We start from the raw sequence: 125585 nt of genomic DNA, 5'->3' as shown, positions 1-125585 counted from the left end.
AGCTACAGCAATGCAGTTGTGAGAAAAATGTAAGAACATTTGAAGACAAGTGTTTCAACATAGTATAACCACTACAAAGCTGATGCTATAGCAAGCCTCTTCCATAGACTTGACTGCAGCTAGCTAGCATCAGAGCCTTCTGGCTAATATCATAGACTGGATATAGCTTTGTTTTACAGAGAAGGTATATGTACTTGTCATGTTAGTTGAAGCTAACATTAGTTTACAAAGTGATTGTTTGCTAAGATGTGGAAGATGTGGCTTTGCCATTGCTCAAGTTGGTCCAATGTTTTGGAAACAGCTTGCAAGCCCCATCCACTAAGATACTGTATGTATCTTGTGAGGGGAAAAATGATGTATTCACCTTATTTGTTGGCTATGTAACAATTATTTACTTAACGAGCAGAAAGATATTTCTGTCCTGCTAATGCTGTGTTTTATGGTCTCCACTCTAGCACCCTGCAGCTAGTCTGGGTGTTGAGGACATGGGTTCTACTAGAGATAGCTTAAAGCTGACAATTGATTTGTGTTGGTGATAAAAACCTAAAAGCTAGCATTCTATGGACAAGATGTGGTGGTGTGTGACACAAAATAGAGAGAGCCTGAAAGAGTTAAGAACAATGCCTCATTGTCTCAAATTCCTGGCATCTGGCAAACTAAGTAAAATACCATCCTGTCTAAATAACCAAGGTGGCTTATGGGTAGGTTAGAAGTGACTGACTAAGCAATCTTGGTATCAGCTATATAAAAACTGTGCATCGTATGTAAAGGTCAGTCAGTCAAGACTGGTGGGCTGACGGTCTCATTATTGCAATATTTAATCGATATTAAATAAAGATGATTGTTTGAAGAAAGTCTCTCTCAGTACTGAATTTCCACTACATTTTATCTACACTGAATACAAATATAAATGTTATATGTAAAGTGGTTGTCCCATGTCCATGAACTGAAATAAAAGATCCACAAAAAGCTTAATAATCTCAAATTTTGCACACACATTTGTTTACATCCTTATTAGTGAGCATTTCTCCTTTGCCACCTGACAGGTGTGGCATATCAAGAAGCTGATTACACAGCATAATCATTACACAGGTGCACCTTGTGCTGGGGACAATAAAAGGACACTCTAAAATGTGCAGTTTTGTCACACAACACAATGCCACAGATGTCTCCTTTTTGAGGGAACGTGCATTACAAGATAGTGCCAGCCACGTCCCAGCCCAGAAGGCATCCCTAGCTATGTCCTCAGAGCATGCACAAACCAGCTGGCTGGAGTGTTTACTATGCACATATTCAATCTCTCCCAATCCCAGTCTGCTGTCCCCACATGCTTCAAGATATCCACCATTGTTCTTTTACACCAGAAAGCAAAGGTAACTGAACTAAATCACTATCGACCCATAGCACTCACTTCTGACATTGTGGCTAGTTAAGGATCATAACACCTCTACCTTACCTGACACTCTAGACCCACCACAATTTGCATACCGCCCCAATAGATTCTGACAGGCCGCCCCCAAGTGGTGAAGGCAGGAAACAACACCTACACTTCGCTGATCCTCAACACAGGGGGCCCACAAGGGTGCATGTTCAGCCCCTTACTGTATTCCTTGTTCACCCATGACTGCATTGTCACGCACACCTCCAACTCAATCATCAAGTTTGCAGACGACAGAACAGTAGCAGGCTTGACTACCAACAATGAAGAGGCAGCGTACAGGGAGGAGGTGAGGGCCCTGGAGAAGTGGTTCCAGAAAAGTAATCACTCGCTCAACGTCAACAAAACATTGAGGGAGCTAATCGTGGATTTCAGGAAACAGAAAAGAGAGCACGCCCCTGCCCACATCGATGGGACCGCAGTGGAGAAGGTGAAAAGCTTCAAGTTCCTCAGTGTACACATCACTGACAAACTGAAATGGTCCACCCGCACAGACAGTGTGGTGAAGAAGGCTTAACAGCACCTCTTCAACCTCAGGGGGCTGAAGAAATTTGGCTTGGACCCTAAGACCTTCACAAACCTTTACAGATGCACAATTGAGAGCATCCTGTCGGGCTGTATCACTGCCTGGTACTGCAACTGCACCTGCCCGCAACCGCAGGTCTCAGAGGGTGGTGCGGTCTGCCCAACGCATCACCGGGGGGCACACTGCCTGCCCTCCTGGACACCTACAAGGATCATCAAAAACATCAACCACCCGAGCCACGGCTTATTCACCCCGCTACCATCCAGAAGGCGAGGTCAGTACAGGTGCATCAAAGCTGGGACTGAGAAACTGAAAAAACAGCTTCTATCTCAAAGCTATCCTAATGTTAAATAGCCATCACTAGCCGGCTACCACCCGGTTACTCAACCCTGCACCTTAGAGGCTGTTGCCCTGAGCTGACAGCACCTGAGCAAGGCAGTTAACCCACTCTTCCCCGGGCGCCGATAACATGTATGTTTCGATTAAGGCAGACCCCCTCACTTCTCTGATTCAGAGGGGTTGGGTTGAATGCATCCAGTTGTACAACTAACTAGATATCCCCCTTTCCCTTTCCCCATATACATAGACATGGAATCACTGGTCACTTTAATAATGGAACACTAGTCATTTTAATAATGTTTACATACTGCTTTACTAATTTCATACTGTATTCTATTCCACTGTATTTTAGTCAATACCACTCTGACATTGCTCGTCCTAATATGTATAGATTTCTTAATTCCATTATTTTAATTTTAGATTTGTGTGTGTTGTTGTGAACTGTTAGATACTACTGCACTGTTGGAGCTAAGAACACAAGCATTTCGCTACAACCACAATAACATTGGCTAAATATGTGTATGCAATCAGTACATTTGATTTGATTTTCACACACACACACACACACACACACACACACACACACACACACACACACACACACACACACACACACACACACACACACACACACACACACACACACACACACACACACAAACAAAACCTCAGGCTGCCAATAGGAAGTGTACACAGTGGGAACCCAGCCTGTGGTGTTTCTACAGGTCTCTTCAATGTTATTGATGTCTGCTATGTTTATTTGTGTATTTATTTACTGCAGTTGGGTTAGATCTCTAATTCAACTTGATATCTATTGTCTTCATTACATGGTTATATCTATGAAATACAATGTGTATTGAAAATCTTGTAGTGAATTTGAGTAAACAAAACCAATTGTCAAGTCCACTCCTCCTCCCCCTCTCTGGCGCTCGAAGTTGCCGGTCTACTAACCCCCTGTCCTGGCAACCCATCCTTACGCACACCTGGCAACCTTCATTACGCACATCTATGCCTCATTAGGCACACCTGGACTTTACCACCTCCCTGATTACTTCCCCTTAATATAGCACTCCGTTGTTATCACCCACTAGGCAATATTGTTTATGTTTCCATGTTTAGACAGTTTTCTTGTTTTGTATCGGTCAATGTTCTTCATTGTTAAACTCACTAAATGCACTTGCTTCCTGACTCCCTGCGTCTACTTTACAGAATATTGCCTCACAGAATGGAAACAAGCAGCCAACCGAGACATCTTCCAGATGGTCGGCGAACAGGGAGACCTACTTCGCCAACACCCTAATCAGCTGGCGCAACTGGGGACGGTGATGAATGAGGTCATCCGTGTTCGTCAATGTCTAAATATTCCGCAACGGGCATCAACCCCAACGAGCGGAGGATCCTCTACCATGAGTCGACCCAGCACCCCAGCCCATTCAGCAGTATGCCCAGGTCAGCGATGCCCGTTTGTCCCTTCCAGACAAATATGACGGGAATTCGTCCAATTGCCGTGGCTTCCTCCTCCAGTGCTCCCTCGATTTTGCTCATCAAACTGGAACCCCCACCACCGAGAGGTCCTATCTTGCCACGGTTATTTCTTTGTTGACCGGGCGGGCATTAGAAGGGGCTACGTCCGTCTGGGAGAGAGGGGAGTAGGAGCTGGGTTCCTATGGGAGGTTCATGTTCAGAGGAGTGTTCGATCATCCAACAGAGGGCAGAAAGGGCGGTGAACGCCTACTCCAACTACAGCAGGAGGACCAGACCGCTGTAGAGTACGCATTCACCTTTCTTACAGTGGCAGCATCCAGTGGATGGAATGAGCCGGAACTCTGCACCTTATTCAGAAGAGGATTGTGTGAGGAGGTCCAGATGGACTGGCGTGCCGAGACGACTGCTTCTCATTGGACACACTCATCGCGTTGACCATCCATCTGGATAACTTCCTTTGGGAGTGTCGGCACATGTCTCCCCACGGCTGAGCAACACCGTCTCAGAAAACCAGCTTCAACGGTGTCCACTACGTTCTAACCAGGGAGTCACTAGAGCAGAGGGACGGTCCAGGGATCATCCGTCTCCTGGGGCAAGTGTGAGTATTCCATCTTCACTCTCCACTAAGCCTTTCTTAGTACCGATTTCACTAGCTGGCTGTCCCTCTTGTTTCCACAGCTCTAGTGGTGCTGTGATGTGTGTGTGACTGTACCAGATCCCAGTGGTCGGTTATCCAGTGCTTGACCAGGCCCTTGCCTCCTCCCTGAACATAACATCATACCCGCTCTCCTTTCCGGTTCAAGCACTGGATAACCAACCACTGGGATCTGGCAGGGTCCCATGCATCACAGCACCACACCATCACCGTGGGCCCCCTATACCAATAAATCCTCCTCTTCCTCATCATCCAGGCACCCGTACACAAAGTCCTCCTCGGCTTCCCATGGCTCCAACGCCATGACCCCACCATCTCCTGGCCGAAGATTGAGATTACGGCCTGGGCGCCCGGATGCTGGAAGATCTGCTTTCCCTTACCTTGTGGTTCCACGTCGATTGAGAGTCCTGTGGATGCCCTCCGGGCCGACATCCCGGAGGGTTACCAGGATCTCCGGGAGGTTTTCTCAAAGACTCGCGGCATCTGTCTCCCTCCTCATCTCCCCTGGGAGTGTGCCATCGACCTGCTAACAGACTCTGCACCTCTGTGCAGCCAGATCTAATTGCATTGAGACCTCCCATGCGTCGGCTGGTTTCTTCGTAGCCAAGTCTTTGTCGTGTATTGGCTACAGAGGTCTTAATGCTCCGTATGCACCCAAATCAAGTCTCTCCGGAACGCACAAGCAGGGAAACTCGTGCCTCAGCAGCCTTGGACCCATCTGTTGATAGATTTTGTCACTGATCTTCCCGTCTGATGGTTTCACCACTGTTATGATTGTTATGGACAGATTCTACAAATCCTGCCATTTTATCCCTCTCTATGATCTCCCTACGGCTCTCCAGGTCACTGAGGCACTGTTTCAGCAGTTTTTCCGACACTATGGCCTTCCGGAGGATAATGTCTCCGACCGTGGTCCCCAACTCAAGTCGCATGTATGAAGAGCCTTCATGGAGAAGCTGGGGGTCACAGTTAGTCTCCCATCCAGGTACCGGCCTCAGTCCAATGGGCAGGTGAAGAGGACCAACCAGGAGCCGGGGAGATTCCTGAGGAGTCCCTGTCAGGACCGGCAGAGGGAGTGGGCCCGGTTTCTTCCCTGGGCGGAGTACGCCCAGAACTCACTTCATCACTCCTCCACCGGGTTGTCTCCCTTCCAGTGCATCCTGGGGTACTCCGTGGACCCCAAGCCAGACCAAAGCCCCTGCGGTGGATGAGTGGTTCCGGCGTGCAGGGGAGGTTTGGGACGCTGCCCATGTGAGGCTCAAACTCGCCGTCCAGCTCCAGAATTAGCAGGCGGACCACCACCGCAGTGAGGCACCCGTTTTTCATTCTGATGATCGCGTCTGGCTCTCCACCAGGAACCCCCCACTCCTCCTGCCCTAGCGGAAGCTGAGCCCCCGGTTTATGGAGACATTCAAAGTCCTCCAGAGGATCAATGAGGTAACTTACCAATTACAGCTTCCCATTTCCCTCAGGTTCCTAGTCCCCTGGCTGATGCTGTCTCCCACCGGCTCCCCTGGACATCGAGGGTAGTCCCGCCTATGCCGTCAAGTCCCTCCTGAACTCCAGACGTTGTGGGGGTCGGCTCCAGTACCTGGTGGACTGGGAGGGGTACAGTCCAGAGGAGCGGTGTTGGGTTCATCACCCACCAGGAAACATTGTTTATGTTTGCATGTTTAGACACTTTTCTTGTTTTGTATCATTCTTCGTCATTAAACTCACTAACTGCACTTGCTTCCTGCGTCTACGTTACACCAATTCATATGGAAGCCTCTTCAATGTCTCTTCAACCGTTACCCTCGTCTCAATCCTGTTACGTGACAATTTTGTGAATTTGAGGGAAAGGTCAAGAAATATGAATTTTATGTTTGTTGAACTTTGAAGTGAAGTCATACTTTTGATCAAAAAGGATGAGGCCACTGACAGTGTCCATTTCATGTGTTAGAATAGCAAGTGTGAGATTTTAAATACATTTAATATTAGCAATTATTGAATTAGTTTGAGTGACACATGATTCATAGGGAAATGTTGCTTTTATTACAGGTGTCTGAATATGATTATAAAAGAGCTCCATAGTGTCCATAAGAAAATGGGCGATAATAGGGCTTTGATGCCTGAGATGGGAGAATGTTTTCTTGGAGGTTAAACATGTACTTCATATTGTGGGGTGTGCAGAAAAATAATTCATTTAGATAAATGTCAGTCCAAATCGTACCAGTTTGGTGGAAGGATACAATCATCGATGTGCATGATAATGTACTTGATAATTATCACTTTTATAATTGTTTTCCATTAGAATGAAGTAGCATACAAGGCCGTCTTCAAGTCATGCCTACCATTTCCATTCATGTGGTATGCTTGGTTACCTAAATGTATGTACCTCTAACACACACACACACACACACACACACAATAGTTTCCTGATACATGGTGACAGCTCTCAAGGAGGTACAGGTAACTGTCTGACTCATTGGTCAACAGTGAAGCCATCTGGTAAAGAGTAAACCCACAGGCAGCCCAGCGAAACCCAGGTAGAGCTCTGTCCTCGCCTCCTTGTCAGCCACCAACCCAGCTCCATGTCCCTGCTTAGATATTGCCCTCCAGTGGGCATGGTACACTCTTAGACAAAATACTTCTTCCGCTGATCCCACAGAAACCTTTTTGGTTCCATGTAGAACACTGTGGAATGAGTTTTATATGGAACCTAAACGTGTTCTACCCAGAACCAAAAAGGATTCTTCAAAAGGGTTTTCCTATGGGGACAGCCAAAGAACTGTTTTAGGTTTAAGCACCTTTCTTCTAAGATTGTATCTGACGATTTGCCTTCTCTCTGACCCTAACCACTGCCTTGCCTTTTCCTTTACTGTACTCCACTCAACATCAAGTAGGAAGCCCATGAAACTGTACTGTTTACTCTCCACTCTACCTAGGCTACTGTTGAGGATGATTTCAAGCCCTTGATGACACACGAAGAGTTTCATTCCAGAAATGTTAAATGACCTTTTATTGTTTAAAGAAATTCTAAGCGATCGCTGTGTTTTGTTCACTATCTAACCATGGCATGGGGTTGTTTAATGACAGACATGTATTTGTTAAAAATCTATCACTTGATTTCATTTCAGAGATAGTTTTTTTGATAAATGCTATATATCTGCCTCACTCAGAGAAATAAGTAGTACTGCTAGGTTTTACAGTCAAATGTAACAAATAACTGCATTTTTAATAAAGACATTTACAAATTATACATTTGACATTATTATATATATGTATTTATGTATATACAGTGCCTTGCGAAAGTATTCGGCCCCCTTGAACTTTGCAACCTTTTGCCACATTTCAGGCTTCAAACATAAAGATATAAAACTGTATTTTTTTGTGAAGAATCAACAACAAGTGGGACACAATCATGAAGTGGAATGACATTTATTGGATATTTCAAACTTTTTTAACAAATCAAAAACTGAAAAATTGGGCGTGCAAAATTATTCAGCCCCTTTACTTTCAGTGCAGCAAACTCTCTCCAGAAGTTCAGTGAGGATCTCTGAATGATCCAATGTTGACCTAAATGACTAATGATGATAAATACAATCCACCTGTGTGTAATCAAGTCTCCGTATAAATGCACCTGCACTGTGATAGTCTCAGAGGTCCGTTAAAAGTGCAGAGAGCATCATGAAGAACAAGGAACACACCAGGCAGGTCCGAGATACTGTTGTGAAGAAGTTTAAAGCCGGATTTGGATGCAAAAAGATTTCCCAAGCTTTAAACATCCCAAGGAGCACTGTGCAAGCGATAATATTGAAATGGAAGGAGTATCAGACCACTGCAAATCTACCAAGACCTGGCCGTCCCTCTAAACTTTCCGCTCATACAAGGAGAAGACTGATCAGAGATGCAGCCAAGAGGCCCATGATCACTCTGGATGAACTGCAGAGATCTACAGCTGAGGTGGGAGACTCTGTCCATAGGACAGAGTCAAAGTATATTGCACAAATCTGGCCTTTATGGAAGAGTGGCAAGAAGAAAGCCATAAAAACTGTCGTTTAAAGTTTGCCACAAGCCACCTGGGAGACACACCAAACATGTGGAAGAAGGTGCTCTGGTCAGATGAAACCAAAATTGAACTTTTTGGCAACAATGCAAAACGTTATGTTTGGCGTAAAAGCAACACAGCTCATCACCCTGAACACACCATGCCCACTGTCAAACATGGTGGTGGCAGCATCATGGTTTGGGCCTGCTTTTCTTCAGCAGGGACAGGGAAGATGGTTAAAATTGATGGGAAGATGGATGGAGCCAAATACAGGACCATTCTGGAAGAAAACCTGATGGAGTCTGCAAAAGACCTGAGACTGGGACGGAGATTTGTCTTCCAACAAGACAATGATCGAAAACATAAAGCAAAATCTACAATGGAATGGTTCAAAAATAAACATATCCAGGTGTTAGAATGGCCAAGTCAAAGTCCAGACCTGAATCCAATCGAGAATCTGTGGAAAGAACTGAAAACTGCTGTTCACAAATGCTCACCATCCAACCTCACTGAGCTCGAGCTGTTTTGCAAGGAGGAATGGGAAAAAAATTCAGTCTCTCAATGTGCAAAACTGATAGAGACATACCCCAAGCGACTTACAGCTGTAATCGCAGCAAAAGGTGGCGCTACAAAGTATTAACTTAAGGGGGCTGAATAATTTTGCACGCCCAATTTTTCAGTTTTTGATTTGTTAAAAAAGTTTGAAATATCCAATAAATGTCGTTCCACTTCATGATTGTGTCCCACTTGTTGATTCTTCACAAAAAAATACAGTTTTATATCTTTATGTTTGAAGCCTGAAATGTGGCAAAAGGTCGCAAAGTTCAAGGGGGCCGAATACTTTCGCAAGGCACTGTATATATATATATATATATATATTTAAGTAATTCAACACAGTAATATGATATCTGTATGTAAAACACTTATGTTTGGCATTTTAGTGACTTACAGTAAGTGCATTCATCTTAAGACAACCACATTTCAGTCAAATACAGGATATATAATTAATATGCAGCATTTTGTAAATCAAACTCATTTTCATACACATCTAAAATCGATGAATAAAAACATCAGAGAACAGCAACATTTTACACACATGTTAACGTACCCAGAAGAAATCATTTCTGATGACAAAACACCAACATTGGTGGATATAGTGTTTTGAAAATAAGCTGCAAATTATTTCCATGTTCTGGAAAGTAGCAGCTGTTATATCTGCATTAGTTTGTTTTATTGTTCTAAATCGATTGAATATTCTATATTAACCCCCTACAAAGATGGGGCTTACTGTGGCCTATATGAATCTACACTGGGGAAGGTTAAGGACGCTCGTTTTGAAGATGAAGAAATAGATGAAATAGCAATAAAAAAGTACATTACAGGGGTCAGAAGGGAACTCACATGGAGAGTTTTGCAATAGCAAGTATTAATCGCCCTGCATTTTCCAGAGCGTGCCTCCAGTCGCACACAGACAATTATTTATAAGAATGATTTACAAACATCAGACAGCAATTTATATCCATCATGTTTGGTTGGGATTTTTAACCTCGTCTGCTCTGCACATGATTTATGTGTAATTTTGTTGCAGTGCAGAGCCCAGGTTTCCACGATTTTTATCAGTATTCAAATTAGTGGGAGTTATTGGATGTATGTGGTCAGAACATTTATTTATTTTCCAGACCGCGTGTCCTGATATGTTTTCGAGCATCATTTCTTCCAGACAGGTTTTTGCCCCTAGAATATTTCCATTTGGAAGATCTTTATTTATTTTCAAATCATGAATTACTATACTGCGCTGTAAGATGTGGATGACCTTTTTTATTTAACCTTTATTTAACTAGGATGAAGATATTCTACTGGATGAAAGGTTCTTTGGATTCAAAAAACAAACTGTGCAGCCAATCCCAATCATGATTGTTGAGGTGTAAACTAAAGCATCCAAAACACTGGCTGGTCCTGTTCCTCCAGCCCCATGCACCAAATGGGTATCAGAGGTGTTGTCACACCTGGTGAGGTCATGCAGGGAGGCCTAACAACTCCAGAAGATGACACACATATCTTTGGTAATAATGCAGTGTGTGTGTGGGCCTGGCTCATGGACGGGAGACCCCAAGCAGAAATGTCATGCTGAAATGTGTGTTAAGTTATTCAACCCCCTCCACCTCCAAAATCGAGAGAGGGGGAGGGACGCTAACATACATGCAATCTCAGGGCACTGTGCAAATGTGAGGAGAGAAGGCGGCAGCAACTAGCACTGGGAGGTCATCCATTTTTCATGAGATGGAATAGCAGCAAGGCAAATCCTTTTTAAAAAGGGGGAAAACTGACAGATAGATATCCAAGGACACCATATGGTGCTTTTAGAATGAGTTAGTCCAGAGTTTATCTGTATCCTTATAGTCAATCCAAATGACCTTGCATCTATTCAGATCATTGAGACGATACGCAAATGACCCAGAATCCACTATTCTTAATCGACTGGGTTCGTGAAGTATTAAATAATTTAACCCATGTCAATAATTACTGAGAGATTAACTATTGATGAGCTGTTCCGTGTGTGTGTGTGTGTGTGTGTGTGTGTGTGTGCGTGTGTGTGTGATAACTGTATAAGGAGGAGGATGTGTCCAGAGAACACACCAGCAGCCTATAGGAGCGGAGTGGTCGCCAAAGGAATCAGGACCTGTCAGATGAAGAGCTCAGAGAGGTGACAGAAGAGGTGATGATGTGAGGTGACCGTATAGGTGATGTGGTGTACTAAGGTCACTGCACCATTGGTCATCCATGACAGCCATGGTGACAATCACCACCGTGCTCAAAATGGAATCTTTTTTTAGATAAAAGAGAAACGTCATGTGTTTAGATGCAACCACACCATTTGGATTATCTGTCCATGCATACTGTGGAGCCATTACTGTGGAGCCATTACTGTGGAGCCATTACTGTGACAAACAACAAATCTTTTCAGTGAGGAATATATATTTGTATCTGCCAAGTAAAAAACATTTAATAAGTCTGCACCTGACTACATTTACAGTGGTTTGAAGTGTAGCACAACAGTAATACCATACAGGATTTGGTCAATTATACATATTACACACATACACTGATTGTTCGTCACTCTACAGAATGACAGTATAGATGTGTAACGGGATGTCCTCATGCCTTCTTCACCCGTTTGCCCTTCTTCACTCTGGCTCCCCTATGGCTCGCCAAGTCCTGCTCCACTCGCTGGTGGGGCAACTTCCCAGAGCCCCTCCGCCCCAGCAGCTCCTCTTTCTCCGCCTGGAACACAGGGGACAGAACACCAGACAACAGACACAATTAGGCCCTCATATCCTGAGTTGGGAAATGGAGGGGGTGATGAAATATCCTGTGGTCATTAATCGTTCCCCGGGGGTTGAGGGAGACTGAAACCACAGAGCTCAGGCACTGATGAAATGTTCCTAATAGAGGCCATTCATCTCAATGTGTCACCTCAACCCAACGAGCTATCTTCATTCAGACTGCCTCTCTCCATACAAACGTCAAGATTTTCAGAAAGAGCCACACAAGTTGATCAACAAGCTAAAATCTTCCAGTAATGTCTTTACATCTGTGAGTGGTACCAGAGTCATCCACATTGTTTGTTGAACATCCCTTTCATTGAACATTGCAACCTTACTTCACCAAAACCAATCTGATCATGAGGTCACATGGGACAAAAACAGTGAAAATGTATAGTAGTCAACCTAATATCCATAGCTGCTGTGTTTTAATTGGAGATGTTTGGATAATATGCTACTTAGTATGACTTTGATCTTCACACATTTGTCATCAATATCTCCCAATCTGCCAATTCATCAAATCCCAACCACTTTGTTCTCTTTGATATACAGATGTGGGTTGGTCACACAAAGTGAAAAAATATAATAAAACATGGAATAAATCATATCTTTATAACATCAATCTAAGCAGTGTTTTAACAAGTTAATGTAATGGAATAAATCAGTATCTTTTATGATGGGTGGTCATTTAGAACTGTGCAATATCAGCATTCAATGTGTCAAAGAACATCAACCATTCCCACATCCACCAGTCAGCATCCCAAAGGTATAATTATCAACTACGTCATCATGAATTAACTTTGTGTAATTACATTTCACCTGCCAGGCTCCATATGGTTCCCTTGACTCCAACCAAACAATAAGATAATTACATCCCAATTAAACAATTACATAATTAAATCTCAATTGAACAACTGCCTAATCGTATCAGTGCAGCAACATTGCAGTGCACATGCTGTACAGCCACTGCTGACATCATGATGTCAAACGCACCAACTGTTAGATCTGTCAATGCATTAGACAAAAGCCACTTAATACCTTGTTTTAACATACACCCTTTGTCCTGATCTTGTCCTCATTCTGTTTGTGCACACATTTTTAGACGGTTGTAGATAATTAAAAGACACATCGTGAAAGTGTAAAGTATCAGAGGAAGGCCCCAAAAAATTGTCAAAACTCCAGGCACCCAATTCATAGACTGTTCTCTCTGCTACCACATTGCAAGCGGTACCGGAGCGCCAAGTCTAGGTCCAAAAGTCTCCTTAACAGCATCTACCCCCAAGCCATAAGACTGCTGAACAACTAATCAAATGGCCACCCGGACTATTTACATTGACCCCCCTCTCTATCGGTTTTGTACACTGCTGCTACTCGCTGTTTATTATCTATGCACAGTCACTTTCACCCTTCCTACTGTACATGTACAAATGACCTTGATTAACCTGTACCCCCGCACATTGACTTGGTACCGGCACACCCTGTATATAACCTCGTTATTGATATTCTTATTGTGTTACTTTTTATCATATATTTTTTACTTTAGTCTATTTGGTAAATATTTTCTTAACTCTATTTCTTGAACTGCATTGTTGGTTAAGCTCTTGTAAGTATTGTATTTGGCGCATGTGACAAATAACATTTGATTTGATTTTAAACTGGCAAGCTCAGCGCAAGATCAGGACAAAGGACCCATGTAAGCGACAGGTATAAACGGGGCCAGAGAGATTAGAAGGAGCCAAGAAAGCAGTCTACAACTTTTGTCAGAGAAACACAAAGTGAATGTAGTACCTGTAGCATGCATGTCGCATCAAAGTAGTCCGGAAATCATTTAGTCATTGGCTCTATTCATTACCAATTAAATGTAACAAAAAAGTATTAAGAAATGTTTTATCAAAGCCTGAATACGATTCCACCATGTTTTTATATGACATTACGGAGTCTGATGAGGAAGATGTGTAGGTTGTGACAGGGGGATGGGATGGGCTGGCTCTTGGGGGTAGGTATGAGGTCATTCAAATCAGAGACTAAATAAAAACTTCCAAGTTGGGACAACACTGCCCCCCATTGGACAACCATAGCATATTTCCCCCTATACTGACACCCTCTATGTGAGACCAAATCAAATGTATTTGACACATACACGTGTTTAGCAGATGTTATTGTGGGTCTAGTGAAATAGGGACCACAGAGAGAGAAATGACCTGTACCTGTTTGACCTCCCACTTGTCTCCTCTCTGCTTGGCCGGAGACTCCTGGAAGTTGATCGTACTGTGGGAGTAGGGTTGCCCTGGGACGAGTGAGGCCCTCTTTTCTGTAGATGAAGAGAGAGGGGACAGGGAGAACAGGAAAGGATTCAAACTAGATCCCTCAGAGGTGTTACAGCTGTCATGATGTAACATTAAAACCTCAGAGACCTCGTATGTCAATATGGCCAGCCACTTGAACGGTCCCTGCCACTTCCTCATTGGCATGCTAACAAACGCACTTCATTTTCTGAGAAGCATGAAAAAAATATCAAGATCACCTGCTTTCTGAAACTATTGATTTTATTTCACAAACGGAGCTTTAATTAAATGTCACATTTGGCCCCTGCTGTGTGTTGGTCTCCTAAGCCCTGGTCCCAGTGATGAGGTAGGGAATTAGTGTGGTGTGTGGGGCTGTGAGGCGTGGTTCCCCCAGGCCCAGCAGTGATCAGCAAGGCCCAGCAGAGCTCCATCTGCTCTGGGTAACATCAGTGGAAGGCCCCTACCACGGAGAGCAGGGGGTGGTGGTCACAGATGAGTAACTGTGGCAAGGTTGAGCGAGTACAAGTCTGACACTACAGTGCACCCCCTCCTCTCTGTATCACCCCTCTCTGAGCAGTACCTGGGTCCCATTCCGGACATAGACTCCCCACTGGGTGACAGCAACAGGCCAACTATCCCCCCACCCCCCCCCCCCCCCCACCCCACCCCACACACACACACACACACACACACACACACGAGAGGCACACACTACAGTCTCCAGCCAGCTGCTGTTTCTAATGCTCCATCAATGTAAAGTTCCAAAGAAAAGGCTCTCTCAACGTTCCCCGTCACAATGACAAAGAGAGATGATATTAGAGGCTATACTATATTAAGTAATAATATTAACATTGTTATACAGGCAAATCGGCGTAAAATTACCAACTTTGTTAGCTGTGACACTAAATGGGTTTTCTAAACGCAAGATAGAGTAGCTTGTCATTTCTATCCAACACACACACACACACAGACACACACACACACAGACACACACACACACACACACACACACATTACCTCGTGAGATCGTGGACACCTGCTCTATGGCAGGGAGTAGGCCAGTGGATGCCCTCCGGGTCTCCAGGGCTTGTTTCCACCAGCTGCCCAGCTTACAGTGGCCTAGCCTATCCTCTGGGGTGCTTCTGAAGCATGATGCATCCTCCTTGTGCGAGGCCTTCCCCCCTCCAGGTAACCTATCCCTGGATGTCTCTAGGGCTGAGGAGGGGCTGAGCTGGGGGGTGTGGCTGGGGCTAGTCCTAGGGGACAGAGACACCCCAGGAACCTGTAGCTGTCTGGAGCGTGCGGACCTCCGCAGGGGGATGAGCAGAGAGGAGTCCTGGAGAGAGAAGGGCCTGATGTACCTCACGGAAGCCCCACTGTCTTGCTCCCCCTCCAGGGTAGAGCCTCTCTCTGTCTCTGGGCCACTGGAGCCTGTGTCTCCCAGCTCCTCCAGGAAGCAGAAGGTCTGGTGGAGCTCAGAGAGCAGATCCTGGGTGGTCTCAGTGAGTGCACAGGAGGTCAGGATCTCCGGTTGGTCCACTGCATCCTGGGAGTCCCGGCGGAAACATTCCACTGAATCCTCAAGCGGTGGAGGGTCGAATGCCCTCTGAACAAACACAGACATACAGAAACCCAGTTGAGTTGGCAAATACTGTAGGTTGTCTGCATAGTATGTACAGTATGTATGTAATTGGACAGTAGAGAGGTCTGTCACCTGTAAGGGCTCCAGCTCCAGGAAGCAGTGAGATGAGGCAGAAACAGCCCCAGAGAAGGTGGAGGTCTGGGAGCAGATGTTCCCTGATTTGTCCCCTCCAGGCATGATGCTCCACACGTCACTCACACTTGGTGCATGCATGATTTTGTCAGTAACCTCCTTGTAGTAGTCCATTTTCTCTGGATTAACATGAACAAAAGCAGTTAGTTAAAGGGCCAATTATTGAATCATTTCTCAGTCAAATCATACAGTAGATATAGTGAAAACACAGCCACAACACAGAATGTATTAACAGTTGAAACACACCATAGTCAGGTGTCAGGAAGTTGTGACTCTCCACTTGGATCTCAGATACAGAGGGCACTGATTGGTTGTCCTCGTTACTGTAGAACTGAGGATGGAGGTTCAGTCTGCTCAGACTATGCCTGACAAACAAATGATCACATGAAGAACATGTCCTTTATCTTATTGTACTGCATAACACAATGCTGGCCACAGCAAAGAGTGGAATTATGGTCTGTTAATGAAATTATAATGTAAACATTGAGGATTGAGAAGGGTCACCTTCTGTCTAACGTTACATCTACAGGAGGAACTGCCTCCTCTTCCACATTGAAGACGTCGTCTCCTGGTATATCACAGGTCATTATGTCCTCCACTCCCCCTAAAGGAAACAGAAAACACTTTCAACAACAGATGACCAGAACATGGATTTCCATTGGGTTAATACTCAAGAACATTACTTCAAAAGGAGCCAACAACTTAAATGTTGAGTATAAAACACCTCTAGTCTGTGCATCTGAACTCACACTCAGTGGAGAACACCAGCTCCTCCACCTCCATGCTGTCTTTACTGAGGCTGTTGAAGGAGACAGGGTCTGTGGCACCCTCTAGTGTCAGAGTCCGGTCAGGGTAGTCTGGGAGGAGTATGTCTGCTGGGGGGGAAGGGCTGTCACCCTGACTGCTCTGGCACCGTCCTCCATCACTGAGCAGGGATGAGATCCGCTGTAGCATTCCTGTGCTCCCATACACATATGGGATGCCCGGTCTCAGGCAGGGCAGTGAGGGGGAAGAGAACATAGATTCAGAGGTCTCCTTGGACAGGGATTGAGAGGAGAGGTGTGCCGGGGTCCAGGGTTTCTCCTGCATTGAGACAATGAAATTCATTATTTTCATATTCATCATTGCCAAAGTATTATTCCTCAGCACACTCACTCTCAGACAGAGCCACAGTAGTAAAGTACCGCAGCTATAAGAGGCAGGTCATGATCAGGTGGCTCTGTGTCTCCCTGCTCTCCCAGCCTGTCAGTCATCATACCCACTGGGGAGGGTCTAGGGAGGTGGTGCCTAAGGGCCTGGATGGTCAGACTCAGGTTCCGACAGCTCCCTCTCCTCTCTTGGTGCTCCCCTGGCCATGTCACCTCCTCACTGGGCCAGGGAAAAACGGATTATACCAAACACACACTGACATTGGGTATTTTTGTAAACAACATTTTAGTTATTTTGTATTGAATAATGTACTTTGCTGTTGGCTGGGGTTGTCTCAGTTCAACCATAGATTCCCTGAGGAGTCTGATGAAATCCTCTGAAGAGAGTGTGTTGATGTTCTGAGACTGATACAGCAGGGCAGATAACGGATGAATGGGACCCCCTGCAGTTCACAACATTTCACTGACTTTCAGAATACTTGACAGTGATGATATTTCTCAAATCAGTATGAGTCACAATCAGTGATCCATACCTGGCTCTTTCACTGCCATAGAGCTCCCTGTGGTCCTCCTACGCTGAGGAAGCCCCTCTACTCCACACTGACCTTCAGCCTCTTCCGACTGAGTAGTACAGTGGCCCACATCCTAATAAAGGTACCGTTTTTCAATAGAAAATGTGATTACTGACAACAAGCAATCTGCATGTACATGCCTAAGTATTTACATGTCTTATGATAGTTTTACAAAGAGGTTCACCTTCCATATTGCTTCCATGCAGTCGGAAGCCGCCACACATAGGCCAAGCCTCTCACATCCATGGAGGAAGTACCTGACCATGTCGTTACTTCCTGTGTGACCTTTCTTCAGGAGGGCCCAGGCGTCTGAGACATGGCTTAGGGGCAGAGAAAACAAGATGTAATATGAAAACCGTGAGCCATGCAGAGCCAGAGTACATGGTATAGATACAGTAGTCCATTTGGTATAGCACATGCTAGTGTATTTAGCCCTACCTGTTCTGTAGGAGTACGTCCACACAGAGCTTCAGGTCGTGGGGGGTGTCTGTGGCTAGTCTGGTCCAATAGATGTACTTCAGCGCCAAGCGGAGCTGCTTTCTCCTCAGCAGGCTGTGGATGATGCAGTGGTGCTGCCAGGAGAACCAGGGTGGTTCAGACCTGGGGCTCAGCAGCAGCTCCATGGAGCCCTACACAGAGGCAATGACAGCCATAGGAAAATCTGTCGGCTCTGTTGAGCCCTGCTAAATCCAAGAAGACATACACATCGATAGACTAAACGTTATAGTGAGAGCAAAGGTACCGATAAGTGTCCATGGTCGAGGAGCCAGAAGGCCCGGATCTGCTGGGAGAAGCTGGGAGGGATGATGAAGGCGTGGCAAAAAGACTGCAGGAGGTCATCTTTGCACTGCAGGAAATGTGCCATGTCCAGGATGAAGTACATGAGCTGTGCACAGGCTGTGTTAAGTGTAGTGTACATAATCAAGAATACTGTATATTCAGTTCAGTTCACATGACAGTCATATCTTTGAAGACACTTTATGGATTCTCCATGTTCGGATACAATGGCCTGAACAGACATGTTGTTGATGCGAGGCACCAGCACCAGCTTCAGAAGAGCCTGCAGGTTAGGGGGTGGATAGCCCTGGTCTGTGCAGTCCTCAGAAATCCATATGGGCCCATGTTGTTGGTCCATCTGAGCCACCATACCCTGGATCAGTGAATTCCACCTTTCCCGTCCCTCCTCCTCCCATCTAATCAAATAAAGAGAAAGAAGATGTGGAGAATAGATTTTAAAAAGATTGATCAGGGAGTAAAGGAAGAAAACAGAAATAGAGCAAGAGAGACCTATCAGTGATTTAAGAGTTACCCAAGAGTGTGGAGGGAAGCCCTGCGGTGGTTCTGATCCATCTCTCTCCACATCTGATAGATCCGCTTCATTTCCTGAGCCTCTGCGAGGAGGAGAGGACAAGTCAGTGTACCTATAAATACTAGACCAGGGATCATCAACTAGATTCAGACGCGGGACAATTTTTTTCTGGAGCGGATGGGGGCCGGAAACAAAATTACAAATAATTTGTAGACTGCAAATTGGCCACAAGAAGCCAAAACAGATATGACTAAGACAAACCATTTCAAACCTTGCTTACATTTGTATATGATCACGCTTCTCTCTATTAATCATGGGAATACATGGGAACAGATTTCTTTAAAATAAATCCCTTGGAGCTGATTTTCCTGGTGTTTTTACAGCCTTATGTCCAAAAATTAAAATAAAAAAAAAAGAAATAAGAAAACTTGGGGGCCAAATAAAACACCCCGCGGGAGAAATTTGGCCCGCAGGCCGCCAGTTGGGGAACCCTGTACTAGACTAACCTTAACTTCAACCCTAACACTACAACATACAACACTTGTTGCATTGTAGTTTGTAGAATAGTTACACAGTAGTAACAACTCTGTGATGCAAAGAGTGACCGGTTTGTACAGTTTGACTGTTTGTCCTTCTATAACGTTAACGTATGCATCCTTACCAGGATACTTGGGCAGGAGTCCGGTGATGCCCCACCACTGTACAAGCCGACCCAGCCAGATGTGTTGCTTCAGAGCTCTGTGTATCCGATTCCAGTAGTCCTGCCTCACAGCTGAGGATCCACACCCGGCCCTGCAGACCACACACGGGATCCCCAATCCTACATACAGATGGAGGACAGACAGTCACCATTCAATCGTGATCAGAAAACAGCTCTCTTGATAGAAACTACAATTCCAATCCTATTTTTACCTATATTGTTAAACCATACCAAATGCTAGCACTAGGTGTCAAGGTAAGATCATTGTACTATCTAGAAGAAAAAGAAACGCACACCTATTAAGACGAGGTGCTGGCTAGCGGAGTAGAAAACTTGAAAATAAAATAAAATAAAAGAGAGCCGCACACTCTAAGAGCTCAGATGCAAAAATGTAATACCAACGTTTCGACAGCCAAGCTGTCTTCATCAGGGTATAATCACAAACACTGCGGGATGAATCGTTTATATAGTGTCAAAAGACACAGGTGTCTGTAATCATGGCCAAGAGTGGCCTAATATCATTGGTTAATAATCAAATATTAAAATGTCATACAAAGAACAGCATACAAACAACAAATGGATAGCATACGATCATAGATTCATTTTACACCCCCTCTCCTAGGGAGGGTGACATGTTCGATGCCAATGTAACGCAGAGACGAAATCAAGTGGACTGCCTCCAAGAAGTGGGCCGCAACTGGATAAGTAAAGTTTTTACAACTAATGGTGCTACGATGCTCTGAGATACGTACTTTTAATTTGCGCTTTGTTTTACCTACATGATTTTTACCACAAGGACAAGTTATAAGATAAATAACTGCCTTAGTGGAGCACGTAATAACACCTTTTATTGGGATCGATTTCCCTGTTTGTGGGTGTTTGAAGGATCTACATTTATAAGTGCCATTGCATTGAGCACAGCCATTACATTTGTAATTTCCAACCAGTAGGGGCGCAAATAGACATTGTTCAGGAATATCTTGGGGTGGTAAATCAGAGTTTACCAAGATCATTGTACTAAACAAACTAGCCAGTTGATATCATTCATGCAACAATATGATCATTGTGAGAGGGGGGCCAGGGTTTGAATACTACTGCACCATGCCAGAAGTGTGTCAGGCCGCTCTGCCTCCTCCCCCACTGGGCCAGGGTAAGCAGGTTCCTCAGCCGCTGCAGCAGCAGGTGCACCCTGGTGAAGCAGCTGTGGTCCAGAAACATCCACAGGCCCTGGCAACGGCTGAAGCCTAGAAACAGGGGAGGGGAGGAGAGAGAGGAACCCAGAGAGAGGGGACAGTAGAAGACCTTTGTAATAAAGCTGTGGAAAGAGCTGGGATCGATAGCCTTTGGCTCTGTTTGGGATAGCTGGTGCTGTGGTGCATCTCTCCTTACAAAGGGTGAGTAACTCCTTCTTTGAAACTTCAGCCGTCCTCTGGACCCAGCTACTGAAAGTAGCAAGGCTGGCCTCCACATCAGCATTTCCCACTGAGAGACAAACAAATTAATGGAATGAGACAAATTCATGCAATTACATAATGGGTCATAATAAAAAGCAGCATGAACCGAGAAGAAATGTTACTAATGATCACATATTATAATCATCGAATCATTACAGTATGTTAAAGTATCCAACCATTCTTAGACACAGTAAGTGGCTGTAAGTACTGTATGCTGCATGTGATTTTAATCTTGCCAGTCCAGTGATCTGACCTTCAGCTGAAAGGCTGCATATCCAGCGCAGGATGGCCCTCACGTTGTTGCTAGCCAAGGCCTGTGTCCACTGATCCTCCGTGTCCATCATAGTCCTGCTGTGGCACCCTCTCACACCCTGAGAATGTTAACAGTGAATGTACCAAACACATACAGTGCATTCGGAAAGTATTCAGACCTTTTGACTTTTTCCACATTGTGTGACGTTCCAGCCTTATTCTAAAATTAATTAAATCGTTTTTTCCCCTCATCAATCTACACATAATACCTCATAATGACAAAGCAAGCAAAAACAGGTCTAAAAAATGTTTTGCAAAAAAAATTACAAATACAAATGAAATTTCACATTTACATAAACATTCAGACCTTTTACACAGTACTTTGTTGAAACACTTTTGGCAGCGATTACAGCCTCAAGTCTTATTGGGAATGTCGCTACAAGCTTGGCACACCTTTATTTGGGGAGTTTCTCCCATTCTTCTCTGCAGATCCTTTCAAGCGCTGTCAGGTTGGATGGGGAGTGTTGCTGCACAGCTATTTTCAAGTCTCTCCAGAGATGTTCAATCGGGTTCAAGTCCTGGCTCTGGCTGGGCCATTCGAGGATATTCAGAGACTTGTCCCGAAGCCACTCGTGTTGTCTTGGCTGTGTGCTTAGGGTCGTTGCCCTGTTAGAAGGTGAACATTTGCCCCAATCTGAGGTCCTGAGTGCTCTGTAGCAGGTATTCATCAAGGATCTCTCTCCACTTTGCTCTGTTCATCTTTCCCTCGATCCTGACTAGTATCCCAGTCCCTACTGCTGAAAAACATCCCCACAGCATGATGCTGTCACCACCATGCTTCACCGTAGGGATGGTGACAGGTTTCCTCCAGGCGTGACACTTGGCATTCAGGCCAAAGAGTTCAATCTTGGTTTCATTAGACCAGAGAATCTGGTCCATTAGGTGCCTTTTAGCAAACTCCAAGCGTACTGTCATGTGCTGTTTACTGTGGAGTGGCTTCTGTCTGGCCACTCTACCATAAATGGCTGATTGGTGGAGTGCTGCAGAGATGCTTGTCCTTGGTCACCTCCCTGACCCTTCTCCAGCAGTTGTTCAGTTTGGCTGGGCGGACGGCTTTAGGAAGTGTCTTGGTGGTTCGAAACCTCTTCCATTTAAGAATGATGGAGGCCACTGTGTTCTTGGGGACCTTACATTCGGCAGAAATGTTTTGGTACTCTTCCTAAGATCTGTGCTTCGATACAATCCTGTCTCGGAGCTCTACGGACAATTCCTTCGACCTCATGGCTTGGTATTTGCTCTGACATGCACTGTCAACTGTGGGACTTTATATAGACTGGTTTGTGCCTTTCCAAATCATGTTCAATCATTTAAATTTACCAGAAGTGGACTTCAATCAAGATGTGGAAATATCTCAAGGATGATCAAGGGAAACAGGATGCACCTGAGCTCAATTTCGAGTGTCATAGCATTAGTTCTGAATAGTGTTTAAGTTTTTTATTTTTTATAAATTAGCAAAAATGTCTAAAAACCTGGTTTCGCTTTGTCATTATGGGGTATTGTGTGTAGATTGATGAGGGGAAAAAATGTGATCAATTTTACAGTAAGGCTGTAACATAACAAAATGTGGAAAAAGTCAAGGGGTCTGAAACAAATCCTAAATGCACTGTAAATCATTTTTTTTAAAGAGAACATGTTCTCAAATCCCTCAAAGTCTGGTCAAATTAAAGTTCTGGATGAAAAACTTTCTGTACAAATTCACAGCTACGGTACAACATACTGGGGGTGAAGTCAATCAGACAGTGCAGTCATCCTTCTCTGTTGTAATTCATACACACAGTGGCTACACATCAATGTAATCTCTTTTTCAATAGGCCATTACTGAACATAATCCCTCATATCCATAGATGGTTTTAATCCCATTCCAAAGGAAATGCATTAAATAAATTAACATTAAGTCATGTTGCTGTATTAACACTGGAACTACAAACCACAAGCATCAGAGAGAATAATTGGTTTTTAGATCAAATACAATACTGCATAGGATATAACATCCTTTACAGAATTGAAGGCCAATGTTATGTGTATGGCTTTAAGAATGTAGTTAACTTGCAGTGCCGTAAAGCCTAGAGGGCTGCTATCCTTGATATTTCCGATTAGATGGAATCACAGTATGAGAGTATACTGCAAGTGACAGCCATTTCACTGAAGAACCATGATTGACTAAACTGGGAACTCCAGAACTTACCTGCCACATTGGTCCGGTGCTCCTGGGATCGCTGTGGATGTGCTGACTGGGCCAGTGTGTGTCCACAGTGGAACTCTCCTCTTACACAAGCTCCTTTGGGACATGGTAATCCAGTAATCTCGATCTCATTGGCTGATTGGCTGTGTGGATGCGTATGGACGTGTGCGTGAGAGACGGAGAGAAAAAAAGAGCTCAGGAATGGGAAAGAGTGGGGGGGGGGGGGGGGCTGGTGAAAGTGATTTGTGGCAAATACAATAACACCATGAGGATAATGGAGTCTGTATTAAGATATCTGGAGCTTTCAAAACTCATTCCTTGGGCCATTTACTTTCCGCTGACACATGCATAGTGTCATCAAAGCACCAGAGGGCAGCACAAACTTTGTTAATTGTATCACATTAAGACAAACTATCAAACAATCTGACACATTATCAAACAATCTGACACATTATCAAACAATCTGACACATTTTCCGTATTTTCTTGTAAGCATAATATTGTCCTCATAACAAAATTGATTTAGACTTGATATATTGCCTTACTTGGCCTCATCCTGTTGACTTAGAGACTAAGACTCAAAGGAGAACTGACTGGACACAAACGTACAAACACCCAAACACGCCTTTGGCCATTACAACTCTTTGTGGTGCTGCAGTCAGATTTGCTCAGGAGGCAGAAGGTACGTCCAAATCCTACAGGGCAGATTAGAGGGAATTATTAGGAGGGTCAGGGGGCTTGGCCAACAGACTGGACTCACTCTGACGCTGCCACAGGCTGGTGTCTGTTACTCCACCGGAGTCACTACGGCTAAACTACCTCCAGGCCAAACCTTAAGATGACTGTCACTGAAGAGAAAAACAAACAGTGATGGGAGCCAGATCAGACATATAACAAACTCAGCAAAAAACGAAACGTCAACTGCATTATACATCATACAAACTGCAATATTTGTATGAACATAACAAGATTCAACAACTGAGACATAAACTGAACAAGTTCCACAGACATGTGACTAACCTTAATTGAATAATGTGTCCCTGAACAAAGGGGGATGGGGGGGTCAAAATCAAAAGTAACAGTCAGTATCTGGTGTGGCCACCAGCTGCATTAAGTACTGAAGTGCATCTCCTCCTCATGGACTGCACCAGATTTGCTAGCTCTTGCCGTGAGATGTTACCCCACTCTTCCACCAAGGCACCTGCAAGTTCCCAGACATTTCTGGGGGGAATGGCCCTAGCCCTCACCCACCGATCCAACAGGTCCCAGACGTGCTCAATGGGATTGAGATCCGGGCTCTTCGCTGGCCATGGCAGAATAATGACATTCCTGTCTTGCAGGAAATCACGCACAGAACGAGCAGTATGGCTGGTGGCATTGTCATGCTGGAGGGTCATGTCAGGATGAGCCTGCAGGAAGGGTTCCACATGAGGGAGGACGATGTCTTCCCTGTAATGCACAGCATTGAGATTGCCTGCAATGACAACAGGCTCAGTCCGATGATGCTGTGACACACCGCCCCCAGACCATGACGGACCCTCCGCCTCCAAATGTGAATCCGACAATTACCACTGGTGAGACAAAACCGCGACTCGTCAGTGAAGAGCCCTTTTTGCCAGTCCTGTCTGGTCAAGCGACGGTGGGTTTGTGCCCATAGGCGACGTTGTTGCCGGTGATGTCTGGTGAGGACCTGCCATACAACAGGCCTACAAGCCCTCAGTCCAGCCTCTCTCAGCCTATTGCGAGCACTGATGGATGGATTGTGTGTTCATTGTGTAACTTGCGCAGTTGTTGTTACCATCCTGTACCTGTCCCGCAGGTGTGATGTTCGGATGTACCGATCCTGTAAAGGTGTTGTTACACGTGGTCTGCCACTGTGAGGACAATCAGCTGTTCATTCTGTCTCCCTGTAGCTCTGTTTTAGGCGTCTCGCGGTACGGACATTTCAATTTATTGCCCTGGCCACATCTGCAGTCCTCATGCCTCCTTGCAGCATGCCTAAGGCACGTTCACGCAGATGAGCAGGGACTCTGGGCATCTTTCTTTTGGTGTTTTTCAGAGTAGGTAGAAAGGCCTCTTTAGTGTCCTAAGTTTTCATAACTGTGACCTTAATTGCATACCGTCTGTAAGCTGTTAGTGTCTTAACGACCATTCCACAGGTGCATGTTCATTAATTGTTTATGGTTCATTGAACAAGCATGGGAAACAGTGTTTAAACCATTAACAATGAAGATCTGTGAAGTTAATTGGATTTTTACAAATTATCTGTGAAAGACAGGGTCCTGAAAGAGGGGCGTTTATGAATCCTGCAGAGATAAGGTAGGTCCTTCTGTATGGTGCTCTCTCCTGATATCCACAGTCTGTAGGGATGACCTGTGACTGTGTTCAAGACAGACAGCTTAAGCATGGGGTTTCTCTATTTGAACTCTGTATTGATAAAGGTGCATGGGGCATCACATTGTTATGTGAAACCTCTGAGGTGGTAAACAAAATGATTGAGACATCAGATGCTATAAAACCATATTTGTAGTTTATTGTATTCTATTTCTTCTGAATAATTGCTTAGCAAATTAGCTTGGACAAGCTTGCCCAAGTGCTGTGGATCCTCAACTGGGTTTCCGTGGTGACAGTGGTGATTCTGTTCAGTTTGGGAATCTTCCTGAAGGTGGATATCAACAAGCTGATGGCAGAGGGACCTCCACTACGTCCCCAACATGCTCATCGCAACATGCCTGGAAGCTGCTGATGCTACCATACATCATCTGCACCTTCTTCTTCACCTTCTGCATCCTGGTGGGGGCGCTCATGTGCTACGGCATGTGAAGTGAGCTGGACGAGGCTCTGAACCTGGGGCTGGGGGATGCCATTCGCTACTATAAAGAAATAAACACACCAGGGCAGGCCGCTGCTTTCTGAAGCACACTGTGGACCTGCTACAGATCAAGTTCCAGGCCCTGCTTGAGAACTATACCTACATCATGCAGTCCAGCGGCCTCACCATCTGGCTGTTTGACGTGAGCATAGCAGTATCCTTATAAACGGTGATGTGGTTTCCATAGAAGTATATGGTACCTGCAAGATACTCATAGTCAAAATCTAATCAAATTATCACATGTGCAGAAAACACAACTGGTGTAGACTTTACAGAGAAACTTTCCAAGGTTTGTACAAAAGATGCAGCATTTAAAAGGTGATAACACAAAATAAAATAGTAACTAACACTCAATGTCTAGTTTTCATTTACATTTGGTTGAGTTGTCAAGTGAATTCAATGTGAAATCAACCAAAAATGTCACCCTGTCATTGGATTTAGGTTCAAATTTGGGTTGAAAAAAAATACAAAATTCCCTTACCTTGATGGGTTTTTGCAAATCCAACCACATTGAATTTTGGGGTTGAAATGACATGGAAACAACGTTGATTCAACCAGTTTTTGCCATATGGGTTTATTTCGACTCAGCAAACCAGTAAAGAACTTACTCAACATTGCAGTATTCTGCTTATGACACCTTCTCTTTGCAGGGAAGTTATCTGGGCTTCTGGTCCATCTCCCATGCCATTTCTCCTCAGCTTGATTAGTAGAATTGTTTATTCACTTTGTATGCTCCCTAATCCCACACTATATCTCTGTTGTGATATTGGCTCTAGGTTATTCGTGCTCAGTTTTGTGTGTGACACACCCCTTGCCGTCTACTGGTTTACATGGGACTGTCCCAAAATACACATCCCAAACTACTTTTGGGAACCACATATTTTACTCTGGTCTACTATAACTGATAAACAAATGTTATATGTACAGTATCTATGTACAGTATCTTACATAAATATGCTCTCTAGTTTTGCTAAAGCTATAGACCAACGCGACTGAGTATGTCTTACTTCAAGAAATCTTACATATTGTGGAAGGATGCATGTGAGTTAGAGGGGGTTGTGGGATAGACAACGCATACAGATGAAGAGCCTAACGGAAAGAGTTAGAAGCTTGTAAACACTAAATCATTTTGGAACTTAGACAGTTACCAAGGTTTTGCTGATAGTTGCTCTTGTTGGGTTTGTTCAGTACAATATTGTTTACGATTAGTAAGAAATTCTGTAGGAGAAAAGTGAAGACCAAGCACAGACAAGTGTTGGCACTTAAAATAAATACCACTAGTGCTATTTTTGCACTGTAGACGATTTACAGGAGCAATTAGGGTTAAGTGCCTTGCTCTATGGCACACACAGATTTTTCACCTAGTCGGCTCATCGAAAAAGCAACCTTTCGGTTACTGGCCCAGCGCTCTTAACCCCTAGGCTACCTGCCATCCTAATCCTGTGCAGCAAGTCTGTATGCATATAGCCAAGTGTGTGACAAACAAGATTGAGATTTCTAAGTAATAGCAGAATTGTCCCAAGGACCCCCACTGCCTCAAATTACCCCTAATCTATGTCAGAACAGGATCACACCTCCAATCAATCTGATGACATTATTACTATTATGGCCACACACGCCATACAAAAGGAGGGAGAGACTTCTTAAAGCCCTGCTTAAACTACTGAGGACTACAGATACTACCAATCAACACAATATGCGATCTTATTTCAGACTATAAACAAAACTGTGTAGGTTCTCTGTGAACCTTGATTCGCCGTGGAATTAAACAGGGAAATATTAGCAAATCTGATGTAGGTGCTGCTCAGCAACAATCAACAGTATCATTCCTGCAAGATGAAGCCTTACAACAGCCTCAAGTGCTGCCAGGAAGCAGTAGTTATTAAAGCTAACTAGTATAGTGTGTAATATAAATTATGGTCATTATTGTAGGAAACATTACTGTATAATAATGACTTGGGATTTGATGTCAATGTGCAAGTCACTGTACTGACATTTTTTAAATGTATTTGACCTTTATTTAACTAGGCAAGTCAGTTAAGAACAAATTCTTATTTTCAATGACGGCCTAGGAACGGTGGGTTAACTGCCTGTTCAGGTGCAGAACGACAATATGATCTATTTGAATGTCAGCTCGGGGATTTGAACTTGCAACCTTTCGGTTACTAGTCCAACACTCTAACCACTAGGCTACCCTGCCGCCCCCATATGATGCAATGAGGGTGATGAGAAATACTTAAGTCATACAGTATCTTCTCTTTCATTACATTTTTTTGTTTTTTTTATTTACTCTTCAGTGTCTGAAAAGAGAGTAAGTGCAAAATGAACAAACAAACATGACATTTGTGTTGATATTCCCAGTCAGACAGAGGGCACAAGAAGTCGTCTAGATCATGTCTTTATTCAGACAGCCTGGTTATCATACAGCACTGAGGAAAAACAAAACCATACAGTATATGCACAAAACTTCATTTTCCTGAAAAGGTTGATGTAATATCAAGTGTATTTTTATAGCGATTATTCTTTTTCCACGTAGCTACTCTCCCATAAAATGTACATAATTGTTGTCTTAAATACACTAAATGTAGTTGTGATGTGCTCTTATTTACTTGTTAGATTAGTCATGTGTACAGAATATATTTTGCGTTGCTGGTATGAACCTTTTTGTCCCCATTAGCTACAATATGATCTATTTGAATGTCATTTTCACAGCACAAATAATAATTTCAAGAGCAGTTGACAATGTTCCCATACACAATTATTTAAAAGGAGTTACAACAAAAGAAGCATCTAATAAGTGTATCAGGTTGGCAAAATATGGAATTTCAGTGAAGACCCGACTCTTTTACATGTACATATATTGAACACTTTAGTAACTTTATTTCAAAGTGCTTTCAGATTAACATTTAATTGCTATCTAATTCATTCAGATTACAATAAGCAATGTTTGTACAATAAAATAGTTAATTATCTCTTCATATACTTTTGCATTTGACCAGTATAGAAATTGCTTGTATATCTGCAGTGCCTTCAGAAAGTATTCACACCCCTTGACTTTTTCAAAATGTTGTGTTACAGCCCGAACTTAAAAAGGACTAAATTTAGATTTTTGGGGGTCACTGGCCTACAAACAATACCCCATAATGTCAAAGTGGAATTATGGTTTTAGAACTGTTTATTAAAAAATGAAAAGCTGAAATGTCTTGAGCAATAAGTATTCAACACCTTAGTTATGGCAAGCCTAAATAAGTTCAGGAGTAAAAATGTACTTAACAAGACATAGAAGTTGCATGGTCTCACTGTGTGCACACACATACAATTATCTGTAAAGTCCCTCAGTCGAAGAGTGAATTTCAAACACAAATTCAACCACAAAGACCAGGGAGGTTTTCCAATGCCTCGCAAAGAAGGGCACCTATTGTCAGATGGGTAAAACATTTTTTTTTTTTAAAGCAGACATTAAATATCACTGAGCATAGTGAAGTTATTAATTACACTTTGGATGGGTGTATCAATACACCCAGTCACTACAAAGATACAGGCGTCCTTCCTAACTCAGTTGCCGGAGAGGCCAATTGTGACCTTCAAACAGTTAAGAGTTTAATAGTTGTGATCCTAAGAAAAGGATCAACAACATTGTAGTTACTCCACAATACTAACCTAATTGACAGAGTGAAAAGGAAGCATGCACAGAATAAAAATATTACAAAAACATGCATCCTGTTTGCAACAAGGCACTAAATTAACACTGCAAACATAATCTGGTTCAGTCCACTTTTCACCAGACACTAGGAGAGGAATTTGACCTGTCAGCAGCACAATAACCTAAAACAAGGCCAAATATACACTGAAGTTGCTTACCAAGACGACACTGAATGTTCCTGAGTAGCTTAGTTACAGTATTCTGCTTGAAAATCTATGGCAAGACTTGAAAATGGCTGTCTAGTAACGATGAACAAACAACTTGAAGACTGAAAAACTATGTGCAAATATTGTACAATCCAGGTGTGCAAAGGTCTTAGAGACTTATCCAGAGAGACTCACATCTGAAATTGCTGCCAAAGGTGATTCTAACATGTAGGGAGGGACTCAGGGGTGTGAATACTTATGCAAATGATATATTTCTGTATATCATTTACAAAAACAATTGCTAAATAAATAAATATATTTTTTAACTTTGTCAATATGAAGTATTGAGTGTAGATGGGTGAGAAAAAACGATTGAATCCCGTTTGAATTCAGGCTGTAACACAACCAAATGTGTAATAAGTCAAGGGGTATGAATACTTTCTGAAGGCACTGTACATTACCTGGGTCATTCCACGAATAGAGTACCTTTTGCATCCCTTTAATATTTAAACAGAAATTGTGCACCAATACTGAAGTTTAGAAGCCCATTACATTAAAATGATGTGCCATTTAATATTGACCACATGGAAAATTCAAGAAATCAGATTTTTTATATGAATATAGACTTGCCAAAGTCACAAAAGTCACAATTTTGACATGTCCCTCATCATGTTCAGACTTCTAGGAAGGTTTTAACCCACTTAACCCCATAAAGTCTCCAAGTTCTCACCATCATTGTAAAGCTCTAGTTATTTTGTTGTTTTGACAAAGTCAATTCTGAAGATAAATAATTATTTATGTGATAAGTGATTAAATCAATCCTGGTGAGTAAACGGAACTCTCGTTTCAATATGGTGAATCAATTCCTTTTTAAAATATTTTTTCAAAAGAAACATTGAACATCTAATAGAGAAATCATAGTGTAAAAAACAGGTGAGCTGGATCTACTATTTTTGGCAATTTTCTGGTGTTTGAAAGGCTTGAAATGCTTTAACATTTATTTGTATGTTTTATGTCTGAAGCTTGCATTTAATTGCCCCTACATTTAATTGCCCCTACATTTTGCACACAAGAAGCTTTCATTCCCCCTGTAACAGGGAGATGCATGACTGATTTAAGATGAAAACCTTAACCATGTTACTTTAATGCCACTTTACTGGCCCTTGGTAGTCCTTTTTTTAATTTAACTCCTTGAGATGGAAAACATGTTCTTTATTAAGTTGAGCATGTTCTTTATGTCAATGTTAAAATGAGGTGAAATTAGTTTTAGTTTTTTTTACCAAGTTACACTACCCAAAATGTACTCTATTTGTGGAAATACATCTATTTATATCATTTAAAAAGGGTGATGATCAGTAACATGGGCTAGGTGCCATGCAAAGTCTACTGTGACAGAAAGCAAAAAATATAGAAACAGGAAGCATGATCCCAAAGACATTTGCAAAAGAGTAAACAACTCCCACACTGCAAGACTCACTAAAGCCATTGTTTTATCATCTCTATAAAGTCTTAAAACAAAAGGAGATGGCAGAAAATTCACAGCATCACTTGGGAGAGATTTTATATACACAAGCTGACGGCATAAAGATACTGGGGTGTTTGATAGAAGTATTTTCCTTTAATTAGCTTTTCTATGGAGAAGGGGAACGTTATTCCTATCATTACTCATAGCCCTCTAACAGCAGACAAATTCAAACAAGGCGACTTTAGTTCCCAACCACCTCCCATCGCTCTCTGTCCTATCTGCACTCCCTTTCGGATCCTGGGGAGGAATGGCTGCACAGGGTCGCACCGCTCCCGGCCAGGACATATGTAGATGGCCGTGTGTGTGTATATGTATATGTATATATGCGTGTGTGTGTGTGGGCTGTGCCCCCTGGCTGTGGCCTCCAGACCTTGGCCCTACCCAGTAGCACACATAACCTGGTCTTGGGCTCACAGCATCTGCCATTCGAAAGCAAACATGACGTTGACCACCTCCAGGCTACGGGCAATCTCCTCCAGGATACAGTGCTGCTGCCACAGCTGGTGGAGCTTCCGGTACCTCTCAGGGCACAGGTGCAGAGGGTTCCCCCTCCTAATCTCACATTCACATACAGTCCGTCAGTGACACAGGTTTGCTTTACAAATATAACATTTTTCTACAGAACGACATCAGAGATACAGTGCCTTGCAAAAGTATTCGGCCCCCTTGAACTTTGCGACCTTTTGCCACATTTCAGGCTTCAAACAAAGATATAAAACTATTTTTTTGTGAAGAATCAACAACAAGTGGGACACAATCATGAAGTGGAACGACATTTATTGGATATTTCAAACTTTTTTAACAAATCAAAAACGGAAAAATTGGGCGTGCAAAATTATTCAGCCCCTTTACTTTCAGTGCAGCAAACTCTCTCCAGAAGTTCAGTGAGGATCTCTGAATGATCCAATGTTGACCTAAATGACTAATGATGATAAATACAATCCACCTGTGTGTAATCAAGTCTCCGTATAAATGCACCTGCACTGTGATAGTCTCAGAGGTCCGTTAAAAGCGCAGAGAGCATCATGAAGAACAAGGAACACACCAGGCAGGTCCGAGATACTGTTGTGAAGAAGTTTAAAGCCGGATTTAGATACAAAAAGATTTCCCAAGCTTTAAACATCCCAAGGAGCGCTGTGCAAGCGATAATATTGAAATGGAAGGAGTATCAGACCACTGCAAATCTACCAAGACCTGCCGTCCCTCTAAACTTTCAGCTCATACAAGGAGAAGACTGATCAGAGATGCAGCCAAGAGGCCATGATCACTCTGGATGAACTGCAGAGATCTACAGCTGAGGTGGGAGACTCTGTCCATAGGACAACAATCAGTCGTATTTTGCACAAATCTGGCCTTTATGGAAGAGTGGCAAGAAGAAAGCCATTTCTTAAAGATATCCATAAAAAGTGTTGTTTAAAGTTTGCCACAAGCCACCTGGGAGACACACCAAACATGTGGAAGAAGGTGCTTTGGTCAGATGAAACCAAAATGGAACTTTTTGGCAACAATGCAAAACGTTATGTTTGGCGTAAAAGCAACACAGCTCATCAGCCTGAACACACCATCCCCACTGTCAAACATGGTGGTGGCAGCATCATGGTTTGGGCCTGCTTTTCTTCAGCAGGGACAGGGAAGATGGTTAAAATTGATGGGAAGATGGATGGAGCCAAATACAGGACCATTCTGGAAGAAAACCTGATGGAGTCTGCAAAAGACCTAAGACTGGGACAGAGATTTGTCTTCCAACAAGACAATGATCCAAAACATAAAGCAAAATCTACAATGGAATGGTTCAAAAATAAACATATCCAGGTGTTAGAATGGCCAAGTCAAAGTCCAGACCTGAATCCAATCGAGAATCTGTGGAAAGAACTGAAAACTGCTGTTCGCAAATGCTCTCCATCCAACCTCACGGAGCTCGAGCTGTTTTGCAAGGAGGAATGGGAAAAAATGTCAGTCTCTCGATGTGCAAAACTGATAGAGACATACCCCAAGCGACTTACAGCTGTAATCGCAGCAAAAGGTGGCGCTACAAAGTATTAACTTAAGGGGGCTGTATAATTTTGCACGCCCAATTTTCAGTTTTTGATTTGTTAAAAAAGTTTGAAATATCCAATAAATGTTGTTCCACTTCATGATTGTGTCCCACTTGTTGTTGATTCTTCACAAAAAAATACAGTTTTATATCTTTATGTTTGAAGCCTGAAATGTGGCAAAAGGTCGCAAAGTTCAAGGGGGCCGAATACTTTCGCAAGGCACTGTAGATGTAATGAATGCTTCAAAAGCTAAGCGAGGAGATGTGGCCAGCTTACCCTAGCTGTGGGTCAGTCTCTCCGTAGTCATCAAGATAAGGGGCTGGGTAGGTGCTTCCTCGTGTCTTACTGGCCATCAGGACCATCTCACACTCTCTTATCCTAATCAGTGGGGGGGGCAAAGCAATCAGTAGAAGCTTTATAGAACATATTAACTTGTTTAACCACATGCCCACCCTGTCCCTACAGGAGCCCTTGTCCCCGACCCAACTGAGACACATGCCCACACTGTCCCTACAGGAGCCCTTGTCCCCGACCCAACTGAGACACATGCCCACCCTGTCCCTACAGGAGCCCTTGTTCCCGACCCACCTGGGGAACATGCCCACCCTGTCCCTACAGGAGCCCTTGTCCCCGACCCACCTGGGGAACATGCCCACCCTGTCCCTACAGGAGCGCTTGTCCCCGACCCACCTGAGACACATGCCCACCCTGTCCCTACAGGAGCGCTTGTCCCCGACCCACCTGAGACACATGCCCACCCTGTCCCTACAGGAGCCCTTGTCCCCGACCCACCTGGGGAACATGCCCACCCTGTCCCTACAGGAGCCCTTGTCCCCGACCCACCTGGGGAACATGCCCCCCCATGTCCCTACAGGAGCGATTGTCCCCGACCCACCTGGGGAACATGCCCCCCCCATGTCCCTACAGGAGCCCTTGTCCACAAACCACCTGGGGAACATGCCCACCCTGTCCCTACAGGAGCCCTTGTCCCCGACCCACCTGAGGAACATGCCCACTCCAGCCCCACAGGTGGCAGCGTGTGCGGTGCAGGCGCCCACCTCCTCCCCGTCAAGCTGGCTATGACAGCAGGTGCTCTGGGAGCACAAGATGGTCCCACAGAAGAGGCACAGGGTGGGGTGCTTCCTCTCATCGTCTGTGGAGTTAGGACACCTGGACAGGAGGGTAGAGAGAGAAAGAGGACTCAGTCTCCACTGGAACTCAACAGCTCACCAATCACTTAACCAGCGTATATGATAATCCAAGACAGACAGTGGTGGCTACTTACTGAAAGTGACTGGCTTGATTGAGGAGCGCGCTGTAATCCTCAGGAAGCTCAATTAACCGATTCCTTTTCCTGGGATAACTGCAATAACAATTTTATCAAAGATTCAGTTATTCATAGGGAAGAAAGGAAAATAAAATCTGAAATTTTTAATTCTGTTGCAAAGTGAATTTGAGCTTACCTGATTGTCTGCATTTCCCCTTTTAGGGCTTTGGTTACAGCTGGGTGCCCACACCATCTGAGACAGAGGCCATCAGTGAAAAATATATCTTAAGTACATCAAGTACATACAATTACCTTAGTAACATCACACATCTGATAATAAGAACATCAGTATTAATTTCAATGCATTTTGGCTGTGACTAACAGGTTATTGATATTACCTCTGTAATAAGGGAAAGACAGTCCCACGGTGCTCCTGGAAGAGCTGGAACACATCGCAGGGCAATGCCAGATAACTGCACAGTGCCTCCATCTGGCCTTGAGATGTAACTGCAGTCGAGACAGCATGAATGGGTCAGTCAGTAAAACCCTAACCCATTCAATCCCCGTACACCCCCAAGTAAAACTGTGAAGGACCTCGGCGTTACTCTGGACCCTGATCTCTCGTTTGAAGAACATATCAAGACCATTTCAAGGACAGCTTTTTTCCATCTACGTAACATTGCAAAAATCAGAAACTTTCTGTCCAAAAATGATGCAGAAAAATTAATCCATGCTTTTGTCACTTCCAGGTTAGACTACTGCAATGCTCTACTTTCCGGCTACCCGGATAAAGCACTAAATAAACTTCAGTTAGTGCTAAATACGGCTGCTAGAATCCTGACTAGAACCAAAAAATTTGATCATATTACTCCAGTGCTAGCCTCTCTACACTGGCTTCCTGTCAAAGCAAGGGCTGATTTCAAGGTTTTACTGCTAACCTACAAAGCATTACATGGGCTTGCTCCTACCTATCTCTCTGATTTGGTCCTGCCGTACATACCTACACGTACGCTACGGTCACAAGACGCAGGCCTCCTAATTGTCCCTAGAATTTTTAAGCAAACAGCTGGAGGCAGGGCTTTCTCCTATAGAGCTCCATTTTTATGGAACGGTCTGCCTACCCATGTCAGAGACGCAAACTCGGTCTCAACCTTTAAGTCTCTACTGAAGACTCATCTCTTCAGTGGGTCATATGATTGAGTGTAGTCTGGCCCAGGAGTGGGAGGGTGAACGGAAAGGCTCTGGAGCAACGAACCGCCCTTGCTGTCTCTGCCTGGCCGGTTCCCCTCTTTCCACTGGGATTCTCTGCCTCTAACCCTATTCAGGGGCTGAGTCACTGGCTTTACTGGGGCTCTCTCATGCCGTCCCTGGAGGGGGTGCGTCACCTGAGTGGGCTGAGTCACTGATGTGGTCATCCTGTCTGGGTTGGCGCCCCCCCCCCCCCTTGGGTTGTGCCGTGGCGGAGGTCTTTGTGGGCTATACTCAGCCTTGTCTCAGGATGGTAAGTTGGTGGTTGAAGATATCCCTCTAGTGTTGTGGGGGCTGTGCTTTGGCAAAGTGGGTGGGGTTATATCCTTCCTGTTTGGCCCTGTCCGGGGGTGTCCTCGGATGGGGCCACAGTGTCTCCTGACCCCTCCTGTCTCAGCCTCCAGTATTTATGCTGCAGTAGTTTATGTGTCGGGGGGCTAGGGTCAGTTTGTTATATCTGGAGTACTTCTCCTGTCCTATTCGGTGTCCTGTGTGAATCTAAGTGTGCGTTCTCTAATTCTCTCCTTCTCTCTTTCTCTCTCTCGGAGGACCTGAGCCCTAGGACCATGCCCCAGGACTACCTGACATGATGACTCCTTGCTGTCCCCAGTCCACCTGGCTGTGCTGCTGCTCCAGTTTCAACTGTTCTGCCTTATTATTATTCGACCATGCTGGTCATTTATGAACATTTGAACATCTTGGCCATGTTCTGTTATAATCTCCACCCGGCACAGCCAGAAGAGGACTGGCCACCCCACATAGCCTGGTTCCTCTCTAGGTTTCTTCCTAGGTTTTGGCCTTTCTAGGGAGTTTTTCCTAGCCACCGTGCTTCTACACCTGCATTGCTTGCTGTTTGGGGTTTTAGGCTGGGTTTATGTACAGCACTTTGAGATATCAGCTGATGTACGAAGGGCTATATAAATAAATTTGATTTGATTTGATTTGAAGTAGTCTGAGCCCTGAGATACCTACCTGTAGTACTGGAGAGCTCCTCTGGAGGGGGCACCCCTGTAAGGCAATTGAAGAAGAGGGCAGCGCAGCGCAGGAAGGGTGTGACCCCTCTCCTCACTCTGTCTGCCACTGAGCTCCCAGACACATCTGACCTCAGCCTGGACAATAAGACACAGTCACACAATCAAAAACAATTGACCTTTGACTGGATGAACATGAACAGAAAAATGTCCCAAAATGACCCACTGCACAATTTACAGAAAGTACACTACCAGTCAAAAGTTTCAGAACACCTACTCATTCAAGGGTTTTTCTTAATTTTCAAAAATGTTCTGCATTGTAGAATAACAGTGAAGACATAATAACTATGAAATAACACATAATGAAACATGTAGTAACCAAAAAAAGTGTTAAACAAATCAAAATCTATTTTATATTTGAGATTCTTCAAATAGCCACCCTTTGCCTTGATGACAGCTTTGCACACACATGGCATTCTCTCAACCAGCTTCACCTGGAATGCTATTCCAAAAGTCTTGTTGGCAGCTTTTCCTTCACTCCGTGGTCTAACTCATCCAAACCATATCAATTTGGTTGACCAGGTCATCTAGGTGTGTTGGGTCACTATCCTGTTGAAAAACTAATTATAGTCCCACTAAGACGAAACCAGATGGGATGGCATAATGCTACAAAATGCTAAGTGTGCCTTGAATTCTAAATAAAAATCAGACAGTGTCACCAGCAAAGCATCCCCACACCATCACACCTCCTCCATGCTTTATGATGCGAAATACACATGCGGAGATCATCCGTTCACCCACACCGGGTCTCACAAAGACACGGCAGTTGGAACAAACAAACTCCAATTTGGACTCCAGACCAAAGGATACATTTCCAACGGACTAATGTCCATTGCTCGTGTTGGTGTCATTTCGTAGTGGTTTAGTAGTGGTTTCTTTTCAGCAATACAACTATGAAGGTCTGATTCACACAGTCTCCTCTGAACAGGTAATGTTGATGTGTCTGTTACTTGAACTCTGTGAAGCATTTATTTGGGCTGCAATTTCTGAGGCTGGTAACTCTAATGAACTTATCCTCTGATGCAGAGGTAACTCTGGGTCTTCCACTCCTGCGGCGGTCCTCGTGAGAGCCAGTTTCATCATAACGCTTGATGGTTTACGCGACTGCACTTTGAAGAAACCTTCAAAGTTCTTGAAATGTTCCAGATTGTCTGACCTTCATGTCTTAAATAATGATTGATTGCCGTTTCTCTTTGCTTATTTGAGCTGTTCTTGCCATAATATGGACTTGGTCTTTTACCAAATAGGGCTATCTTCTGTATACCACACCTACCTTGTCACAACACAACTGATAGACTCAAACGCAGTAAGGAAAGAAATTCCACAAATTAACAAGGCACACCTGTTAATTGAAACGCAACCTCATGAAGCTGGGTGAGAGTACGCCAAGAGTGCGCAAAGCTGTCATCAAGGGAAAGGATGGCTATTTTAAGAACCTCAAATATTAAATAGATTTTGATTTGTTTATCACCTTTTTTTTGTTACTACATGATTCCATGTGTTATTTCATAGTTTTGATGTCTCCACTATTATTCTACAAAGTAGAAAATAGTCAAAGTAAAGAAAAGCCCTTGAATGAGTAGGTGTTCTAAAACTTTTGACCAGTAGCGTATATTACATTTAAAAAATACAGAGAAAAGACAGCATTCCTTCTCACCCGCCGGTACACTGTGACACAGCAGCATAGAGCTCTACTGCCGCCCTCTCCGCCTGTCCCTCCTCTCCCCCAAACACTGCTGTGTCATCTGTGGAGGAGAGGAGGACCTGCACCACGTGGGCCATGGTGACCAGGTGCAGGATGTAAAGGTGGTTGTAGGCAGAGCTGACGGCAGAGGGCTGCAGGTCTACCGCTTCCTCCTGGTAGAGCGCTGGAATGGCAAGCACCAGCCCCACCTGACAACACACAAAGAAAGGTTGGTTATCCCCAGAGCATGTGGAAGACCTACTGTATGCATCAAACAGAACATTAACTTCCTTCACTAAAGGTAACCTGCCTAAATGGCTAACGTCTGTAGCCATGAAGTGCTTTGAAATGCTGGACATGGCTCACATCAACACCATCAACCCAGAAACAGGTTGAGAGCTTCAAGTTCCTTGGTGTCCACATCCCCAACATACTAACATGGTCCAAGCACACCATGACAGTCGTGAAGCAGGCACGACAAAACCAATTCCCCCTCATGAGACTGAAAAGATTTGTCATGGGTCCTCAGATCCTCAAAAGGCTCTACAGCTGCGCCATCGAGAGCATCCTGACTGGTATGGCAACAGCTCAGCCTCCGACCGCAAGGCACTACAGAGTGTAGTGCGAACGGCCCGGTACATCACTGAGGCCAAGCTTCCTACCATCCAGAACGTCTATACCAGGCGGTGTCAGAGGAAGGCCCTGAAAATTGTCCAAGACTTCAGCCACCCTAATCATAGACTGTTCTCTCTGCTACCACAAGGCAAGCGGTACCAGAGTGCCAAATCTAGGTCCAAGAGGCTTCAATGCCATACAACACTCCTTCCGTACCTCCAACTGCTCTTAAATGCTAGTAAAACGAAATGCATGATCTTTAACTGATCGCTGCCCGAACCCGCCCGCCCGACTAGCATCACTACTCTGGACAGTTCTGACTTAGGTATTTGTAGTTGTCCACATATTCTAGGTATCTGGCTAGACTGTAAACTCTCCTTCCAGACTCACATGAAGTCACAGACATGAATCCAAAATTAAATCTAGAATTGGCTTCCTATTTCACAACAAAGCCTCCTTCACTCATGCTGCCAAACATACCCTCATAAAACTGACTATCCTACCGATCCTTGACTTTGGCGATGTCATTTACAAAATAGCCTCCAACACTCTACTCAGCAAACTGGATGCAGTCTATCACAGTGCCATCCGTTTTGACACCAAAGCCCCATATACCACCCACCACTGCGACCTGTATGCTCTTGTTGGCTGGCCCTCGCTTAATTTTCGTCGTCAAACCCACTGGCTCCAGGTCATCTGTTAGTCTTTGCTAGGTAAAGCTCCGCCTCATCTCAGCTCACTTGTCACCATAGCAACACCCACTCGTAGCACACGTTCCAGTAGGTATATTTCATTGGTCACCCCCAAAACCAACACCTCTTTTGCTGCCTTTCCTTCCAGTTCTCTGCTGCCAATGACTGGAACGAATTGCACACAAAAAAAAGTCTTATATCTCCCTCACTAACTTTAAGTGTCAGCTGTCAGAGCAGCTTAACGATCGCTGCAGCTGTACACAGCCCATCTACAAATAGCCCATCCAACCAACTACCTACCTCATCCCCATATGTTTTTCTGCTCTTTTGCACACCAGTATTTCTACTTGCACATCCTCATCTGCACATCTATCACTCCAGTGTAAATTGCTAAATTGTAATTACTTCGCCACTACTGACCTATTTATTGCCTTACCTCCTTACTTCATTTGCACACACTGTATACAGATGTTTCTATTGTGTTATTGACTGTACATTTGTTTATCCCATGTGTAACTCTGTGTTGTTTTTGTCACACTGCCTTGCTTTATCTTGCCAGGTCCCAGTTGTAAATGAGAACTTGTTCTCAACTGACCTACCTGGTTAAATAAAAAAATGATTAAAAAAGGGGCTCGTAAGTAAGCATTTCCCTGTAAGGTCTACCTGTTGTTTTAGGCGCATGTGACTAATACAATTTGATTTGATGGGTGACTTACCAGAAGGTGGAAGAAGTCTACTTCTAGAATAGAAGGTGTGCTCTCTGAACTCATGGTGGGTAACAAGGCTGTAGAGAGAGGCAACCAAATCAAATTTTACATAAAATACCAAATCACACAAAATAAGTTTAGAATGTTAGGTGGATGGATATCGTGTGTTGGGTGGTGTTTGAACATGTACCTCCTAACATGTCTGTGAAGTGCTTCTGAATGACAGCCTGGGAGCTCTTGAGGCGTTGGGTTGCAGAAAACTGAACCACAGCCTTCAGGCCCGCAAGCTGAAAAAGAAAGCAGAGTTACTGTGATAAAACCCTCCGAGGGGATAGGTGAAAATAGGTCAAACACAGTCCCTCCTCTGTAATCTATCTGACCTACCTGTCTGTTTTGTAAAGAGCCAAACAGTGTCTTATCCTCTTCCTGTAGCAAGTTCTCTGTTTGGAGAAAAAAAAAAACATACTGAGTAATGGTAAAATTAGTCCAGCTAGATTAAGGATGGAAAAATAAACCGATGGAGAGGTAGAGAGTCGGTGGGACTGACCGATGGCCTGGATGGTGAAGGCACAGGTGTTCCAGGACATGACGGGCACGGCGGGACACAGTTCGTTAGGGCCTGTCTGCAGCCCCACCCTGTGCACCGTGGTGGCACACACCACCAGCATCTCCGCTATACTGTCAGAGTACTTCCTCCTGAAGATCAACAAGTACTGATTACATTACAGAGCGTGTCGTGAGTGGATACATAATATAGTACACTGTCAATAACATGGAAATGATGTCAGTGTGTGTCGTGCACTATAGAAACATTTGAATAAACCATTAAGAGCAGATGGTTGTGTGTGTGTGTGTGTGTGTGTGTGTGTGACTCACGGCTCTTTTACTCCAAAGCTGAGGATGGAGCGGAAGTCTGGCTGGCCTTCCCCGCAGAGGGCAGTGTCTCCGTCACTGATAGTCTCACTGCTGCTTTCTGGACCACAAACACAATGGAGTCACACCTGCAAAAGCCCTGGGCTCTCTCCACGAAGATGACTTTGTGAGATCACACAGCTGTCTTTACCTGGTCCCTGAGTGACAGACTTGAGTCCTTTGATCCTGGCAGAGAGGATCTGGATCCAGCGAGGGAGGGTGAGGAGCTGTCCCACCAGCTCTGCATTCTCACTGCAGACAGGATATAAGGGACAGGTCGGTTACAACTGATATGTTCACTACTGGGCCATAAACCAGAGTTAGTTTTATGGATACTCCAAAAACATATCTAAACTCAGTCATTTAGGAAGTGGCAATAAAGTCTAAAAGGAAGACATACTAGTTGAGTGTGAGTGGTTCCAAGGGGATGAGAGGAACCACAGTGTTGCACAGGGACTTGCAGAGCGGGCACATGTACTCCCCGTTCTCCAGGTCAATGATGAGCTCAGCATGGAGCCGGTTCCGAGTGGTGTTCTGGACTGCCTCAAAGTACCTAGAACACACAGAACAAAAAAATGAGATGTAGGTCTAATCTATCTTTAGGTCTTCAGGCCCAAGATAGTATGTTGGAATCATCATCCCTATGATTCATTGATACACGTGACTGCAGTGACTCACTTCTGCCAGCAGGTGGCGTGCATTACATGGCCACAGCTGCCAGTGTGAGTCCCCACAGCCAGGTCAGGTGGCATGAAGAGGGGGTACATGGTCTCTGTCACACAGAAAAACACATTAACATCTTTAATCATTTCAACAGTAATGCAATAAGAGATCACAGTGGTCAGAGTGTATTGTGTACAACACGAGATCAAATGGAGGAGACTAAAAAGAGAACTAACCATTGTTGGCCAGAGTCTTCCCCCGGCACTGTGTGAGCACGGTGGACCTCTGGACACAGGCGGTCAGCACCATGGCTGGAGAGCGGGCCTGGACCTCTTGCTCCTCCTGACATAGTATGCAGGTCAGCACCTCCCTCTCAGCCGGGGTGGAGCCCCGTTGAGGCCCCACAGCCACGCACAACTCTCCCAGCTCCATGGCACAGCTACAGGACAGGAGGAAGAAACATGACAGCACAATTACTCATTTAAATCAGTTATAGATGTCCTCCTAATCACTAACCTTCATTCAAGCAATCAACCCAATTCAAATTTGAATTCACTCCCCCTCCTGCAGTAAACTTGAGGTACTACTAGGCAAGCTAGAGTATATTATTAAAGAGATTCTCCAGTACTTTTGTATACTTTTCAGCCAGTAGTTCTGAACGTAGCGCTCACGAGCCAAAAGTGGTCACCAAAAACTGTGTACTACGTCACACACGTGCACCATGTCATTGCTTTCTCTCGCTCTGCTGCGTATGCATCTTGCTAGCTGTCACTCAAATTGCTAGGGGCTGAAGGTCATTGGCTAGAACTCAAATTGCTAGGGGGCTGGACCACGTGAGAGAAAATGTAGGGAAAATGGCGCAACACAGCTTTCAGAAAAACTGTAGCTTTCAAACTAGGGATTTCATGGCTAATTGAGGAAAGAAGGTAATTATGCATGTATGAATTACACATGGACACATCCAGCCCAAAGCGAGAGGTTTAAAAAAATACTTTGTAGTCGCCAAAGTTCCGAAGCATGTCTTTAAAGGAAAGGCAACACGCTGTAGTCTCCCTCACGGCCAACAGCTCCCCCTAAATCCTCCTCACCTCTCTCTGGAGGCCACAGGCTCCCCCTGGGAACTCTCTGGCATGTTGTCATACAGCATCTTGTGTGACTCAATGAAGTTCTTCTGCATGGCTGACATTTGGGCCATTATCTTCTGGCGATGGAGCTTGGCTGCCTCCGCCTTCCTCTTCCGCTCGGCTTTGTCTTTGTCAGGGACAATCTGAGTCAAACAATCAGACATAGACAAAGGGTGAGGATTCTTCAATGCAGAAATGTTGCATGACAAAGGTGTAAAAATGACCCATGTTCTGTTTTTACCTCTTCTGGCTTGGTCTGCTCCACACTCATAGAGGCTGCTGGACTGGACTTCTCCCTAAGGCACTTCACCATCTCAAACATCTACCAGAAAGAGAAATATGATCATTTAAACAAAAAGTTGTACTGTAAACTGTCTAAAATCTAATTTGAAAAAAGATGATCAAATCTCTTAACAGGACAATGAAGTTAACCCACCTGCAGTGTCCACTTAATCATATCCTTCTGGGCTTCCAAGGAAGGAAGAGCCGTCATCTTGGACAGGAGGTGGAACACAGATTTACTATGCTCGGAGCCGATCGCTGAGCGAGTAGAGAAACAGAAAATGGCTCAAGAAAAAATGTATATAAACTGTACCCTAAACCAAGAGACACATATTTAAAGACAAAAAGTAGTATCTCTAGGACACTCACTGCGAGCTTTGAGGCTGAAGTCAAAGGTGACCTGCTCCACAGTGCTGGCTCCCAACTGGGCCTTCTCCTCCAACAGACCCTGGCCTATAAGGTGCAGGGACTGTGGGGGGGCACACACAGTTACAATTAATATGGTTCATATAAAAAAGAAAGAGAGAGAGAGCGCGAGAGAGACAGCGAGAAATACATGCGAAAGGTACCCTCTGGATCATGGCCTCTGTCCAGTAGGTGGCCCGGTCCTCCACAGCTCTCTGCAGGACTCGTCTGAGGATGTGGATGAGGATGTCACAACACAGCAGATGCACTATGCTGGAGAAGGCTGGGCAAAAGGGAGGGGGGACAGGGGGACGCAGGGCTGGACATGGACAGAGACAGACAGTGATGAATCATTAGCAAATAGTGAATCACCTACAGGCATTGGCTCATAATAACACTGTTCCTTTGTATGAACGTATGATTATGAGTTCCATCTCACCTTTGTCACTGCCCTCCTGAGTTCTTCTCTTCTTCTGAGCATCTTCTGCCTGGAGCACAGAGTTCAGGGGTCACAAGGTTATGCATAAGCAAATGCCAGCAGCCAAGGGAAAAATGGCTTTGGAAAAACAAATAGAAATGTGTATGTAGCCTCTGTACCAACATCTACCTTGCTATGCTGAGATTTAGAATAGTGAAAAAAGAAGGGATTGAATTCCGGCAGGCACTCCTTTTTCACTTCATACAAGCCGTGTCCAGAAACACCGGGCTTCCTAAATGGGAGGATCAACAGGTCAGTGAAAAAGCTTGTCAAACATTATTCTCTGCTGAAAACATTATTTATTATTTTGATTTGTATTATTATGGTCAAGATGACCTTAGTGTTACACTTACTTGAAGGTGGCAACTTTTGGAATGACAGTTTCCAGGCCAGTTTCATGGCTCTCCTACAAACAAAGACAGTACATTGTTGCAGTATAAAAGGGGTGATGAAGTGGTAACAGCATTAGTGCTGAAGGCCTTCCCAGACTGTACGTCGGATTAAGTCTTTTAGGATTATTACATATGATTCAAAATTCGAAAGGCACCTGCACATCTGAGCCATCTTTGTTGCATGGTAACAATTGAATAACATAAGAAACCTGCACACTGCTCTTATTAGTATCACTGCTCTTTACAAAGCTTTATACGAGCTCTGACGAAGGCCTTCAGGCCGATACGTAAAGCTTTTTAAAGAGCAGTGATACTAGCAAGAGCAGTGGGCCAGTTTCTTCTTTTTTCTCAGGATTATTACGTCACACTGTGCGACGTTACCAAATGATTAATCTTGATATCAGATTGTACCATTTGCTTAAGTGAAGTCGTTACATTCTGCGATAGGCTTGCTAGACTACGTCAGTCGATGTAGGTTACATCAACTTCAGTGATGTATTTGATCTGCGTCTGTGTCAGAACCAGTAGCTCAAGCCACTAGTCACTAGTTTACACAGCCACAAAGTCATAAACCCTGCCTATACAATATACACTGCTCAAAAAAAGTAAGGCGGTCAGCACCATGGCTGGAGAGCGGGCCTGGACCTCTTGCTCCTCCTGACATAGTATGCAGGTCAGCACCTCCTAAAGGGAACACTAAAATAACACATCCTAGATCTGAATAAATGAAATATTCTTAAATAAATACTTTTTTCTTTACATAGTTGAATGTGCTGACAACAAAATCACACAAAAATGATCAACCCATGGAGGTCTGGATTTGGAGTCACACTCAAAATTAAAGTGGAAAACCACACTACAGGCTGATCCAACTTTGATGTAATGTCCTTAAAACAAGTCAAAATGAGGCTCAGTAGTGTGTGTGGCCTCCACGTGCCTGTTTGACCTCCCTACAACGCCTAGGCATGCTCCTGATGAGGTGGCTGATGGTCTCCTGAGTGATCTCCTCCCAGACCTGGACTAAAGCATCCGCCAACTCCTGGACAGTCTGTGGTGCAACGTAGCGTTGGTGGATGGAACGAGACATGAAGGCCCAGATGTGCTCAATTGGATTCAGGTCTGGGGAACGGGCGGGACAGTCCATAGCATCAATGCCTTCCTCTTGCAGGAACTGCTGACACACTCCAGCCACATGAGGTCTAGCATTGTCTTGCATTAGGATGAACCCAGGGCCAACCGCACCAGCATATGGTCTCACAAGGGGTCTGAGGATCTCATCTCGGTACCTAATGGCAGTCAGGCTACCTCTGGCGAGCACATGGAGGGTTGTGCGGCTCCCCAAAGAAATGCCACCCCACACCATGACTGACCCACTGCCAAACCGGTCATGCTGGAGGATGTTGCAGGCAGCAGAACGTTCTCCACGGCGTCTCCAGACTGTCACGTCTGTCACATGTGCTCAGTGTGAACCTGCTTTCATCTGTGAAGAGCACAGGGCGCCAGTGGCGAATTTGCCAATCTTGGTGTTCTCTGCCAAATGCCAAATGCCAAACGTCCTGCACGGTGGTGGGCTGTAAGCACAACCCCACCTGTGGACGTCGGGCCCTCATACCACCCTCATGGAGTCTGTTTCTGACCGTTTGAGCAGACATATGCACATTTGTGGCCTGCTGGAGGTCATTTTGCAGGGCTCTGGCAGTGCTCCTCCTGCTCCTCCTTGCACAAAGGCGGAGGTAGCGGTCCTGCTGCTGGGTTGTTGCCCTCCTACGGCCTCCTCCACTTCTCCTGATGTACTGGCCTGTCTCCTGGTAGAGCCTCCATGCTCTGGACACTACGCTGACAGACACAGCAAACCTTCTTGCCACAGCTCGCATTGATGTGCCATCCTGGATGAGCTGCATTACCTGAGCCACTTGTGTGGGTTGCAGACTCCGTCTCATGCTACCACTAGAGTGAAAGCACCGCCAGCATTCAAAAGTGACCAAAACATCAGCCAGGAAGCATAGGAACTGAGAAGTGGTCTGTGGTCACCACCTGCAGAACCAGTCCTTTATTGGGGGTGTCTTGCTAATTGCCTATAATTTCCACCTGTTGTCTATTCCATTTGCACAACAGCATGTGAAATTTATTGTCAATTAGTGTTGCTTCCTAAGTGGACAGTTTGATTTCACAGAAGTGTGATTGACTGAGCAGTGTATCTTTTAAAGGCAGATTTTAATCCCAATCCTAACCTTAAACCTACTGCTAACATTATGTCTAAACATAACCTTAAATTAAGTCCTCAAGGCTGTATTAACTAGCGGGAACTTCTTATGGGAGAGTGAAATGAGTTCGGAAAAACTGAAAGTATGCATCTTAGAAATAGTTCACATGCAAACCTTGCATGTCCGAACTCATAATAAAACATGCTTCCCAAAGACAACATGGCCGCTGTGGTAGAACGTATACTTTGATTGGCGATTGTGCATTTTTCAAAATTCCATCAGTTAGCTTGACTTCATGTGTCATGTAAAGATTATTAGGGAAATCATTCTTCTTGCAAAGCATGTAAACGTTTAAATTGAGCCATTATATGAATCTGACTATTCAATCGTATTATTCTGTGCATACTCAGTGTCAGCCGTGTTCCTACTGATCAAGTCAACAAGGTCGGCTCGTAACAGCAGCCACAAAACACAATAAAAGCGAAACATTTCTGACATTGACAGAACTTTGTCGGAGACTACGACTCCACGTAGTGGTACTTAATCGGAACCCTAGACCCTGTCACACTGAACGGGCCAAGACGTCCAACAATCGTTTACAACCTAAGAATTTGCCTGGGATGGCAAAATCCTGGTATAAGACGGGTAAAATAGTACAGTCTGTGTGGGCCTTTAAAGGTGTAGTATAGGTCCACATTCTCACGTTCTCTGGCAGGCCCTTGACCAGGCTGCTGTGAGCCATGGGCTGAATACACAGCAGGTGGATCACCTCCCTCATAGTCACATCCTCTTTGGTCACGTGACTGATCCCTGGGACATACCGCTCCCCTAGGACACAGGGGGCATGACATACAGAATGAGACACCCCTCAACATAATCAATAACTGCTATATCATCTAGCCAACGAGATGTCACTATACACAGTCAACTTACTAACTACATATTAGGATTTCACCAGACATTTACTTAAGTAGATATGTTATTTAGAAAGCAGCTTAGGGACATACCAACAATGATGATGAGGAGGTAGAGCATCTCTTCTGTTAACCGGTTCCACTGTTTCAGCAGTTCCTGAACAGGACCATTGGTATTTTATTAATTTACCATTTTTCCGAAATGCAATAATTATTTATTTGAACCAATAGTCAATGGTCTCTCTTACTTGGTCTTTGCTTGCGAGGCTTCCATTGAACACATCAAATAGCTCAAATCTCTGCAAGATCAGCATGATGAAGTGGTTGGGGTCCATTTTGGAAGCAGCAATCTGTAAAAAGTTGAGAGGAGACTTCCGATTATGTAGTGGTAGTCAGGAGACTCCATAGAATAAAAAGGGAGGGGAGTGCAGAACAATGTTGCTGTTGAAACACTAACCTGTAGCATGATGACATCCTTGTCATACATCTCATCCCTGCATTTTACATCATGGTAATAATACACCTGGAAATTACAAATAATCTTACATTGAAACACTGACATTTAAGCAATCATAAAATGTGAAATAAAAACTTTGAAAAGTTCCAGTTTTAGCAACAGTTGACACCATCAGCCCATCCAAGCCATCACATCCCGCCTTTCACCTGGCTGACAAGCGAGAGGCCGTTCCTGCGCCACATCTCAGCTGAGACTTGGGCAGCCAGCACCACACAGCGCAGAGGATGCTCTGCAAACCAGGTGAAGTCACAGCTCTCCTGTAACACATAGACATCTCTGTCATTTAGCAACAGCAGTGGGAAGAAGATAGTCTGCAGATACAACGCTGATTCTTATTGACTACCGACAGATGAAACACAAGAAAACCGATGGAAAGATTTAAAGTGAGTTTTCACTCGTCACAGATACTTACTGGATCCATGAATTCGTGGAGGCGTCTGACTGCCCCTGTATAACACAGCTGTACATACAGGCCTGGGGATCATAAGGAACTGGCATTAGAGGTTCCGTAAAACTAAAGATACACCAAAGAACATTATTGTGAAGGTGGAATGACAGCATAACCAATAGGGCTGGGATGATACCAGTATCGCAATAACTTATATAGGACATTGTTTTACTTCTTTAGGAAAACAGCCCTAATGTTGGAAACAAACATTATGCTGTCATCCAGAGTCACATGTATTTATTTTCCAAGCTATAGTACACAATATTTTACATACAGCAGGTTTTTAAAGGACCAACGAGTTTGGTCTGCTTTGTGTTTTCATTTTTCCATGGAAAACCAATAGGCATGCTGTATGATCTTCATTTCCATAACGCCATCTTCATTTACACAACCCCAACTACTGTCCCAACACAGAGCAATTTTCCAAGGCCCATAGGGGCAGACAGATGGACAGTATGGTTCTCCTCACCAGCGAGCGCCCTGGAGATGGGCAGGTGTATGCTGACAGGCTCCTGGGACACCTTGTACGGGCTGACATGGAGGATGTGTTTACACATGTAGTAGTCTGTGGCCTCGCTTTGAAAGGGTTGGTTATTGCAGCGCATCAGCGCCCTGTGGCACTCCCTGAAGGACAGGAGGAGAACAGTCTCCTGGGGGAGGGGCATGCGCAGAGATGCCAGTCAAGTACACAGGAACATACACTTTTCCATATTTATCAGAGATTTAGGGATTTGGGGATTTTAAAAAGCATTGCGTGAGGACTTACATCAGATGAACACCAGTCCTGGAACATGACGAGGATGTGTCGTAGCTGTCTCTGGATAGAAAACCCAGCCTCCCATTCAGGCTCGACCTCGATGTGCTGACCAAACTGCCGCTTCACCTCCTCCATACCCTACCAAGAGAACAACCATCTGATGTATTTCATGATGGAGGCAAAGGCTGCAAGTCAATACAAAAGCCCTACCGCCCGACAGTTACTCCAGAGTGTAAAGCGACCGAGTGTACCTGCATGCAGTGGAGGAGCCCCAAGAAGACCCTGAACCCCTCCAGGAACTGGGTCCTCAGCTCCTCAGTCCACAAAGAGGGCTTGCTGATCAGAATGTACCTGTGGAGTAGAACACTTTCATATTACGGATAAGCATCAGGCAGCTATAGCAAGAGACATATTCCTTAATGTCAGAGATTAAGCTGACTAGTATGTCACACCCACCTGAGGTCGTGGAAGATCACCTGGATCCGGAAGAACTTGTCTGAGTTGTACCCCTGGAAGTGGAAGCGATGGTTGGCATCCAGGTGCTCCGACAGCAGCTCCATGACGGTGTCAACGATCACCTTGATCACATTCCCTTCCTCAATCAGCTGCCTGGCCTGAACAGAGAGAGAGAAGGATACAGTGGTATGTGAGCTAAGCCTGGCAAATGTTTACTTTATATTACATGGATGGCCATCGCTCTCACCAGAGTGGGTACGGTGAAGATCTGCACAGATAGAGCTGTAATGGATATGCTCCTCTCATGGTCATCAAGTGTGTAGTCCTTCTGCAGTTGTTTGTAATGCTGAAAGACAGTGAGGGCAAAAGGGTGGGACGTACAGTATAGGTTAGCCACAAAATTGTAATGTAAAGGTTGCATTTATTTGAAACATATCAGTGTCCTACTGACTTCTGACATACCTTGGTGAACTCAATGGCAAAGCGCCTCTTGTACTCAGTCTCCATCAGCAGGCTACAGAAGATCAACTCATGAATGAACTTGCGGGCTCCTGGTGGAAAGAAGAGAAGGGGCTTGAATGTGATGGACTGGAGGCAAAACAGAGGTGCATCTTAATGTAGAGAAAGAATGAAGTATGGATCAAGGTCTTCTTGCCTTTGTATAGCCTGGAGTCGTGCAGCATGAGTCGGCTGATGAGGCTGGGCTGGTCACCCTCTGAGCTGGGCTCCAGAGCCACCTGGCAGAACACCTGCCTGAACCCCACTGAGTAGCCGATGATCTGCTGAAACCAGGTGCCCAGTCGCATGGCAAAGCTCTGGTGGGCCATGACTGCAGAGTGGAGGATCTCCACACGCAGGGGCTGCAGGGAGATGTGCTCCGAGTGGGACTAAAAGCACAACACAGAAGACAGCATGGGTTAGAGGTCAGTGGCTGCAGGGAGATGTAGTCCAACGTAGGACTACAACAACACAGCATTTAGCAGGGGTAAGATGTCTGACTCAGAACACTGAAGGTGATTAAGTTCTATGGCAAAATTTGCCTTTTGCAGTTTTATAAAAGGCTATGATTTACCCTGATGAGGTCCTTAGCTTGTTGGCAAGACCGGAGCTTCCCTCGCTTCACTGCCCGGCGACCCTGCATTCAAAACAGAATGATCAATTTCAAGTGCATAGCTATAATAACAACGAGAGTTCAACATCGCAGCAGAAGACATTCGTTTTCCGTTTTTCCCCCCTTTATTGACATATCTAGATGCTTTAAAAGAAAGAAAGTAATGAAGAATGCCAGATGGCAGAGAACGCCTGCAGACAGTACCTCTTTGTCGATGAGGGCTGTGTGAGTATGTGCCTCACTGTGGTCACACTGAACAGAGCGCTGCAGGGTGTAGATCACATGATCATATGAGTGGTGCTCATCGTTGTACAGTACACAGTAGTATGTGTCCTCCTTCACCCTGTGACAAATCACATTGAATGTCATTCTGGATTTAAAACTACTGGTGTAATGTGGATAAGTTTAGTGCTATGGTTATCATTAGAAATAGGCTAGTACCTGGGCTGCAGTTCTGCTGCTAGCTCATAGCTCTCCTCCCACACCAGCAGATCTGTAGCGTAGCGCAGGAGAACCTGGAAGAGCTTCTGGGCACGCTCACGTAAACCAGGCTCTAACACACACTCATCCTACAGAGACAAAAAGTATCAGTCACACACATTTTTACATTTGAGTCATTTTGCAGACGCTCTTAACCCGAGTGACTTACAGCAGCAATCAGGGTTATGTGCCTTGATCAAGGGAACAGACAGATTTTTCACCTAGTCGGCTCGGGGATTCAAACCAGCAAGCTTTCAGTTACTGGCCCAACGCCCTTACCTGCTAGGCAGGCTGCCGCCCTATGGTATGGTGCCATCTGATACACACAATCATGTCTTGCACATGTAAGGGCACTATAAAATATGTTTAAATGTTCTCCATTTTGTTTTCTTAGGTTTCATATTTCATTTCGTTTAGATTTTTACTCACAAAATCACAGTTTTTAAATAGAAAAACAACACAATTGGATGTTCTAAGTCCACAACCATGCTTAAACTACATCAGGAGACAACATTTGGAGGTCTGGCAAAAATCTAAGAAATGTTGGGTGTACATACCCTTTAATTGAAGTGCACACCAGCAAGAGACTTGCTTGGTTATCGGACTTGCTTGGTTATCGGTTTGCTAAACAAATCCCCACTGGATTGAAGCAAATAATCATGATACACGATATGACCAAAAGTATGCTTTCCACTAGATGTTGGAACATTGCTGCAGGGACTTGCTTCCATTCAGCCACAAGAGCATTAGTGAGGTCGGACACCAATGTCGGGCGATTAGGCCTGGCTTGCAGTCAGCGTTCCAATTCATCCCAAAGGTGTTCGGTGGAGCTGAGGTCATGAAATTACTTGTTGAAAGGTGCCATGTTGAAAGTCACTGAGCTGTTCAGTACAGGCCATTCTACTGCCAATGTTTGTCTATGGAAAATGAATGGCTGTGTGCTCGATTTTATACACCCGTCAGCAACGGGTGTGGATGAAATAGCCGAATCCACTAATTTGAAGGGGTGTCCACATACTTTGTATATATAGTGGATATTATTATTACGTTAGGTAGGCATAGACTACTTTGTAGTTAACATTTAATTGAGAAGGTTTTTGGGATAACTTTTCCCTCTACCAGAAGACGGTTGTCATTAACATCATCACTAACGGTGACACAAAGTGGAGAGACGAAGCCTTGTGAGGTATTGGCCGGTCACATGCATGAACCAAACGTTGATTAATTATACATATTATTTAATTATGTAAATCATGCAAATATAACTTGTCTGTCTTGGTGCATTACATTTGTTGGAACCTCTCCAGCTTGTCAATAATAAAAAATTATTAATTTAATATTGACTTCATGTGTCCCTGGTGGTAATTTCCATGACAATATGAATCACGTGTGCATTTGATTTTGTTCATGTCTTATCATAATCTTGGGCAAATGAAATAATTTACTATTAAATTCTATATATTTAGTTGATTTCCTACTAAGTTCAATGTATTTATTTATATTGTTGAACGTTGTTATAATGTCTGGATTCTGTGATTCCGTCCACATCGCAGACTTTATAGGGCCCTACACATGCATAATTAAGACAGTTCAGACATATACAAATGTATACACTAACTAATCCAACAAAAGTTATTTAGAAAATTCAAATGAGACAGAGCTCATTGTTTTTCTTCACATAATCTCTTTATTTTCTTTTTTTGGTGGATCAGCTTAATATTCCCATATCTTTTTTTGGTAAATATATATATATCCATATAACATATGCATACATATACACATATACTTTTTTTTATAGAATATACCTTTATTATTCTCCGCAAACCCTACCACCCTTCTCCCAATTGGAGTAAACTAATAAACAACAACACTTAGGCTTCTACCTTCAGTTTATACATCTTATACACATCTTACAATCTATTTTACAATAGTTATATTTAGTTTGTTTTTAGTCCTTCCTCTATTTCTGATGCCCATCCAGTTTTATTTCTATTTGTAACTGCGCTATTTCGCAACATTTCTGAACCTATATACATTTTACAGACCCTGTATGTTTTACATTGGTTATCTTGTTATTAGTCCCACCCTTCAGCTCCATTCAACCCCTCCCATCTAGGGCTTAACAGCATCCATTTTGGATTTTTATTTGCCATATATTTTTCAACTGTGCTGTGATGCTTCACAAAAGCACTGAACCTTTCTATTCTCCTAACTTCTACAGATTGTAAATTAAAAATAAACATTTTTGCTAAAATAATTATTAAATTATTGATTGACTATGGCTTTTCAAATCACCCAGTATTGCTGTCTGTGGCATTAGTTCTAGGCAAATGTTGCAATTTTTTAGCCATTCCTGGACCTGTGACCAAAAATGAGCTACATATGGACAATACCAAAATAAATGATCTAGTGACTCCGCCTCCTCACAGCAAAATCTGCAGACCTGGGAAGATTATATCCCCCATATATATATAACATTCTATTGGTTGCAAGAATTTTGTATAGTAATTGAAATTGAAAAATTTGAAGTTTTGAATCCGGCGTTGTTTTGCGTATCAATTAATAAACCATGTACCCATTCCATGGCACATCGAAAACCTATTATTTCACCATTTATATGGCACAGCTGTCCATTTTTTGGTCCTTAAATGAAATTGGTATATGTTTTTATTTATCACACTTTTCTTTAACCATTTATGTTCTTTAATGCAGGGCCGACGTAGAAGTTCCTTACTTTTTTCCCCCTTCTACTTGCCTCTTCCATTTTTGTGGTAATGCTGCTATTAGTAGGTTGTAATTTGGGTAGAGCAGACATTTACATATGTCTGTGTTAGCTGCATGCATGACATAACTCCACCAGTCCTATTTATGATATCATTCACTAAAATTATACCTTTTTTAAATATTTACATTTCTTTAAAAATATATGTTTTTTTCCATCAATTAGTATATTTGAGTTTAACCACAATATTTGTTGTATTAGTCTTTTCAGGTGGATTAAACTGAAATTGCAAACAACTTTCTAAGGCTTGTTTAAAAAAAAATATAATATTTGGGAGATTATTTCCTTTTCAAACAACCGAAAGTGAGCAGTTGTAATCTGAATAGAGAGGAAAAGGCCATTCTTGAATGAGACATTCCTACCAATGACTGATTTCTTTACTGATTTCTTTAGTGAGAGGTCTAATGCTTTAATATTTAATCATTTTTGCACTCCAAATTCACATTTGTTATATAAATAGGCCCTTTAAATTTTGTCTGGCTTGCCATTCCAAATAAAATTGAATATTTTTTGTTCACATAATTTAAAAAAGGCAGGTCATTAGGTATAGGCAAAACCATAAGCAAATAGGCAAACTGTGATATGACTAAATAGTTAATCAGGGTGATTTTTTTTCCCACAAATAGACAGGTATTTTCCTTTCCATGGTAGCAAGATCTTATCTATTTTATAAAAATGTATTGTAGAGAGCTCATTTCTTTCTTTTGGGATTTGTATACCGAGTTTGTCCACATCTCCATCAGACCATTTAATTGGTAAACTACACGGTAATGTAAAATTTGCATTTTTTTGTGATCCAAAATGTAATATCTTATCATAATTTGGTTTTAATCCAGAGAGGATAGCAAAAGTATCTAGATCCTCTATGAGGATGTGGAGAGATTCTAATTGTGGTTTTAAAAGAAAACATGAATCATCAGCATACAATGACACCTCAGTTTTTAAGCCACAGATTTATAATCCCTTAATATTATTGTTGGATCTAATTTTAACAGCTAACATTTCGATGGCAATAATAAATAGATATGCCGATAGTGGACAACCTTGTTTTACTCTAGATAGTTTAAAACTTACTGAGATGTAGACATTATTTAATATTTTACACCTAGGGTTACTATACATAACTTTAACCCATTTTATAAGAGATTCCCCAAAATTGAAATATTCTAAGCATTTATATACAAACTCCATTCGTACTTTATCAAAAGCCTTTTCAAAATCAGCTATGAAAACCAGGCCTGGAGTCCCCGATATTTCATAGTATTCTATTGTTTCCAGTACTTGTCTTATATTATCTCCAATGTATCGTCCATGTAAAAAACCTGTCTGATTTGGATGAATAATATCTGACAATCCTTTTTTAATTCTATGCGCCAAGCATCGTGCTAGGATTATTGAATCACAACACTGAAGTGTAAGAGGCCTCCAATTTTTAAATGGACTGGATCCTTATATGTCCTAGCTGTGTCTGAATCCTGGCTTAGGAAGACCACCAAAAACCCTGAAATTTCCAACAAGATAGAACTACTACAGAGATAGCCTTCAGAGCTCTGTCTTACTATCCAGGTCTGTGCCCAAACAATCTGAGCTCCTACTTTTAAAAATCCACCTTTCCAGAAACAAGTCTCTCACCGTTGCCGCTTGCTATAGACCACCTTTTGCCCCCAGCTGTGCCCTGGACACCATATGTGAATTGATTGTCCCCCATCTTACTTCAGAGCTCGTGCTGTTAGGTGACCTAAACTGGGACATGCTTAACACCAAGGCCATCCTACAATCTGAGCTTGATGTCCCCAATCTCACACATATTACCAATGAACCTACCAGGTACAACCCCAAATCCGTAAACACGGGCACCCTCGTAGATATCATCCTAAACAACTGGCCCTCCAAATAGACCTCTGCTGTCTTCAACAAGGATCTCAGCGATCACTGCCTCATTGGCTGCATCCGTAACGGGTCTGCGGTCAAACAACCACCCCTCATCACTGTCAAACACTCCCTAAAACACTTCAGCGAGCAGGCCTTTCTAATCTACCTGGCCTGGGTATCCTGGAAGGACACTGACCTCATTCCGTCAGCAGAGGATGCCTGGTAATTCTTTAAAAGTGCTTTCCTCACAAACTTAAATAAGCATGCCCTTTTCAATGTAGAACCAGGAACAGATATAGGCCCTGGTTCACTCCAGACCTGACTGCCCTTGACCAGCACAAAAACATCCTGTGGCGTACTGCATTAGTACTGCAACCTGCCTCACCCAATGTGATACGGAATCGCTATTATTTTTAATTTTTAGTACACACTCAAGAACCCCCAGAAGCTAACCAGCTAACTAGCTACAAGCTATTTAGTCATTGTTAGTTTTTTTTAACCTGGATAACACTCGCCAGTCCAGCTTCCCTGCCCCATCCACCGCTGCCCCCTGGACACTGATCTCTTGGCTACATAGCTGATGCACGCTGGACTGTCCATTAATCACGGTACTCCATTCTGCTTGTTTGTTTTATCTGTTGGCCCCGTTGCCTAGTCAACGCCATTTTACCTGCTGTTGTTGTGCTAGCTGATTAGCTGTTGTCTCACCTACTGTTTTAGCTAGCTTTCCCAACTCAACACCTGTGATTACTGTATGCCTCGCTGTATGTCTCTCTCAAGTGTCAATATGCCTTGTATACTGTTGTTCAGGTTAGTTATCATTGTTTTAGTTCACAATGGAGCCCCTAGTTCCACTCTTCATACCCCTGATAACTCCTTTGTCCCACCTCCCACACATGCGGTGACCTCACCCATTACAACCAGCATGTCCAGAGATACCTCTCTCATCATCACCCAGTGCCTGGGCTTACCTCCGCTGTACCCGCACCCCACCATACCCCTGTCTGCGCATTATGCCCTGAATATATTCTACCATGCCCAGAAACCTGCTCCTCTTATTCTGTCCCCAACGCTCTAGGCGACCAGTTTTGATAGCCTTTAGCCGCACTCTCATACTACTCCTTCTCTGTTCCGCGGGTGATGTGGAGGTAAACCCAGGCCCTGCATGTCCCCAGGCACCCTCATTTCATGACTTCTGTGATCGAAAAAGCCTTGGTTTCATGCATGTCAACATCAGAAGCCTCCTCCCTAAGTTTGTTTTACTCACTGCTTTAGCACACTCTGCTAACCCTGATGTCTTTGCTGTGTCTGAATCCTGGCTCAGGAAGGCCACCAAAAATTCAGAGATTTCCATACCCAACTATAACATCTTCCGTCAAGATAGAACTGCCAAAGGGGGAGGAGTTGCAGTCTACTGCAGAGATAGCCTGCAAAGTAATGTCATACTTTCCAGGTCCATACCCAAACAGTTCGAACTACTAATTTTGAAAATTACTCTCTCCAGAAATAAGTCTCTCACTGTTGCCGCCTGCTACCGACCTCCCTCAGCTCCCAGCTGTGCCCTGGACACCATTTGTGAATTGATCGCCCCCCATCTAGCTTCAGAGTTTGTTCTGTTAGGTGACCTAAACTGGGATATGCTTAACACCCCGGCAGTCCTACAATCTAAGCTAGATGCCCTCAATCTCACACAAATCATCAAGGAACCCACCAGGTACAACCCTAACTCTGTAAACAAGGGCACCCTCATAGACGTCATCCTGACCAACTGGCCCTCCAAATACACCTCCGCTGTCTTCAACCAGGATCTCAGCGATCACTGCCTCATTGCCTGTATCCGCTACGGAGCCGCAGTCAAACGACCACCCCTCATCACTGTCAAACGCTCCCTAAAACACTTCTGTGAGCAGGCCTTTCTAATCGACCTGGCCCGGGTATCCTGGAAGGACATTGACCTCATCCCGTCAGTTGAGGATGCCTGGTCATTCTTTAAAAGTAACTTCCTCACCATTTTAGATAAGCATGCTCCGTTCAAAAAATGCAGAACTAAGAACAGATACAGCCCTTGGTTCACCCCAGACCTGACTGCCCTCGACCAGCACAAAAACATCCTGTGGCAGACTGCAATAGCATCGAATAGTCCCCGTGATATGCAACTGTTCAGGGAAGTCCGGAACCAATACACGCAGTCAGTCAGGAAAGCTAAGGCCAGCTTCTTCAGGCAGAAGTTTGCATCCTGTAGCTCCAACTCCAAAAAGTTCTGGGACACTGTGAAGTCAATGGAGAACAAGAGCACCTCCTCCCAGCTGCCCACTGCACTGAGGCCAGGTAACACGGTCACCACCGATAAATCCATGATTATCGAAAACTTCAATAAGCATTTCTCAACGGCTGGCCATGCCTTCCGCCTGGCTACTTCAACCTCGGCCAACAGCCCCGCCCCCCCCCCCCCCCCCGCTGCTCCTCGCCCAAGCCTCTCCAGGTTCTCCTTTACCCAAATCCAGATAGCAGATGTTCTGAAAGAGCTGCAAAACCTGGACCCGTACAAATCAGCTGGGCTTGACAATCTGGACCCTCTATTTCTGAAACTATCCGCCACCATTGTCGCAACCCCTATTACCAGCCTGTTCAACCTCTCTTTCATATCGTCTGAGATCCCCAAGGATTGGAAAGCTGCCGCAGTCATCCCCCTCTTCAAAGGGGGAGACACCCTGGACCCAAACTGTTACAGACCTATATCCATCCTGCCCTGCCTATCTAAGGTCTTCGAAAGCCAAGTCAACAAACAGGTCACTGACCATCTTGAATCCCACTGTACCTTCTCCGCTGTGCAATCTGGTTTCCGAGCCGGTCACGGGTGCACCTCAGCCACACTCAAAGTACTAAACGATATCATAACCGCCATCGATAAAAGACAGTACTGTGCAGCCGTCTTCATCGACCTTGCCAAGGCTTTCGACTCTGTCAATCACCATATTCTTATCGGCAGACTCAGTAGCCTCGGTTTTTCGGATGACTGCCTTGCCTGGTTCACCAATTACTTTGCAGACAGAGTTCAGTGTGTCAAATCGGAGGGCATGCTGTCCGGTCCTCTGGCAGTCTCTATGGGGGTGCCACAGGGTTCAATTCTCGGGCCGACTCTTTTCTCTGTATACATCAATGATGTTGCTCTTGCTGCGGGCGATTCCCTGATCCACCTCTACGCAGACGACACCATTCTATATACTTTCGGCCCGTCATTGGACACTGTGCTATCTAACCTCCAAACAAGCTTCAATGCCATACAACACTCCTTCCGTGGCCTCCGACTGCTCTTAAACGCTAGTAAAACCAAATGCATGCATTTCAACCGATCGCTGCCTGCACCCGCATGCCCGCCTAGCATCACCACCCTGGATGGTTCCGACCTAGAATATGTGGACATCTATAAGTACCTAGGTGTCTGGCTAGACTGCAAACTCTCCTTCCAGACTCATATCAAACATCTCCAATCGAAAATCAAATCAAGAGTCGGCTTTCTATTCCGCAACAAAGCCTCCTTCACTCACGCCGCCAAGCTTACCCTAGTAAAACTGACTATCCTACCGATCCTCGACTTCGGCGATGTCATCTACAAAATGGCCTCCAACACTCTACTCAGCAAACTGGATGCAGTCTATCACAGTGCCATCCGTTTTGTCACTAAAGCACCTTATACCACCCACCACTGCGACTTGTATGCTCTAGTCGGCTGGCCCTCGCTACATATTCGTCGCCAGACCCACTGGCTCCAGGTCATCTACAAGTCCATGCTAGGTAAAGCTCCGCCTTATCTCAGCTCACTGGTCACGATGGCAACACCCATCCGTAGCACGCGCTCCAGCAGGTGTATCTCACTGATCATCCCTAAAGCCAACACCTCATTTGGCCGCCTTTCGTTCCAGTACTCTGCTGCCTGTGACTGGAACGAATTGCAAAAATCGCTGAAGTTGGAGACTTTTATCTCCCTCACCAACTTCAAACATCAGCTATCTGAGCAGCTAACCGATCGCTGCAGCTGTACATAGTCTATTGGTAAATAGCCCACCCTTTTTCACCTACCTCATCCCCATACTGTTTTTATTTATTTATTTACTTTTCTGCTCTTTTGCACACCAATATCTCTACCTGTACATGACCATCTGATCATTTATCACTCCAGTGTTAATCTGCAAAATTGTAATTATTCGCCTACCTCATGCCTTTTGCACACATTGTATATAGACTCCCCCTTTGTTTTCTACTGTGTTATTGACTTGTTAATTGTTTACTCCATGTGTAACTCTGTGTTGTCTGCTCATACTGCTATGCTTTATCTTGGCCAGGTCGCAGTTGCAAATGAGAACTTGTTCTCAACTAGCCTACCTGGTTAAATAAAGGTGAAATAAAAATAAAAAAATAAAATTAGCATCGAACAGCCCCCGCGATATGCAACTTTTCAGGGAAGTTAGGAACCAATATACACAGGCAGTTAGGAAAGCAAAGGCTAGCTTTTTCAAACAGAAATTTGCATCCTGTAGCACAAACTCCAAAACTTTTGAGACACTAAAGTCCATGGAGAATAAGAGCACCTCCTCCCAGCTGCCCACTGCACTGAGGCTAGGAAACACTGTCACCACTGATAAATCCACGATAATTGAGAATTTCAATAAGCATTTTTCTATAGCTGGCCATGCTTTCCACCTGGCTAACCCTACCTCAGTCAACAGTCCTGCACCCCCCACAGCAACTTGTCCAAGTCTCCCCTATTTCTCCTTCACTCAAATCCAGATAGCTGATGTTCTGAAAGAGCTGCAAAATCAGGAACCCTACAAATCAGCCAGGCTAGATAATCTGGACCCTCTCTTTCTAAAATTATCCGCTGAAATTGTTGCAACCCCTATTACTAGCCTGTTCAACCTCTCTTTCGTATCGTCTGAGATCCCCAAAGATTGGAAAGCTGCCGCGGTCATCCCCCTATTCAAAGGGGGAGACACTCTAGACCCAAACTGCTACAGACCTATATCTATCCTACCCTAAGGTCTTCGAATGCCAAGTTAACAAACAGATCACCGACCATTTCGAATCCCACCGTACCTTCTCCGCTATGCAATCTGGTTTCCGAGTTGGTCATGGGTGCACCTCTGCCATGCTCAAGGTCCTAAACGATATCACAACCCCCATTGATAAGAGACAATACTGTGCCGCTGTATTCATCGACCTGGCCAAGGCTTTCGACTCTGTCAATCACCACATTCTAAGCGGCAAACTCAACAGCCTTGGTTTCCCAAATGAATGCCTCGCCTGGTTCACAAACTACTTCTCAGACAGAGTTCAGTGTGTCAAATCGGAGGGCCTGTTGTCCGTACCTCTGGCAGTCTCTATGGATGTGCCACAGTGTTCAATTCTTGGGCCGATTTTCTCTGTAAACATCAATGATGTAGGCAATTTATGCAAAGGATTTTACCTCTCACCAGTCTCACCATTATCAAAATTACAATATTGCAAGCAATTATTATATTAGCAAACAATTATTGTGAATCATCCTATATTGTCCCTAACATCTTTTACTCCTTCGCAACAATTGTGGGATACGCACATACACACTCAAACCTTTCCCCCACATAACCATAGGGTCACATTCTCAACAATTGCACCATCCCAGAGCCCAACTCAAGAAAGGTCTTGATTTACAACTGCATATACAGTTGCAGCTGTATGAGAAGGCCTGCAAGACTGTGCAAAACAAAAATGGGCAGAAATGGGGAGATTAACCATTGTCATGTCCAGGATGATGGGAGGTCAAATGTACCCCTTTTCCCTGAAAGACCCACACTTTCCCACATATTGACCATTTTCCCAAGTATCTCCATGCAGTCAGACTTTTGATTTTGTGCCACCAGGGCCAAAATAATATACCCCTCTCTGAATGTCCGAATGTGACCCCCTCCCATGGGTTACTGCAGCTAGTTAAAGCCAGCACTGCCATTGCCTGGGTGGGGGCACCCCACCGGAATCCCCACTGGCTAGGTACAAGGTCGTCAAGGTTCTCATAAGCAGCTTTGAGAATGTCCTTAGAATTCTCTCCCTTTAGGGGGCTCGGGCTTTGCAGGACCAACCCTGCCTCGCATGCTTTTGTGTTCCAATTAGTTATATTTGAAGAAATATAAAAAAAAAAGCTACATTTGTTTTTGTATTATTACAATCCATAACCAGGCTAGAATTGTGTTTCATTAATTTCCTTGTCTATAAGAACTTTGTATTTTTTTTTAAATAGACATGGAGTCGTCTTTGTGTCTCTGAACAACTGATTATCAATATATAGTTTATCGATGACGAGAGCTACTCGTTTCCCTTTTAATCTATTTTCCTTGAAAATTGGATACGCCATTCTGCAATTTCCTTCGGGAACTGGTCATTCATGCCAATTTTGGTCCCAGCAAGTCTTTTAACCATTATTTTATCTCTAAAAGATGCAAATTTGGCAACGATTGGGCGTTCATACCTCTGCCCTCTCTGTCCGAAGCGGTGTACACATTCGAGTTAAATTTTGTCGATAGCTTCATTTGGAATCTGAAGCTCTTTAAGGAGGAACTCTAACTACAGACTCAGGAACTTCTCATTTTCTCTCTTGGATATGTGTAAGTACGAGATTCTCTCTCATGGATCTAGTCTGTAGGTCAAGTAAGGCTTCTCTCAGAATGGTGTTCTCCTTTTTAAGTTCATTCACTTCGATTTCAATCTTATTGACTGTCCCTTTTAGTTTGTTTTTATCTTTCTCCAATGTCGCAGCTTTTTCATCACTCATCTCGAGGCTTGACTTCAACTCTTTTATATCCTTATTGACTAATTCAAGTATACCCAGTTTGTAATTTATTGATTTAAACAAATCGGTTTCGACCTTTACCATTCCCGGGGGTGAAAATATTAAATTGTCTGTGTCTGTAGAAGGGTCATATTTTCATTTTGAAATAGTTTCCCCTATCTTACTCTCCATCATGTTTAGGTGTTGCTTGTTTTCATAATATTTGTCGATAAATTTCTCTAGTCTTAAGATTTGTTTCGTTATCCAGATTGAAGTTTATCACCCTCCAAATTGTGTAGTGCTAATATTTAATCTAACTTACCGATATTGAATATTACGTTTTCATCTTGAGGTGCTCTACATAACTATGTTCAGTCTGCCATCTTCAGTCCGCCACTACCTACAACTCTGGTTGGACGTACTGCCAAATTGACTAATCTCTTAACAAAAGAGGAAGACAAGACTAACATCTAAACTGTACACTACATAATATGGCATAGACTAGGTTTGGACGATATACCGTTTCGAAATAGAGACGTTAGGGCTGCACGATTTAATCAAATTCAGATCAAAAATGCGATACCCATATCACAAGAGACTGCGATTATCTCCTTTCTTTGATATTACGTTAATACAAAAAAAACTAAAACTATGGTACCTCCTCCAAATGCGCTAGCTTCATTCAATCTCTACGTGCACAGAGGATGCTGACCAATAACAAGCGGGCTCTCTTACTCTGCATGGCATGCACACACTTGCCAATCACAAGCTTCCCCGCCTTGAACACGCAGTTAGATGCTGGAAAGGGCTTCACATTGTGTCGGAAACATGAGTGCTGCTAGTGCCAACGAGACCACCGATTTGGTGACAAAGCATCTTCAGTGGTATGGCAGCATTTCAGCTACAAGCAAACCGATGTCAACCAAATACAAGTGTTGTGGTGACAACACCACACATTTATTCAATAATTTGAAGAACCATTCCCTACTTTATGACAATTGCATGGTGACATGTTTTTTTTAATTTTTAATTATTAACTGACAGCAGAAAAGCATCTCAGCCACCAATGTTAAGCAGGCATTGACTGCTGATGCATTTTTAAGTTTTACCACCCTACAGAAAAACATCCCACCTACACATAGAAATCACAGAAGATATCACCTATCACAAACAAGGATATGATTCCTATTTATATAGTCAGGAAAGACGGCTTCAAGAACATTATAAACATTGCTCATTTGGCTTGTCAACTAAAACCCTCAAACTTTTACAGATGCACAATTGAGAGCATTCTGTCGGGCTGTATCACTGCCTGGTACGGCAACTGCACCGCCCACAACCGCAGGGTTCTCCAGAGGGTGGTGTGGTCTGCACAACGCATCACCGGGGGCAAACTACCTGCCCTCCAGGACATCTACTGCACTCGATGTCACAATATGGCCAAAAAGATCATCAAGCACAGCAACCACCCGAGCCACTGCCTGTTCACTCCGCTATCATCCAGAAGACGAGGTCAGTACAGCTGCATCAAAGCTGGGACCCAGAGAATGAAAAACATCTTCCATCTTAAGGACATCAGACTTAAATAGCCATCACTAGTACAGAGAGGCTGCTGCCTAGGTACACAGACTTGAAATCATTGGTCACTTTAATAAATGGAACACTATAGTCACTGTAATAAATGTTTACATATCTTGCATCACTCATCTCATATGTACATACTGTATAATAACTTGGGTGGTTCGAACCCTGAATGCTGATTGGCTGACAGCCATGGTATAGCAGACCATATACCACGGGTATGACAAAACATTTATTTTATGGATCTAATTACGTTGTTAACCTGTTTTTAATAGCAATAAGTCACCTTGGGGATTTGTGGTATATGGCCAATATAACACGGCTAAGGGCTGTGTCCAGGCACTCCGCGATGCATCGTGCTAAGAACAGCCCTTAGCCGTGGTATATTGGCCAAATACCACATCCACTCGTGCCTTATTGCTTAATTCTATACTATCTACAGTATCTTAGTCTATGCCACTGACATTGCTCATCCATATATTCTTAATTCCATTCCTTTACTTAGATTTGTGTGTATTAGGCATTTGTTGTGAAATTGTTAGTTTTTACTTATTAGATATTGCTGCACTGTCGGAACTAGAAGCACAAGCATTTCACTAAACCTGCAATAACATCTGCTAAAAACAAGTATGTGCTCAATAAAATGTAATTTGATAAACAAGCTGGACAGGAGATACAAAAGTATTGGGACTAGGGCTGACCCCAATTAGTCGACTGGTCAATTGTTTGGTCATTAGCCTGTTGATCGACTGAGATTGTTTTAGTTGAGCAGCTCTCGTGAGGACCGCCACAGGAAAGGAAGACCCAGAGTTACCTCTGCTGCAGAGGATAAGTTCATTAGTTACCAGCCTCAGAAATTGCAGCCCAAATAAATGCTTCAGAGTTCAAGTAACAGACACATTAACATTAACTGTTCAGAGGAGACTGTGTATCAGGCCTTTATGGTCGAATTGCTGCAATGAAACCACTACTAAAAGGACACAAACATGAAGAAGAAACTTGCTTGGGCCAAGAAATACGAGCTATGGACATTAGACCGGTGGAAATATGTCCTTTGGTCTGATGAGTCCAAATTTGATGTTTGGTTACAACCGCTGTGTCTTTGTGAGACGCAAAGTAGGTGAACAGATGATCTCTGCATGTGTGGTTCCCAACATGAAGTATGGAGGAGGAGGTGTGATGGTGTGGGGCTGCTTTGCTGGTGACACTGTCTGTGATTATTTAGAATTCAAGACACACAACCAGCATGGCTATCACAGTATTCTGTAGCGATATGCCATCCCATCTGGTTTGCGCTTAGTGGGACTATCATTTGTTTTTTAACAGGACAATGACCCACCTCCAGGCTGTGTAAGGTACTATTTGATCAAGAAGGAGAGTGATGGTGCTGCATCAGATGACCTTGCCTCCACAATCACCCGACCTCAAACCAATTGAGATGGTTTGGGATGAGTTGGACCATAGCCAACAAGTGCTCACCTTATGCTGGAAAAGCATTCCAGGTGATGCTTGTTGAGAGAATGCCAAGAGTGTGCAAAGCTGTCAAAGGCAAAGGGTGGCTACTTTTAAGAATCTAAAATATATTTTGATTTGTTAAACACTTTTTTAGTTAGTACATGATTCCTTATGTGTTATTTCATAGTTTTGATATCTTCACTACTATTCTACAATGAAGAAAAAAAAAATACTAAGCAAAACACTTGAATGAGTAGGTGTCCAAACTTTTGACTGGTACTGTACATGGAAAAATGCATGTTTAAAAAATACACGCTTAAGAACAGACGACTCTCAGTCGGACTGCCCTAATTGGGACAGTGACATTTTCTGTTGTTTTGGCTCTGTACTCTAGCACTTTGGATTTGAAATGATACAAATGACTATGAGGGTAAAGTGCAGACCGTCAGCTTGAAGGGTATTTTCCATCCATATCGGGTGAACCGTTTAGAAATTACAGCACTTTTTGTACATAGTCCCCCCCATTTTAGGGAACCAAAATTATTGGGACAAATTCACTTGTGTATTAAAGTAGTCAAATGTTTAGTATTTGGTTCCATATTCCTAGCACTCTATGATTACATCAAGCCTGTGACTCGACAAACTTGTTGGATGCATTTGCTGTTTGTTTTGGTTGTGTTTCAGATTATTGTGAGCCTAATATAAATTAATGGTAAATAATGTAGTCATTTGAGTCACTTTTATTGTAAATAAGAATATAGTATGTTTTATGATGGTGAGAGGTTAGCATGTCTTGGGGGTATGATATTTGTGCTTCTGTAACTTTCCTAATTATTCATGATTCATTCAGGGCCATCCGTAATCCGACACTTGGCTGTGTGTTACATGTTAAGGCACTGACTTATATTTAAATTATAATAATGATTGAGCCTACTTATACAATCATATGCTTCCTAATCCATCTGCAGTCTATGGCTGCCTGAATAAATAATTCACTGAGGTTATTTAATAACTCAATAGTAAAATAAGAAATCGGAACTAATGTTATTCATTAAATTAATAAGTGCTGTGCTTATAGCACACTATATTATGTTAAAAATGAATGATGTTTCATATGTAGGTGTAATAATCATATCTATTATCATATGTGGAACAATGTTAGAAAATATTTGTTTCATTTGGTTTTGTATTCAGTTAGCACAGTATGTATTAATTCATATGATCTCATTTTAGAAGTGATGTTCTCTACCTTGACCCCCAAGAAGTCTCGAGGCTGTAATCACTGCCAAAGGTGCTTCAAGAAAGTACTTAGTAAAGGATCTGAATACTTATGTAAATGTAATATTTCAGTAATATTTGTTTTATTATTTGTTTTAGAACAAGCCCGTAACGTAACAAAATGTGGGAAAAAGTCAAGGGGTCTGAATACTTTCCAAATGCACTGTAAGACTACAATCAGAAGTGTACAGACTATCAAAAAGAACACAAACGTTATTCGACACATAGGCAAAATAACACATAGGTAGAGCTACAGTCAGTTTGTCTGTTTATCTATTCTAGACACCATGTCACACTACCATGTCAAAATAGGGGATGTAATCTATCACTAGACATTAGGTCTGAGAAATTACCCGCCTGAGAGCTTCCTTGTTTGAAACCCAGACAGTGTTGTGATGTGTCACTAAAAAGCAGCCTACAGGGCAGCGCACAGCCTACAAGAGGCACCTACTGTTTACGGAAAGAGGCAATGAGCCACATGGGCCTTCTGTGTTTGCTCACCGCTCCTGATCTTATCAGAGGAAGGCCCAGTCATCTCAACATACTGGGTAAGGAAAGCCAGACAACACCTGGGCTGGGCTGCATAAGTAATCAGTACTCAACCACTTTTGTTTCATGACTGTTCACCACACTGGTCAATGACTTGAATGCCCCTCCATTTAGGCCTATTTATAATTGTTTCTTATCAGCAAAAGCCATTCCACGTTGATATGGAAACATTGTTGATGGATGATAATTTAACATAAGTGGACCAAATTAAATAGAACGTCAGTAGACTGCCTTTATCTCATCCCCTTATTTTCCATAAGGCCGCTCTGCAACCACCCTCCCTCTGTCATTCCAGCACTAATTTGTTTTGTGATGGAGGCTGACCAAGTGTCATTTTCCCAGACACTTTCTTGTTGAAGGCCAAAAGTGCATTCTCCAACTCAAGACAGGAAAAGGAGCACACTGAGGTCATCAACACAGAATGGAAAAATAAAATGTGACCCCCCCCCCCCCCCCCCCCCCCTCTCTCTTCCGGCTGTTATGAAACGCACCGTTTCCATGGCAGTGGGAGCCCCTGGGTCGTGTTTGGAGCAGCAGGGCCCAGTCTTCCAGGCCTCCAGATCCCCACAGTCACAGAACCCCCCTCCTGATGAAGCGTGCATCTATAAAAATCACACAACATTGAGGATCAGTAATGGACACAGACAGCAGGTGAGATTTCACGAGATGTTATCAATACTTATGTTAAACACTAAAACCACCCCAAAAAAAAACTTTTTAAATGGGAACCTACTTTATAACGATGGCCCTTGTGCACACTGTCCTGGAAGCAGTCCATGCACAGTACGCATGTGGGATCTATCGCACAGTCCCTGTAATCAGGCCCACAGGAGGTTAGAGTCGTAATTTGATCACACACATCTCAACAGTTGGCTCGAAAGCACGCAGTCACACATTAAAATCTGATACAGAATTAACTTAACTATTAATTAGAGCCAGTTAGGCTAAGTACTGTAGTGTTGTAGTGTGTGAGGTGACCAAAAGGTAGGCCAATTAGGTAATAATAGAACTGCAGCTTTTGCAAATCAATTCTAAGTAACTATTTTGATATATTTACATAGATCTTTGAACCACATTACTAGTCGAGTTAAGAGGGGGAGAATTATTATTATTATTATTTTTTTTAATAACTCACCTTCTGAGCTTATATCTAATCGGGTTACTAAAAAGGTCATCACGTTCATATGGTCAACAGATTCTTCATATTTCTGTTTCTTGACAGAGAAACAGAAATATTTCTGTTTCTTACAACTACTGACTGAGTTGGTTCAGAAGTTATGAAACCTCTGTCTTAATGAGCATTGATTCATGACAATTAGTAAGCTGGTTCTGACCTGCAGGAGTAGACAGTCTCCCCCTCCTTGAAGACACGTCCACAAAGCTGTGAGGAGGCACTGCCCTGCTGGAGCTTCTCCAGGCCGGCCTGAGGGTCCTCCCCGAACAGGAAACACTCCAGTGGCTGCAGAAGACGGCTCTGCACCACTTCCTCCTCCTCTTGAGAGTTGGACTCCACCTCCAGGCAGTAGATCTGTGGCACCTGCTCCACCACGAAGCGGAGCATCTCTGCCCCGCAGTCCGCAGCATCCCGCCATCTCTGCAAGACATGAGAGGGAGAAGAGCAACATCTGGGTTAAATAAATACACACTAATCGAGAGCCTTCTTCTTGAATGATAAAAACATCTTTGTTATACAGTGTTCTGGCAAAAAGCATTAACCTAGCAAGCTCAAATTTAAAACTAAACACACACACACTTTTTTAAATAGGCAGTGTTTAGCCATAATTATGAATTTGTGGTTGTGGTAACTCGTGACGACAGAGGCGAGATGGTCATGGTTAGAAAGAATACAGCCCCCCCCCCACACACACACACTATATAAGCTAACGTTAGTCACAAATCCTGACAACCAAGAATATCCGATGCTGTGTGACAACGTAGCTAGCTAACTAACTAACTACCACCAAGAACATCTGAACTAACGTTAGCTGTGTGAACACAATTCATAATTAAAGTACCAGACATATCTTAACCAGATAGATAGATAGATAGAATGCCTACCAAAATAGTATTCTTGCAACATTAGCTAGCTAGCTAGCTACAGTAGCTAGTAAATGTTGCTAACGTTAGCAGGTTAGCAAACTTGAAAAGGGGTGCGTAGAAGAGCGTCCACCAAGTAAAACGGGAACTAACTCAAATATAGTGCAAAACCATATCATCAGTAAAATATAAGATAGATCAAGACAAAATACGCGTGTAATTTACAGAATTTACATTTTGAGCATACCATACCTTACTGAGCTCCAGTCCGTTTAACGATGTTTCACCTTCCGCCATATTCCATTTGCCGTAAAACTGTTGATGCTAGGGAGTGAGACTGTGGAGAGACGTTTTGGAGTTATTTTTGCGACTGTCATCGACCTCGCCTAGTCATGGCTAGAAGGGATTCAGCTTTTGTGAGATGTTACTTTTTGTAGCAGGTTAGGAGAATTAACGTAGCAGGGTGCTTCGGTTAAGGTTAGGGAAGGGGGTAGATTTAGCTAAAATGCAACACCATTCAACGTTTGACGTTAATTTGACAAACGTTGTATTCTTTCTAGCCGTGACTTCCTCGCCTCTGTCGTCACTACTTGCCACAAAGTCATACTTATGTCTAAACCACGCCTATTTAAAAAAAAAAAATGGTATTCTTAATATCAGATTTTAAACTTAACCTTAAATTAAGACCAAAAAGCAAATGTTGCTTTCATGAAATGTTACTATATATTTAGCCATTTTGACTGTGGTAACTAGTGACAACCCTTCACCTCTGAAACTTTGCTATGAAAATAAAGGCTAACTAGATATAATACACAGATTGTATTCATGAATCGAATTGTACACTAAGACGTTTATATTCTTGTTCATAGCTATCTGTATCACAAAACTCTAGCTAGCCAGTAAGGAAATTTGGCAAGTGTCAACAATAACAAACGAATACTGAGAGTTGATTGGCTGTTTCGTCCTGAACCCAGCAGGGTCGAAGGTAAGATCACATTCTTTGGTCAGAGTATGACGTTTAGTAGGACAATTAAACATGGAGTCCATCTTTCATGAGAAAGTAAGCTTGTCTGTTTTCTTTCGATTATTAAGTTCACCGAATGTGCATTCCGACCGTTTTCAAAATAACTACGTTTGTTATCTAGCTAAATTGCACCAATTTACAGCTGAAGTACATCGAGGGGTTTGCCTTCTTTCTAGCCAGCTTGTTAAATTATAGTTAGCTAACGTTAGTTAGTTGAATTATCTTTTTGTCCCAGTTTCCAACTTGTCTCAACTTTTACTAGAGCTGACTAGGGAACGTGATAACGTTAAACGTAAATTATCGAATTACAAAATGCGCCCTCGATGCTTTGAAATGCTATAAATGTGTGAATAAGCTAGCTAGCTACATGGCCTAATTATAGCTAGCTGTAGTTTGCGTTTCACTGGCGTAATTTCTGTCAATTAGCTGGCTAGTTAACGTTAGTTAATAAACTAGGTTACATATCTAGCTTCAGTAGCTGCTGTTGACACATTTTATAGCAGTCTGTGGTACAATTTTGATTTATGTATTCATTCTCATTTACAGCAAGAGGGCTCCCTGTGTGCTCAGCATTGCCTTAACAACCTTCTGCAAGGCGAGTATTTCACCCCCGTGGACCTGTCGTCCATCGCCCATCAACTGGATGAAGAGGAAAGGATGAGGATGGCGGAGGGTGGTATGGGTAGTGAGGAGTACAGAACCTTTTTACAGGTATGGGAGTGGTCTGGGCCCTGGGGTTTATGATAAATACAGTAGTTGTTTATTAGTAGATTTTAGAATGTTCATGCTCTTTATTTGTGTGTATTTGCAGCAGCCATCTGGTAACATGGATGACAGTGGTTTCTTTTCTATACAAGTGAGTAACAAAACGAACAATCATGTAGTATAAGATGAAATAATGTATTCAGATCCTCATGATTACACTGTGTATGTGTATACACAAACAATACCAGGCAAAAGTTTGGACACACCTACTCATTCCAGGGTTTTAGTTTATTTTTGATATTTTCCACATTGTAGAATAATAGTGAAGACATCAAAACTATGAAATAACCCACATGGAATTATGTAGTAACCAAAAAAGTGTTAAACAAATCAAAATATATTTGAGATTCTTCAAAGTAACTACCCTTTGCCTTGATGACAGCTTTGCACACTCTTGGCATTCTCTCAACCAGCTTCATGAGGTAGTCGCCTGGAATGTATTTCAATTAACAGGTGTGCCTTGTTAATTTGTGGAATCTCTTTCCTTCTTAATACGTTTGAGCCAATCACTTGTGTTGGGACAAGGTAGGGGTGGTATACAGAAGATATCCCTATTTGGTAAAAGACCAAGTCCATATTATGGCATGAAAAGCTCAAATAAGCAAAGAGAAACGACAGTCCATTACTTCAAGACAGTCAGTCAATCTGGAACATTTCAAGAAATGTCAAAGTTTCTTCAAGTGCACTCTTAAAAACAATCAAGCGCTATGATGAAACTGGCTCTCATGCAGACCGCCACAGGAAAGGAAGACCCAGAGTTACCTCTGCTGCAGAGGATAAGTTCATTAGTTACCAGCCTCAGAAATTGCAGCCCTTATAAATGCTTCAGAGTTCAAGTAACAGACACATCAACACTAACTGTTCAGAGGAGACTGCGTGAATCAGGCCTTCATGGTTGAATTGCTGCAAAGAAACCACCACTAAAGATGACCAATAAGAAGATACTTTTTTGGGACAAGAAACACAAGCAATGGACATTAGACTGGTGGAAATCTGTCCTGTGGTCTGATGTGATATTTTTGGTTCCAACCGCCGTGTCTTTGTGAGATGCAGAGTAGGCGAACGGATTATCTCCACATGTGTGGTTCCCACCATGAAGCATGGAGATGATGTGGGGGTGCTTTGCTGGTGACACTCTCAATGATTTATTTAGAATTCAAGACGCACTTAACCAGCGTGGCTACTACAGTATTCTGCAGCAATACGCCATCCCATCTGGTTCGGGCTTAGTGGGACTGTAATTTGTTTTTCAACAGGACAATCACCCAAAAGACACCTCCAGGCTGTGTAAGAGCTATTTGACCAAGAAGAAGAGTGGAGTGCTGCATCAGATGACCTGGCCTCCACAATCACTCAACCCAATTGAGATGAGTTGGACTGCAGATTGAAGGAAAAGCAGCCAAGAAGTGCTCAGCATATGTAGGAACTGCTTCAAGACTGTTGGAAAAGCCTTCCAGGTGAAGCTGGTTGAGAGAATTCCAAGAGTGTGCAAAGCTGTCAAGGTAAAGGGTGGCTACTTTGAAGAATCGAAAATACATTTTATATTAACACTTTTAAGCTTACTATATGATGCTATATGTGCTATTTCATAGTTGTCTAAACTAATATTCTACAATGTAGAAAATAATAAAAATAAAGAAAAAACCTTGAATGTGTAGGTGTCTAAACTTTTGACTGGTACTATATATACACACACACACACACACACAGTGGGGCAAAAAAGTATTTAGCCCGCCACCAATTGTGCAAGTTCTCCCACTTAAAAAGATGAGAGAGGCCTGTAATTTTCATCATAGGTACACTTCAACTATGACAGACAAAAAAGAGAGAAAAACATCCAGAAAATCACATTGTAGGATTTTTAATGAATTTATTTGCAAATTATGGTGGAAAATAAGTATTTGGTCAATAACAAAAGTTTATCTCAATACTTTGTTATATACCCTTTGTTGGCAATGACAGAGGTCAAATGTTTTCTGTAAGTCTTCACAAGGTTTTCACACACTGTTGCTGGTATTTTGGCCCATTCCTCCATGCAGATCTCCTCTAGAGCAGTGATGTTTTGGGGCTGTTGCTGGGCAACACAGACTTTCAACTCCCTCCAAAGATTTTCTATGGGGTTGAGATCTGGAGACTAGCTAGGCCACTCCAGGACCTTGAAATGCTTCTTATGAAGTCACTCCTTTGTTGCCCGGGCGGTGTGTTTGGGATCATTGTCATGCTGAAAGACCCAGCCTCGTTTCATCTTCAATGCCCTTGCTGATGGAAGGAGGTTTTCACTCATCCTTTACACGGATCAGTCGTCCTGGTCCCTTTGCAGAAAAACAGCCCCAAAGCATGATGTTTCCACCCCCATGCTTCACAGTAGGTATGGTGTTCTTTGGATGCAACTCAGCATTCTTTGTCCTCCAAACACGACGAGTTGAGTTTTTCCCAAAAAGTTATATTTTGGTTTCATCTGACCATATGACATTCTCCCAATCTTCTTCTGGATCATCCAAATGCTCTCTAGCAAACTTCCGACGGGCCTGGATGTGTACTGTCTTAAGCAGGGGGACACGTCTGGCACTGCAGGATTTGAGTCCCTGGCGGCGTAGTGTGTTACTGATGGTAGGCTTTGTTACTTTGGTCCCAGCTCACTGTTCTTGTGATCATTTTGACCCCACGGGGTGAGATCTTGCGTGGAGCCCCAGATCGAGGGAGATTATCAGTGGATCAGTATGTCTTCCATTTCCTAATAATTGCTCCCACAGTTGATTTCTTCAAACCAAGCTGCTTACCTATTGCAGATTCAGTCTTCCCAGCCTGGTGCAGGCCTACAATTTTGTTTCTGGTGTCCTTTGACAGCTCTTTGGTCTTGGCCATAGTGGAGTTTGGAGTGTGACTGTTTGATGTTGTGGACAGGTGTCTTTTATACTGATAACAAGTTCAAACAGGTGCCATATACTTCTTTTCCACCATAATTTGCAAATAAATTCATTACAATTCCTACAATGTGATTTTCTGGAGAAAAAAAAATCTCATTTTGTCAGTCATAGTTGAAGTGTACCTATGAGGGAAATTACAGGCCTCTCTCATATTTTTAAGTGGGAGAACTTGCACAATTGTCATCTGAGGGGGATAAGGTGTTGTCATGCCTTCACGGCTGTCTTGGTGTTTTATGGACCATGATAGTTTGTTGGTGATGTGGACATCAAGGAACTTGAAATTCTTGACCCGCTCCACTACAGCCCGTCTGTGACTGGGTGCGTGTTCGGTCCTCCTTTTCCTGTAATCCACAATCAGCTCCTTTGTCTTGCTCACGTTGAGGGAGAGGTTGTTGACCTGGTACCAAACTGCCAGGTCTCTGTGATCTCCTCCCAATGAACACTGTGAGGGGGGTGTCATAGTAATTGGGGTAGTGAGGGATGGGAAGAAAAAAAAAAAATATATATATATATATATTAACTGTTACAAAATAAATAGATTACAATATGTCAAGATTACCTCTTGATGACACTGACAACTTTATTATGTGGTCTCACCATCAGGTTATCAGCAATGCATTATCAGTGTGGGGTTTGGAGCTGATCCTCTTCAACAGCCGAGAATACCAGAGCCTTATGATAAACCCAATGTAAGAACCCTGTGGATGTGCTACAAATCATAAACTTTGTATGAAGTTATTTGTTTTCTATCTTGAAATTTCACTTTTCACACATTTTTCATATGGTCTATCAAATTTGAAATAATGTTATTTTCTGTTTCAGAAATGAAAAGGCATTCATATGCAACTACAAGGAGCACTGGTTTACAATACGAAAACTTGGGCAACAGGTATAAGTTGAGATTTTACTATGTATAATTGATTTCCCTTCAGACATTTTGGGCCGGTTGATATAGCCAGCTGATTTAACCTGATTTATTTGTCATTGCAGTGGTTTAATTTGAATTCATTGTTGACTGGACCAGAGCTGATATCAGACACATACCTAGCCCTCTTCCTTGCACAGTTACAACAAGAAGGTAAAACAACCTGATATGTTCATATTTTTTTGTGTTTACATTTTTGTGCTCTTGATTTATCAAAGTTAGCTAGTTGGTCAAAGGCCTGTCTTCTTGCAGGGTATTCCATATTTGTGATCCGAGGAAATCTCCCGGAGTGTGATGCAGAGCAGATTCTGGGGATCATGAAGGTGCAGCAGCAACAGAGACCCAAGCTGATTGGAGAGGACGAGGCTCAGTCGAGTAGTGGCATGGGGTAAGAGGAAGAGGCCTCCAGAGTGACAGTAGTTTTCGCCAAACCACAAATTACCACCATTCCCTCATACTGTCAGATTCATGCAGCATCTTGAACTTTAACCTCTAGAGTCATTAGTTGGTAAGGGGAGAGAATTAACCCCTTTGAGACACTGACAATGCTTTTCACCCTGAGCAGCAGGTCATCAGGGCAGGGTAGTGTGCTGGAGGCAGGCCCTGGTGTGGTAGAGGGGGTGGTGGATGAGGATGAGGAGGAGCTGAGGAAGGCCCTGGCCCTGAGTAGACAGGGAATGGAGGTGGAGGATGAAGAGGCTGATCTTCGCAGGGCCATACAGCTCAGCATGCAGGGTAAGGCTTTATTGGGTAAGCAACCGTAAATAAAATCACACACGCACACAACCGCTTTGATACATATCCTGGTTTAGACCTGTATATATAAACAGACCGCTAACAAAATCATTATGCAATTTGCACAATGTATGGCAATATGATAAAAGTATCCCAAAACTAACACTAAAATGAGTAATTTGTCTATGTGTCTGTCTAGGGGCAGTAGTGAGCAATACGTCAATACCAAAAGGGGGACTTGTTGCTAAAACGACATCGTCCGGCCAAGCACCAGGGAGTACTACAGGAGGAGCACCTCTGAGTGAGAAACTCTCAGCTGAAGAACTGCGACGGAGGAGACAAGCCTACTTTGACAGGTAAGTGCTACACCATCTGGAATATTTATTATTCTGTGGGTGTTCGTGTGTGTGTGTGGTTACAAAAAAATAACCAGACTAGACAATGCTAACCTGTAGATCCACTGTTTACCATACAGACAGTCCCAACAGCTGGCTCAGCCCACTTCACCTCAACAACCAACAGAAAGCACAGGTAAGGGGGAAATGAGCTCATACAGTAATACTTGCATTGCTGAATAATAATAATAATAGGTTGAGACTTAAACTCCGAGCATCCTCCCTTCCCTCACATTTTCCAGGACCCGGGAAGAGTGGCACAGAGGAAGATGCACAAGCCAAACGCAGCCAGTGAGGTGGAGGGTGCTCCAGCAAAAGCCTACGTTGACTACTACCTGCCTCGACTGGTACCTCCTTCATGGGGCAGCCTCACCCCCTCCTCTAACCCTTCCCATAAGCGAACGTATAGCCGGCCAGAAGGCTGGCACACCTCCCTTGGCTAGTTCGCTGACAGGTTGTAGAGAAGAGAATAACAACAGAGAATAAAGAAAAGGTGCTAGTCTACTCTAACAGACTTGAACCTGAGGCTGGGAAGAGCGACGATAAAGAATTAAAATGCAGTTATTCCAAGTCTGTGATGGCTTTTCTACCACGGCGCCTTGTATTTCTAATTTGTGGTTTGATTTTTTTATTCCTACGCTTGTTGTTTTCCGCTGGGAGGGGTCTTAATGGAGCCTACCGTGCCGAGGTGTGTTTGGTGGGTGGATGGGCAAAATGGTGAGGTGTGTTACGAGAGAGGAAACCAATAATTACCTAGGACAATCCTCTAGCCTTCAGTATGGGAGTGCTACATGGGACCACTAGTTCAGTAGAGGTTTGGTAGAGACCATGATAGTCTCTTGCCTTCTTTCACTTGGGTCTTGTAAGTGGTCACCCCCCCCCCCAAAATCATAAAATAATAGATTTATATCCAGTAGTGAGGTGAATTCCGTTTTAGCTGTATTACTGCATCTTCTAAAGAAACATATATAAGCAGCATTTTAAAGGGCTGATCCGACTTGCCCTAGCTAGTTAATTAACCACCACCCTGGTTTAAACTCCTTAGTCATATGTTTTTGTAATTGTTATTTTGTCTTTTGAAGTAGTATAGACACACGCTATTTTAATACAGTGATAACATGATCAATGCTGTTTACAATTATCGTATTTACGTGGAATTTTCCGGTTTGGATACGCTAATCCAAAGCATGTATTACACATCCCATGTAGAGTTTGAGCTGTGCTCAGTTGACTTCTCTGGAAATTCCATGATTTCATTCCCTTTTTCTTTAAATTGTTCTTGTTTTATTTGAGAGCAAAGTTTGAACTAGAGTTGCGGTGCCACAATGCTTTTAGTTTTTTTAATGATTGCATCCATTTCACTTCTTGATATTCTTCAATAGGCACTAAACAATCATATGTTTGTTATACTCCACATCACCATTTTATTACATCACTCTCTTTCATTTGCTGTATCTAAAAGTTTTCTTTCCAGGAATAAAATATTTGCTCCTACTGAAATCTTCTGGAATCTTGCATCATTGATCTATGGCTGAATTGTTGAATTACATCCTTGTCCTAATTTAAGTTGAATCATTTCCACCTTTCAAAGTGGGTACATCAATTGTCAGTACCAAATTTGCTTTCATTTGGAAAGAAACTAAAATAAGACTACCAGTTTGAGTAAACCTAACCCATGGTTAATAGATAACCCTGAAGGCACACTCGCACTTTGTCTCCCCAAATAGTAGATGGAGGGTTTTGACAAAATACCTTTCTGATACCCAGGCTGAAAGGTAGGTCTGTTTTTGAGATGTATGCAACTATTTGTAAGAATATATGTATATACAGTGTTGCTTTTATTGTTGTTGTGATAATCTTATTTGCGAGTTGTGATGTTGAAGCCCCCTAAATTGCTAACAAAATTAGCTGACATTCGTTCTGAAATTACTAAATATACGTTTTCCCATTCTGTCTTAAGTGTAGTTTTTATTTGAGCTCTGATGCAATGCATTGATAAGTCATTGATCACCAAACAAATATCTTGCCATTTGTCTAGAAGACATGTAAACATGACATACTGTGAAGTCCAAAAGTATTTGAACAGTGACACGTGTTGTTTTGGCTCTGTACTCCAGCACTTTGGATTTGAAATGAATTTGAGGTTAAACTGCAGACTGTTCATTTCAGGATATTTGTCTGTATTGGGTGGGTAGCACTTTTTTATTTTATTTTTTACATTGTCCCCCCATTTTAGGGAACAAAAAGTGTTTGGACAAATTCACTTATGTATAAAAGTAGTCAAAAGTGAAGTATTTGGTCTCATATTCCTAGCACGTAATGACTACATCAAGATTGTGACTCTACATACTTGTTGGGTGCATTTGCATTTTGTTTTGGTCGTGTTTCAGATTATTTTGTGCTCAATGGAAATGAATGGTAAATAATGTATTGTGTCATTTTATGTGTCTATTTTATTGTAAATAAGAATAGAATATGTTTCTGAACACCTAATTGTGAATAATGATGGATGAGAAAGTTAGGCACAAAGATCATACACCCAAGTCATGCTATCCTCTAACCATTATCAATAATGGGATGTTAGAATTTTGGGGGTGGGTTATGAAAATAATGCTTCTGTCACTCAATGTTATTCACAATTCATTCATGATTATCTGTAATCAAGGTAGCGTCCACATTAAAGTACAAGTGTTTATAAACATATTCTATTATGGAAGTGACTCAAATGACACAATACATTAGGGGAGAGTGGGGTAAGTTGAGACACCCTTGTTTCTAAGAAACCATGTACAAAATTATAGGAAGAGGTCGTTTTATGGAATCTGTGGAAGAAAGCAAGTTAGGTAAAAAAAAAGTTAGGCTGTTCAAATACATTTCATGGTGCTGGTACCTAAATCAAATTAGATCATTTTAAGATTGTTCTATATGTCAGTTGGGGTTTCTATAAGGTTCAATATAAGGTCCTAAACCTAAGATGAAAGTGCATCCTTCAAGCTGTGTGGGCTAATATAGTCCAAATGTTTGCCTTGGGGTAAGTTGAGCCAAGGGCTATGTGGTAAGTTGAAGTGATTTCTTCCCAGGCCTAATTTAAGGCATTATCACTGGGATACAACAGGGCCTGGTCTATATTAGAAGTGTGTACTTTTTAAAAAGTATTTGTTAGGTGTTAAGCCTGTGTTAAAAGATGCTTAAATGATTAAAAGACACAAAGTGATTCTGATTGTGTTGAATTGTGTTTGGGAAATAAAGATAGACATAATTAGTTCATAATTAGTTCTGTACGGAAATGTGTAGGTGGCTGAATTTACCATATATTGTGCCAAGAGACTACTTTTTTTGGACAAGCTATGTTTTCAAAATGAATGTTTACATAAATTCTGATTATGTCAAGGGATACACAACATCCTGAAATATATGTAGATATTTGTTATGAAGAATACTATATTTACCTTGATGGAGTGTTGTTGAATGTAAAAAATGGTTCAGTTTACCCCACTCACCCCTATTTACCATTAATTTCTATTGGGCACAAAATAATCTGAAACACAACCAAAACAAACTGCAAATGCATCCAACAAGTATGTAGAGTCACAATCTTGATGTAGTCATTGCGTACTAGGAATATGAGACCGAATTCTAAACTTTTTACTACTTTAATGCACAAATAAGTGAATTTGTTCAAATATGTTTTGTTCCCTAAAATGGGGTGACTATGTACAAAAGTGCTGTAGTTTCTAAATGGTTCATTCATATAACATAAACGTCAATGTGCTGGAGTACAGAGCAAAACCAAAAACATTTCACTGTCAAAATTATTTTGGACCTCACTATAAATACTATTGCAGATTGTGATCACATAACTCATCAAATTACTATGATGATGAAGGTGGGACTCCTTTTCCTCCTGACCCATGTCTGGTCCCTCATCCCCGTCTACCAAACTCAAGAGCAGAGCCCCAACATCACAGACCTGACCTTCAAGAACATGGACTTTGCCATGACTCTCTACAGGAAGATTGCTGGTTACCATGATAATAACATATTTTTCTCACCCCTGAGCATATCCACAGCTTTTGCCACCCTCTCCATGGCAGCACAGGGTCCCACACGAGACCAAATACTGAAGGGGCTCAACCTAGCCCACCTAGATCGGGACAAGCAACCAGACATCATTCCAGAACTCTTCCAACAACTCCAAGGGAACATCACACAAGATGAATCATTGAAACTGGACCAGAGCACCACCTTCTTTGTTTGCCTAAAGTTTGAGGTAGAGAGTGACTACAGTGACCAGATCAAGAAATTCTTCAACGCTGATATCAACAGTGTGGACTTTGCAAATACAAAAGCTAGCGTTGCCATGATCAATGACTACATAATGAGAAAGACTGAAAACAGAGTCAAGGAGATGGTGTCTGACTTGGATCCACTTACCCAACTTATGCTCATCAACACCATTTTCTTTCGGGGTGAGCAGCTATGTCATGCATTCTCTGATTTAAACACTTAAAAAACGTTACATTTAACTTGTTTACATTTAGTTTTCACTTGTGTCTACCATGATTGCATCCCATCAGTATATCTTATTTCAAGATGTTGTGTTTTACATTTCACTTTCAAAATGGAATTGTATTGCCTAAAATGCAACAATAACACTTCCCACTGGGAAAAAACTGGTGGAGTCAACGTTGTTTCCATGTCATTTCAACAACAAAAAAATGCAATATAATGACATTGAATCAATGTGGAAAACTGTTTGGATTTACAAAAAGGCCTTTTTTTACCTAATCTATTGGCATTGTGACATTTTTTTGTTGATTTCATGTTAAATTCACATTAGTTGACACCTCAACCAAATGTAAATCAAAAATAGACATTGAACTGACGTCTGTGCCCAGTGGGTTTTGCTTTCCAATAAATATGCTTTGTCATATTTGGAATTTAGGTGAATGGCAGATGCCCTTCAATCCCAATCACACAGAAATTCAACGCTTCTATATTGACAACTACAATATTGTCCAGGTGCCTATGATGTTAAGAATGGAGGATAAGTTCTACACAATGGACGACTTTCCCCTTAATGCCAAGGTGCTGAAGCTGCCGTACCGAGATGGTGTTTCAATGCTTATCCTGCTACCCAACAAAGGCCTGGATTATACCACAATAGATGATGAGATCACAGCTGAAAGATTCCTCAACTGGATTAAAAATCTGAAAGAAAGGTAAATAGAAAGCGTCAAGTGTATTTTGTGGTGAAACATTGCAAAATTCCATAGGTTTTCTAAGTGTTTCATATTGAATACGTTCTCCTATGTATGAAAGTTCTTTGTTTTTTAAAGGAAACTAGAAGTTCAACTGCCCAAGTTCAAGATGGAGCAATCATACGCCATGCACAACATCCTACCAGATTTGGGTATATCCAGTATCTTCCATGACACCGCTAACCTCACTAAATTGAGCAAAGACCCAGGCCTGAAGGTGTCAGAGGTCAGTTCTTGGATTAACAGGCCAAACTTGATTTAACCAATTGAGAAATGTGCAACTTTATTACTCACTGTGGATAAATAACAAATAACATATTGTTGCAATGATAATGTGGTTCCAGGTGTTGCACAAGGCAGTGATCGAGGTGGATGAGAGAGGCACCACTGCAGCCGCTGCCACAGAAAGCGGCATTATTGGATACGCCTTACCCTCTTCCTTCATCGTCAACCGACCCTTCTTATTTTTTATCTACCATGAGGCCACTAACAGCTTGTTGTTCATGGGCCGAGTGACTGACCCCACCAAAAACGGAGTCTAATGAGCACAGTGCATTTGGTGCCCGGAGAGGTGTTGTACATGTAATATATTTCATTTGTATGTATTAAAGGTGAACAGATATTCATTTAACTGGTTTGGTGATCTTCCTAATACAGACTAACAATAACATGAACATTTCAATCCTGAATCCATGAATCACACATTGTCCTAGAAATTAAGCAAATCTGACCAACATTCCATCAAGAACCTCTGCTCAAGCTGAGTGGTTACCAATGACTGTATATGACCCTGGTGGTTCCTAACAATGTTTTTCAAACCACGTGATCACAATGTGGGGTGGCAGGAAACTTATTACAGACTACCTGGCTGGCTGTACTGTTGAGCCTTGCAGTCGGTGGAGGAAATCAAGCTGGACAGAGTAGTTATTTGCTCTGACTCGTGCAGTTATGATGAGTCTGCAGTCCTTTAGCTCTTGTAGCAGACAAGACCTGCTGTATGAGGCACTACAAACCAATGGCTGGGTGAGACAGATGGGTATAAAGATGAGGATTAGTTGGGTCCCAGCCCATGTGGGGGTGGAGGGGAACAGATGATGTTCTGGCTAAACAGGCCATTAGCAGTTAGGAGGTGGACGTTGAAGTTTCAATGAGGCAAACGGCCTGATATGGACGGTGGTGGTGCAAAGACGGCAGGAGCAGTGGGATAGAGACATTAAGGGCATGCATCTCTTCCCTGCCTGGTCTCATAAACTAGACGTAACATAGTCAAACGTAAATCCGAGACACTCAAATTAAAATGAAATGTTACATTTGGAATGGGTACATGAGACAGAAGGTCACCTAACGTGAACGTCTAGCAACCCAAAGGTTGCGTGTTCGAATCTAATCACAGACAACTTTAGCAATTTAGCTAATTTGCAACTTTGCAATTACTTACTACTTGTTAGCTAACACTTCCCTTAACGCTAACCTTAAAACCTTTTAACCTAACTCCTAATCTTAACCCTTAACCACAGCTAACATCAACCACCAAGCTAATGTTAGCGTTAGCCATAAGCTAACATTAGCAACAACAAATTGGAATTTGTACCATATCATATGTTTTGCAAATGTCTAACATATTGTACCAACTGCAATTCGTAACGTATCATACGAATTGTAATTCGTACAATATCATACAAATTGGATGATGGACATCCACAAACTAATACATACCATACGAAACGTAATATATCATACTGATTGGAGTGTCCCGGATTTATGTTTACTATGTTACGTCTACCCCTGAGTCCAGGTTGCATCTCCAAATACAGAGAAAAGTCTGGGATGGGAGGAAGACAGCACAAGACAGAAGAGAGGAGGACACCTTTACTAGACTTAGGGTGGCACACAGATGGCTGAAAAAGTAATTACATCTCAATCAATCAATCAAATGTATTTATAAAACCCTTTTTACATAAGCAGATGTCACAAAGTGCTTATACAGAAACTCAGCCTAAAAACCCAAACAGCAAGAAATGCCGATATAGAAGCACGGTGGCTAGGAATAACTCCCTAGAAAACCAGACTCTGAGGGGTGGCCAGTCCTCTCTGGCTGTGCTGGGTGGAGATTAGAAGAGTGCATGGTCATTAAGGCCAGATCGTTCTTCAAGATGTTCAAACGTTCATAGACGACCAGCAGGGTCAAATAATAATCACAGTGGTTGTAAAGGGTGCAACAAGTCAGCACCTCAGGAGTAAATGTCGGTTTGTTTTTCATAGCCGAGTGTTCAGAGGTCGAGACAGCAGTTGCGGTAGAGAGAGAGAGCAGGAGAGGGTTGAAAACATCAGGTCCAGGACAAGGTAGCACGTCCAGTAAACAGGACAGGGTTCCATAGCCGCAGGCAGAACAGTTGAAACTGGAGCAGAAGCACGACAAGGTAGCACGTCTGATGAACAGGTCAGTGTTCCATAGCCACAGGCAAAACAGAAGAAACTAGAGCAGTAGCACGTCCAGGTGGACTGATGACGGGGACATCCAAGAGTCATCAGGCCAGGTAGTCCTGAAGCATGGTCCAAGGACTCAGGTCCTCCGGGAGGGGAGAGAAGGAGAGAGAGAGATTAAATAATTAGAGGGAGCACACTGAAGTTCACACAGGACACCAGGTAAGACCGGAGAATTTCACCAGATATAACAGACTGACCCTAACCCCCGGCACATAAACTTTTGCAGCATAGATACTGTAAGCTGAGACAGGGGGGGGGGGGTTGTCGAGGGACACTGTGGCCCTGTCTGACGATACCCCCGGACAGGACCAACCAGGCAGGATATAACCCCAAGTGCAAAACCACTTCAGTGACTCAACCAAGTAGAGTATAGTGACAAAAGCCTGGCATCAAGTGACTCACCTCTCCTAGGGACAGTCCCCCTAATAGGCAGAAAATCCAGTGAAGAGAGGGGAGACAGCAAGGGAGATTTGTTACTCCAGTGCCCTGCCTCCAGCTCTTTGCTTAAAAAGTCTAGGGACAATAAGAAGATCTTGCGAACGTGTAGGTATGTACGGCAGGACCAAATTGGATAGGCTGCTAGGATCTTGACTAGAACCCCAAAATTCGATCATATGGCAGTGCGCGCTAACCAAGGTTGCCAGGTGCACGGTGTTTCCTCCGACACATTGGTGTGGCTGGCTTCCGGGTTGGATGTGTGCTGTGTTAAGAAGCAGTGCGGCTTGGGGTTGTGTATCGGAGGACGCATGACTTTCAACCTTCGTCTCTCCCGAGCCCGTACGGGAGTTGTAGCGATGAGACAAGATAGTAGCTACTAACAATTGGATACCACGAAATTGGGGAGAAAAAAGGGGTAAAATTCTAAAAAATGTAAAAATTTAAATTAAAAAAAATGCATGCTCTATCTCCTGGCCGAAGTCAGCCAAACAGGGGATCCATGTGAAGGGCAGCTGGAAAGCAGTTGAGCTGGACCCCAGTCTCTTCTCTGTAGAGGGCATGGGGGGACTGGTCTGTTTTGAGGAGCTGACAAGCTACAGACTGATAGATTCTGCCAAGGAAGAAGCTAAAGGAGAAAAAGACCAAAAGAAGAGAGAAGAAAGCTAAGAAAAGAAAAGCAAGCAAGTGAGATGGATGGAGGGAAACGGGAAGAGGTATGTAAGGGAGGTAGTGATAAAAATGAAACGTCTGAAAAACCAGCTGAGAGGAAGAAGAATAAGAAGAAAACAGCCCAACAAAATGACCCAACCACACAGGATGACCTCTCTAAGGACAGTGAAGTGAAGAGGTGAGTAACAAGGTCCAAAACCTTGGAAATGGTTCAGAGAAAGTTGTCAAGGAGGAAGAAGCCCCTGAAGAAACTGTCACAAAATGCTGTTATGTGTCCTGAGGATGCTCAGCCACAATCAAACAATCCAAAGACTGATGGCAAACAGCGGAAAAATAGAGTTGTGGAAAAGCAGATCATCCCAGAGTCCCAGATAGAACATGAGCAACAGACAGAGTTACCCCCTCAATGCAAAGTGGCTAAACTCTCCAAAAAGAAAGCAAAGAATTGGACCAATGCGGCGCGCTCTAGTTCTGACCAAAACGCAGATGTGGCAGCGTGGAAGGATCTGTTTGTCTCTGATCAAGTGTTGAAGGCACTGAGCAGTCTAGGATTTGGATCACCGACGGCCATTCAAGCTCTGGCATTGCCACCTGCTATCGGAGACCATATGGACATTGTTGGGGCCGCCAAGAAGGGGTAGTGGTAAGACACGGTCTTTCACCATCCCCATGATCCTGATAATGTGATCTTCCTGTCTGGGTTGGCGCCCCCCCCTTGGGTTGTGCCGTGGCGGAGATCTTTGTGGGTTATACTCGGCCTTGTCTCAGGATGGTAAGTTGGTGGTTGAAGATATCCCTCTAGTGGTGTGGGGGCTGTGCTTTGGCAAAGTGGGTGGGTTTATATCCTGCATGGTTGGCCCTGTCTGGGGATACCATTGGATGGGGCCACAGTGTCTCCTGACCCCAGTATTTATGCTGCAGTAGTTTATATCGGGGGGCTAGGGTCAGTTTGTTATATCTGGAGTACTTCTCCTGTCTTACCCGGTGTCCTGTGTGAATTTAAGTATGCTCTCTCTAATTCTCTCTTTCTTTCTCTCTCTCGGAGGACCTGAGCCCTAGGACCACCTGGCATGATGACTCCTTTCTGTCCCCAGTCCACCTGGCCGTGCTGCTGCTCCAGTTTCAACTGTTCTGCCTGCGGCTATGGAATCCTGACCTGTTCACCGGACGTGCTACCTGTCCCAGACCTGCTGTTTTCAACTCTCTAGAGACAGCAGGAGTGGTAGAGATACTCTTAATGATCGGCTATGAAAAGCCAACTGACATTTACTCCTGAGGTGCTGACTTGCTGCACCCTCAACAACCACTGTGATTATTATTATTTGACCATGCTGGTCATTTATGAACATTTGAACATCTTGGCCATGTTCTGTTATAATCTCCACCCGTCACAGCCAAAAGAGGACTGGCCACCCCTCATAGCCTGGTTCCTCTCTAGGTTTCTTCCTAGGTTTTGGTCTTTCTAGGTAGTTTTTCCTAGCAACCGTGCTGAATGGAAGATTCGATATAGGCCGATAGTTTTTTATATTTTCTGGGTCAAGGTTTGGATTTTTCAAGAGAGGCTTTATTACTACCACTTTTAGTGAGTTTGGTACACATCCGGTGGATAGAGGGCCATTTATTATGTTCAACATAGGAGGGCTAAGAACAGGAAGCAGCTCTTTCAGTAGTTTAGTTGGAATAGGGTCCAGTATGCAGCTTGAAGGTTTAGGGGCCATGATTATTTTCATCATTGTGTCAAGAGATACAGTGCCTTGCGAAAGTATTCGGCCCCCTTGAACTTTGCGACCTTTTACCACATTTCAGGCTTCAAACATAAAAATATAAAACTGTATTTTTTTGTGAAGAATCAACAACAAGTGGGACACAATCATGAAGTGGAATGACATTTATTAGATATTTCAAACTTTTTTAACAAATCAAAAACTAAAAAATTGGGCGTGCAAAATTATTCAGCCCCTTTACTTTCAGTGCAGCAAACTCTCTCCAGAAGTTCAGTGAGGATCTCTGAATGATCCAATGTTGACCTAAATGACTAATGATGATAAATACAATCCACCTGTGTGTAATCAAGTCTCCGTATAAATGCACCTGCACTGTGATAGTCTCAGAGGTCCGTTAAAAGCGCAGAGAGCATCATGAAGAACAAGGAACACACCAGGCAGTTCCGAGATACTGTTGTGAAGAAGTTTAAAGCCGGATTTGGATACAAAAAGATTTCCCAAGCTTTAAACATCCCAAGGAGCACTGTGCAAGCGATAATATTGACATGGAAGGAGTATCAGACCACTGCAATTCTACCAAGACCTGGCCGTCCCTCTAAACTTTCAGCACATACAAGGAGAAGACTGATCAGAGATGCAGCCAAGAGGCCCATGATCACTCTGGATGAACTGCGGAGATCTACAGCTGAGGTGGGAGACTCTGTCCATAGGACAACAATCAGTCGTATATTGCACAAATCTGGCCTTTATGGAAGAGTGGCAAGAAGAAAGCCATTTCTTAAAGATATCCATAAAAAGTGTCGGTTAAAGTTTGCCACAAGCCACCTGGGAGACACACCAAACATGTGGAAGAAGGTGCTCTGGTCAGATGAAACCAAAATTGAACTTTTTGGCAACAATGCAAAACGTTATGTTTGGCGTAAAAGCAACACACCATCCCCACTGTCAAACATGGTGGTGGCAGCATCATGGTTTGGGCCTGCTTTTCTTCAGCAGGGACAGGGAAGATGGTTACAATTGATGGGAAGATGGATGGAGCCAAATACAGGACCATTCTGGAAGAAAACCTGATGGAGTCTGCAAAAGACCTGAGACTGGGACGGAGATTTGTCTTCCAACAAGACAATGATCCAAAACATAAAGCAAAATCTACAATGGAATGGTTCAAAAATAAACATATCCAGGTGTTAGAATGGCCAAGTCAAAGTCCAGACCTGAATCCAATCGAGAATCTGTGGAAAGAACTGAAAACTGCTGTTCACAAATGCTCTCCATCCAACCTCACTGAGCTCGAGCTGTTTTGCAAGGAGGAATGGGAAAAAATGTCAGTCTCTCGATGTGCAAAACTGATAGAGACATACCCCAAGCGACTTACAGCTGTAATCGCAGCAAAAGGTGGCGCTACAAAGTATTAACTTAAGGGGGCTGAATAATTTTGCACGCCCAATTTTTCAGTTTTTGATTTGTTAAAAAAGTTTGAAATATCCAATAAATGTCGTTCCACTTCATGATTGTGTCCCACTTGTTGTTGATTCTTCACAAAAAAATACAGTTTTATATCTTCATGTTTGAAGCCTGAAATGTGGCAAAAGGTCGCAAAGTTCAAGGGGGCCGAATACTTTCGCAAGGCACTGTATAGTACTAAAACACTTGAGTGTCTCCCTTGATCCTAGGTCCTGGCAGAGTTGTGCAGACTCAGGACAACTGAGCTTTGGAGGAATACGCAGATTTAAAGGAGAGTCCGTAATTTGCTTTCTAGTGATCGTGATCTTTTCCTCAAAGTTCATTAATTTATTACTGCTGAAGTGAAAGCCATCCTCTCTTGGGGAATGCTGCTTTTTATTTAGCTTTGCGACAGTATCAAAAATACATTTTGTATTGTTCTTATCCTCCTCAATTAAGTTAATTAAGATGATCGAGCAGCAGTGAGGTCTCTTCGATACTGCACGGTACTGTCTTTCCAAGCTGGTCGGAAGACTTCCAGTTTGGTGTGGCACCATTTCCATTCCAATTTTCTGGAAGCTTGCTTCAGAGCTCGGGTATTTTCTGTATACCAGGGAGCTAGTTTCTTATGACAAATGTTTTCAGTTTTTAGGGGTGCAACTGCAACTAGGGTATTGTGTAAGGTTAAATTGAGTTCTTCAAATTTCCTTGGGTAGGCAGAGGGAGTCTGGAAGGGCATCAAGGAATCTTTGGGTTGTCTGAGAATTTATAGCACGACTTTTGATGCTCCTTGGTTGGGGTCTGAGCAGATTATTTGTTGCGATTGCAAATTTAATAAAATGGTGGTCCGATAGTCCAGGATTATGAGGAAAAACATTAAGATCCACAACATTTATTCCATGGGACAAAACTAGGTTCAGAGTATGACTGTGGCAGTGAGTAGGTCCAGTCGATGAGGGCTCCGAAAGACTTTTGGAGTGGGTCTGTGGACTTTTCCATGTGAATATTAAAGTCACCAAAAATGTGAATATTATCTGCTATGACTACAAGGTCCGATAGGAATTCAGGGAACTCAGTGAGGAACACTGTATATGGCCCAGGAGGCCTGTAAACAGTAGCTATAAAAAGTAATTGGGTAGGCTGCATAGAATTCATGACTAGAAGCTCAAAAGACGAAAACGTCATTTTTTATTTTGTAAATTGAAATTTGCTATCGTAAATGTTAGCAACACCTCCGCCTTTGCGGGATGCACGGGGGATATGGTCACTAGTGTAACCAGGAGGTGAGGCCTCATATAACACAGTAAATTCATCAGGCTTAAGCCATGTTTGTCAGGCTAATCACATCAAGATTATGATCAGTGATTAGTTAATTGACTATAACTGCCTTGGACATGAGGGATCTAACATTAAGTAGCCCTATTTTGAGATGTGAGGTATCACGATCTCTTTCAATAATGGCAGGAATGGAGGAGGTCTTTATCCTAGTGATTGCTAAGGCGAACACCGCCATGTTTAGTTTTGCCCAACCTAGGTCGAGGTACAGACAGGCAGTTAACCCACTGTTCCTAGGCCGTCATTGAAAATAAGAATTTGTTCTTAACTGACTTGCCTAGTTAAATAAAAGTAAAATAAAAAATTTAAAAAATAAACAGACACGGTCTCAATGGGATAGCTGAGCTGACTACACCAACTGTGCTAGTGGCAGACTCTACTAACCTGGCAGGCTGGCTAACAGCCTGCTGCCTGGCCTGCACCCTATTTCATTGTGGAGCTAGAGGAGTTAGAGCCCTGTCTATGTTGGTAGATAAGATGAGAGCACCCTTCCAGCTAGGATGGAGTCCGTCACTCCTCAGCAGGCCATGCTTGGTCCTGTTTGTGGGTGAGTCCCAGAAAAGAGGGCCAATTATCTACAAATTCTATCTTTTGGGAGGGGCAGAAAACAGTTTTCAACCAGCGATTGAGTTGTGAGACTCTGCTGTAGAGCTCATCACTCCCCCTAACTTGGAAGGGGCCAGAGACAATTACTTGATGCCGACACATCTTTCTATCTGATTTACACGCTGAAGCTATGTTGCGCTTGGTGACCTCTGACTGTTTCATCCTAACATCGTTGGTGCCGACATGGATAACAATCTCTCTATACTCTCTACACTCGCCAGTTTTAGCTTTAGCCAGCACCATCTTCAGATTAGCCTTAACGTCGGTAGCCTAGCCCCCTAGTAAACAGTGTATGATCGCTGGATGATTCGTTTTAAGTCTAATACTGCGGGTAATGGAGTTGCCAATGACTAGGGTTTTCAATTTGTCAGAGCTAATGGTGGGAGCCTTCGGTCTCTCAGACCCCGTAACGCTGCTTAATGGGGAGAACCGGTTGAACGTTTCTGTCGGCTGAATGAATGACACCGGTTGAGCATTCCTACAGCATTTCCCTCCAGAAGCCATGAGAAAGTTGTCCGGCTGCAGGGACCGTGCGAGGGCATTTATACTATCTTTACTATCTGTACTTACTGGTGGCACAGACGCTGTTTCATCCTTTCCTACACTGAAATTACCCTTGCCTAACGATTGCGTCTGAAGCTGTGCTGGCAGCACAGCATAAGGCGATCGTTCTCCTGTATACTATGAGTACAGCGACTGCAATTAGAAGGCATCATGTTAATGTTACAATTTGCTTCGGCTGTTGGAAGTCCTGACGAACCATGTCCAGATAAAACGTCCAGAGTGAAAAAGTTGACTGAAAAAAAGTTGAGGGAAAAACTAAAAATATGAACAGTAATTAAAAAGTAAAAAACGTAAAGTTGTCAGGTAATAAAGTAAGCTTTGCAACAAGATGCACAGCAGCACGTAAACAAGTCTGCAAGTTGTGACCGGAAATGACAAGCAAATTAATAGATTTCATAGGCACCTGTATTTGATCACATGATGGTCGATCTAAGCTAGGAGCTGCACAGACTTACTTATCTTTCATGACATAAAACAACATTGTACCATATTTCATATCTGCCTTGACAGGAGCGAGTCAACATGGCCAGGAAGGTAGAGAAGATTGAATTCCACAACAGCAGAGAAGCAGCACAACTCTTGGTTTATGCAAGCAGCAGAAGCTCTGGAAGGGGGACCTGGATGATGTTTTGCTTGGTAAGACTACATCATTAAATTAGTTATCTAGGAGTGGGAGGTTGCCCCATGAGAAACACAGAAATAAGACGGCCTTGCATAAATAGATCAGAGTAAACTGACATTTTGTTTTTTTTAGGGGGAGGAAGGATGAGGAGGATGACGGGCAGCAGCAGAAGATGGTGAAGGTCACCCGATTTCTCAGCCTTTATTCAAGAATGTGATGAAGACCAAGTACCCCACACAGATGGGTAAGCTCTCCCTGCCCAACATGCCCCTACATGCTTTGGAAACGGCCTTGACCAGTGTCTCCAATCAGAAGGAAAGACAGAAACAAAAGAAAAAGCAGCAGCAGCGTTAAAAATGATTGTAGTCTCAATTAGAATGTTGGAGATTGAATTTATATAAATGGAAATACAGTGCAATTATTAACATTTTCACAAATGATTTTAGAAGATATCAGTCGTGTTTTTGAATAAATACTTTTTTTTGGACATTCAAGAAAGTCGAGCGGAGTCTACCGCATATGCGTTCACTGTAAATTACAAAACAATGCTAGAAACGTTTTTGTTTGAGAAACTTCTTAATCACAATGTACATTTATTTGAACACTTAACTACCGGTAAACCTGAGATAAGTGGAGGCCTTCATCAAGCCCCTCAATGGCAATGTGGGTAGAGAATGTCATAGTGGGCTGTTTTGTATAGGAGGTGTAGGCAGGGCTCCGCTCCCTCTGGAATCGTGTGGTGGGCCAGGCGGTGTCCGTCTCCCCCCTCCACGGAAGCAATGTGGATGCTAACTCCTAAGGCCTCCGACAGAGCCAGAATATCTACGTGATCACACTCCATCGCCATGGTTTCCACTTCCTGGATAAGGCAAGAATGGACATTGTAAGTATATACCCAAGCAGAAACAGAGGCTACCAAAAAATTGTCATGTCCTTGATTGGTCCCTAAAACACCAATTATTTTCCATTAATTGCACCACCACTAGAGAGCAGCAGAATACTTTCAGACATTAGTTTTGAGTGGTGAGACTCTTTGACAAGAGGTCTGATTGTCTTTGAAGAAAAGTATCAGCAGCATCTGGCATACTTCCATAGCACATTAATAAAACAGAAGTTAACTGCAATATGGTCTTGAGCGCAACTCATACTGACCCGAGTGCAGTAAACCTTGAGACTGGGTGCCTCCACAAAGTGGCTGAAGAAGTCGGCATGGTTTTGCAGGTAGGCTGAGGTGAGCAGCCTGAGGTATTGCACCATACTGTCGGAGGTAGTTTGCTCATTAAAGAGCTGGAGCAACGCGTCACCCTGCTCATCAGCTTCACATTGTTCTAGGACACCTACAAACTAAAATATGAATTGTCCAATAATTAAAACAGGCTTCAATTACATGTCTGACAGTTAATGTGACTAGTCATCTTTATTGTGAAGGTGCATTATTAGATTATTTTTAAAACGGTACAAAGTTAAATGTAAACTTACCATGTCAAGCATGTCTTTGAAAGAGCTCTCATCAAAGCCTGCAGCCAATAATTCTTTGCTACTTTGTTTCACTGTTTCTTTGAATCTGAGATATGGAGAGAAAATTATACATTTTCATCCATTATTTTGAAGTGGCCAAGCCAAACACAGGTAAAGGGTCCAACACATGGAAAAATGTATGCATACTAGGAAGGAATTTACCTTTGCAAAGCTCTATCATTTTGCAACAATGATTCCAGGTGTCCAAAGCAGAGGGCTCTGTAAAAGCAATTACCATCGCCCCTGATTTTCCTCATGTACTTATACTGGCTGCAAATCTCCTGCAAAACAAATAAGAGATGTGTCGGTGAATTTGACAAATTCAAGTATTTTAGGCTAGTTAAATGATCTTACATTACTATGTATTTGAGTAACTAGTTAGTCCATATGCAATTTGTTAAGTAAACTGTAAAGTAGTGTTAACAATGTAATTTACACTAAACAAATATATAGACGCAACATGTAAAGTGTTGGTCCCATGTTTCATGAGCTGCTATTTAAGACCCCCCCCCCCCCAAATAAAACCATCATATGCACAAATAGCTTATTTCTCTCAAATTGAGCACACATTTGTTGACATGCCTGTTTGTGAGCATTTCTCCTTTGCTAAAATAATACAGCCACCTGACAGGTGTGGTATATTAAAAAGCTGATTAAACAGAATGATCATTACACAGGTGCACCTTGTGCTGGGGACAAAAGGCCACACTAAAACGTGCAGTTTTGTCACACAACACAATGCCACAGATGTCTCAAGTTTTGAGGGAGCGCGTAATTGGCATGCTGACTGCAGGAATGTCCACATCTGTTGCCAGAGAATGCAGACCATCTGTATGGTGTCGTGTGGGCGAGCAGTTTGCTGATGTCAACGTTGTGAACACAGTGCCCCATGTTGGCGGTGAGGTTATGGTATGAGCAGGCATAAGCTACCGACAACAAACACAATTGCATTTTATTGATGGCAATTTGAATGCACAGAGATACCGTTACGAGAGGCCCCTTGTTATGCCATTCATCCATCACCTCATGTTTCAGCATGATAACACACAGCCCCATGTCGAAAGGATCTGTACGCAATTCCTGGAAGCTGAAAATGTCCCAGTTCTTCCATGACCTGCACACTCATCACACGTCACCCAATGAGCACTTTGGGATGCTCTGGATCGACGCGTACGACAGCGTATTATAAGGAAATTGAAATACAACTCAGTAAAATTATTGAAATGGTTGCATGTTGTGTTTTTATATTTTTGTTCAGTATAATTCTATTTGTTTTGAAATATCCAAGGAATATCTATCCAAAGATGTCAGAGATCCCACAGCAGGCATGCAACGTTAAGCTTTGTGTTTAATAGCCTAATTTAGTCCAAACTTGAATTCACATGCTCGTGTGAGCATTTTTCAATAGCTATATGAATAGGCATTATTACCCGATACTTTGCAGCTTCCACCTCCAGCAGATATGTAGATATTTCTTCTCTACTTGAAACAAACTGTCCTGGTTCCGTCTGTAAAGAACAGTCATTGGCTAAATTAAATCTAATATAAATCGTGTAGTGACAGTAGTAAAACATAATGCTTTGTTAATTCCTACGTTAAATAATGTTTTTGTTGCTTAAAGATAACATTACCATACTTGAGGCGTCTCAAAGAACAGTCGAATGATTTTCTTTCCACCTTGATGAGGATAGGTTAGCATGCTACAAAGATAATCATGGTTAGAGAGCTAGCTAGCTAAGTAGAAACAGATGTAAATGTTTTCAGAATTGTCATCCTGTCTCGCGGGCTAATCGCGTGGTAAAACAGAACACGACAGTTGTACGCAACAAAGAGACAATGGAATGAAAAGTAACATCGAGAGACATTCTAAAATTATTTCATTTTCGAGCATCATTCTTCTTCGATGAGGTTTAACTGCGATAGGCATCCAAAAATGTTTGCATTACCGCCACCTACTAGACTGGAGTAAAACTCCCTTATGCTTTGCTTTAACAATAAATAATAATAATACATTTATATTTGAGCAACATTAACAACCGGATATTTAGAAGTGCTATAGTTAGTCCATTCAGAAGTCTTCATTTTTAAAACAGCAACCACAACTCATATTTATCTGTTTTTATTCATTTCAAAGAGACTGGTTCAAAGACATTTTGTCAGATGAACATTTTGTAATATATATTTTTTAATGAATAAAGCAAACTAATGAACATTGGAATTCATCCTAACAATTTTTGAACATCAATCTTTGATTAGGGTATATGAGTAATGCATGTACAACTGCATGGTATAACCCCAACAATTTCCTTCATCAGCAACTTATCACCACAAACTATACTATTATAACAGTATTACAACAACCTTAAATACAAATGTAAAGTAACTTTTTAGTTGTGTTTTACTGTTAATGTTTTTCAGTGATCCTCTGTTCTCTGGCACTCGTCTATCCGTCATGTTGCTCTCTTCTCTGTCTGCCCTCTCCTGAATGTATTCCTGTAAATATGGTAAGTAATAAAATAAATTGTTAGTTGCAATCTTGCTTGGGGAAATATAATATGATTAAACTATACAAAATCTTTATTTTGGAAGAAATCATGGATAATAATACATTCTAAATAAAGTATACTTTATAAATGAGAACAAATGGGATCTCGGTCAAGGTAATTACTAATACATAACAATGCAATTAGACATTACCTTTACCATATCCATCATTGTCAGCATGTCCATTTCTTCCAGAGGCCCATAGTGGTGTAAGTAGCACTGTTCTGCAAGTTTTTTCACAGCTCTAAGCAAGCTACCAACTTCCTCAACCTGACAAGAGAGGTGGAGTGGAGGTTATTGTGACATTATTATTGGTTACTATTGAGTTAATGTCAAATGGTGGCGGTGCTCAGACCTGGTCTCGGGACTGGCCTTGGTGCATCGTCAGGTTAATCTCAGTCTGTTTGTTTTTCTCCTTGGCTCTATCCCACTGGGCAAACAGTTCAGACAGCTCCCTGTTCCTCATCTCATCTGCCTCAGAGGGAAAGAAGACAACACAGTCTAACCTGGCCCCAGACAATTCATGAACCAAAACCAAATGGTTTATCATTAGCACATATAGAGCACAGTGTACATGCATTTCTAAGCATGTATTTATATGTCTGACCAGCTTGTTGGTGTTGTGCTCCTGCTTCAGACTGTCCAGGCTGTGCTGGCCCTGCTCCAGCTCCTCCACCAGCTGGCCCAGGTGCTCCACCAGATGGGTGAGGGACAGGGTCTCAAGGCGTCGGATGATGGTCATCACCAGGGAGTCTGCCCCTTACTCCAGGTGATCTACATTCACAGTCAGATAAGGAAACAAACATACTTATTGTATTGTACCTCACTTACAACATACACTGTATACTTTGTTTATTAATTGGAAAGAGCACTCAAATGTCTCAATATTTCTGCCAAACATTAGATTTCCAGATCCAGGTATAATTGATTCAACTAAAAGTCAAACAACTTACTCTCTGGGAGGAAATCTAAAATGTTCATCATGTAGTCTTTGTACATTTTGTGCTTGGTCACCTTATCCTTTAAATAATGCTGCCTGTAGGGGTTGGGGGAAATATGTCAGGTAAAGAGAGTCCAAGATTTCAGGTGAGAATGATATGTCCAATGTTACTCCAGCTTTTCAGTGAGCTCCTCCTTCTGTTTCAGATCGTTCTGCTTCCTCGCTGCCTGGTACTTCTTCAGGGCCCGCCGGCGCAGTTGAGACCATAAACCTAGGGGAAAAATTCAAGAGATGATGTACACATAAGCAGGTTACTGCTGTATATATTGCTGATAAGGATTCGGCTCTCTTTCTATTGTAGGTTCTATTTTGAACATAAACAATATCTGTATAATTTCACCATGGTATTGAAATTCCTTCGCTCATGGTGAGTGGTGTAATGTACAGTGCCTTGCGAAAGTATTCGGCCCCCTTGAACTTTGCGACCTTTTGCCACATTTCAGGCTTCAAACATAAAGATATAAAACTGTATTTTTTTGTGAAGAATCAACAACAAGTGGGACACAATCATGAAGTGGAACGACATTTATTGGATATTTCAAACTTTTTTAACAAATCAAAAACTGAAAAATTGTCTCCAGGACTCTGCTAGCGGCCGGGAAAATTAGTAGTTAAATTAGCTGTGTAATTAATACTTTAAAACTTGTATTTATGCTTTATGATCCCACTGCATTTCACCATCACTGGCCATAAGAATTATCCACATCAAATGTACAGTGCTGTGAACAAAATATTTGCCCCCTTTCTAATTTTCTCTACTTTTGCCTATTTTTGATACTGAATGTAATCAGATTGAGTGAACAAATAACACATAAATGACATACTTATTTCATTTATCTCATAAACAAAGTTATGCAACACCCAATGCCCCTGTGTGTAAAAAGTAATGGCCCCCTTACGCTCAATAACTGGTTGTGCCAACTTTAGCTGAAATTACTTCAACCAAATGCTTCCTGTCTCTCACATCGCTGTGAAGGAATTTTGGCCCACTCTTCCATGCAGAAGTGCTTTATCTTAGCGATGTGTAAGTTTTCACACATGAACTGTTTCTTTCAACTCACATCTCAATTGGGATTACAGTAGGTCTGGACTTTGCCAGGCATAATGGGACCCATCTCATCCAAAAAGGTATACTTTTGACTCATCTGTCTATAACATTCTTCCAAGAGTCTTGATGATCATCCAGGTGCTTCCATGTGCTTTTTGGAAACTTTAATCAACTTTTTGGATGAGATGGGTCCCGTTATATCTGGCAAAAACCAAACACTGCATTCCACAGAAAGAACCTCATACCAACGGTTAAGCATGGTGGTAGTAGTGCGATGGTTTGGGGATGCTTTTCTGCCTCAGGACCTGGACGACTAGCCTTACTAGAATGAACCATGCTGCTCTGTATCAGAGTATTCTACAGGAGGATTTCAGGCCATTCGACTGTGAGCTGAAGCTGATGCGCAGCTGGGTCATGCAGCAATACAATGATCAAAAACATACAATCAAGTCTACATGAAAATTGTTAAAAAGCAACACATTTGAAGTTTTGGAATGGCCTAGTCACATTCCTGACCTAATCCCAATTGAGATGTGTCAGGACTTGAAACGAGCAGTTTATGCTTGAAAACTTTGCTGAGTTAAAGCAGTTCTGTATGCAAGAGTGGGCCAAAATTCCTCCACAGCGATGTGAGACACTGATCAACAACTACAGGAAGCATTTGGTTGCAGTCATTGCAGCTAAATATGGCACAACCAGTTATTGTAAGGGGCAATTATTTCTTTACACAGGGGAATTGGGTGTTGCATAACTTTGTTAATTAAATTAACAAAATAAGAATGCATTTTGTTTTTATTTGTAAACTCAGGTTCCCTTTCTCTAATAAAAGGCTTTGGTTGAAGATCTGATACCATTCAGTATCCAAAACATGCAAAAATAGAGAAAATCACAAAAGGGCAAATACTGTTTCATGGCACTGACTTATGTTTTGTGTGCAAATCAGATCTAATTAGAAATACTTACCTCTTATAACAGGTGTGTGATTGGCATTTTCATCTCTATGTCAGGGGGAATATATAATTCTAGTGTTTAATGGCAGTGTAGTGCTAAAATTCTTAGTCCATTACAAACTTAACTTAAGCTGCATAATTGTGCAATATAATTTAAATGCAAATCATTGTTGCATCCAATTCTCATGGGCCTACGATATGATTAGACCTATCAATAAAAGTTTATCATGACATAAGGATTGTGGCCCAATGGTAGGCAAACCTCTAAGGGATTTGCAAAGCAAAACAGATGAGCTATCATGCATAATGCATACGATTCTAAAAGTTGATTGTTACATACCTAGTTTACTCAAATTGCGTTACAAAAATGTTTTTCATTCTATTTTCCACTTGCATTAATATGAGGGTAGTCTTTATTTATAAAAGGAAGAGTCCGTATTTGTAGGTGTTGCAACTGAACTCCATTAAGTTTATAAAACTTAGCACTTGCACTTGTTGTGTTCCTGAAAGAATGGTTCCATGCACACGAACAAGAGAGCGACAAAGGTCTTTCCGGATTTGGGTGTACAACTGAACTTGTGTTACATGTTGCCCGGGAACCAGAGGGGAGGCAAGAGGGAATGCAAGGAGAGCGTTCTCCGTTGTCATAGCAACTGTGGGGAGGCGTTCAATTTCACAGATGGAAAGCAAGTGAAATGTACTCCATAAAATGCATACTTGCCTTGATAAGTTGTTGACTGACATTGAGAAATAGGTTGTGTTTGCAATCTAGATAGAACAATTATTATACATTTCATTTTTTAAATATAGATGTCCGCATACATGGTCAATAATTGTTAGGTATCCAACCAGCTTGATCAGCACCAGCATTTTCTTAATCCTGTTTTGACTTCAGATACTTTTCCAGATACAGTAGGTATGGGTCTAGTTCATTTGACACTAAGAAAATGAGACGCATTTAATTTATGTCAGTAGGCTTCAGTTTCAATGAAACAAAGTATCAACTGAATATCAATTTGGGTTGCAACCAATGATGTGTATTACACCTAGATGACTAGGGGCGCTGTTTTGAAGCCACCACACAGCCATTTTGGTACTCTCCATTGTAATAACGAATATATACAATTTTGGAAGCTACACCACCGGTCAAAAGTTTAAGAACACCTACTTATTCAAGGGTTTTTCTTTATTTTTACTATTTTCTACATTGCAGAATAATAGTGAAGACATCAAAACTATGAAATAACACATATGAAATCATGCAGTAACCAAAAAAGTATACAAATATTTTTTTAATTTGAAATTCTTCAAATAGCCTAATTTTGTCTTGATGACATCTTTGCACACTCTGGGAATTTTCTCAACCAGCTTCACCTGGAATGCTTTTACAACAGTCTTGAAGAAGTTCCCACATATGCTGGGCACTTGCTGGCTGCTATTCCTTCACTGTGCGGTCCGACTCATCCCAAACCATCTCAATTTGGTTGAGGTCAGGGGGATTCTGGAGGCCAGGTCATCTGATGCAGCACTCCATCACTCTCCTTCTGGGGAAAACAACCCTTACACAGCGTGGAGGTGTGTTGGGTCATTGTCCTGTTGAAAAAAAATGATAGTCCCATGGGGGTGGCAGGTAGCCTAGTGGTTAGACCATTGGGCCAGTAACTGAAAGGTTGGTGGGGATCGAATCCCGAGCTGACAAGGTAAAAAATGTGTCGTAATGCCCACTGTTCCTAGGTTGTCATTGTAAACAATAATTTGTTCTTAACTGACTTGCCTAGTAAAATAAAACAATATTTTTTTTTTAAAGCCCAAAACATATGGGATGGCAAATCGCTGCAGAATGCTGTGGTAGACATGCTGGTTAAAAAATCACAGACACTGTCACCAGCAAAGTACCCCCACACCATAACACCACCTCCTCCATGCATTATGGTGGGAAATGCACATGCGTCTCACAAAGACACGGCGGTTGGAAGGAAAAATCTCAAATTTGGACTCCAGACCAAAAGACACATTTCCACCAGTCTAATGTCCAATGCTCGTGTTTCTCAGCCCAAGGAAGTCTCTTCTTATTGGTGTCCTTAAGTAGTGGTTTCTTTGCAGCAATTCGACCATGAAGGCCTGATTCACACTGTCTCCTCTGAACAGTTGATTTTGAGATATCTTGTTACTTTAACTCTGTGAAGCATTTATTTGGGCTGCAATTTTTGAGGCTGGTAACTCTAGCGAACTTATGCTCTGCAGCAGAGGTAACTGGGTCTACCATTCCTGTGGCGGTCCTCATGAGAGCCAGTTTCATCATAGCGCTTGATGGTTTATGTGACTGCACTTGAAGAAACCTTCAAAGTTATTGAAATGTTCCGTATTGACTGGCCTTCATGTCTTAAAGTAATGGACTGTCATTTCTCTTTGCTTATTTGAGCTGTTCTTGCCATATTATGGACTTGGTCCTTTACAAAATAGGGCTATCTTCTGTATGCCCCCACCCCCTTGCCTTGTCACAACACAACTGATTGGCTCAAATGCATTAGGAAGGAAAGAAATTATACAAATTAAGTTTTAAGAAGGCACCGGTAGTGTACATAGACTTGTAATCACTGGCCACTTTAATAATGTTATATAATGTTAACATACTGCTTTACTCATCTCATATGTATATAATGTATTCTATTCTACTGTATTTTAGTCAATGCTTCTCTGACATTGCTTGATCTAATATTTGTATATTTCTTCATTCCATTCTTTTACTTTTAGATGTGGGTAATTGTTTGATACTACTGCACTGTTGGAGCTAGAAACACAAGCATTTTGCTACACCCACAATAACATCTGCTAAGTATGTGTATGTGACTGTCACGATCGTCGTATGGAGGGGACCAAAGCGCAGCGTGGTTAGAATACATTTTTCTTTATTTCAGGAAGAACACAACCGTGAGCGCTATATTACCAATGTGTTGAGGTGCAACATAACATAGACAATAACCCACGAAATACCCAAAGAAGATGGCTGCCTAAATATGGTTCCCAATCAGAGACAACGATAAACACCTGCCTCTAATTGAGAACCAATCTAGGCAACCATAGACCTACATAAACACCTAGATGGAAACAACTCCATAAATCTACAAAACCCCTAGACAGTACAAACACCCTAGATGAGACAAAAACACACATATCACCCATGTCACACCCTGACCTAACCAAAATAATAAAGAAAACAAAGAATACTAAGGTCAGGGCGTGACAGTGACCAATAACATTTGATTTGACTTGATAGAAAGATAGACATTTAGTAAAATACCAAGTCCATATTGGGGCAAGAACAGCTCAAATAGCAAAGAGAAACGACAGTCCATCATTACTTTAAGACATGAAGGTCAGTTAATACGGAACATTTCGAGAACTTTGAACGTTTCTTCAAGTGCAGTCGCATAAACCATCAAGCGCTATGATGAAACTGGCTCTCATGAGGACCGCCACAGGAAAGGAAGACCCAGAGTTACCTCTGCTGCAGAGGATAAGTTCATTAGAGTTACGAGCCTCAGAAATTGCAGCCCAAATTAATACTTCACGGAGTTCAAGTAACAGACACTTCTCTACATCAACTGTTCAGAGGAGACTGTGTGAATCAGGCCTTCGTGGTCAAATTGCTGCAAAGAAACCACTACTAAAGGACACCAATAATAAGAAGAGACTTGCTTGGGCCAAGAAACACCAGCAATGGACATTAGACATTAGTGGAAATTTGTCCTTTGGTCTGGAGTCCAAATTGGAGATGTTTGGTTCCAACTGCTGTGTCTTTTGTAAGACATGGTGTGGGTGAACGGATGATCTCCACATATGTATTTCCCACCGTAAAGCATGGAGGAGGAGGTGTTATAGTGTAGGGTGCTTTGCTAGTGACCCTGTCTGTGATTTATTTAGAATTCAAGGGAAACTTAACCAGCATGGCTACCACAGCATTCTGCAGTGATATGCCATCCCATCTGGTTTAGGCTTAGTTGGACTATCATTTGTTTTTCAACAGGACAATGACCCAACACACCTCCAGGCTGTGTATGTGCTATTTTACCAAGAAGGAGAGTGATGGAGTGCTGCATCAGATGGACTCCACAATCCCCCAACCTCAACCAAATTGAGATGGTTTGGGATGAGTCAGACCGCAGAATGAAGGAAAAACAGACAACAATTGCTCAGCATATGTGGGAACTTCTTCAAGACTGTTGGAAAAGCATTCCTCATGAATCTGGTTGAGAGAATATCAAGAGTGTGCAAAGCTGTCATCATGGCAAAGGGTGGCTACTTTGAAGAATCTCAAATATAAAATAGATTTTGATTTGTTTCACACATTTTTGGTTACTACATGATTCCATATGTGTTATTTCATAGTTTTAATGTAATCACTATTATTATACAATGTAGAAAATAGTACAAATAAATAAAAACCCTTGAATGAGTTGGTGTTCAAAAACTTTTGACCAGTAGTGTATATAGGGCTGCAGCCTCTAAGGTGCCACGCTGTATCACATCAGGCCGTGATTGGTCCCATAGGGTGGCGCACAATTGGCCCACAATTGGTCCTGGTTTGACCAGTGTAGGCCGTCATTGTAAGTAAGAATTTGTTCTTAACTGACTTGCCTAGTTAAATAAAGGTTAAATAAAAATAAAATAAATGAAAATGAAAATGGAGCAGGATTGCGTAACCGGGTGAAAGCCGGCTAGTGGTGGCTATTTAACACTCTGATGGCCTTGAGATAGAAGATGTTTTTCAGTCTCTCGGTCCCAGCTGATGCTCTGCAATTTTCAGCAAATATAATTTAGCAAGTTGCTAATCCTGTTGTAAGGAGATATGTTGATAAACCCGTTGTTCAGAAAGGCGAACATTATGCTAGTTACCGTGGTGGTGGTATGTTTTAGGACGTAGGCCCAGTGGTAATGGTATGAGATTGGATTACATTTACTTGACTGTAAAGTTAGACAGAAAATAGCAATCAATCTAAAATGAACCCACAGCCTCAACCAGTGTTATTGTCTAATAATAACAGATCTTGGAAATATGCTTTGGGTGCTCTGGAAACCGAGCAGAGTAGAAATAGTGTACTGAGACTGTCAGAAAGAGCTTTGGGAATTACATAGATGGAAAAATTCTGCATTACCTGCATAATACTTATGTTTAGCCATAAATATGTTTTAGCCTATATGCTTTTTCAAATATACTGTAGAAGGCTTTTGACTTCCCCATAGATAGATTTGTAAAATTTCTAATCAAAGGCATTTCATTTTGGCAGGGTTAATCTTGTTATTTCTGGATGGTGACTGTTTATTTTCTTAAGATTGAGTGATTTATCTTATGTCACAAAAGTTGATGTATATTACCGGGGACTGTAATTCAAGCTGTTCTATGGGTGATTGTAATACTCCTTCATAACCTCTGCCATAACCATGCAAGCCTTCAAGACAGAGAGAGGCTTTTTAGTGAAGCAGAATCAAGTAGAACCAAACAAAGCTAAACATGTCCTTAAAAGGCATCACCACTGCTGGGGCTGCTTGCTCTCTGTCGTCTGGCAGCACAGATAGCTCTTTTCTCTCACATCAACACAGGAGTGACTGGCCCTGAGTTTACTCCACATGCGGAAAACGTATGACTGTATGTTGATGCTGCTTAAGTTTGATACTGCATTAGTTTGTTGTGCGCTCTATCTCTCTCATCTTATTTCATGATTGTACAATTTTGAAGGGAAATTCTAACTTCTATGTTTGATGAATGAGTGGAATATTTTGTTTAATGATGAATTGATTCATGCTGTTAACTACCTCCCAGGTCCCTGTGTTGCAACTCCAGGACCAACAGGCACATCACTGGGCTACGAGGACAACAGGGAAGTGTTGCATAACCTAGTTGTTGAGTGCAACATGGTGACCACCAATGGGACCATCCCAGCCAGCCTGTCCAGAACACTATGCCAAAGACAAAATATCGATAACATGGATACCTCTAACTCTCGGACTCACCCCACTGCAATCCACTCATCCTTCAACTCTTTGAGGTGAGCCCAGAAAATGAAGATGTCTTTTTAATGCCTCTGTTCAAAATAATTGAGTGCATTATACTGTATCAGATGTCTAACAATCTGCAGGGTCAGGTACATGTTATTTCTAGTTAAATAAAGGTTAAATACAATTTTTAAAATTAACGTAGTTACATCAAAGATAAAGGAAGTAAAATTCTGAACCCCTATCACTATGATATAGTGGGTTATACAACAGCTGTAGGCATCAAACTCTGAAGGGCATTATGTTGTATTCTAAAGCTGCAGTGTTCAAACCTTAGACAATAGTCACTTATGCTCATATTGTTAAGATTTCCATGCTGTCAGCATTTTTTGCACAAAAGCCATATGGTAAAGAAGGTGCCATTTGACTTATTTACCAAATGGGGTTGGGTTTATAATTTTGTTATAATAACCCTTGCATTTTTTTTTTTTTTACATTCTCACGTTATTGACAATTCCAGTAGCATTAACACAATACCTTTTTCAAATGTATCATAATATAAAAACACCTGCCAGTTCAGTTAGGAAATGCCATAATAAAAAACTAAGGGGGTGGAGAACAGATGCCCAAGGTATCCTGATGCAATTTGCTTTTTATCTTTGAGCGACTGATTCTGGAGTGCCTTGACATATATGGTATAGTAGCCACCACCCCCAACACACACATGTCAATGCAGTCCTAAAATAATCTCTGAAAGCACAGCTGAGCCCTGGCTTTCCTCCCCCGCTGTTGTCATTGCTTCGACCGCTGCTCTGCCCCGTGTGTTCTCTACAACGCGTGTGGATCCGCTAAAACAATGACTAGATTTAGTTATTCTGAGTATCTATCGCAATTTTGTTATGGTGGGAACAAGGGCAACACATCTTTAAGCAAATTATCGAGCGATGAGAAACGATGCGTTGAGCGGCGACGGCAGAACGACATTACGTCAGAGTCAGCGGAGTGAGTATTTTGCTACTTGTGAAGCCCTGGGCAATCGGCCTATCAGTGATTTTATTTTAGTTGCCAGTGGTTAGATATATGGTTAGATGTAATGGCCATAATGTGTGCTTGTAAATGAAAATATGTTATCATTGATGATATAAGACCGACATTTTTCCTCGTTGTCTTTTTTATACACTGAAACAGACTACACAAATTTAGTCCACGGGGATTCTACTCATTATTTAAAAACATTAAAAACGATTTTTACGAGAGAACTTGGTATCATAAACCTGCATCTATTAACCTAGATTCTGCATTGTCTCTTCAAGTAATTTGCCTTCCCTCTGTTGTAGGGATGTAGAGCCAATAGTGTTTGCCATCCAGAGAGGAGATGCTCAAACTGTGAATGAGCTGTCAGTGGCTGCACCACTCAGCCTGATGAAAGAGAACAAAGACGGATGGATACCTTTGCATGAGGCTGCATATTATGGCCAAGCTGAATGCATTAAGGCACTGATGAAAGGTACATGTTGAAAGCATAATTTTTACAGTCTATCAATGTAAAGCCTTGCCTTTATTGTTGCGGTTGAATTAAATAGACTGGAGGATCATGAAATGGTGAAAAGAAGACAACGTACTTTATATATTATCAAAGTTGTAAATGATGTTTAAGCATTGTGTGTTTACATTTGTGCATTGTAGCCTATGCATATATTTCTCCTCCAGCCCAACCAGGGTCAGTTGACAAGCGCACCCTCCAGGAACAGACTGCTCTGCTCCTGTCAGTTTCCGGTCAGCACTTGTCCTGTGTGCAGTGCCTTCTACAGGCAGGGGCAGACCCCGACATCAGCTGCAAGAACAAAGAGACCCCCCTATACAAAGGTACATCTCTCCACATAGGCTATAGCCTGAGAGTGGAAGATAATGATACCTCTGTTTTTAAATAGATGGCCTATTCTAAAGCATGGTATCTTCTGCCAGGCTAACCTAATGTCATCTGATGCCTTCCAGCATGTGAGCGGGAGAACGTGGAAATAGTGAGCCTCATCCTGTCATTCGGGGCCACAGTGAACCAGAGGTGTAACCGGGGCTGGACAGCACTCCATGAGGCAGTGTGCAGGGACAACATGGAGATCTGTGAGATGCTGGTTAGGGCAGGAGCCACCATTAACCCTCCTAATACCTACAGCATCACACCACTAATAGTAGCAGTCCAGCAAGGACGTGTAGATGCCCTACGGTACCTCATTAGAAAAGGTAGGGTTTACTGTATGTAGTTCTGTAATGTCTGACATGACATGTATGGCCACATAATGCATCCATGCTATATGGCTGTTAATTATCACCTTATTGAGACAGACAATGGCCTCTTAAAGTGATTAAGTGATGTGTTCTTATAACAGTCGGTCAGTTCTTTGCGATGTCTCTGACGTTGTGTTCTTTTCCCCAGGTGCTGACATTAACATGCAGACATGTGACGGTGCTACAGCCCTGTATGAGGCCAGTAAAGATGGCCACAGGGAGATAGTGGAGCTGCTACTATCTCACAACACAGACGCCAACAAACCCACCAAGACAGGACTCCTACCTCTACACATTGCTGCTCAGTATGGACACCATGAGTAAGTTAGAATGCACTATATGGCTCTTGTCATGTCTGTATTTTGTATTACTCTTATGTACAGTACTAATGTCCACTTGTTCCAGGATTGTGACCCTGCTTGTCCCGGTCACCAGTCGGGCCAGAGTTCGCCACAGTGGAATCAGCCCCCTCCACCTGGCTGCAGAGCACAACAGGGACATGGTCACAGCCATACTGCTCAAGACAGGAGCCGACGTCAATGCCACACTATCCCCCAATCGCTCCATGCGGTATTCGGATCACCGCACCACACCACTTTACTTTGCCATTGCCAATGGGAGCAGTAAGACAGTAGAAATGTTACTGAAAGCTGGTGCTAATCTGAGCCTGGACCCAGTCAACCCTCTACTAGCAGCTGTAAGACACGGTTGTGCCAGGATTGTCTCTCTACTGCTGGAGCATGGGGCCGATATTAACACAAGCATCCCAGCCTGTCCTACCACCTTCCCTGGTGCTATTGTACTCTGCCTGAATAACCTACCTCTTCTCAAGTGCCTTTTGGATAAGGGCTGTGATGCCCAGGCCTGCTTCAGATGTGCTTATGGTTGCGGCCCACATCCAGCACAGGACAGCATGGGCAGCATAGGTGTTGACATCAGCAAATGCACCAATGACATGTCTCTTCTAACCTACACAGAACCTGCTGTCAGCAAAGTACAGGTAAGTCAAAGTAGGCTCCTATTGCCGTGATCACAATTATTATGGGAACTTGATTTTTCAAGAAGGCATGATGCTCATTATCTTTTCTTTCTGTTCATCCTAATATCCCTTAGTTTTGTGAGTTAATCTCATTACCATCCATGTGTAACTGGGAAGGGCCCGTCATAGACTTGCTGCTGGACTATGTTGGTAATGTTCAACTGTGTGCCAGACTCACCGAGGTCCTGGGCGGCCGGCGAGAATGGCCCAGCATCAAGGCCAAGTCATGTGAGTACATCTAGACACACACACACACACACACACACACACACACACACACACACACACACACACACACACACACACACACACACACACACACAAACACACACACAAACACACACACACACACACTCAAACAGGAGGGACAATCTAACACAATTTCCCATGCTGTTTCCTCAGTGTCATCCCGTCCACTGATGCACCTATGTAGGTTAAGGATCCGTGAGCAGGTGGGTGTGTCCAGACTCAGGTCTTTGGACAGACTACCCCTCCCAGACAGACTGCTGCAGTACCTCAGCTTGCCCAGACACAGCTTTGATGACTTCTGCCCCGATGGCAAATAAGGCTTATCAGTGTCCTGTGTTGTGCCTTATAGTATATTACCTGTTTACAGGAGTTTGGGCTGTATTTATGGATTAGTAATTATTACTTGATAGGGTAAAATGTGTGTAATGGCAAAATATGTGTGTGTGTGTTGTTTGCACATAGCATGTGTGTATGGAAGTGAGCTGCAGTTCTGAGTGGATGGGTTGACAAATGACAACAGATAGCCAAAAGCCACAGCAGTTGATAATCTCTGAAGAAGTGCAACGAAACTGAGTTTAAATGAAACTCAAGGTAAGCTTTTAAAATACCTGTGTCATTTAGATGTTTAGGCCCAGGCAAACAAATGCAGACAATCAGTTTGATGGTTTATGGAATGTACTTGTATATTCAGCACTAATTTTGTAATATGCTTTTAAAGTGTGTTTTCAACAGACCTTCTGCAATGAGTGTAGGCCTATATAATAGTCCAGTTGTTGTTGTAATGTACTGTAAATGTCAGTGCCAAAATGTATGATCCTGTATTGGAAAAGGTGCTGGTACCAAAGAAAAAAATCGAAACATCTGCATTTTATTTAAAAAAATAAATGTAAATTCTCCACTTAACAAGTATTATTTACAAACAGAAAATATCCAGAAATTCTGTGGGGGGGGGGGGGGGGGGGGGGGGAACGTCACTGTCAGTCTGTTTACCTTTGTGGAAAAATATCAGTGAACTACAACAAGTCATTTCGATCAATTCGTTTTTAAATCAGTGTATTTTAGAAATATATAGCCTACACAAACACCATGAAGTAATCAACACACAAGCAGACCTTTCCTTCAGCATAGCTGATCACAAATAATCAAAGAATGAACAACTTCGAATGTCACTCCAATCCTATACCAACACATGTGAAGTATAGAATTAGAGAGAAGGATGATGAAGTATAGTCTACATTTTTCAGTTTTATACAGTGCTATGATTTTATCATTAATTCCTCTTAGATTATATGGAAGCCAAGTGGTAGGTAAACTAACGTTGCAGGTCTTCCGAGCAGAAATAGCCTATTTGGTCTGAAAGACTTAAGTGCCAATGACTGACTACTCTTAAAAAAAAAGAGAAATACCAAGTTTGAAATAAAAACATATGGCATTGCAAAGTCAACTAATTCATATTTACATCTTCATTGTTGCTTATTTTAATGAAGAATTGCGTATTTAAAATGTATTTATACGTGCATAATTGTGTTTAAATGAATCCAAACACGCTGAAAATCGATGAGGGGACCGTGGGTTTAGTCGGTATGGGTTTGACCACGACATGCGTTTGGTTATTATGTCCGTGTGCCATATCAGGCGTTTCAATTTCAGCCACTGAGGCTTTTCCCCAGAGTCCCACAGTTGAGTGGGGAACAACTATGTGACTCTGGAAGACGTGGTGTCCATGGTACTGAAACGGACAGCAACCGCACACACTGACGTTGTGAGAGACCAAGTCCACGTTGAGCGGTTCTTTTTCGATAGAGCCAAGTCGATTGGATTGAAACAAGGTCGGTTTTGGTTCCTGGTGATTTTTGATTTTTTTTTCAACCCTATTGATTCGGGTCACACCTTGGCTCTTTTTCCATCCATACAGTGAAGGTTCTGTATTGGTTTGGGCTAACCGGGGTTCCTCCCAAAACGATGCAGGGAGTTGACGTTTCCTCATGGGTACCTGATCTTGCTTGCTGTTAGCACTGTCTGCAATTGGGTTCTGACCCATCCTTACGTTCACCTCGTCTTGCGCACCCGAACCCCCTTTTTCATTGATGGGCGTCATGCTCTGGTGAATTGACTCCAAAGAATACGCGCTAGACTTGTCCACCAGGGCTTTGACGATGCCAGACTCCGCGGACCTGTGTGTGTGGCATCTGGGCATCCGAGAGTATTTCTGAGAAAAACGCTTGAGCTGTTTCTGCAGGTATTTCCTGTGGTCCACAGAGCGCCTGCAAGGGGCTGATTTGTCTAGAGCTGCTTTGATGTCACTGGATGCCAAGTTTACAAAGTTCAGTAACGTTTTCACTTCACTGTCTGCACTTGCCATTTTAAACAGTGTGAAAGTGTAAATGGTTTAATCCATACTACCAAAAATGTCCATGCAAATGATATTCTTCATCTTAAAAATCTGAGGAAAAAGTGAATGGCATCATTGAGAAGCATGCGCAACCAAATTTGTTAGGGTAAATGGAAAACATATTAAGAATTTAATGTAGCCTACTTACATGATTCGTTGTTCATGAAGAATCCCTCAACAATTACACAATTACGCATGATAAAACAATAATTCGCCTACACAATTGCACATAGCCTAAAAAAACATCGGTTGCAAGTTATCCATTCATATCCACAAATAGAACGTACCATGTCCCCTGTAGAGGATTCCCATTCCTGTCTCTATCCCAGACGCAGTCTGACTGCTTCAACAAGTTGAATGAATATAAACTGCTTGTAGTTATGGTGCTTTCCTTGAACCAATCAGCGACCCCAGGCCCCTCACAATGCTCCCCAATCAGCCTCCAAGCGCCCCAGTATTGAATTCTTTGCCATCACAAATTGTTGTCATGGAGATCCCTCAAGAAAAGCAGCTAATATATGCAATATTTCTGCCCGGTCTTCCGCGCGCTCATGGAACACCCATACAATAGTTTATCCAAAAGTTTACATATTTCCCGTAGCATTATTATTCTGACTAGGCTGAAATGGACATGCTTCATCACTGCGAGACAACATTTGTTACATTCAACTGTTTTGTTCTAGACTCCCCCCTCCTAGAGTGATGTCAGATGTAGGATTTGGTTGGGGGGTGATCTAAAGAGCACATATCCATGGAAAGGGGCCTGAGCGCTCAAGAATCTTGTCTTTCTATTTTCCCCCTCAATTGAGCTACACAAAAGCTGAATTACTCATTCAAACCTCGCGGGACAAAGGGAAAGGAGCTGGATAGCACTCCTGCATTTGTAGTCAAACATTTAGAGACTTAAATCGAGTCGTCATGAAGGAGAAAGAGTTGGACAAAGCCCATAGAATTGCCATCAGCAAACATTTTCCTGTGTCATATTAGTGGGTCTCCATAGCTCCTTCTGGCCGGCGGACAATAGCACAAGTTTGCACACTCGAATACTGTCACCCTGCCAACGGCAACAAGCGCCCAAAACAGGACAATCCCCGGAGAAAGCAGGCTCCGCGGGGAAGGTTGCAATAGAGGAGGAAAAAGGGACTTGTGAAATGCTAATTGAGCTCCATCCCCCTATTGAAGAAAAAATAGTACCTTTCGTTCCATTGAACTAGCTCCTCTTGGCAGCAGTGTGGCATGAGATGTGAGGAAACCGTTTGTCTGGTAAGTAACCTACACCACACGCCTGTATCCACCATACCGCTTCGCTGCCCTCAGCCCTGACCGCAAGACGTTGTTTAAGCACACCTGTAAAGGACGATAATATTCATATTTATTGACTTTTCAGAGTCAAATGCACTGTGTATCCATTACATGTTATAGGCGTATCATGTTTTATAACTAATAATTTACTAACGTGTTATTTCTCTCAGAATATGTAGCCTGAACTACATAATGTCTGAATTACATATATTTTAACTTGTCCAATCCCTGGTTTGAAGGGTTGAGCTGCTCATGCTGTCGGCACTTGGAGGCAACAGGACCCTATTTTCCATCTCTCCTCTTCTTCGTTCACCTTTCTGTTAATCTCAAAGGCCAATTAACAATGGTGCACCCCTCCCCTGCCCTGTCGACCTACTCCTGTGCTTTTGAAGTGACTGAGAATGAGAGAGAAAGAGGAAGTATAGTGGCACCAATAAATCCTACTGTGTCCCTGTATCCATGACAGTTTGAATAAAAAAGATGAAGGCGAGGTTTGTATTTTCAGATTGTATGTGATGTGTAATGGGACACAGGCAAGGGTAGATTGTAGAATAATAAAGTTCTGAGCCCCATCAGACATACGGTTTAGGGCTCCCGGGAGCGCAGCAGTCTAAAGCACTGCATCTCAGTTCTAGTGTCACTACAGACCCTGGTTCGATCCCGGGCTGTATCCCAACCGGCCGTGATCGGGAGTCCCATAGGGCGGCGCACAAATGGCCCAGCGTTGTCCGGGTCAGGGGAGGGCTTGGCCAGGGTAGGCCATCGTTGTAAAATAAGAATTTGTTCTCTCAAGGATAGTACCCTTTTTTTAAACTTTCGCCTAAAATGACATACCCAAATCTAACTGCCTGTAGCTCAGGACATGAAGTAAGGATATGCATGCTCTGGATACCATTTGAAAAGAAATACTTTGAAGTTTGTGGAAATGTGAAATTAATGTAGGAGAATATAACACATTAGATCTGGTAAAAGATAATACAAACAAAACATTTTTGTTGTTGTTGTTCCTTCATCTTTGAAATGCAAAAGAAAGGCCACACTTTCAGAGGTCTAGGTGTAGTTTAGTTTGGCCACCAGATGGCAACAGTATGTGTGCAACGTTTCAGACTGATCCCGTGAAGAATTACCTTACTGATCAATATTTTGTATCAAGTCTGTCAGGAGTTTGCCAAAATGTGCCGAATTGGTCAGTTGATTCATTTTCAAGTACATAACTATAGAGAACATAAAAAAACGCTATGGCAATACAAAAAAAAATGTTTACACACTCCCAGGAATGTCATACATAATGGATCATTAGCTTATACACTAACTTTCACACATCTAGATGGCTGGGCAGGGTGGGTGTGGAGACAGATACAGCAGTGGGGGTCGAACTGTAGACCCCAGTTCCTACATTTGAACATAAAAATTGATTTATCAAGCAAAACTATGCAACATTTTATCTCTGGGATCCTCAGGATGACAAATCAGAGCAAGATTACTGAATGTAAGTACGTTATTTACCTTCAGAGGTGAATGTATCAAACTAGTTGCCATGGTAATTTTTTGTTGTTGTTGTACACTCTCCTCAAACAATAGCATGGTATTTGTTCACTGTAAGAGCTACTGTTAATTTGACACTGCAGTTAGATAAACAATAGTTTAAGCTTTCTGCCCATATAAGATATATGATGTTCCGGAAAGTTGGCTGTTGTATACAACATCATTCTAGTCACTTTCGCACACTTTGAAAACAACCGTCCCGGTTTAGGGACACTCATTCCGTAGAGGTTAACTGACTTGCCTATTTTTATAAAGGTTCAATAAAATAAATAAATAAATAACATTTAACTGGAAAGGACGCACTAATCAAATCAAAGTCTGAATCACTGTAAAACACTGTTGCACTTATCCTTGAATAATAACAATGTTATTACCCTAGTAACTTCAGATGTTAGTAGTCAGATCTTAAACACACACCCCATTGTAACCACTTCAACCTCCCTGGTTCTTGGTTGCCAATAGGCCACTGTGTTGACAGCACAAGTCTCCCCCTTGCCCTCTGACCCCCTATCAAGCTCTGCCCCCAGACCCAGCAGCTGTCTCTCTGGGACTCCCACCAGCACTCTCATTAGCATACGGCACATCCACGTCACACACTCCAGACTGAGGTACTTCCAACATATTACGGTAACAGTTTACATTATGACACGTTATGACACAATTACTTTAGTACTGACATTGTATTCACTTGTTATTTATGTTCATGATATCAAATCCAAACACATATTGTATCGTATTAATATGGTGTTTTTAGTATTCAAGGCTCTAACCACTTAACCCCATAATTTTCATGTGTTGATGCACAAGTATTCATATTGGTAAATTGGGGCGGCAGGTAGCCTAGTGGTTAGAGCATAGGACCAGTAACCGAAAGGTTGCGAGATCAAATCCCCGAGCTGACAAGGTAAAAATCTGTCATTCTGCCCCTGAACAACGCAGTTAACCCACTGTTCATAGGCTATCATTATAAATGAGAATTTGTTCTTAACTGACTTGCCTAGTTAAATACAGGTAAATAAAAATCACATCTCTTTTCCACTAGATGGCAATAAACCTCTACACAGTCTAGAACACTGTGAGGACAAACAAGTCAAGGCTGTAAAAAAGCTTTGTTTAAAACAATACACATTGGGAAACCATAGTTACTTTTGAAAGTGTTATAATTACTTAAGTTTATGTATCCTTAGTTTTTGTTATGCACAAGTGATTAAGTCTTTAGATGACCAGTCTTTAGTGGGTATAAGTAATTAATTCTATAGTCTACACTGTAGACTACACTCTATGGCACTGTTATAAGATAATGATAACCAATCTATCCTGATTAGCAAGAGGGTCTTATCCTGAAGTCTGTGTGATGTTTGTCTCTATGGAGCATGAGGATGTGAATGATGGTGTTATGGCAGGTGTTCTATGGTTGCTGCAATCAAGTGGCGTCAGCTGGACAGGAAGTGGATGATGTACAGCTTCCTTCTTGTCAGTTAATCGATACAGGGGTAGGATAGACTGGAGGAGAGGATAGAGGAGCAAAACTACTAAACAGCTCCCTCAGGAGAACTCTAACCATCCAGAGAAGACATGTTATGCCAGCACTTAAGACTTCAGCTTAAATGTAATCCTCTCTGGACATGCCTCTCAATAGTAGCAAAACACAGTTACATACTGTAGGCTACAGTTGAAGTCTGAAGTTTTTACATACACCTTAGCAAAATACATTTAAACTCAGTTTTTCACAATTCCTGACATTTATTCCTAGTAAAAATTCCCTGTCTTAGGTCAGTTAGGATCACCACTTTATTTTAAGAATGTGAAATGTCAGAATAATAGTAGAGAGAGTGATTTATTTACTTTCATCACATTCCCAGTGGGTCAGAAGTTTACACACACTCAATTAGTATTTGGCAGCATTGCCTTGAAATTGTTTAACTTGGGTCAAACGTTTCGGGAAGCCTTCCACAAGCTTCCCACAATAAGTTGGGTGAATTTTGGCCCATTTCTCCTGACAGAGCTTGTGTAATTGAGTCAGGTTTGTAGGCCTCCTTGCTCGCACACGCTTTTTCAGTTCTGCCCACAAATTTTCTATAGGGCTTTGTGATGGCCACTACAATATCTTGACTTTGTTGTCCTTAAGCCATTTTGCCACAACTTTGGAAGTATGCTTGGGGTCATTTGGAAGACCCATTTGCGACCAAGCTTTAACTTCCTGACTGATGTCTTGAGATGTTGCTTCAATATATCCACATCATTTTCCTACCTCATGATGCCATCTATTTTATGAAGCGCGCCATTTTTTTTCTGAGGTCTTGGCTGATTTCTTTAGATTTTCCGATGATGTCAAGCAAAGAGGCACTGAGTTTGAAGGTAGGCCTTGAAATACATCCACAGATACACCTACAATTGACTCAGATTACATAATTTAGCATATCAAAAGCTTCTAAAGCCATTACATAATTTTCTGGAATGTAAACTGTATGTAAACTTCTGACCCACTGGAATTGTGATACAGTGAGTTATAAGTGAAATAATCTTGTCCGTAAACAATTTTTTGAAAAATGACTTGTGTCATGCACAAAGTAGATGTCCTAACCAACTTGCCAAAACTATAGTTTGTTAGCAAGATATTTATGGAGTGGTTGAAAAACGAGTTTTAATGACTCCAAGCTAAGTGGATGTAAACTTCCCACTTCAACTGTATATAAAAGACAAACGTGTGAAAAAGAAAAACGTTTTGTTCCCTAGAAGACAGAATGCATTGCATTGCTGCAGTATACGTGTTGACTGAATTTATCTTCATCAAAAATAACTTGGATAATTGGTGTGGATGCCAGTTAAATTTCATGAAGCCAACAGCATTCTTAAATGCCAGGTCTTGTGTCTAACTTATCGCTCATGACAGAAAGGGCTGCGAGCTCTGTTATTTCTACTGCACTAGTCAGTAGAGCTTGAAATGCCAACCCTTCCCTCTGGCCACCTCCTTATAATGAGCAGATTGCTGGTGATATAGGCATATAACAACCGTGCTTTGACTTGATTGGATTGTTTTTAAATACCATGAAGGAAATATTAAGCCTGAAATTGGATGTTAACATTTTAATTAAATACTGCATCAAAAATAATTCCCCTTTGCCACTGCAACAGAAAAAGCAATAGAGTTTGATGTGCTGTGCAAATAGTCATACCGTCATGGTTCATAAATTAAAGTCAACATTCCTTTATTACCATAAGTAGTATTTTTCCCATAATGTTTAGTTGGCACAGGAATGGATGCTGGTGTGAGGATAATATATTAAACACCATCAAAGGCCCAATACAGCTGTTTAAAAAAAATATATATCAAATCATTTCTGGGCAACAATTAAGTACCTTACTGTAATAGATTTCCATTGCAAAAAAATATTAATCAAGCAAGACTTTTGCTAGAATTGTCTGGGAGTGTTCTGGGTGGGGAGAGGAAAACTGAAAACTAGCTGTTTTTGGCAGTGAGGGCTGAACTATTAACCAATTTACCGCATTGTAATGTCACTATGAGAAGCCAAAACTCCCACCCGTTCAAACCTGCTGATTAGAAGATCCTGTGTAGACTGTATTTTCAACCAGCAACTATCCAGAAATAAAAATGAATCCCCAAAATGTGATTTTCCTGTGATTTATATATATTTTCACACTGAGGTTGGAATAATACTGTGTAATTGTGAAAATTATGATAATGCCCTTTTAGTGTAAGTTCTGTTTGAAAAGACTGTCTGTTTTTTTAACCAGTTTTAGTGGGATGGAGTTTTGGCCTTCAATGGTAACATCAGCATGCTGCAAATTAGTTTAAACCTCTTAAGGATCCGCCCCCTTTTTTCAATTTTCACCTAAAATGACATTCCCAAATCTAACTGCCTGTAGCTCAGGACCTGAAGCAAGGATGTCATATTCTTGATACCATTTGAAAGGAAACACTTTGAAGTTTGTGGAAATGCTAAATTAATGTAGTAGAATATAACACATTAGATCTGGTAAAAGATAATACAAAGAAAAAAACATGTTTTTTGTATTTTTTTGTACCATCATCTTTGAGATGCAAGAGAAAGGCCATAATGTATTATTCCAGCCCATGTGCAATTTATATTATTTTGGCCACTAGGTGGCAGCAGTGTATGTGCAAAGTTTTAGGCTGATCCAATGAACCATTGTATTTCTGTTCAACATTTTTTTATCAAGATGGTCCAAATGTGCCTAATTGGTTTATTAATACATTTTCAAGTTCATAACTGTGCACTCTTCTCAAACAATAGCATGGTATTATTTTACTGTAATAGCTACTGTAAATTGGAAAGATTGGATATGTCTATGACCTGGGAAATGTTCTTGTCACTTAGAACCCCATGCTAATCACATTAGCCTACGTTAGCTCAACCGCCCCGCAGGGGACCCACAGAAGCTGTAGAGGTTTTAATAGACCAATGACAAAAAAAGTTCCAAACATCTCTGCCAATAATGGCAAATTTTCAGTTTTCCCCTCCCCACTCAGACCACTCCCAGACAGTGATAGAAATTGCCCTTTGCTAAGAAGCTATTCAATTATTATTATTTTTTTACCATTTTAATCAAAAACAATTACAGTAAGTAACAGCTGCAATTAACCTTTTAAAGAGTCTTGTGTTTTCCACTCCAAAGTGTTAAGAGCAGTTTTCTAGTTAAAGGAAGTAATTGACCTTTAGTGTGCAGAAACCCTCTCCACTCTGTGCTGATCAGGGAGGAAGAGGATAATTATATGGAGAGAGCTGCTTAGGCTTCATGTTTTGAGAGCACCACATTGGCTTGTCAACTGAGGTCGTGAGAGAGACACCGTAAACATGGACCATGGATAACGGTGTCTGTTATTTACAGAGGACTGCATGCACGTCGAAATTGTTATGTAACTTTCCTCTCCTACCGCTCCCTCTGTAGGGTCTGTAATTGGCCCCAATGTTAGTGCGTCCCATCCAAAGAGTAAGATATGGGGAATAAACATAATTTAGCCTACTATACTTTTTCACGCAAACTTTGAAAAAATCACATTTTGCTTTCTAAGCTTGAGTCTTGATGGTTTCTAAGCTTGAGTCTTGATGGTTTCTAAGCTTGATTCTTGATGTCCACATTTCAAACCGCAGTATATAGCCTGGACTACTGTATTTTAATTTAATTTAATTTATCCGTTATTTTACCAGGTAAGTTGACTGAGAACACATTCTCATTTGCAGCAACGACCTGGGGAATAGTTACAGGGGAGAGGAGGGGGACGAATGAGCCAATTGTAAACTGGGGATTATTAGGTGACCGTGATGGTTTGATGGCCAGATTGGGAATTTAGCCAGGACACCGGGGTTAACACCCCTACTCTTACGATAAGTGCCATGGGATCTTTAATGACCTCAGAGAGTCAGGACACCCGTTTAACATCCCATCCGAAAGACGGCACCCAACACAGGGCAATGTCCCCAATCACTGCCCTGGGGCATTGGGATATTTTTTTAGATCAGAGGAAAGAGTGCTTCCTACTGGCCCTCCAACACCACTTCCAGCAGCATCTGGTCTCCCATCCAGGAACTGACCAAGACCAACCCTGCTTAGCTTCAGAAGCAAGCCAGCAGTGAGTGGTATGCAGGGTGGTATGCTGCTGGCAACCTGCTGGTAAAGGCAACATGCTTCTGTATTTTACACTAATTGTTTTGTATATACATATATGGGTTATACAATCTTCTACAATATGCTATTAGTGTGTGTATTATGTGCCCACATCTGAATCCTGACTTCCATCCAGTCTTCTGAGTGGTTTCCTCAGATGGCTTCATCCCTCCTACTCGCTCTCATCGTCTTCTAGCCGCTTAACGGGATAGACCGGTGTGAACATTATTCTTACCATTCATAACTGTTATTTTCTTGCATACTGGACATTTCGACCTACGTGTCTCGATAAACCTCTCTCGTCTGATCAACTTTTCCTACCATTCGTGGTATTCGAGAATAGGTCGGAGCCTACTCGCAGTCAAGTATGAGCTGAAAGGAAGGGCACTACGCGAGGACGTCAAGTGCGAGTTACACTTGCACTGAATGCGCGATGGTACCGCGAGGCTCTCCGCCTAATCTATAGTCTTTAGGCAGAGGGATGCATCAGTTTAACCCTTTGCTCTGCTCTCCAGAGTTGCATATATTTGTAAATACAGTAAGATTTATTAAATAAGCTGAGGAAATGTGTTACGGGGCTGCAGCTTTTTTGGGGAGTTGTGTTGGACAATAATTCAAAGGATATTTTTTTCATAATTTGCTCAAACTTCGATGGCTTGAGTATTTGCATACATGCATGCTGACAGGCAAGAATGTAAGGTAGCCTATGTCCCGTTTACCGCTCTCACATCACACGGAGTAACGGAGCATCGGTTGGATTCACAGCGCTGGACATCGACCTATAGCGCATTTATTCGGATTGGGTTTGAGTGCCCAGATAAATAACTTTAGATATATGAATTATTGGGATTGCCTGGTCACCTGCTTTCCTTGCCTGTCATATGCCAACGACAACTGAAATTCAAGAGCAAAATTAATATGGCATAAACTATTTCTGGAGACGCCAGTCACAGATATCGCCGACGACTTGGATAGGGTGAATGAGAATTTCCCAAACGGTCCAATCCTATGCATACCGTGCTTGTTTACTCGCTACGCTGTCTAGTGTCTTCGAGAAGAGCTCAGGAGGAATGCTGGTCCAAGATCTAATACCATTTATTTTAAGTTTTTGGCCTCTTCTTTTCGGTCAGTGCATTCTATCGTTGGTTTTACTCTCATGCCAGGTAGGTATTGTGTTCGTGCGCGCCTATTGTAATTTTACGCATGGCGAGTTATTACACAAACGTAAGTGGAGCTCTATTTTAGGGTGATTTTGGTAATAGCAGCTTTTGATCCTGCTCTTGTCACATTTTTATGTTATATCAAATATATACTTTAAAAAAACACGCTATGTTTATTGATGTGCCTCTTGCCTTTGCACTCTCACACTATTGCACCAGCTATGGAGAAGTTTTGAGTGGTAATCAGCTGTAGTTCCCAGTCAGTTGATGCAATATTTTCATGTGAAATATACTATTAAGTGATTTGTTACACACGCACCCACACAAGCACACACACAGGAAGGCAGGCAGAAAGTGGTAGGCTCCTGGAAAGTAGCACATAGAGAGCTATAGATTCCCATCTGGAATATGATGTTGAGGATGAGCATTCTAACCCCTGGCCCTTGTTGCTGCCTACAGAGAGCAGTGAGCTGGCTGTGCAGGCGCGGGATGTTGCCAAGGTTCATGTGTGATGTGATCTGCTCGAGTTTCCAAGTCCACCCACACACACTCCTCAGGGCAGCCTACTGCCCACTGGTGGTGGGTGGTTTCTCTGAGGGAGAGGGTTGCAGCCGTAGGCATGGTACCATCCAGTATGTCTATGAATGCAGCTTCTGGGGAAGCAGTATAGTAGAGGGATATGATCTTGGGTACTACTGAGTGGAAATCCAGAGGTTTCCAAACCACAAACCCTGACGGTTTAGTTGCTGATGCACTAGCACTAATGGTGCAGGACATTTCAGTAAGTAGGCTACAGTAGGCATATATCAACATTCTAAGCTCTCATCTCGCAATCATTTTTAATCATTAAAAAGGCAGACTTTTTCAGAAATATGTCTTTTGGGGGTGGATAATGAAAGTAAATATTATTGAATGCATAATGAATAGTGAAACTCTTTCTCTCTCTCTCTCTTTCTTTCTCTCTCTCTCTCTGTGTCCATAAGGGTGAACTCCAGAGGTCATGCTCACAGACTGTAGCTGAGAAAGTGAGCGAACACTGCCAGTTGGCATGCCAGTGTAGAAGCTACCCTCCCCTTCCTCCCCCGCCTCCGCCCCCACCTCCCCCACGGCTACTGTTGGCCACAGGTAAGGCTCAACTCACACCTGTCTCACACCACACCAACCAGCCTCTGCCGTTTCACTCTCCTGTCTCACTATCCTGTCTCACTGTCACCTGTTTCACTCACAACTGGCTCACTTTCAGTGCCTGTATCTATCTAAACCTTTTCACTTTAAGTGTCTTGCTACTCTGATTTTCTACCAGACCATCTGTAGTGGAATGAAGTGTTTGCATCTTCTCACATGAGGTTTCTGAGTAGTGGAAGAGTGTGCTGTGTGTGGACGGAGAAAGGCTTTTTCTGAGAAGACTACAAGTGCCTGATACTAGAGCCGGCACGATGTTCACAGCAGAATAGAGGGATCATTTGTGCCTGGCTTTACCTTCGGGAGTACACAGTTGCCTGTGAAATCTCTGCCTCCTGTCCTGCCAGGCTCAGTGATTTGGTTTCCCCTCGAGGACCCCCTTGTTAAAACACAGATGAGTTCATTAAATTAGGGTTTTGATACAGATAAGAAGGCTAATGAACTGTCCCGGCAGTCCCGTCTTCATTTTGTAAGTCAAGATGGGACCACTGACTGTGTGTGTGTGTGCGTGTGTGCGTTGCCACACAGTTTTGTGTATTTTTCCTGAGTTTCTTGCCTTACTGGTTTCCATGTCTCCTTCAACATATTTCAGTGCTTAACTAATGATCAGATAATTTTCTGATCTGATACGGGGACATTCTTGTCATTGACAAATTAGTTGTATCAACTATATGAATCAATGTATGACATTGCGATGGGGGAAAGAGGATAGTTTGTCAATATAACTGGTGATATGATTTGTATGTTGTCATGAATACTGTAATGAGCAGTGCTATGAAATATGGGACAGGCATTGCTGATTGTGCACTCAGCCCAGGTTAACACTGAGACTGTTGAAAATCAGTCAGCTGAAACACTTCATACTGAGAGTGTGCAGGGGCACTTCATCGTTAAATGCTCAACAGACAGCTGTGGAAAGGGTTCAATCAATCAGATTAAATGATTTCCTCTGTCTGGTCAATTCATATAGGCCTTCTTTCCTCCTAAATTACCAAGTGAGGCATATATGAATAGAAGATAGGGCTGTCAGTGACCACTGTGACTCTAACTTACCTAACCTATCGGCCACCTGTTGATGTATAAGTCCACAATGTCGTCGATCATGAATGCAGGACTCTTCCATCGGGTCTTATCTGTAAACGTGGTCTACAGTTTATTGGCTGGGTATTGTGTCACCATATTCTAATTCCCTGTTTATGAATCTAAAGCGTTATACAAATAGATGCACAATATGTGTGTATGTTTATGCATGTCTGTTGTTCTTTTTCTATGGTTCTAGATCTTTCTGTGACTACTGCCAAGGCCACTGCATGGAAGGTTCCCTGAATGATTCTATGAGATTCTCTGAATTCTCTGACTGTACATTTCAGCATGTCGTTCTCTATTATGTGGTTTGAAAAGAAGAGAACCATTACAATGGCAAAGCAAAACCTCTTGGCTTGGCAAAAAAAATATTAATTTCTTGGAGTAAAATGTGAAAATAGCATTTTTAAATCATAGTCTATGGAAGGTTGGGAAGAAGGCACGTATTTATGTTGTTCGTGTATTGGGAAGGAGGCAAAACATTGGTCATCTGGCCTCAGTGAGAACTTTGTGAAAAAATAACAGAGGCAAACTTCAAAGGAAAGGATTGAACTGTAATCATTGCTGCTGTAAAATCTGTTTGTTTTGGTGTGTGCCAGATGCATAAGGGAGCTGATTGGACTGGTCCCAAAATAATACATGAATATGCATGAAGAAGTGGGACAACGAGAGAGATTGTATTGACAAAAAGTTTTAAATGAGGCAAATTGGCAGTGTTGTGTAAAAGTATGTGCTCAAAAAATGGCTCAGAAGTCCCTTCAAAAGAGAGAGCTTTATCACACTGAAGTAGATCCGTACCCCTGACTGAATTGAATCCGAAATGCAGGATTAGAACTGAAGTTGGGCTCAAAGGAGATTTTACATTCAAATTGACTTATGACGTGGTGTGCTGGGGAGAAACGTGCCATGTCATTTGCTCTGGATGAATCTAAAGTGTTTAAATATTCCACAGCATTGCTACGGGTTGTGCGTTACCATGGAGTCAATTCCTCCCTCTCATTCACAACAAAACTATACTCTGAATGCATGGGATGTGTTTTTTGCATGATAAACCTGGATGATAAACCTACATTATTAAACCCAGCCATCATTACACTCTTGGCAGTGGGTTGGGGAGCCATATTCAGTTCATGTTTTAATAATTAAATATAGTCAAATGGATTCCCGCTCAGACAGAGTGAGACATGCTTATTGCTGGGGACCCCTAAGATCTCCCTCCTGTCAAACTGAGCAGTATTGTCAGTGCCACAAAGCTTTTAACTGTCTCTATGGTAGGCTATTCACCTTTAAAAAAAGAGGAGACTGAAAGGGAGAGAGAGCGAAAACAGCACGTGGCTAGAGAAAAAACATGTTGAGAGAGAGAACAGGGGAAGGTCTAGAGAGATGGTGAGGGCATGGAGTACACCATTCAGATACTGTTCGTTGCTAAGCTGCACTGAGTGTAATATAAGTTCCCTGGTGTGTGTCCTTGTACTTGTACATAGTCCTAACCCTCAGTCAGACATGTGACCATAACATGGCGCTCCTGTAGGTGGAATCAGTTTGGACATGGAGTGCTTGTGTAATAAAGGTTGACTGCATTTTAAATGATTAATGGAGCAGGGTTAGATATCTCTGAACATTTAACCTAAGAATTTGATGAACAGGTGAGCATTACCCTGCTATCCAGAGTTAGGAAGCAAATCAGGCCCAGAGCTTTATGGTGTAATAGTATAGTAATAGAAGGTTGAGAATCAATCAATTTTTAAGCAGATCACTGGCAAGTTGATTTACAACATGGGGTGTGGTGTTGCTGCATTAATGATGAGCTTTCATCATGCCGTGCTAAGACAGAATGGCTGTCTATGAAGCATTTATGATGTAATACATACTGTAGGACAAACACAGTATCTAGGCTAAAGCAGTTTGCATGATAACCTAATCTCGATAAGCGGCCAAGTGCTAGTGCTGTGTTAGAAGGCTAATGATGTTTGAAAATGAAACTGTATTTTTCTCTCTTTATCCATCCCCCTCTCCTCATCCCTCCCAGTGGTTGAGTCCCCTCTGCCGCTGTTGAGGCCATGGTGGATGGAGATCCTAGTGCTTGGAACAGTGGGCTGTGCCTCAGCTGTTTTCCTCCTTTCAGCCATGATCATCTGCTACAAGGCCATAAAGAGGTATGTCAGTCA

At 42.6% G+C, this 125585-nt stretch overlaps 7 protein-coding genes and 1 long non-coding RNA gene across 20 annotated transcripts in view; 4 read left to right on the top strand and 4 right to left on the bottom strand.

Moving 5' to 3' along the window:
- Nucleotides 1-9370: 9370 nt before the first annotated feature.
- LOC110497875 lies at nucleotides 9371-23707 on the bottom strand. The gene is made up of 20 exons (XM_021574318.2): nucleotides 23536-23707; nucleotides 21292-21409; nucleotides 20974-21066; nucleotides 20685-20828; nucleotides 19546-19704; nucleotides 18885-18966; nucleotides 18579-18768; nucleotides 18318-18461; nucleotides 18014-18204; nucleotides 17760-17895; nucleotides 17537-17648; nucleotides 17317-17446; nucleotides 17040-17223; nucleotides 16605-16938; nucleotides 16360-16459; nucleotides 16102-16220; nucleotides 15796-15974; nucleotides 15099-15687; nucleotides 14004-14107; nucleotides 9371-11755 (listed from the first exon to the last, which is right to left on the bottom strand). The coding sequence occupies exons 1-20, from the start codon at nucleotides 23542-23544 to the stop codon at nucleotides 11630-11632; spliced, it is 3243 nt and encodes a 1080-aa protein (XP_021429993.2). The 5' UTR covers nucleotides 23545-23707; the 3' UTR covers nucleotides 9371-11629.
- Nucleotides 23708-28785: 5078 nt separating this feature from the next.
- Nucleotides 28786-71144, bottom strand: ubr1 (ubiquitin protein ligase E3 component n-recognin 1). The gene is made up of 45 exons (XM_036954818.1): nucleotides 70809-71144; nucleotides 69854-70113; nucleotides 69253-69331; nucleotides 69011-69121; nucleotides 52162-52289; nucleotides 51925-52063; nucleotides 51682-51744; nucleotides 51265-51496; nucleotides 51072-51160; nucleotides 50857-50955; nucleotides 50610-50767; nucleotides 50405-50504; nucleotides 50163-50291; nucleotides 49866-50046; nucleotides 49361-49422; nucleotides 49095-49205; nucleotides 48889-48954; nucleotides 48680-48781; nucleotides 48525-48588; nucleotides 48221-48345; nucleotides 45275-45327; nucleotides 45051-45153; nucleotides 44883-44931; nucleotides 44608-44762; nucleotides 44408-44507; nucleotides 44193-44296; nucleotides 43998-44078; nucleotides 43721-43899; nucleotides 42869-43071; nucleotides 42648-42741; nucleotides 42370-42522; nucleotides 42121-42221; nucleotides 41934-42030; nucleotides 41605-41753; nucleotides 41442-41497; nucleotides 41248-41344; nucleotides 41067-41134; nucleotides 39017-39252; nucleotides 37301-37437; nucleotides 35479-35587; nucleotides 35277-35333; nucleotides 35099-35176; nucleotides 34813-34983; nucleotides 34090-34191; nucleotides 28786-32329 (listed from the first exon to the last, which is right to left on the bottom strand). Exons 1-45 carry the CDS (start codon nucleotides 70851-70853, stop codon nucleotides 32188-32190), a joined length of 5217 nt encoding a protein of 1738 aa, XP_036810713.1. The 5' UTR covers nucleotides 70854-71144; the 3' UTR covers nucleotides 28786-32187.
- Nucleotides 71145-71435: 291 nt separating this feature from the next.
- Nucleotides 71436-78823, top strand: LOC110497873 (ataxin-3). 5 transcript variants are annotated; one of them, XM_036954828.1, is made up of 11 exons: nucleotides 71436-71541; nucleotides 72127-72291; nucleotides 72392-72436; nucleotides 75876-75961; nucleotides 76095-76161; nucleotides 76263-76350; nucleotides 76450-76585; nucleotides 76763-76947; nucleotides 77132-77288; nucleotides 77408-77463; nucleotides 77570-78823. In XM_036954828.1, the coding sequence occupies exons 2-11, from the start codon at nucleotides 72238-72240 to the stop codon at nucleotides 77620-77622; spliced, it is 927 nt and encodes a 308-aa protein (XP_036810723.1). In that variant the 5' UTR covers nucleotides 71436-71541; nucleotides 72127-72237; the 3' UTR covers nucleotides 77623-78823. The 5 variants fall into 5 exon arrangements, with proteins under 5 accessions (XP_036810723.1, XP_021429992.2, XP_036810721.1 ...); XM_021574317.2 differs by having other exon boundaries at nucleotides 71528-71616; nucleotides 76763-76932; XM_036954826.1 differs by having other exon boundaries at nucleotides 71528-71616.
- Nucleotides 78824-78972: 149 nt separating this feature from the next.
- Nucleotides 78973-83212, top strand: LOC110497872 (protein Z-dependent protease inhibitor-like). 4 transcript variants are annotated; one of them, XM_036954825.1, is made up of 5 exons: nucleotides 78973-79102; nucleotides 81398-81796; nucleotides 82273-82549; nucleotides 82667-82814; nucleotides 82933-83212. In XM_036954825.1, the coding sequence occupies exons 2-5, from the start codon at nucleotides 81415-81417 to the stop codon at nucleotides 83128-83130; spliced, it is 1005 nt and encodes a 334-aa protein (XP_036810720.1). In that variant the 5' UTR covers nucleotides 78973-79102; nucleotides 81398-81414; the 3' UTR covers nucleotides 83131-83212. The 4 variants fall into 4 exon arrangements, with proteins under 4 accessions (XP_036810720.1, XP_036810718.1, XP_021429991.2 ...); XM_036954823.1 differs by having other exon boundaries at nucleotides 81173-81796; XM_021574316.2 differs by lacking the exon at nucleotides 78973-79102 and having other exon boundaries at nucleotides 80922-81796.
- A 9449-nt stretch (nucleotides 83213-92661) lies between these two features.
- Nucleotides 92662-95932, bottom strand: LOC110497868 (ubiquitin thioesterase OTUB2). The gene is made up of 6 exons (XM_021574313.2): nucleotides 95626-95932; nucleotides 95425-95502; nucleotides 94157-94275; nucleotides 93956-94040; nucleotides 93629-93820; nucleotides 92662-93335 (listed from the first exon to the last, which is right to left on the bottom strand). Exons 1-6 carry the CDS (start codon nucleotides 95626-95628, stop codon nucleotides 93129-93131), a joined length of 684 nt encoding a protein of 227 aa, XP_021429988.1. The 5' UTR covers nucleotides 95629-95932; the 3' UTR covers nucleotides 92662-93128.
- On the top strand, nucleotides 93248-110024 carry LOC110497867 (ankyrin repeat and SOCS box protein 2). 6 transcript variants are annotated; one of them, XM_036954821.1, is made up of 12 exons: nucleotides 93248-93359; nucleotides 96413-96498; nucleotides 97176-97307; nucleotides 97685-97788; nucleotides 105358-105583; nucleotides 106868-107037; nucleotides 107217-107396; nucleotides 107526-107771; nucleotides 107965-108136; nucleotides 108222-108816; nucleotides 108930-109083; nucleotides 109258-110024. In XM_036954821.1, exons 5-12 carry the CDS (start codon nucleotides 105450-105452, stop codon nucleotides 109419-109421), a joined length of 1815 nt encoding a protein of 604 aa, XP_036810716.1. In that variant the 5' UTR covers nucleotides 93248-93359; nucleotides 96413-96498; nucleotides 97176-97307; nucleotides 97685-97788; nucleotides 105358-105449; the 3' UTR covers nucleotides 109422-110024. The 6 variants fall into 6 exon arrangements, with proteins under 6 accessions (XP_036810716.1, XP_036810717.1, XP_036810714.1 ...); XM_036954822.1 differs by lacking the exons at nucleotides 93248-93359; nucleotides 96413-96498 and having other exon boundaries at nucleotides 97165-97307; XM_036954819.1 differs by lacking the exons at nucleotides 93248-93359; nucleotides 96413-96498; nucleotides 97176-97307; nucleotides 97685-97788 and adding an exon at nucleotides 105089-105183.
- A 116-nt stretch (nucleotides 110025-110140) lies between these two features.
- LOC110497869 lies at nucleotides 110141-111866 on the bottom strand. The gene is made up of 2 exons (XR_002469729.2): nucleotides 111645-111866; nucleotides 110141-111547 (listed from the first exon to the last, which is right to left on the bottom strand). It is a non-coding gene; the product is annotated as an uncharacterized LOC110497869 (long non-coding RNA).
- An 8307-nt stretch (nucleotides 111867-120173) lies between these two features.
- Nucleotides 120174-125585, top strand: part of LOC110497865 (proline-rich membrane anchor 1) — a 16720-nt gene continuing 11308 nt past the window's right edge. The window contains exons 1-3 of the mRNA XM_021574306.2: nucleotides 120174-121155; nucleotides 122136-122277; nucleotides 125447-125573. Of these exons, the coding sequence (XP_021429981.1) occupies nucleotides 120973-121155; nucleotides 122136-122277; nucleotides 125447-125573 (452 nt within the window). The 5' untranslated portion in view covers nucleotides 120174-120972. The remainder of the gene's footprint in view (nucleotides 121156-122135; nucleotides 122278-125446; nucleotides 125574-125585) is intronic.

Source organism: Oncorhynchus mykiss, chromosome 19, assembly GCF_013265735.2.
Source record: "Oncorhynchus mykiss isolate Arlee chromosome 19, USDA_OmykA_1.1, whole genome shotgun sequence".
Classification (NCBI taxonomy): Eukaryota; Metazoa; Chordata; class Actinopteri; order Salmoniformes; family Salmonidae; genus Oncorhynchus; species Oncorhynchus mykiss.
The sequence above is the reverse complement of the archived record's forward strand: the minus strand, read 5'-3'. Positions and strand labels throughout refer to the sequence as shown.

Bases quoted from the DNA above. Each gene is read 5' to 3' on its own strand.
- LOC110497875 (XM_021574318.2), bottom strand. The intron at 16,939-17,039 runs GTACTTTACTAC...GTCTCAATGCAG, and splicing joins ACCTGCCTCTTATAGCTGCG to GAGAAACCCTGGACCCCGGC. The intron at 15,975-16,101 runs GTGTGTTTCAAC...ATGTTAATCCAG, and splicing joins CTTCCTGACACCTGACTATG to AGAAAATGGACTACTACAAG.
- ubr1 (XM_036954818.1), bottom strand. From the start codon at position 70,853: ATGGCGGAAGGTGAAACATCGTTAAACGGACTGGAGCTCAGTAAG. The intron at 69,122-69,252 runs GTAGGTTCCCAT...TGATTTTTATAG, and splicing joins ACAAGGGCCATCGTTATAAA to ATGCACGCTTCATCAGGAGG. The intron at 52,064-52,161 runs GTACTAGCCTAT...GATTTGTCACAG, and splicing joins GCAGCAGAACTGCAGCCCAG to GGTGAAGGAGGACACATACT.
- LOC110497873 (XM_036954826.1), top strand. From the start codon at position 71,593: ATGGAGTCCATCTTTCATGAGAAA. The intron at 75,962-76,094 runs GTAAGAACCCTG...TTTCTGTTTCAG, and splicing joins AGCCTTATGATAAACCCAAT to AAATGAAAAGGCATTCATAT. The intron at 76,351-76,449 runs GTAAAACAACCT...GTCTTCTTGCAG, and splicing joins TGCACAGTTACAACAAGAAG to GGTATTCCATATTTGTGATC.
- LOC110497872 (XM_021574316.2), top strand. From the start codon at position 81,094: ATGTGCTGGAGTACAGAGCAAAACCAAAAACATTTCACTGTCAAAATT. The intron at 82,550-82,666 runs GTAAATAGAAAG...TGTTTTTTAAAG, and splicing joins ATTAAAAATCTGAAAGAAAG to GAAACTAGAAGTTCAACTGC. The intron at 82,815-82,932 runs GTCAGTTCTTGG...ATGTGGTTCCAG, and splicing joins CAGGCCTGAAGGTGTCAGAG to GTGTTGCACAAGGCAGTGAT.
- LOC110497868 (XM_021574313.2), bottom strand. The intron at 94,276-95,424 runs GTAATAATGCCT...TTTGTTTTGCAG, and splicing joins TGGAAGCTGCAAAGTATCGG to GAGATTTGCAGCCAGTATAA. The intron at 94,041-94,156 runs GTAAATTCCTTC...TCCATATCTCAG, and splicing joins AATGATAGAGCTTTGCAAAG to ATTCAAAGAAACAGTGAAAC.
- LOC110497867 (XM_036954819.1), top strand. The intron at 108,137-108,221 runs GTAAGTTAGAAT...CACTTGTTCCAG, and splicing joins GCTCAGTATGGACACCATGA to GATTGTGACCCTGCTTGTCC. The intron at 108,817-108,929 runs GTAAGTCAAAGT...AATATCCCTTAG, and splicing joins CTGCTGTCAGCAAAGTACAG to TTTTGTGAGTTAATCTCATT.